Source organism: Topomyia yanbarensis, chromosome 3 (assembly GCF_030247195.1).
Source record: "Topomyia yanbarensis strain Yona2022 chromosome 3, ASM3024719v1, whole genome shotgun sequence".
Classification (NCBI taxonomy): Eukaryota; Metazoa; Arthropoda; class Insecta; order Diptera; family Culicidae; genus Topomyia; species Topomyia yanbarensis.
The window spans coordinates 396,684,671-396,816,984 of record NC_080672.1 but is presented as its reverse complement, the minus strand read 5'-3'; the positions used below and the strand labels follow the sequence as shown (position 1 = coordinate 396,816,984).

Below are 132,314 nucleotides of genomic sequence, written 5' to 3'. Positions count from 1 at the left end.
ACAACAAAAATGGTTTAGAGGGTGTGCAGTTTGACCAAAAATTAAGGAAATACGCACCATATCTGGTAGAAGGTTATCTCCTCAATATTGATTTAAATTATCATTACCTCGCTATCCATCAGATGAAGAGGGACACCAGATTAATATTACCTACTGGTAAGCAATGCGATCTGTCCTTGTACATTTTGAGTGATGCGTTGAAAGTGGGTTAATGAATTTTTGAGTGTAAACTGCAGATTTACATACATTCATTGAATGAACAGGGTGCGTTTTGTTTGTGCAATAATAACTGCTGAAAATTTGTACTTGACGAAACATTACAACAATGCATTAGATAATGCTTTAGGAAAGACAATTTCTTCTGTGAGCATAACATTTTTAGCAGTTGAATTACAATAGTTAATTGACCTAAATTTAAAATCTCGATTAAAGAGCCTTTTATTTCGATATGCGGAATGTCACCTTTAATTTCATTTTTGGATTCGAGTCTGAAGATTCGAAGAGATTGTTACGCAAATGCACGCAACTTACATAATGTAAAAAATCACGTCTACTCGGCAAACACTCTCGATCAGATGCTAAGTAGAAACTAGAATATGTCAATCCAGCTCGATACCTAACTAGATTAGTATGCTCGTTGTGACAGCATACAAATCGCAAACGTTATTGAAAAGTTCGCTGTCCCCATAAACCGGAACGTAATTTCCCCCAGTACTGCTACGTCTTGCGGTAGGTACCATAAAACAACTTAAGCTGGGGTCATCAACTGTCGTATGCCATTTGCGAGCTTTTTTTTCGCGTCCCTCAATAAACCCTTCACTTACACCGAGAAACAGGTTCTTGTAAAAACATTCGTCACTCGAGTCGATCGAAACGGAGCGACATTTCAGTGTCCTAGGTCATTATTTCTTGCGTGAGATAAAACGATACAATGACCGCGCAAATCGCGACAATCATCGGAACATAAACCATAAATATGAGTTGGTTGAAAGGAACCTACACACTTCATGTAACTTTACGTCTTGAAAGTGAGGGTAAAAAAAGCGTCACAATCCACATGAATTTACATTTAATAACAAGATACAATATTTTATTTTACATCTCAGAATTTGTAGAAAAACTACGTTGTTTGTGTCGAATATAATAGTTTTTTTCCAAGTGTGTAGGTCTTTTTTTACAATCATGAGCTCAACGTACCCTACAGGAGATAGATCATGTTTTCGTTTGCAGTATTCTGCAGCCTACTACGAATAACAAACAGACTCCTTGACCCCTTACACGGAGTACCAGTTGACTCCACTTAGCTACCGGACCAAACTGGGTTGGGCTGTAATGGATGCCTTTGTTCGTTGAAAAGTTGTTTGGGACTATTGTTCCTCACAGGAGCGTTAGCTTCCGGTTTAAAATTATACAATAAGTGAATTGCATAAATTGAACAGGCTGATGGATCTTGGAGGTCCCTGCATGCCATTTAAGTGGTGGCTGCTGCTAAGTGAAGTTCATAGTCGCGACGACCTTCGTGGTGCGGGCAATAAATGTACCATGGAAGGTTATGATGACCTTCGTCTATGTTGAGAAAATTGACGTATAATTGATGGGCTTTCTTCAAATATGGCAGTGTGAAAACATCCAACCATAGTCCCACTCATACACAGACCCATTTTATTGCAACATATCTTGTCTGCTTCTTTTTTTGCTCGGCTGCCGGCTGCCTATGAAATTTGGCTGGTTAGTTCACTAAGTACTGTAAAGAGCGGACCGTGAAGCTGTTATGTTTAATTTGTGAACATCAATTAGCCGGAGGGGCGAAGCGCGAGAAGATCGGTCACGTTTACTGCCCGTGGAAGAAGAGCATTGCACAGGTACATATGTGCTCCGCGGAGCTGCTGCACGAGTTAGGCAATTAACAGTGACTATGCAATATTCCGGCTCGATTCGGCCGAAACTAGCGGCGAAAGAGATGTTAAAAAATGTTTATTTGTCTATCTGCTTTCCAAAGGCGGCCAAGGTCTAGTTTTGCGAGATTGGCATCACAATAAATAAATAAAATGTTTGGATTGGGTTACAGGGAGGACAACGTCAAGGAGCTGTGTTGACAAATGTTGGAAAATTATTAAAAATTACTTTAGAAAAATTGAAAACTGAGAAAATGAACATTTTGTCAAGTATCCTAATTGACACTAACATTTAAAGGTTTTCAAAACATACGAAGAATAGTCAAGTAAGGTCTGGAATGTTTATATATTTTGTATTACTGCTTGGAATTAATCAATTCCTTCGCAATTTTGTCGAAAATATGTTCAGTAATATAGTATTAAAATTTGGAGTATGTATAACAGGGGGAGTGAAGGTTTCAGCGTGAAAAGCAAAACATTTTTGCAATTTTTTTAAACTTTGCGTGAAACGAATTAATCAAAACTTTTGCACATTATAGTGTTTTATTTCAATAACATGCTGTAATTTTTCTATGTAAATATATCGACAAACGACTCGGCGACGAAGCTTTTTGTGGAAAAACATGATTTGCGGTGTTACCTGCCACTCAAAAACTACTTAACCGATTTGTTTCAAATATTGCATACACATTCTATGTAAAATGCCTAACCCCTACGACGAGTTTTTTAGATAAATTTTCAATTAAGGTGTTTTTTTACTCATTTAAATAAAAATTTCTATTTTTCACGAAAAATTCTGCCTTTTTATGAGTAAACACACCCTTAATTAAAAAATTATCTCAAAAACTCAACGTAGGGGTTGGGTAATTTTTACATGTAATGTTATGCAAAGTTTGAAATAAATCGGTTAGGTAGTTTTTGAATGGCAGGTAACACCGCAAATCATGTTTTTCCAGAGAGAGCTTCGTCACCGAGTCGCCTGTCGATATTTTCGCATGGAAAATTACAGCACGTTATTGAAATGATACACTATAATGTACAAAAGTTTTGATCAATTCGCTCACGCTAAGTTCTAAAAAAATCGCAAAATATGTGTTTTTTCACGCAGAAACCCTTACCCCCTTAATAACGAAAAAACTGTGTTTTTTCGAAATCTTTCGAAAACTACTCGGAAAAGGTGGAATTTCTTAACTCATCTCGGTCAGAGCCGTCAATATGGTGCACCAACCGAACACTTAAATGATAAAAAGTTTTAAATATAGGTCCGCTACAGATTTATTTCTATTATCATTCGTATTTGGCTGCTTGGGGCGAACGGAGGGCTACACAATACCGAGAAAGAAATATTTGTAAGCTGTACACGGCTGGTTGATGAATCAGTTTGTGTCGTTACGTACTAGAGATGGTCGGGTTTTAATTTTTTCGAACCCGAACCCGAGAGTTTGAAATTAAAAACCCGAACGCGACCCGAGCCCGACATTTTAAAATTTGAAAAACCCGGCCCGAGCCCGAACATTTTAAAATTGAAATACCCGAACCTGACCTGAGCCCAAGAATGAAATTTTTATAAAACCCGAGCCCGACACTAACCCTACAGGGCGAGCACGAAATTATTGCGACACATTCAACAGGGCATAACTTTTTTACCATTGGGTAAAAATCAACCAAATTTTTCACACTTTCTCATTGATGTGTATTGTTTACATGCTGTCAAACTCGAAGTCGTGTTTTTCGATTCAACGAAAATGGAGGTGAACCAACGCGAGTCGAGAGAACAAATGATGATTAAAGCAAATCCCAACGTCTCAAGCCGTGATTTGGCTAAAAAGATCGGCATGTCGCAGAGCTACGTCCAGAATGCAAAGAAGAGAGCTGGACTACATACATACAAGGTACAGAACTTCCCAAACCGCGATGAGCGGCAACAATCGATGGCTAAAACTCGGGCACGGAAGCTCTACGAGAAGATGCTGACAAAATATGGCTGCTGTGTGATGGACGACGAAACGTACATAAAAACCGATTTTAAGCAAATTCCGGGGTTGGAGTTTTTCGCCGGCAAGAGCAAGTTCTATGTGGACGACAAATTTAAGAAGAAGAAAATGTTGAAGTTCGCCTCCAAATATCTCATTTGGCAGGCCATCTGCTCTTGCGGACTGAGGAGTGAGCCTTTCGTGACAAAGGGCACAGTAAATGGCGAGATCTACATTTCTGAGTGCCTCGAGAAGCGCCTTTTGCCACTCTTGTAGCAGCACGACGAAGCTCCGCTATTTTGGCCAGATTTGGCATCATGCCACTATTCTAAAAGTGTCTTGGAGTGGTATGAGGCCAATTCTGTCCATTTTGTTCCAAAGGACATGAATCCGCCAAACTGTCCGGAGCTGCGCCCGATGGAGCAGTACTGGGCAATGATGAAGCGGGAACTTCGGAAGAGCAAGAAGACAATCAAAGACGAGAAGGACATGTTAAGAAAATGGAAAAAAACTGAGAAACTGGTACCGGATGACACTGTAAAGACTTTGATGGAGGGCATCAAGCGAAAATTCGTTCAATTTTACACTCAAGGCTCCATCGATTAACTTTTCTTTTGATTTTTGAAGTAAATATATGTATAAAACTATCCTAAAATTTTGGTTTGATTTTAAACATTATAAGAAAATTGGCATGACATTTTCGGTGTCGCAATAATTTCGTGTTCGTCCTTTACAATTTCAAAATTTAAAAACCCGAACCACAAAATTTATAATTTGAGAAACCCGATCTGAATCGGATTTGTTGATATGGAGAATCAACCGGAGAATTTTAATTTTAAGCATCGGAGCTGGGTCATCTAAGAATTATAGAATCGCTCGAATTTATATTTACTATTATTGAACGCCGAATTTGAAACGTTCTGAGAAACTTATAAATCTTCGATGTCTTAACCGGAAATTAGGATAAATCGGCGGCTAAAGGCTAGTTTACAGTTCGGAAAACGTGTAACGGGATTTGGGTTCCTGTGTGTTTGTAATGGGACTCGGGATTTCAACTTCCGTGTCTACACAAAAATGACACTGTAAACCCAATTGCGGGAAACATCACGGGATTTTAAAACTCTCCATACAGAAATCCGGCCGGGAACAATTAAACACAAATTGTTTCCGACGGGGAAAATTGTATTTTTATTAGGTTTAAAATTCAGTGCTTTTTTGATACTGTTTGGTGTTTTGTGAAGCAGCAGAGCTTTTGCTTTGACAGTTTGGGGAGATCTCGGTGGAAAATTTTCCCTAATTTAATCCCGCTACAAATCCCGTGAAAAATTCCGTGACCCATTTCCCGAACTGTAAACTAGCCTTAACGCATGAGAAAACAAAAGGTGTAATGATGACAGATTCAAACAACATTGCGCGTCGTACTTAAGGGGTTACATACCTTTTTGTACGATAAATGTGAAGAAAGTTTAAATTTACGTAAAGGCATGATTTCATTATATCAAACTTATACAGTGAAGACCGAGTTTTATCAGCCTCCGATTTTATTACCCCCCGATTTTATCAGCTTTTCGACCCGATTTTATCAGCTTCGTGTAAATATTGATAGTTGGTAGTTTGATGGGCTCTGGAAGACGAACCAACTTGAATTCGAGTAAATCCTTTCTTGAGCATATTTTTCTTATATTAGAGATCCTTAAATTTAAACAAAATAATCAGAAAGGGTAATGAGGCTATATCTAAGGACTAAAGAAGAATACTTTATGAGCTTCAGGGTTTTTTTTAAAAAGAAAGAAAAATATATGTCCCGATTTTATCAATGGTCCTCTATTATCAGCCTGAAATTCACCAAAACGGGTTTTCGCTGTAGTATTTTGGGAGTACATTTTTAAGCGAAATAAAACAGCATAAGTTTATGAAAATAGATTGATGATTGGCGAAGTTAGGGCTTTTTCCCCGAACCTATTTTTATTTAAGAGGTTTGCAGTGATCACGATTGAAAACCAACAGATCATCTAAAATCCCAAAACTCAAAAAATCGGTTTGGTAATTGGTAGTATATGAGTATTCCCCGTATCTTAACGACTAGTTAAAAAAAAAGATTTTTTCCTGTATTCGAGAACGTTTTTCCTAAAGAATCACTGTTTTAAGCTCTAACAATTGTGTTAAAAAATTCTCATCTACAAAACAAAAATTTATACATAAAAAGCAATCGTTAAGGTTATGAGAAAAATTAATTACAACGGTTTTCGACAATCGTGATCACGCAAAAACCATTTTCGGATAAACGACATTTTGAGATAATCGAGTTTAAAATTTCAAGTTTCCACTGTTCTTCGTAGACGAAGCACGCTTGGAATCGCTGTAGCTTTCGATCTATTGGTCGGATCTCTATAAAAATTTGGCAAAATATTTTCCAGGAGTTGTACTTTCAGATAAAGTAATAAAAATAATTTCGATTTTTTTGAAAAATAAAAAGGTATGTAACCCCTTAACCAAAGTTTCTATTTTTTATCGAAAACTATTCCTGTAGGAGTAGTTTTGTACAATTTATTACATGTATGTATTAGATTAAGTTATATCAATTGGCAATTCGTATTCGACAGTTTACACGACGTCACCCGCGTTACTGGTTGATACGATCAAACGTGTGTCGAAGGGTGTCCATCAAGATTCTCTGACGCGTTCTTGGTGTCACATCAGCTAGTACGGTATGCGCACCAGTAGAGATGCTTCGACATCTCCAATGGAGTTCTCGGAAAAACTTCCACAAATCCGCTATTTGCTTGAACAGAACAGACAATATTTTTACGATCATGTATTTTCAAGATGGAATTCGGATCATGCAAAGGCTAAGCCCGGGGACAATATAGCAGAAAGTGCTTGTTTCATATATGTACCACTGATTAGATAGTAGCGCTAGTATACCATTACTACATGAGTGCCATCGTTGTTCATGATCTTAAGGAATTGATCAAAAAATATTGTGTGTTCAGTTCAAGCTATTAGCAGATTTCGTATTACCTTTTTCAAATGTTACTCAATTTGATCACTGGCGGCTCCAGGGAGGGGCACGTGCTCCCCCCCCCTATTCGACCAGTAGCTTTGGTAAAAAGATATTTGCATTAGAGATGGTCGGGTTTCAATTTTTTCGAACCCGAACCCGACCCGAACCCGAGAGCTTAAAAATTGAAAAACCCGGACCCGACCCGAGCCCGAAATTATAAAATTTTAAAAACCCGAACCTGGCCCGAACCCGAACATTTTAAAATTGAAAAACCCGACCCGAACCCGAACCTGACCCGAACCCGAGAATTTCAAAATTCGAAAAACCCGAACCAAAAAAATTATAATTTTGAGAAATCCGATCCGAACACAATTTGTTAATGTATGGAGAATCAACCAAAGATCTCGAATACAGTGAAGACCCGTTTTTATCAGCCCCTTGGTGAATTTTGGGATGATAAAACTGGGACATTGACAAAATCGGGACATATATTTTTCTTTCTTTTTAAGAAACCGTCACTCTTAAAATATTTTTCTTTTGTCTCTAGTTATAGCCTTATAACCTTTCCTAATTATTTTGCTTAAATTTCCCTTAAGAGGGTCTGACAGTGCAAAACTAAAAAAAAATGTTTTTTTGCATATTTCGGATCTCTAAGATGGAAAAAATATGCTCAAGAAAGGATTTACTCGAATTCAACGTTGTTCGTCTTAAACTCTAAAGAGAAACTGGGTAAATTTTGGTTTATTTCGGTTTGAGAAAAGTTACGCAAGTTTCAAGCCATCGCAATAATTATCTACACACCTGCTTTGTAATTTTTTCATCTTATAAATTTATAAAATGCCCAAGGTTCCGTTAAGCTACCGTATTGCACCGTATCAAATAAACGATTGGTATAAAAAAAAGGTTTCATATGAAATGTTGAAACCATACAATCGATAACCAAATAAGAAGTTATCTATAGTAGGGCTCGGCAGTATTTTAAGTCCCGGAACCCGGCATGGCTCTCGACGGCCCTGAATACCGGCATCGAAAATCCGCGACCCGTTTTGGTATCGAAAATCGGTTCTGAATATACATAAGTACCAGTATTGTCGGTATTATGCGAAACTTGTGATGAGGAACAGGGCTGTAGAGAGAAATTACGGGCCCTAGGGGTTCAACATAAGGGTCCCACCATCGTTGTAGATTTTTCGAACACAGAAACGGTTAAGCCCGAAATTTATTGAAACGATATTTCTCTGCTTTTAAGTATAGTGCATATAAACTTTTGTAGTGGAATTGTAGTAGAATACACTGAGTGCTGTAAATTCAAATTGCTTTTATTTTTTTTTTTTTTTGTTAATTTTCTACCCTACCCTACCCTTTTGAAGGAAGTCGTAACACAGAGTTTTCCCCTCAGAAAATCTCATCGACATAGGCTGGGAATGAACCCAGATCCACTAGGTTAAATGACAATCACCGACGAACCGACATGACAGAGGCATTCGAAAAGTGTGCCATACAAAATAACGATTGTTTTGAAATGAAGCGGTCACTACTGTCAAACTGCGACAGATCGCTCCGCCATGTTTGAATCTGGGCAGGTTTTTCGATAAGTATATTGATATTACAGAAGGTGTGCAATTCCCTCAGCTGCGTATGTAGTGGTAATATGCATCAAAATAATATTCAGAACTCATGAAAAATGCATGCATTCTGTTATTTTTTGTTTGTAATGGAGAGTTTTGTTAAATAGTACATACATAGTATAACAAAAAGCTGCAAAAACGATCTTCAACATGCTAAAAGAAAGTTTGTTTGTTCTAGCATACCTGGTACAACGTCGAAACACCTTGGTTTTTGCGTACTGTTGTGTTACCGACGAAGACTACCATGCGAACCATTATACAGATGCCGCTAGTGTAACAACGCATTTTAATTTAATCAATTAGGACAATATCTGACGCATTATTTGTTCCATCTGGCACGTCGGTTCATTGGTGTGACAATCACGCTTACCACTCGTCTACCAGCGCAGTCTTTGATCAAAATTTTGTTAAACAAGAATGCATGTGAATTGATTTTTGTCGTGACTAACGACTTACCTTTCAATATAGGGGCCCCTTTTCAAAATTTAGGAAGAAAAATTATGTAAGATTTTGAACGCTTATATCTTTTGTTGTACTGAATGGATTTAATCAATTTCTTCGGCATTTTGTCGAAAATATTTGTACCAATGTTGTATTAAATTTTGGAATATGTAAGACATTCATTATCAACGGAAAATAGTGTTTTAAAAAATCTTCCGAAAACGACTCGGAAAAGTGAAAATTTTCAACCCATCCCGCACAGAGCCGTCAATATCGTGCACCAACCGAACAATAAAATAATGAAAAGTTTATATATAGGTCCACTACATGTTTGTTCCTATGATTATTCGTATTGGGTTGCTTGACGAGAGTAGTTGATGGGGGAGAGCCGGCATATTCGTTTTGTTTATGCCATTAGAAGCCGGACGTAAAGGAAAGGTTCATGATCGCTCGAGAATGAGCGAGAAAGCGATAGTAGTGCATATTAGCGAAAGCGTTACGTACATTTTGAACCTTAATAACTTTTCTTCTACTACACGGATTGCCAATCTTGTTTCATAAATCGGAAGGAAAACGTTCAACGCTTGCTACCGATACGTTGTTTGCTATATAAAATTTGTTTAAATAGTTCAAAAACTACTTTAAATGGGAATCAACATTAATGATAAAACCTATAAATAGTGGTGTCGCAGCTTTACTTAAAGCCAGACGTGTGTAAGACGCAGTGCATAACAGACGCGCGTAGTCGTGAGAAGCTGCATCGGACGACCAATCAAATCGGCTACCACCGGAGAGAAGAAGAAAAACGTTGGTGGAGGTGGTGGCGGTGAGAAGGCCAAAAAGCCAAAGGCTAAGAAACGCAGTCACTGAAAAGGCGGTAGCAACTGCCACTAAAAATGCCACCAAAACATCGAAGGCTGCAGCGAACAAGCCGAAGACCCCAAAGCCAAAGAAGGCCGCCAAACCTGCCAAGAAAGCTGCCCGAAGAAGATAAGTAAATTCACGCGTCTCTAATGTTGCCAACAGTCCTTTTCAGGGCTAACAAAATACTTGTAAAGAATTAGTGGTGCTTATTTTCCGTTTGCGCTGTTAATTGTAGATGGATTTGTGTCATATTTATATGCAAACCGTCCTGAGGATGAATATATAATGAAAAAAGAATTTTATTAGGAAGTTCCTTTTATTAATTTGTATAATTAAAAATAATTATATAAGAAAATATTTCTAATCTACAAACCTGCAGATTTATGCAAGTCCTTCCAAGAAAATCAGTGAATGCAACTCTGCCACTAAGCGAAAGCTACACCAAAACGAATGATGAAAATATTTTCATTTATCGCATGGTCTTCCATCTGCAACGAAAAGTTAATAAATAGGAACGCCTTGATGCAAAGCGTACTCATTCGGTGTGAGCTGCGAAAGGGGAATGTTCATATGTATGTACGCAGTAATAACAAATCGTCGGTAAGGTTTGAATCGTTTCAAAAGATTCTTGTCTTGTATCACCATGGTTATCTACAAACCGTCCTTATTAGGACGAATGCAAAATGGAAAAAGATGGGTTGGTAATGTATGTGACATAACAGGGTTGTCGTGACCACATCAAGTTATTTCAAATCTTGCAAAGCATAAATTGACATAATTGCAATGATTGTTCCTATATGAATGAAATGACAAAGTTTCAGGTTAACACGGCAATAACTTCGCAATTTATAGAACAATTTTATATTTTTAGATATCATATAATAACTGTCATCTCTTCCCAACAACTTAACCCTCTGCTGCCAACCCCGTGGTTTTGCGGGGTTAAGGAGAATCATTGTAAAATGTCCAATACATGATTTTATGTTGTTACCTTCACTAAAACCACTTCAAAACACTCTCACCTGTCATACAAGTACATTGTTTGCTTGGTGAAATCATATGAAATTATTGACCTGTATTCAATGCGAAGAACTCGGTAATAAAATTGTTTTACTGAATAGATTAACGAACGGGATCGCCAGGAAAATTCCGCTGAGCCCGGTGAATCGAACTTAATGCGTAAAATTTAGCCATTTGAAAGAGATACAAGCAGAATTTTAAGAATATGATCATCGCGGTTATGTCCCGGACATTACCCGCCCCAAGTTTTTCGCTAAGCGCGATTCATTTCTGTACGATACGAAAAAGATTCCGATGGTTGTTTTGAGAGATTTTATCATTGATATTTCAAAGCAAGAAAATATGAAATTTATTCATTTCATTTCATGAATGTCTCAACGAGCTTAGAATCCAGCGCATCCTCTATCAACGCAGACACCAACAACAAAGGTTCTTTTCAGAACCACCATAATTATTGTAAAGAATAACTTGAAACATTCCCACATATTTCATTGAGTATCATTCGATTTGAATTACAAGTCAAACGAGTAGTCACGACACTCCGGTTATGTCCTAGACATTACCCACTCATCATTTTTTTTATTGAAACAGCATTTTATTTTATGCAATCAGTATAAAATACAGAAAAATATTAAATCAACCCTTTGGTTAAGCGTCTTTTAACTACTGCCAATAAATTCTAAACAGCCACCTCGCCCACTTTGTTCGCCACAGCCAGTTTACTTGAACAGTTATGGGTCTTCTTCAGGCTCTGCTTGACAATGGACTAATAGTCCTCGATTACTCTAGTATGTAGGGAGGGTTCTTGGATTCAAACTCCGGCATAGGACGATCGTGTTGCTTCACGAAACGTAGCAAACCTTTTTTCATGCACTATTTCACGTCAATTTCCTGGTTGAAGTTCTCGGTTGCAATGAAAATAACACTTTTCAAACCACAGGTACAGAAAGCCTGCCGAATCAGATATTTCTGTGTGAACTTCGATAGCTTCAAATGCTTGAAAATATCGGCCACTTTTTCCTTCCGGTTGGCATTATGCTGGTGGCAGTTCATTAGGCTACTTTTAAAGATTTCGCTAACTCGGTGTGCAAGTAGTTTGGATTCAGATGATACGTGAGCAAAATTTTGCTGTGTTGCTCCTCTTGTTTGAACGACACTTTTATAACTGAAGAGCAAATGTCAAAATCAAAAAAGAGGCATATTTCTGCACGCAGACAAATTGGGGTTTTTCGGATTCCTGGCCCGGGGGGGGGGGGGGGGAAACACTCCGTCCCCCTCCCCTCTCGGCGGCCCTGATGAGGAATATAACTTACCGAACCATTCCGCACTTATATGAACCTGTTTGAAAATATTGGCCAGCAATATGGCATTAGAAGATTAACGAATGAAACTCGTGTTGTACGCAACTAGATATTTTAACTTTTTATTCGAATATTTTAACAATTTATTCTAAATTATTTACGTTAAGCTATCAAATATATGTTTCTAGCACTAGAATAGATTTGTTTTTGGGATCACCCACAAGAGACATTGGTCACAATGGTAATTCTCGTAGTAAATGACCTTTTAACTTCTGCCGCTCTCTCATTTTACTGCGTAGCCGGGAAAACAATAGTATACAATTTGTGTAGCGAAAGAGCAACAAATCAGTAGGAATTGATTAGGATGGATGTACCAATAGTCGCATACTTTAGGAAAATTTTTGTTAAAAAATCGATGAATAGACCTATGGACAATGTTAATACATTAAACGAAAGCTTTCAATCTTCCTACTCCATAGGAAAAATATAAAGATGGTTTAATAACCAATTTATGTATTCAAAACCGCTTGTACCACTATAGGAACACATGTACCAATAGTGGTGCAATCGCTAATTTCGGTTCCTATTGTTGCAAATCTCATTGATTTCTTGTGGGACTTGCAACTATAGGTATATTAGATCAACTATAGGTGCAAGGGAGCTCAAAATTCGAGGAAAATCAATTTTTTCAGTAGTTATTTGAGCAAATTTCAAGGATAACAGTTTTATTGTCGCATAATTTTAGTGCGATGAACCGATAAAAAAATATTTGTTGATGGTTGGTGCTTTATTTAGGCGTATAACCCACTACTGCAACTATTGGAACACCTCAACTATAGGAGCACCCACCCTACTTACTTTATTTTTCTCTATACGGAAGTAAATTTTGACTTCTACTCCAGGCGAGATTAAAAGATAGACCGGAGCATATGAAAATTTACCAATAAAAATATACTTTTGAACATTTTATATCACTCTAGTGTTTTTTTTAACTTTTTCCCTTGTGAAAATATTCCAGTACTGGTATTTTATCGGTACTGAGGCCTCAAGTAGCGCAAAACCGGTTCTCACCAAAACGGGTCAGTACTAGAAACCCTAACGGTTGCGTAAATAATTATATCCAGCGATTAAACACCAAGTTCTAACCAGGTTAGACATTGCAACGTTGCGTTACACAAATACCAGATTTTTGAAGTTTGTCAGGTTTTATTCTACATTCTGCCCAATAATAACTCGATAATTTTATTTGATTAGCCCCCAATCGATTCGGAAACTACTAAGATTGTCTTGCTAAAAATGTTTTTGATGCTGATACAATATATAAATGAATACTAAAATTCGACACGAAAATACAAAACAACAACTAACAGGCATCACATTTCAATTACGCCACCCATTCGCTGCTACACACCCCGAACGATCACTCGATCGTCAGCAGAGCCACCCTGTGCGCCTATGTTTTCGTACCTTGTGCGATGTTTTCAGCTTACCTGTTTCTTAAGGCGTTTATCGCTCCGTCTTGACGCGTTCCACCTTTCGTAATTTCCAGCGACCTAGGCTCAGCCAGCGCGAGCCAGTCTTCTTTCTACACCGTCAGCAGCGAGTACACATTCCCCATTGCTGGTTACTGTTGGTGGACGAAGAGATGTGGATGTTTGCTTCGTTTCATCATCACCACCACAACCACCAGCAGCAGCAACGTTATTATAATCAGCGCCAGGTCATTCTTCGATCCTCAATCAGTGACAATTAAAATAAGCAAACAGATGGAAAAAGGACTCGTTGAATGTGTGTTACGAACGCAGTCAAGTGCCACGCAGTGATATTATTCGCGATCGTGGGTGATTTCTGTACAGCTGAATAGCAGTGGGTGATATTGATGGGTGGTAGACATCTTGCCCGTACTTTCTACTCTAACTGTACACGAATGTTCGATTGCGGGCCTGAATGTTGCGATTGCTTCACCGACGGTTCTTTCTTACAGAGTTGTGCTAATTGGTGCTAAAGTCTTGAGCCACATGATCTCTCGCATAAGACGAGGTCCTATTGGTACAGGCAATTCTGAAATCAAAACGACAACAGCGGAAGCAAACAGTTTGTGGTGTGTGAATGAGGAGGGTTGGGGCACTGGGCAATTACTGCAATACGAAGCCAGCGAAAATCGAAAGATTTCCAATTCGAAAACAAACGCAAGACGAGCCACATCAAAATACTTTTGCAGTGTGCAGGTATGTACGATTGAAGCGACGGTGAGGGTGGTAAGGCGATCGTCTATTTTTCTTGCAACCAAAACAACGCGCACACGATCGTTCGCGCGGCACAATGGGACAAAACAGGAGGTGACCTGGTAACATTTCTCTGTTAGGTCGAATATTTAGTCTGGCGAGGTGATGCCGCTGATAAGGCGATGCTGTCATAAGCAGATAGTTTTATATTCAAACTAGGAAGGATTTGTAGTGTCGGCAGTTTTACACTGATAATGATGCTTTATACGCAAAGAATCAAGATTTCAAATCAATAACCGCAATGTTGTGTCGGAATAGCGTGTTTTTTGTCAATTGCACTCAAGACGTCAAATATAAAGACAACGTTTCATTTGATCTTTAGACAATCCACACTAGTTCGCGCGGTTACTAGTTGTTGTCTACTTTGCTCGTTTGGTGCCGTTTTCAGCTTTCGAATAGCTTTTCACACTTTGTCGTGGGTTGATGTCATGTTTGTCCATCATCCTAAATGTTAATGTTATGCTATCTCTAGCTCTTTGCCCGTTTAAGAATAACTCTATGTGTTCTTGCACCCGGCAGCCACTCCTGTGTGACTTGTGAACAGATTCCCGGTTGTTGATTGTAACCCATGTTTTGTCAAACTTTTTAGTCGACCTACGTTTCTTTCGTCATCGGCTGCGTTCTTCTCACAACATCATTCCCTGTATTGCCGTGTAGTGTCACTTTGGGACCATCCATAAATGACGTAACATTATATGGGAGAGGGGGAGTTTTGTATTTTGTGATGATGCGTGGCGACAAGGGGGTAGGGGGTCATGCTACGTAGCTTTTTTAAAGGGGAATGGGGGTTGACCTGATGTCACGACAATCTTACCCGTTTTATCTAACTAACATCGTTCTTTATTTAAAAAAAAATACGGGCAAGGGGGAGGGTTATCGTCAAACTACGTAATTGCCAGGGGTATTTATAGGTTAAGCATAAGCATAAGAGATCGCCCGTAGTTGCTACTCCGTTATTGACCAGAATCAAATTAGGTTGCAAATTGTTCATTGGAACAACATGCTTTGGGAATAACATGATGAGCCACATTGTACAATCTATTCTGATCCCTGCATGCTGATCAATACCGACGCCGGCCACGTCCGAATGCAGATCTTCTGGGAAAGGTAGGAATGTTAGTCCGATACATGTTGCTACTAGAGACCGAGGAATCCTCTGCATCTCCACATGTATCACGGGAAGGGGAGAGTTGTTAGTAAGTGTGCCAATAGCGTTATCATGTAGTAATTGTTCTGGGCAGCCGGCTGCTGAGAATGTGAGATATTTATCATTTGTTGTATTAATACGATTAGCAAAATAATCAACTTGAACTCCGGATAGCCGGCTATAAGGAGCACTGCTTATATTTTTTAATAATATTTAATCACGCAACGAATTTTTTCATGGTTTCTATCGTGTCGGTGCTGATTTTACCCGGCGATCTTTTGAATAAAATGAGGAATCTTATACAGAAGGTTCATCAGACTCTTCCATAGGTGTCGCGGAGTTGGTGGTTTGGAAGGGAATAGGGAAGGGAATCTTATCTGCGTAATCGGCCGGATCACTATTTATTGCGACATTATTTAGACTAATTTCGCTATTCCTTCTCTACGATATATATTTTTGGGTTGCAAACTACCGAGTGATAACACGTTCTACAGACAAAGAGTTATGATAGCTCTAGATGTTATAAATCAACGAAAGTATTTCCTATTTCTAATATCGGATTGTTTGTGAAGAGTTTGAGACTCGCGTGGAGGCATGAGATAGAATTGAAAGCTAACCAATGAACATGACAGCAAAACACTTATTCTTCGTGTTGACATAACTGAAGGTAATTGCCAACCGGTCCCCGATCCCTCTCGCGAATTGTCAATTCTCAAAGCTTATACATGATTGAAGTCATCATTCCACTCAAATAAGGCCATGTGTTTTCCTTAAGCACATTGAATGCTCTGTGGATCAGTTCCTCCGTTAGTAAAACAAACCGTAAACAAACATAGAAATTAGTTTGCTCAGTCCAAGGAAAGCTTGCCGACCGGCAGATACGTGTTCCCTTACAGCGCCATCACATCAACGACCAACCAAAATTTACATGCGAGAAAATATCTGCAATCCAGAATATAAAAGAATCAAAACCTCAACTCATTTGCAATAAAATAAGAAAGTAAAAAACAGTTGAATATCCAAGGCGGCTCATTTTCAAAGATAGCACCGCCGATGAAACACCCAATAAAAATAGGTGACTAGGGACGCGGTGAAATTAGCTGAGCACCAACCGGCTGGTTTGCCACCTATTTTTCGGGTGTAGAATTTTGGGCGACACCTGGTAGTCGCTAGTCGCTGGTGAAACGCCAATTATTTGAGAATGTCAATTTTTCTTATTGCCATATTTTTTCACTTTTCGGATCGAATTTTTTTCACTAAAAACCATCTTACACCATTTTTATAATGTACACTGTGTTTCTAGATGTTTTTTGTGCACTTTTATTGTCCACGCATCGGGAATCGACGGCTCGTAATGCGAGGAAAAGATATTTTTTTCATTTGCCGGAATTCGATTTTCACAAACTGTCACCACTCGCGTCTGTCGAAAATATGTCGAAAAATGCTTTTATAAGCCACTTCACTTTGAATAAGCGTTAAATTGCACCGTTATTCACACTTTCGATAACCGGGAGGCAGTAAACTGTGCCGAAAATGATGAAAATTAACCGACTCCGGACCCTATTTGAACAAGATATTGACAAATAACTAAAATAGTGCCCAAAACACCTTTTTCAAAGAAATCTTGAAAATGCTTCTTTGAAAAAATTGGTTGGTTGGACTTGGTTTTCGTATTCAGCGATCCAAAATTAACTGAAGAAGCACCTTTCTTCTTAGCTTATCGCGATTACCTTAAAATTGTTAAAATCTGTCACATTAGATTCTCAATTGCCAGGGGTATTTATAGGTTTGTGACGAAATGCTACGATGGGGAAGGGGGGTGTTAAAAATCACTCAAAAGATACTACGTCATTTATGGAAGGTCCCTTTAGGCATTAAACACTAAATCAGGCCTTCAACTGATTTACACCACCACTGCACAAGGGGAAAAAAGTATCAAAAAACACAACTTCGTTCAATAGTTTGATAGAAGGATAAGTACGCTTATCGAAACTCCTTACGTAAAAGTGTCTGGGGATTCAATTGCAGGTACCTAAAATGACCGTAAAGTAAGCTATCATGCTTGTTTTTTTCCAAATTCCTCTTTTTGTTTATATATTTTTTAATACTGGGTATATAACTTGGAAGAAAGCTGAGTACGGGCTATCATATTTAGTGGTTCTTATGCAAAAAGTTCAAGGATTCTATAGTCCAAGGATAATAAGGTTGTCTGCATAAAATGTTTTAATCCATTTTACCCTAACGTATTTAGCGTAACTTTACTTAACGTCTCGGAAGCAGGTTTAATGCTGATCAAAAGTAGTGTTTCTTATGAAAAACAGTTCAAGGAATCGATTGTAGATAAATTGGATTACCGCACGAAAGAGGTGAACTCGTTTTACCACAATTCATCTTAAAACTCAAAAGGGTACAACATGGTAATATAGTTCGGAAAGAGTCTTAATGAGGTTGATCAATAGATGTATTGCTTATGTTGAAAAGTCCAAGGAATTGATTTCAGATAGTAAGAATGTCCTTTCGAAATGTGTGTATACCGTTTTACTCCAATTCTTCCGATAACCCGAGTTTGATAATGCAATAAAATGGGATTAAACCAATCAGCGCATGAGGAGGTAAAATATTCAACTTAATTTAGGTTAGGTCTTGTACCCACTATCGATTCCCCGATTTTTTTTACATAAGAATTACTACTTTTGATCATCCGCATTGTGCCTCTTTCCGAGAAGTACAACCAAGTTTAACTTCACACTTGTATTATGGAAAGAATTGGGGTAAAACGGGTACACACGCTTTGTACGGTCATTCTAACTATCTTTAATCGCTTCCGCGGAATTTTTTCCCAAGAATTATTACTTTTGGTCAGCCGAATTTAGCCTCTTTCAGAAACGTGGAGCCTTGTTTGACTTTATACCTGAGTTACGGAAGAAATTGGGGTAAGACGGGTACACACTAGAGATGGTCTGGTTTCAATTTTTTCGAACCCGAACCCGACCCGAAATCGAGAGCTTGAAAATTGAAAACCCCGAACCCGACCCGAGCCCGAAATTATAAAATTTGAAAAACCCGAACCCGACCCGAGCCCGAAAATTTTAAAATTGAAAAACCCGGACCCGACCCGTACCCGAGAATAAAAATTTTGTAAAACCCGAACCCGACCCGATCCGGAGAATTTTAAAATTTGAAAACCCGAACCCGACCCGAAAATTTAAAATTTGAGAAACCCAACTTGCTAGTACGGAGAATCAACCAAAGATCTCGAAGATTTCTAATTTTAGGCACCCGAGCTGGTCCCAAGGCTCATCTAAGAGTAGTAGAATCATTCGAATCATTGAGTTATATCTGTCTATGGCAAAACGAATTACTGGCGAGTAGAATTCGCATTTATATTGACTATTATTGAACATCGACTTTGTAATGTTCTGAGAAACTTATAAATCGTCGATATCTTAATCGGAAATCAGGATAAATCGGTGGCTAACTCAAGGGGAAACAAAAAGCTTAATGGTGACAGTTTCAAACAACCTTGCCCGTCGCACTTAACCAAAATTTCTAATTCTTTATCAAAAACCATTCTTGAAAAGGCAGATTTGTATAATTTATTACTGGTTGGAACGGTCAAACTTGTGTCGAAGGGTGTCAATCAAGATTCTCTGACGCGTTTTTTATGTCACATCATTAGCGTTAGGACTATCTATGACGGGGTATCTAAATTATATTATGCTTCAGATTATACGGTAAGCGCGCCAGTAAAGATGCTTCGACATCTCCAACGGAGCTTTCGGAACGACTCCAAACTTTAAAAAATCCGTCAATGGCTTCAACAGAACACACAATTTTCGATTAATTCTTCAAGAGCGTGGAAATTCATATATTTTCATGAAGAAATCCGGATCATGCAACGGCCCAGCCCGGGGACAATCTGACAATCTGTGAGTTCAATATATGGGAATTTGTCTTTGTAGTCAATGGTTGAAAAGCATCTCGTGGATCGCATCTATGCCAAGAATATACAAATCGTGCTGCCTTGAAATTTAATTATCATTTTAATTCATGTTTCTATTTATAATATACGTAGTTAAATCAATTATAATTCAATATGTAGCAAAAAGTACTACTATTCAGTATACTCGCGACACCCACTATTCGATTTCTCGCGGCTGTCAAAACGACCAATCAGGAGCGGATCAATAGATAGATATTTATTGTCTCTACTTCCCTTAGATTTTCACTCGCTTTGCTGTAGATACGATTTGCTGTAGGCTTTAGCCGAGTTTCACGCGTTTACTCTAACCGCGGCCTAAGAATCAGTTTTAAAGTACCTATCGAAATTTATAATAGAAAGTTGAACCAATATTTTCCGAGAAATTTCTGTGGACTTGGTTTGTTACTAATTATCATGAAAAATAAATTGCAAAAACATTTTAGATTTGAAACGTATTGTTGAATACTCTAAAATGAATGTTCGTTTAAAAAATAAAATAATTCGAGTAGCTTGCAAATCTGAAGAGAGGGAATTTTATACAAGAATGAAAAAATACAATATTTGAGCACCAGAAAACAACGACGAATTCTAGCGATTCAAATGTGCTAACATTTAGTACGGTTATATGTGTCATCCATTCGTACCAAGAAGTATAATACACTACTACAAAAAGAGACTGGGTTTTGTGTACAGACGCCAACTGCATCAAGAAATGGTTGGGTTGTTTCGTTCAAAACCCGAACCCGACTCGACCCCGATCATTTCTAATTTGAAAAACCCGAACCCGACCCGAGCCCGAAAGTTCAAAATTGCAAAAACCCGGACCCGACCCGAACCCGAGATTTCCAAATTTTGAAAACCCGGAACCCGACCCGAACCCGAGAAGCTTAAATTTATAGAACCCGAACCCGACCCGAAACCCGTCGGGTTCGGGTCGCGTCCGGGTTTCGGGTCCAAAAACCCGACCATCTCTAGTACACACGTTTCGGACGGTCATTCTATTGATTTTCAAACGATAACCTGAACTTGGCAAGAATTAGCACTTTCTGATCAGCCGCCTATAGTTTTTTTACAGAAGTATAGAGCCAAGATTGATTTCAAACTAAAGTTGTGCGAAGAATTGTGGTAAAATGGGTATACACGTTCCATCTTCAATCGATACTCTTACATAAGAAATACTAACTTTGGTCAGGCGTATTCAACTTTTTTTTTCTAGAATATCACTTTAAGCAAAAAGGGAATTAGAGCATAATAGCGTACCGTGCGGTCGTTGTAAATATCAACAATCAATTTTTTCAACCTTTTTACATACAAAAACCTGTTTTAGTCCACCAACTGGTGCAATTGTGCCTTTCTCATTTGTCCAAACTACGATTCCATGGCTGGTTATGTTCAATACAATGAAGGAAATGTATGTTACATATTCAGTACGATTTGCACATACATACAATGGATCGACAGCCAAGATCTTAAGATACTATGTGTCGACACTGAAACATCGCTTGAAACCAGCGGTGGATCAAGGAGGAAGATCCAGGGGGTCCGGACCCTGTCGAAAATTTCCAACTTGTTAAGAAATTTTAAACTAGTTGTAATTTTAAAGTAGCAACCCTCATTGCATACTCCTACCTAGGCCTATATAGCTCGGGATTAGGTTGACGATTTTTAGAGTGATTGCATAACCTTTCTACATGAAAAAACCAAAAATATGCCAAAGTCCAAAAAAGTCAATTTTCGTCAAAAAAATTTTTTCGAGGTTTCATCAAATCTCAACGTTTTATGCATTTCAAAGTCATTTGGCATCAAAAATGCAAATCAGTTTTTGAAATTTTCCGTTACTCCCCCCTTTGGGAATTTTTCATTTCAGTTTATATGGGAATTTGATGTGCGGTCGAACTATTTAACCCGTAACTCCGGAACCGGAAGTCCAATCAATAAAAAATTCTATAGCTGCTGATGGGAAGGTTGTACCATTCATTTGTTTGTGCAAATCGGTCCAGCTCTCTGAGAAATAGAGGAGACAATTTTTTTCTACATACACACATACATACACACAGACATTTTCCAATCTCGACGAACTGAGATGAATGGCATATGACACTCGGCCCGCCGGGTTGGGATTAGGTTGACATTTTTTAGAGTGATTGCATAACCTTTCTACATGAGAAAGGCAAAAACATCTTTTTGGTTACCTTTATTCAGCCTTTTACGAAATTAGCGTTTTCGATACATTTTTTCCCATTGAGAACTGTTGGTGTTGTACAATTCCACAGTGCACAGTGGTCCCAAAGAGCAAATAAGGGTTGATTAATCCCCGAATCCGAAATTTATTTTCTTCGATAATTCAGATAGACAAATACTTACTTCAGCAAAGTAGTGGAGAAGCTCATTGCAAATATCTTATTCGAAGACTCGAACTATCTAGCTTTTAAGATTTTTGAGATATAGGGCATTATTTGTGAAAGGCCCCTTAAAAACAGTTTTTCATCGTTAGTTTTCTTTTAGATTTTTTCCATTATATAAATGTTCTAGAACATTGTTTAGACAGTTAAACTGCATTACCGTAAAACGGGGTATCTTTGATCACTGGGGTAAGTTTGATCAAATGGGTCATTTTTCAGTTACGTACGATAAGATGATTCCCTCTAACAAAATCATCGAAACAAAATACAAACCATATTCTAAACATGTTCAGCATCTACCGGCAATGATTATATTGCCATTTAATGTACCTTTTATGAACATAAATTCAAATTGAAAATGATACAAATTTCACGCATCGTTTCAATCTGTTCAAACAATTCCTTAAATATTAATGAAATCAATCAACTTCAACTGAACTGAACTGAATCACTTTTTTAGAAACCTTAAATATTTTTGTCCAATATTTTATCTAAAAAATCCGAGATTTTTACTGGTAATTATTTAATTTAAACTATTTTCCCGAAAAAGTTCGATAAAAGTCGGCCGTATCCTTCAGGCAATTTTGTTTTCTCACGAGACGATACAAAATCGAGCCATAAAATCGCCTGCAGATATGCAATTTACACAAAAATTGGAGCGTTATTTCTTATTTCGATACACATATTTTGCTGATCAAAGTTACCCCGAAAACAACTAACGAAAATTTACAACAAATTTATTTTATTTTCATAGCAAAACGAAATGAATTATCAAACAATTTGGACGTTTTCAATCTATGGGTACCAGCAGGGCCGTCGAGAGCCGCGCCGGGCCCCGGGGTTTGAAGTACTGACGGGCCCTACCATATATGACTTCTTATTTCAATATCGATTAGAGAAACTATACGCATGCAACCGTTTCAATTAAACTATTTTTTATGAATATTGTTTATTTGACACGATTCAATGCGTTAGCTTAACAGAGTCGTCAGTATTTTAAATAAGTAATAGATGGAAAAAATTAAAATAATAAAGGAATATTTGTGGCTGGCCATTAGAATTACTTGCGTCCGATTGCCATTGCGATTGGAAACCTTTTTTGCGGCATTGCCATACAGTCCATATCGCCATCGTTCATGCTCCCTTGACGCACGTTAATGCTACCATCGTTAATGCTGCCCAGAATCCGAGCGTAGAAAAATTGACATCCCTTTGTGAGCTTGAAAGAGAAACAAAATTCAATTCATGTCCGCCGCGATGAATCGAAGGTTTGTTTGTTTCCCTCGTTCTTCGCTTTTTCGGTACAACGCATATATTCGGTTTCAGGAGCAAACTGAATTTTGTTTCTATACTAGCTCTGAGATCATCAAGCAAAAGTGCACCAGATATAGATTATGCAGTTCAGTTATGCTCGAAAATGTAAAAAAAACTGCCTTCAAACTGTCCACATAATAACAAATGAATGCTTCGGTCAGTTTGGCAGTGAATTAATGAGGGAAGCATTGAAACTGAATGTTGAATTCAGCAAATTATTCAGAAATAGGCAACTGGATGTGAAATTTCGCGTTACTGATGCTACCTTGTTTCTTGTTGTTGGTACATGTTGTTGATTTTGAGGAACTGGATGCAGCTATTGCAGTTGTCACTATGACCTGAACGAATTTTCTTTATTGGTTTCTGAACATGGTAAAATCGGTTTTGGAATCATGTTACATTTGCGCTGACATTCAGAGAGAAAACATTCTGAATGCGATGACTGTGATCCAACAGCGAAGTCTGCTGTTAGAAAGACTGAGACAGAGAGTTGTGAGAGAAAGAGTTTCAACTTTTGGTGAATACTAATAGGTAGAATAAGTATCTAGTTCAATTCCCACATTTTTCTGCATCAAATGTGTACACTGGAACCTCCATTTACGAACTAAGCCAAAGGTTCGTAAATTGAATTAGTTCGTTTTTTGGGATTTAGATCGTAAAAAAAGTTCACTTCACATTCTTATTAAAATTCGTTGGTTGAGTAACATTATCGATTACCTTAACAATATGGGTATTTCCGGAACGGGCATGACAAGTACATGATGAAAATGGAAATTTAATACCTTTTGAAATCCAGGATGGAGACTTCCGATTGAACAATAATCTCGATAACCCCAACATTTTGGGAATTTTTGAAACGGGCTTGACGAGTAGATGATAGAAATGGTACTTTGGAGCTATTTCGAACAATATCTGTATAAACTATGAGGGTATTTTTAAGCAGGTTTGACGAATAGATGAGCGATGCCCTTTTGAAGGCCAATATAGCGTCTTCTGGTTGAGAAAAGTTTTCTATAATCATATCATCCGCATCACAAATCAATATACCTATATCTCTACACAAACCTCTAAGTACCACCCCCTGGTAATTACGTAGCTTGACGGTAATTCCCCCCTCCCCTTGTCAACGTAAAATAAAAAAAAAAAAAACGATGTTAGTTATTCCCCTTTAAAAAAGCTACGTCGCATGACCTGACCCACTACCTCCCTGTCGTCACACATCATCACAAAATACAATACTCCCCCTCCCCCATATAATGCTACGTCATTTATGGATGATCCCTTATAGAGATGTCTTAACTAGAATTCGCCATCTTGGTTTTCAAAATCGCTTCATTCATAGATTTTCGTCATGTACTCGTCAACCCCATTCCGAAAATATCCAACTTTTATTAGTAACAGTTAGCTAAGAATATGATAAATTGTATACAACTTTATACTGTACACTTTGACAAACAATTGCGATAAATGAAACCAGAATGGTTCAATTGCACTGTTAAATGAATCTAATTGGTTACGTTCACGTACTTCAAAAACCATTGCACAGTGGTCCCCCCATAGGCCAATAATACAAAAAAAATATTTCGGCAAAGGTGTGTTTTTATCTTGTGATTACATCGTTCTGGATGTATATACTATAGTTTCATGATAAATTTTGTCAAAAATGAACTGGTTTTCTTCGTATATAGAAGAATTCATAGGGTGGTTCGTTATTTACCGATAATGTAAATAATATCGATAATCGATTGCTTGCCAGAAAAATGTTTTTGTTCATCTGTAATCTTTAATATTCATATTTTTTTTAGATAACGCTACTATTTGCTGTGTATTGAATGATAAATTTCGATTTTTGGAGTGTAAAGAGAGCTGAAAAATGGGTTTATTTGTATATGTAATAGAAAAATTAACCTAAAAATTTTCAATATGACTTTAACTAACTTTGTCCCTCGATATCCTTACCGAACTTCTTTTCAAAATGGTCGTTAGGCAGTCCAGTTTCACTTAAACTAGGATTCAGCTGCGCATCTCTGCGCCCAGACTGCTTAGAGAATCTAAGATGTTGCATATGTTTAACGAGATAATGCAAGACGAAAAACTGTATATCACATTGTCAAATTATATTACGTTAATAACTACTACTGATATCGAAACTATATAGCTTAATATTTATTTTCCCAAATTTTCTAATTAATCGAATCATTAGAACTTGAGTTGTATTGATTTATTTGACATTTTTCTTTCAAACACATGTCGTTCCGGAATATTCAATGTACGAAGCAAATGTCTCACTCCACTTCGTATTGCAACTACGTTCTCAAGTGCGCTAAAAAGCCCAATGCAATTAATATTTACGAATAAACTTGAAATCATAAGCTATTTCTCGTTTCTCCATTTTAAAATAGCTGGTACTCTAACGGAGGTTTTTTGATTATGGGATAATTTTTATTGTAGAAAAACACAATTTATATTCACGAAAACCATAATTTTAAAGGAAAAAATGCACGATTTATTTGAAATTCTTTCGTTATCTTGCTATAATAATTACGAACAACATTTGCAGATTGGTCTGTAAGTTGGTTCACGAGATATCGTGCTCACCAAAAACGATATCATAATATTTGCGTTCAGGTGCCAAAGTTACAATTTAGAGAACTTCCAATGAATAACTAATCTTTTTTTTAGCAGCGCTACACAACTTGTACTATTCGATGCAAAAAAAAATCTGGAACAAAAAAAATTAATGTGAACCTTAATGTAATAAGAAAGGCCGCATCACACTGTTGGGTGGATATAATCGCTTTTTTATTACGAAATTTGAATTCAGCGACCCAAATTTACTATAGAAATGTAGTTTTGTATCAAAATTTGCATTGAATAGATTTTTGACCGCCTCCCTTAAGGAATGGAACCACTGTGCATTGGAACGATTGGAACGTAGTTATATAATATATTTTAGACCTGTGCGCCGCCGCGCCACGCCGCCGCCGCCGGTAATTTTTAACGTACGCCGACGCCGAACGGTAGATCGGCGGCGCGCCGCCGATGCATTTTTCCCGCGCCGACAGTTCGCGAACTCTAAAATTGTTGACTCATAATTTTATCCACAAATCTAGGAACATTGTCCATGGGCCTAATATACGACGTTAACTGATTGATGATTTATCACATCTTGATCATTATTTGGTATTAGTGGTCGTCAATTGGATTACAAAATTAAAATAATCTTGATATTTTCTCGAAAACCATTACACGACACTCGTTATATAATTCAAAGATCCATTCTTGCTTCGTCAACTGGTTATGATTGTGAGCATATAAGTTTCAATTCACCATTCGTGTGCGTGAAATGGTCCACAAATTAAAAAAAAAAACTTCCACTTTCAAGATATATGTGCCTGAAATTTACAATTATGTGCCTGATCCTAATCTTTGCACGTAATCAATTTCACTGGAACGCAGTGTATTATTCATTGATTTTTTAACCGATTCTTAATTTCTAATATGCTACACACGATTCATCAGTCGAGTTCGTGAAACTGTTCATGATGTAATTCATGAAGTAATTAATTTTCCACATAATCTTATTAAACTTACGTAAGCAATTACAAGGAACTCAGACTATCATTCATGGATTATTCGCTCTGCTTTTGGTTTTGAAATTTCTATGTGAGCTATTGTGTACAACTGCTAGCAACCAGTCTCATAGGCACGAGCATTAGATACAAAGACATTACTAGGACCTGTAACCCTGTTATTCCTTTGTTAAAATTCAGAGAAATGTTCGGAATTAAATGAAACTCCGCTGAGCAAAATACATTACCTAGCCCAAAATTCATGTCCGTGAAATAATTTAGAAAACTATAAGACACGTGACTCTGTGTAAAAAATCCAACGGTAAGCTCAAGACTAAAATATCACGATAACACGACGAGAATTTACGAAAATCGTTGCACGTCGTTCAATTCTTGACTGTTTTAGTCAATAAAGTTAATACAAATCAATGTTTCATCGAGTTATGAATTAGAATCATAAAAATATTAAACATATTCAGACACAACCACCTACTAAACATTTCAGTATAATGTCTTTTTTTACGTGAACTAGTTTTGTGAAAACACAAAATTTATTTTCAATACGAGGTTTATTTATAATTGATTGAATCGTCACCTATTTTAAATTTTTTTCCCGAAGAATAGTTGAGCAAAGTGATCTTGACTTTTCGCGACGCTGGTGCACAGATGTGGCGATGCAGAGGGTAAGATTTCTAGTCTCATAAACTATTCATCGTGTGATCTAGCCTCACTCAAGAAAGATTTTCAGTGTCAGTTGCACCAGCCCGGTATCACAGACAAATAAGACGTAACACGAGATGAATTTTCATCACTCGTAGAAAAAACGGTCGATTTCAATTACAAATCGGTGGCGTTAGTGAGATTTTGACACAGAGCTAATTGCGTTACTTAGTTTCCGCACCCACCCGAAAACGTTACGGTCTTTTTAATCTCATGCAAACCAAAACAAACAATATGGGCCGGAAATGTGAAATTCATTCTTGTCGAAGTGCCCAAGGTGGAAGTTGTTCACAACCATTTCTTAAGTTACAACACGATGCCGATCGGCGAGTAAGCACATAACCGGACGTTAGTAATTTAATTGATTCGGTGTATCGAATGTATGCAATGGATTAGAATTCGTTGGTGCTACAAAAACTAGAGAACGCTCAGACCATTTTCAATAAGACTTGTTTAGTGATCAGTTTCAACCTAACAGGAGCTAACACGTCAAGTCGTGGAATGATTATGATTGATAGTAACTGTATATTTAGGTTTCGTCAGGGTGTAGATCTGTATTATTCCAGCAAATCGAGGATACTTTGCACTCAAGATAGAAGCAGACCGTACGTTGTAAGAAAATGTAGCGCCAGGGAATCGTATTCCTTATCATTGGCGATTTTGTACTTACAAGAAGTAAAAGTAAACACCAGCCTGGAAAATGAAGTAATGTGTCTACCTTGAAAGGTGTCCTTACACGATCATTAAAAGTGACATTTCTGCGCAGTAATGCCAATAATAACGCCTCGTGTTAGGGTTCCTGATATCTGCGGGATTCTACAAGAGCGACGGTAAATAACCCAGGGACAACTTGACAGATAGTTCTTGTTTCATATATGCACCACCGATTTGATGGTGGCGCTAGTATGCCTTCTCTCTATGAGTGCCACGAACAACGAAACGAAAAAGTTTCAAGAGAAAAGCGTGTTTCGTTACGTGTGTTATGAACGCCATCAATGCGGCTAGAACAACATTTAGAAAAAGCTTATTCCAAAATGTGAATAGAGAAAACTATTATTAGAGAATAAATTTATCCCTAACTGAAAACCGTCAGCAAAGTTACATAAATCTTATTATATATTTAGCTGGAAGTCGTTGTATTTAACAACCGGCTCTCTTCCCTCCTAAACATGTTTTGGTTTTCTTGTTGTGTGAAGTTTGAAACCGTTAAATCATTGGTGCTTTTTATCTCGACAAATGTAAATGAAAAACATTTTGGCCAATGAAAGTACATCACCACCAAGCTTAACCATTCGATTTGAATAGAATTTGTGTTTTTATTAGAATTCTAGCAGCAAAAAGAAATGGTACAAATGCTTAAATTGATTATTTTCCACAGATATGGAAAATAATAAATAGGATGCTCCTTTTTCAAATTTTGCTCCATTCGAGCCGCGATGACATCACCAAATCACCCCAAAATTTGCTTATGAATTCAATATATGGGAGCTGTCAATTGTCCCCGGGCTTACGGTAAAGATGACTAAATAGAAACAAAAAACAATGAAACGACAACAATTAATTTCCTCAAGCAAAACAAAAAATGTTTTACCGTTGCCTAATTTCCCAAATATAAAACAATAAATAATTATTATGCGTCATTGAAATACAGTCGTTACTCTGCATTCTTCAAATTTGTCCATTGCAATCATTATTTCATGCGAAGTCGTAGTATGCGACATCGCCAATTTTTCTATTTCGTTCTTCAAATTTTACAACTGTAAAAATAGTTCCACCTTTCATTTATTATCTTGCATTTGGCAAGCAGGGTGGTCACTATTGGAGCATAAGTTGAAAAAAAAAATTATATGGTTGCGGGAATTACGTTTTGTGCAATGTGTTCAACAGATGTCGCTAGTACATCGTGGGCGATGATTTTAATGTAGAATACATTTAAGGTTTCAATATAGGGGTCCCGTTTCAAAATATCGGCTGCGGCGCCGCGTCAGATTTTGAACGTTAATAACTTTTATCATACTTAACAGAATGATTTGATTTTTAGGCCAATTTGTTGCAAATATGTTCCTCTATGCTGTATTAAAATTTGAAGTATGTATAACATGTACTAATAACAAAAAAATGCGTTTTGAAAAATCTTTCGAAAACGACTCGGAAAAGTGAAAATTTTCAGCCCATCCCGCACAGAGCCGTCGTTATGGTAGACCAACCGAACAATAAAATAATGAAAAGTTTATATATAGGTCCACTACATGTTTGTTCGTATGGTTATTCGCATTGGGTTGCTTGACGAGAGCACTTGGTGGGGGAAAGACGGCATATTCCTTTGGTTAGGCCATTAGAAGCCGGACGGAAAGGAAAGGCTCATGCACGGCACGAGAACGAGGGAGAAAGCGATAGTAGTGCATATTAGCGCGATTATATAAATATCTGTCGGTCGGTTTTTCTCATCGTTCGTATTCGTTCAAGCACTAGCAAGCAGCCAGTCCACCGAAGAAAAGCAGTCGGCGATGACGACGGCGGAAAAAGTGCCCCAGCTACTGGTGACTCATCGCAACCCGATCAGGAACTGTCGCCCTGCAAGAATTTCGCCCCAACTAAAGGGCAACAGAGTAGGCTATCGTTCCAGCGTCTGGGTCGTGAGATTGTGCAGGACTGCAAAGTCGAGCTACGCTTACAAAGCTCAGTCGTAATGATGCCCCGAGAAGCCAACGATGCCTACTTGGTCGGTTTGTTCGAGAATGCAAAATAGTGCTTTCTAGCTCACCGTGTCCGCGGGGAGTGCGTCTGAATTATGCTCCCGCAATAAAACAATAAACGGTTCTTTACAGGACCAATTAATTGTGTTCTAATAAGAATTAAACTGAAATTTACATTTTATGGTGTATAACAAGTAATTTTCAGAAAGCAATATAAGAAATACGATGTGTGGAAAGAAAGAAAGAGAATTTAAATTATCCTCTCGCTCGTTTTCGTGCACTGCTTTTCCATTCCTTTCTGCTGCTACTACCATCATAACTAAAACGAATGTGCGTGTTCCCCCACCATCTCATGACCAGTGTTGCCACAATTGCATGTCGCTATTACAATTTGAATTATTTTATTGATCCTCTCTAGTATTGATAAAATATAGAACGTGCAAAGTACACTAGTCGCATGCTTTTATTCGAACTTTTTGGCAGCCTCCGTTGATTAACTGCATAAATCGATTTGTTTGTGCAGCTCCTTGCTAGTAGCAAACTAAATAGCCTTTATCAGCGCTAACAAATAAAACAAAAGAATTTAAATTTGTGAAAATCTTTTCCTTCCTTCTTTTCAAATCTGCAACATTCTTTGAAAATATTGTTTGAATGTTGTTATTGAAAAACTGAACATGCAAGTTTGCTAGCACTGGCCACTAGATTGAAGGCGATGGAAAGACAGAATATTCGTTTTGGTTATGCTAGTATTGGTAGCCGAACGGAAAGGAAAGGCGCAGGAATGGCACGAAAACGAGCGAGAGAGCGATAGTAGTGCTTTCTCGTATATGAATATTGGTCGTTCGGTTTTTCTCATCATTCGTATTCGTTCAAGCACTAGCAAGCAGCCAGTCCACCGAAGGAAAGCAGTTGGCAATAGCGACGGACGGAAAAAGTGCCCCAGCTACTGGTGACTCATCGGAACTGTCGCCCTGCAAGAATTTCGCCCCAACTAAAGGGCAACAGAGTAGGCTATCGTTCCAGCGTCTGGGTCGTGAGATTGTGCAGGACTGCAAAGTCGAGCTACGCTTACAAAGCTCAGTCGTAATGATGCCCCGAGAAGCCAACGATGCCTACTTGGTCGGTTTGTTCGAGAATGCAAAATAGTGCTTTCTAGCTCACCGTGTCCGCGGGGAGTGCGTCTGAATTATGCTCCCGCAATAAAACAATAAACGGTTCTTTACAGGACCAATTAATTGTGTTCTAATAAGAGTTAAACTGAAATTTACATTTTATGGTGTATAACAAATAATTTTCAGAAAGCAATATAATAAATACGATGTGTGGAAAGAAAGAAAGAGAATTTAAATTATCTTCTCTCGCTCATTTTCGTGCACTGCTTTTCCATTCCTTTCTGCTGCTACTACCATCATAACTAAAACGAATGTGCGTGTTCCCCCACCATCTCATGGCCAGTGTTGCCACAATTGCATGTCGCTATAACAATTTGAATTATTTTATTGATCCTCTCTAGTATTGATAAAATATAGAACATGCAAAGTACACTAGTCGCATGCTTTTATTCGAACTTTTTGGCAGCCTCCGTTGATTAACTGCATAAATCGATTTGTTTGTGCAGCTCCTTGCTAGTAGCAAACTAAATAGCCTTTATCAGCGCTAACAAATAAAACAAAAGAATTTAAATTTGTGAAAATCTTCTCCTTCCTTCTTTTCAAATCTGCAACATTCTTTGAAAATATTGTTGGAATGTTGTTATTAAAAAATTGAACATGCAAGTTTGCTAGCACTGGTCACTAGATTGAAGGCGATGGAAAGACAGAATATTCGTTTTGGTTATGCTAGTATTGGTAGCCGAACGGAAAGGAAAGGCACAGGAATGGCACGAAAACGAGCGGGAGAGCGATAGTAGTGCTTTCTCGTGTTTTCATATATGAATATTGGTCGGTCGGTTTTTCTCATCATTCGTATTCGTTCAAGCACTAGCAAGCAGCCAGTCCACCGGAGGAAAGCAGTTGGCGATGATGACGGTCCGCAAAAGTGCCCCAGCTACTGGTGGCCCATCGCAACCAACTACCGATCAGGAACTGTCGCCATGCTAGTATTTCGCCCCAACTAAAGGGCAACGGAGCAACTAATCCGCTGGCTAACATTCCAGCGTCTGGTTCGTAAGGTTGTGTATTACTTCAAAGTCGAGCTACGCTTACAAAACTCAGCCGTAATGAAGCCAGTGATGCCTACTTGGTCGGTTTGTGGGAGTGGGCGTAAATTACAATAAAAGCAACGGTTCTTTTCAGGACCAATCAATTGTGTTCTAGTGAGAGTTAAACTGAAACTTTTATTTTAAGGTGTGTAGCAAATTTTCAACAAGCAACATAATACGTTGGGTGGAAAGAAGTAGCTTGCACAAGGAACAAAAATTTAAATTATCCTCTCGCTCGTTTCGTGCACTGCTTTTCCATTCCTTTCTACTGTTATTATCAGTATTACCAAAACGAATGTGTTGTTGCATGTGTTTAAGAGAAACGTTGAAGTCGCATGCTTCTATTCAAGCTTTTTGGCAGCCCCCGTGAACTAACTGCATTAAATGATTTTTTGTGCAGCTCCGTGCTAGTAGCAAACAAAATGGCCCTACCAGTGTCTGATTCATGAGATTGTGCAGGATTTCAAAGTCGAGCTAAGCTTATAAAGTTCAGCCGTAATGGTACCCGAAGAAGCCAGTCTTGTCGTTTTGTTCGAGGCTACAAAACAGTTCGCCAGGCACGTAACTATCATGCCAAAAATATCCAACGATCCAGCGCATCACCATCAACACCAACGCCGATACCAAAGGTTCTTTTCAGAACCACCATTATTACCATAGAGAATTATTTGAAAATTTCCCATTCTAACGTGATTCTGTTGAATATTATTAGATTTAAATTAACGTCTCGAATTGAAATCACGACGCTCCGGTTATGTGACAGACATTACCCACCCATCTTTTTTTTATTGTGACCACGACACCCCTTTTCAATATTTCTGAATGAACAGAAGGTCGAGTTTGGAAAGTTTGTAACTTTCATTGTACTTAACCAAATTACACAATGTTCGCACTAATGATTCAGAAATATGATCAGGAATCTTCTGTTAGATTTGTAAGTATGTATAATTTACATGAATAAAGAAAAATTGATTTTCAGGAATCAATTATTATCTGTTCTTCCATTGGCCAGTACTACGCGACTTCCTCATGCTAACAATTAATTTCATCGTTAGCCATCTCCCTCACCAAGGCCAACAACGCCAACAAAACCGGTCCTTTTCAGGACCACCATCATTTTTGTAAAGAATAATTTGAAATATTCCTCGCCCAAATCAGATTTTGTCCGAAAATCCTAATGAGTATCAACATATTTGAAGAACGTGTTCCTTATGTATTCTACATCTCTCCGGTTATGTCGCAGACATTACCCACCCATCTTTTTTTTTTAGATTTTCTTCAAACTGAAACGTTTGTTTGTATGTGCTGTGAAGTCTGTTACAATAACAACCGAAAATTTGGGAAAGGAATTGTACTGTTAAGAATTTTTTTTAGTTACCTAGGCGTCAATATTCGTCACGCCGACACACGCCGGCGCGCCGCCGCCGATAGGGTCCAACGGCGTGACGCCGCCAACGCCGCCGCCGCCGGCCAAAAATGTCGCTTACGCCGCCGCCGATTAAAAATGCATCGGCGCACACCTCTAATATATTTGCAGTGTCGACAGAAACAATAAACTTCAACAATTAAATTAAAATAAATTTAATTCAGTTAAAAATGCGGGACCCCAAAACAGACCCGGGCCCCAGGGTAGTTGCCCCCCCTGACCCCCCCTCTCGTCGGGCCTGGGTACCAGTAGTTGTTTTGAAAATGCAAGCAGTTATGTCTACCTGATCTGAAGAAAGTTATTCGAAAAATTGTAAAAAAAATTGATCAATGTTCCCCCGTTTTACGGTACTTTGCCGAAGACGAAACCTCGATATCGCTAGTATGTGTGGAGATATTCACGTTTCTTCCTTGAAAATACCAATACCGATAACTTTTAAATGGGCAAACCACTCGGTAAACAAATTAAAGTGCAATAATTTAAATAATAATAAGCGAGACGTCAATAATTACCGGGGAATTACTTCATTGAGTGCTGTCTCGAAGTTGTTCGAGCTAGTGATTATGGAACCTCTTCAGGCTCACTGCAAGCAGTACCTAAGTGACGATCAACATGGCTTCACGTCTCGGCGTTCGACAACGACTAACCTGCTTTGCCTAACATCCTACATAACAGAGAGTATGGAACGTCGCGCTCAAACCGATGTTATCTACACAGACCTATCTGCCGCTTTTGACAAAGTGAACCATGACATAAAAATTGTTAAAATGGAGAGATTTGGAATTAACGGTAGTCTGTTGCAGTTGTTTCGATCCTACCTTTCAGGTCGAGAAATAGTGGTTGTCATTGGAGATCGTCAGGCATCCACATTTACTTCTACGTCAGGAGTACCCCAGGGAAGTCACTTGGGACCGCTGATGTTTCTGCTTTACTTCAACGACGTTCATCTAGTTCTGAAGATTCCACGCCTGTCCTTCGCAGACGATCTCAAGATGTTTCTTCTCGTCCGCTCTACTGAAGATTTATATTACTCCAACGATAGTTTGAAACCTTAAATCCAAAGAAGTGCTCGGTGATATCGTTCTCACGAAAAAAAACCCGGTTTGTTTTAACTATCTTCTACTGGATACTGAAATTGAACGCGTTAGTCAGGTGAAGGATCTAGGAGTGATACTAGACTCGCAACTTACGTTTAAACAGCACATCTCCTATACAGTTAGCAAAAAAATTTACAGACATTTATTGTCTTAAAGCACTGTACAGCTCGTTGTCGCGGTCAATTCTGGAGTACTGCTGAAGTTTAGAACCCAAACTATAACAACGGTGTTGAGAGAATTGAGTCCATGAAACGATGCTTTTTACATTTTGCGCTTCGTAGGTTGCCGTGGAGAGATCCCGTCCGTTTGCCAAGTTACGAAAGCCGGTGCCAGCTGATTAGTTTGTAACCCCCGCTTGTTCTAAGGAATATAGCAAGGGCTTTATTCGTTGCTGATACTTTGCGAGGTCATCTGGATTGCCCAGCCATCTTGGAGCAAGTTAACATAAATGTCGCACCTCGAACAACGCATAACAACCTGATGCTCCGATTGCCATTTCGACGCACTAATTATAGCATGCACGGGCCCATTACTGGCCTACAAAGGAGCTTCAACCGAGTCGCATCAGCTTTCGACTTTAATTTGTCTCGCCCAACTCTACGTCTACGATTTTACAGAACCTTCAACGGACCCGTTAATTTCGGCTGATTTTTTAATTGTTGTTTTGTTTTCACTGTATTGTTATTATTTTTATCTAAAGTTTTAACGATTTGATTGTTTGCAATAAATTTACCATTAAGACATCATTGGGGCTTTGAATTGCCTGTTGGTGTATATACGACAAATACAAATACAAATAACATAGCAATTACGTTCCATTATTGAGACACCAGTCTCCAACCAGTAGAGGAGTTCCATTTGAGCTGTTATATTTTGATCCAAATTTCATGACTTAGGACAGCGCAATACGACAGTTATGAAAATAACAAACGCACTTCTTACAGTATTGCCATTGGCGAGAAACCACTTGCTGGTGCGAGACGGCCGATGGTCCGATGTGGACCCTCCCTCTGATTACTGATTAATTTATAAAACCCTCAGTAACTTAATGAACAAAGATTCCTTATCGACAAAATATAAAAAATATAGTTTTTGGACATTTTATTTCACAAACGTATCACGACAACCTCGCCGTCCACAAGTTGAACTACATATTTTATACATTGACCAGTATGGTTTAAATGTTTCGCTAAAAGCGATTTACAATTTGGCAACTATACGTATAGCTTTGTAAACGAAAACAAGCCGTGTCATTGTGTGGCTACGAACCACAAACATGACCTCTCCAACGAAATGGCATAAACTGGCGCAAAGAAAACGTAACATACGCTAACCACACTACACAGATTGAGATGATGAGAGGAAAGAAAAGCTCGACAGTGGTACAAGACAGTAACCTCGATTTTCCTTTCTTTTCCACAAATAGCAGCTGCAATACTAGAAACAAAAACCCCGCAACAATTTAAACAACGCGAGAAAAACATTCGACAAGAAAATGATTAAACCACGACGATCGGGTGCCGCCCGGGGTTACGAGGAGATGGACGGTTCCAATGTGCCCAGCTACGGGGCGGCTCGGAATGGAACGAGTCCACCGCCAGGAGTAACCAACGGCGAAACAGATCCGTCCAGTCCGATCAACAATGGTGGTGCCCCGCCTGAATTTGAGCTGGCCTCGGTTAGCGTAGTGCCGGACGATACCTTCACCGTAACGCAGGCCGTCAATGCGCTCGGGTTCGGTTGGTTCCAGGTGAAACTGTCGCTCTGTGTGGGTCTCTGCTGGATGGCTGATTCGATGGAGATGACCATTTTGAGTGTACTGGGGCCGGCGCTGCACTGTGACTGGGGCATTACGCGATACCAGCAGGCGTTGGTGACTACTGTTGTGTTTTTGGGTATGATGTTGAGTTCGACATTTTGGGGGCACCTCAGTGATAGGTACGGGCGGAAGCCGGTAAGTGGATAGTATTTTGTTTTGGAAGAGAATATTTATTAATTTAATATTTTTGTAGGCTCTAACCCTTTGCGGCGTTCTGTTGTTTTTGTATGGATTGTTGAGCTCTGTTGCACCCAGTTTTGGGTGGCTTCTGCTTTTACGGGGTCTAGTTGGATTTGCCATTGGTTGTGTTCCTCAATCGTAAGTAATGAAACTTTTCACATCATATTACAAATCTACACCGAAATTTTTTTTTGTAATTTTATATTTATTTTCATGCACATATTTGGAGATTGAATATCAATGTAAAATTAAGTTCCACCACAAATACACATAACTTTTCGCGCTTTCTTCAACGAATTTTATTATAATTTTAGACGTTGATTGAAAATTACAGCTTCATTAAACGGGATACCAATGCACTTTAATGTATTTTTAAACCAATAGTGCTATAAAATAAATGACATGTCATATTACACGAACGAAAGTGTAAAATCATATGCTTTTTCATGCTTTCATTGAGTGAATCGAATTTAACTTAATTTTCAATCAAATTTTTGATTCAAGCTTTATTGTGTGTTTCGTATTGGTTTACATGTCGTTTAAATTTCATTATTTTTTGGTGTGTAGTCCATTGTACATTATCACCCTCATTCTTGTTTACGACGAATGCGATTCGAACAAATAGTAAGCTCATTTGATTTTGTTGTCGTAAACGAGAATACGAACCATCTTCGAATGATACACCCTTTTTCGTGTTTACGACAATTCCGAGATTTGTTTAAAAGTCTTACTGTTATTTCAAACCGCTTTCGAACGAATCTCGTATACGTCGTAAACAAGAATAAGGGTGAATAAACAATTGGCCTGCGAATGGTGAAACACTCCTGTTTCAGTGGAAAGAAAACTCAAACCGAATGTCTCACTTATCACACTACCATTTGAGCCAATGAGCTGATGGTAGACTCTGCTCATATTCAAATGAGCATGGTGATAATAGAAGCAGAGCAAAAATCGGCTCATCACCATCACTTTTTTCCCAAGTGGGTACTAAGATTCGGAATGATTTCTACCCGTGGTGACGAAAGATCAGACCTGGCGTGTGTAAGTGAACAGGAAAATTCCCGGATTCTTTCTGGTGGCTGTTTGGAAACACTTTTTGTTAACGTACTGTGTGGCCGACGGCTCAGCGAAAATGTGTTCGTTGATTGCTGATACTTGAAATGTTCCACACCTAACGAACAATTATTCCATTCTTTTAAATTTAATTGCATTAATTTTCCGTTTCCACCGTTAAAACCTTTCGCAGGTACTGAAGCCTGCACGCTAACAGCAAAATATCTCCAACAACCGCCATACCCGCAGGCTCAATTCAGGTCGATTTGGATATTTCTGCGGTGGCAAAAATAATGCCGATAAGTCCACTTTCCGATACAAATTATATCCATCTAATGCAACCGGCACCAGATATGTCTTCTTCCGGAGCAAATATAAGCAATTTAACATCATCGCTATATGCGGGATCTAACTATACACTCGGCCATGTACGAAGAAGTATTGTCTACGTACCCGCCTGGGAAGTACAGATTGATGGTGTAGTCTCCTACGGGGGCCCTAATTGCGAAGTATGGGGTTGGATTCTTTAAGAACCTTTTGCTTTAGTCAGTGAAAATTCTGGTTGGCAAGTAATTGCGTTTGGTAAAAATCGAGGAATGTAAGGAAACCACTAATTTTGCATCAGCCTCATATCGAGCCTTTCGCAGGGTCTGTCTGCTCTTCTTCATTTTGTTCTTTTGGATGGGGCTCGTCCACCTGTTCGTCTTTTTGTGCCGCGAGGCATGAACTGCCCTCGTCGCAAGCCATTTGGTCTACAGCTACCTATTGTAGAAACAAGGCACGGTGTGGAAAATGCGGAGAGAACTGGAGAGACTCCGCGTGGTCTCTCAACATATCCCACATATAATATTTGGGGAAAAATTGAAGCACTCTTTCAAAGAACGCTCCGAGAAGAATTGTTAAATAGGCCTACGCTACCGGCCATGATTAATTTATACGCTTCCTCGTTCACTAAAGAGCGAGAGCCTGACCACCCCATTGTGGGAACATTTTCTAGTGTGCCATATACATTTTCGAAGGAGGAAAATTGCTTTCTCTCCTTAGCTTCCTCGTAAAAGCCTGAGACTGACGAATCAAAGGCAAAGTCTTATTGATATGGTTTCCACATACATCGCACCTCAGCTGGTTTTAGAAGACTTCAACTCTGGGATTGTCTTCACGATGATAACCGATCTATCTAACTACGTGATGTTTGTGACAATTTCAATATGACCATCTTGAATACGTTGGAAATGACACAAATTCCTACTCCACCTGCACGGCTAAACGCTTTAGATTTATTACAAGAAATTCTTGCGGTGGAAGCATACAAGGTTTGGACTGGTTTGAATCTGTACACTGCGATTACATATCAGATGGAATGAGTACCCGGCGTGAGCAACAGTGGACGGTCTCCCACTCCGTGGTGACCAGAGAGTGTTCAGAATTGTACGCGAAAAGATCTTATAAAGACTTTTTGAAAGCCGAATCGCCCGAATTATTCCGAATATGCGTGACGTTAGAAACACAAATGAAACACTTAACGATAGCTGAAAAATGCAGTTATTGGCACCGGTTCGTCGACGTCGTGCTTCAACTGGTGACTAGGCCCTACTTTGTGTATTCGATTCAACCTTTGATCGAAATACACGCAACCAATAATCTTTCGGTGACAACAGCATTCCGTGTAGATCCACATTCAAATCGACGTTTGACGATGAAATGATAATGCTGTATTTAAACAAAATGATTATTTTTTAAACACATATTTTTATCTGACAGCATAAATGCTCGCGCTAAGCATTGCAGTGCGCATATTACCGTAAAGATTCATCAAAAGATGCCAGCTATACATAGCTTCTATGTTATTTATTATGACAGTAGTGAAGTGGCAAGGGGGTTTCTGGGGAAAATATAAGAGTTCCTGAGTGCTTTATCTGAAATATCATGCCAGATTACCAAATACAAATATTAGTTTGAGTTTCTTCGCACTGCTCTATTGCGAGTATTGAGACGGCGGACACTTAGGCACTAGAATGTCATTTTTGCAAAAAACCGCGTAATTTCAACAAGTTTTTCAGTATTTTTGTCGGAGGACGCTGGAAAATTGGCAAATTTCAAGGAACAATGGAGGTTTAGAGATCCCAAAGGTATCAACAAACCTTGGGTAAAGGGGATTGATGAGGTTCGTTACTTTCTTCGAGTGATATATCGGGTCATGCCCAATAATTATACGTTCAATGCACATCTTCGTGATATTGGGTTCGTGGAGAGATCCTATCACGACATTAAATATGTTGTCTGGTCGTGCGCCAAGTGTTCTAACGCTAGATCTCTGCTAACCGAATACATTCGGCCTCATGCCACTCTGCTAGCTATCCTCGATCTCCCCTTTATGTCTCTCATATACATATTTTTAACCACCATATATATCCAAATTTAGTTAGCTCTTCTCTCTTGGTAGTTATGTTACCATCTACCTGGCAATCAGGTCTCAAAGAAAGGAGTTCCCAGCGGACCCAAGGAGGTCAGTTTGCGATCCGGTTCATGATGCCCTGACAGTGGTCTTCCGTTTGCCAAAAAGCTGCAAGTTAAATTTCTTCTTCTTTTCCCTGTCATTGTTATCCGCCCTCTCTTCACTTCCCCTGACACGATCTCTGCTACTCTGATGGTGAAATCAATTCCTTTTGTGTATGTCTTGCCTTCCTTATAAAAGTGTTTCTCTTTGTTTCAATTTTTGATCAAACAATAATTCTCGCGTTATTATTTTTTTGTATATCGATCAGAATTCCTCGTTTTAAGAAATATAAATTGATTTCTAATTTCAATCGAATCCTGATTATTATCCCACATTTTGTAAAAATTGAAATTGTAAAGCAAAGAAGTTTGTATCCGAATTAAAATATGAAATTGTTGTACGACGGCGCCGGTGGTTGAGTGGTAAGCGTGACCGCCACTCATTCCAGTTGGCCTGGGTTCAATTCCAGCCGAGGTCGTTGAGATTTTTCTGAGGTGAAAAAATCTGTGGTCACGTCTTCCTCCGTTGGTCCCCGATCCATGAAATTGGTGGATATTCAGGTCCTAAACACTCATTTGCTAGTGGGTTACCCCTCAGGCTTGGGAACAATTTTTCGCTAGTGGTCTACCCCCCATATGCTTGTTCATATGTCAGTGGCGCCATAATTTCAAAAGCGGCCACAGTCCCAACTACAAATATATTTAAAATGACCGTTAAAGTGGGCGAAGCATTATTTTCGAGTGTTCTGTCTGTTAGTCTGTGCTAAAGCTACAAGCTCAAGCTCAAAATATGAAATTGTTGTACACCGAGAGTTTCGGACGCATTCATTTTGTGCGCTAGACACATACATGGATAATCTCAGGTTTGGGTTTGTTCCAAACTTTCGAGTGGGTAATTCCCCCCTCGGTTATTTTCGAGTGGGTAGTACTACCCATACTACCCACGTATTCCGCCGGCCCTGATCACCATAGTTTCTTTTAGGATATTTGCAAAATTAACGAAATTGATCCCTCTCAACTATGTTGAATTCTATCACAACAGACAAAAGAAAAATTACAAAACTTCTTTTATTGCCAGTTAGTTGATGTTTACAAACACAATTAATAAAATGCAGCTATGTGATTTTTCGAATGGATGAAGTAGGCCTACAGCACTTAAGGTGTCACACCACTGTAGAAAACGAAAAAATAGGAAATTTCGGAAATATTTCTTGATGCAATATAAGTGTTGTGGCGATTGGACGATTAGAAAATAGAACTGGCAGCTCTGATCAAAACCACGCCAGAAGTGAGTCGGACTGAGCAAGCTTGGACTACCACACGGAAATTGATACCCAGAAGATTAAATATAAAAACATTAATAAAGCGAGTGCAATCTTGTCCGCCGAGCGTCCTTGGCATATAATTGGCGACGAGAATACATATCAGTGTGCCAGAAAGGACATACAAGTAAGTAAAGCAAAGTGAAGATAAACAAATGACAACGCCAGTCCGATTGTCCGAACGATTAATCCTAAGCGAGCAACAAAAGGGTCAGGAAATTGGTTCATTTCCGTTGATGATTCAAAAAAAAGTTACGGGTATGCAACGTACATCATGTTATCTCACTCTTTTCAGAATATGAAAGAGCAGTTACTTAAACTCCCAACTTTTGAATGCAACAATATCCCTGTATCGCTACAGCGACAAAAATGGATTGATTACAAAAAGCAATTCCAGTATGTAGCAAATGCCATTCGAAAAAAAAAAGAAAAGGAGAAAACTGAAGAGTAAATGGCAGTAGCTGGGCGACAGTTACAACGTGTCTATGAAAGCTTTCCATGTGGCAGTGGTGAAATCACCGCAGGAGGCGAAGATGATTTCAAATCCATGATAAGCAGCCTTGGCGAGTACTTCGCCCCAAGAAGACACGACACGTTCGCACGATATTCGTTTTGGTCATTGAAACCTAGTGCAGGGGAAACACTCGACAAATTCCTACGCCGTGCGAAACAACATGCGAACAAATGTCATTTCGGATCCTCGGAGAATGAAAGCAGAGATGTTGCAGTAATTGACAAAACCTGTCAGATAGTCGGAAGCGTTTTAAATGCCAGTGGAAGATCAGCTCAGCACATTACTGAGAAGAGAGATAATCGAAAAGGTTTCAGTAGCGAGTCCGTGGGTATCCCCAATGGTCGTCGCGATCAAAGACGGCAGAGAGGTTCTCCTATGCGTCGATATGTTTTCCAGGTAAAAAAACCTGTTTTAATCCACCAAGCGGTGCAATTGTGCCTTTCTCATTTCTCTAAACTATGGCACGGAGGCTTTTTATGTTCAACATAATTGTGGAAATGTCCATTACATTCTTAGTACACTTTGCACTTATACACAATGGCATGCCAGCCACGAACTTGAGTTGACGGTGAAACACTTGAAATAAAAAATATAATACTCCATTAGCCTAATCAGCATTAGATCAATGTTATCTGCTTGCTAACTCATTTTGTCATGCGGGGGTGGGTATGTGAGGAGGGCGAAAGTCCCATGAACGAACGACTCCCGAGCTTAAATTGGTATGCTTTGTGATATAGTGGTGGTTTAAAGATGATGGGGTTGAAAGGGAGGGGTATGAGGGCTGGATGGGGTGGTGGTCTGAGGGGTGATTTAAGGAGATTTTTAAAGGAGGGAAGTGAACAGTAGAGGGGGGGGTGTAACCCCTCTCCGTAAACAATCAACTACGCCCCTGTTAAAATCCAGAAACCTTATGAGAGTCGAAAAAATTTTTTGGCCGGATTAGGTTGACGTTTTTCAGAGTGATTGCATAACCTTTCTATATGAGAAAGGCAAAAATGTGCCAAAATCCAAAAAAGTGAATCGTCGTCAAATTTTTTTTCGAGTTTGCATCAAATCTCGACGTTTCATGCACCTTGAACACATTTAACATCAAAAATAAAAATTCTATTTTTAATTTTTCCTATAGTTTATATGAGAAATTTCTGTGTGGCCGCACTCTGAAACCCGTAATTCCGGAACCAGTATTCCGATCGATCCAAAATTCAATAGCAGCCGATGGGAAGGTTGCACCTTTCATTTGAGACTAAGTTTGGGCAAATCGGTCCAGCCATCTCTGAGAAAAATGAGTGACATTATTTGACACATACGCACATACATACACACACATACACACACATACACACACACATACACACACATACATACATACACACACATACAGACTTTTTCCGATCTCGACGAACTGAGTCGAATGGGATATGACACTCGGCCCTCCGGGCCGGGATTAGGTTGACGTTTTTCAGAGTGATTGCATAACCTTTCTATATGAGAAAGGCAAAAAACGACGCAAATCCTTTGTCTATCTGATCACATATTACTATTCGCCAGATCAAACGGAGCGAGGTGGTTTTCACGTCTTGATATAAAGGACGCACATCAACAAGTCGAATTACACGAGTCGAGCCGTTATATAACGACCTTTATAACGCATCTAGGGATGTTCAGATACACTAGGTTAATGTTCGGTATTTGCAGTGCCTCCGAACACTTTCAGAACAAATACTAAGTGGCTGTCCCAACTCATTCGACTACCAAGATGACATCTTAGTGTACGGTAAGATTGAACAAAAGCACAACGCAGCATTGAACGCGGTCTTTAAAGCATTAGAAGACCATAATGTCATTCTCAAGCTGAAAAAGTGCAAATTCAAAACTCTAGAAACAGGACGGAGTTAAGCCAACTCAAATCAAGAAAGCGGCGGTATGACAGTTCAGATCGCCTAGTAGTAGTAGATCAACGTTTGGGTGATCCGAGATGCTTTAGACGAGACAGTGCGGGCACGGCCGAAATGGTGGCTCCGGTGACGAACGAAGAACTACTCGCAGTGGCTAATTCCCTAGCAACGAACAAAGCTCCAGGGCCGGATGGAGTTCCAAACTGCGCTCTCAAGGCAGCGATCATAGCGAACCCGAACATGTTCAGGCTAGCTATGCAGAGATTCCTTGACGAGTGCCGCTTCCCCGATAGATGGAAAAGGCAGAAATTGGTGTTGTTGCTGAAACTTGGGAACCCGCCAGGTGACCCATCGGCGTACAGACCAATCTGTCTGATCGACACGACTGGCAAATTGCTTGAGAGGAACATCCTCAACAGGCTAACCCCGTACTCATGACCTGTCAAGCAACCAGTTTGGCTTTCGGAAGGGTAAGTCCACGGTGGACGCTATCAACTCAGTGATAAAAACTGCCAAGATAGCGATCCAACGAAAAAGGCGAGGCATTCGATACTGTGCGTTAGTGACACTTGACGTGAAGAACGCATTCAACAGCGCAAGCTGGGATGCCATCGCGCTCTCGTTACACCGGCTTAGCCAACCAGTGGGTCTGTACCGGATCCTGGAAAGCTACTTCCAGAACCGCGTACTGCTATACGAGACCGATATCGCTCAGAAAAGGGTTCCGATTACCGCCGGAGTCCCGCAGGGCTCGATCCTAGGCCCGGTGCTATGGAACCTCATGTATGACGGGGTTCTGAGACTGAAGTTCCCTCCTGGGGTCAAGATCGTTGGCTTTGCCGATGACGTAACCTTGGAGGTCTATGGGGAGTCAATCCCTGAGGTAGAACTAACTGCAGAACACGCGATCAACACGGTGGAGGAATGGATGAGCGCGGGAGGCCTGGAGCTTGCTCAGCATAAGACAGAGGTAGTTATCGTCAACAACCACAAGTCGGCACAACATGCAGTTATCCATGTGGGAGAAGTCGTGATCACCTCACAGCGGAGTCTGAAGTCTCTCGGAGTCATTATAGACGACAAGCTGACCTTCGGCAGCCACGTCGACTATACATGCAAGAGAGCGTCGATTGCTGTTGCGGCACTATCGAGGAGAATGTCCAACAGCTCAAAGGTGTGCACCAGTAGACGTAGGCTACGTAGAGCACTGAGGGTAACCAGTTACCTACGGAAATTGGAGAGCACCTACCGCGTAAGGTGCCTCAGAGTGATATCTGCTTACCGCACGGTATCGGTATTCACTTTCATCTGACACAATTTCTGTCAGGCCATGGCTGCTTCCGATAGTACCTCCACAGGTTCGGGCACGCGGAGGTCTCCGCCTGCCCTGACTGCTCAGGTGTAGACGAAACTGCCGAACACATACTGTTCGTATGTCCTCGTTTCAACAGAAGAGCAATGCTCGACGTCATTGAGCGCATAAAAGTGAGTGAATGGTCTGTTCATGCTGAGGAAAGTTTGGCGCAGCGACTGGCAACCGCGTAAGGGGTAAACCCAGCCACCCCGAAGCAAGGCAAAAGAGCGAGTGTATAGGCGTATATGTGGACTGCCTCATGCCAAAATAGGATGGTCCTAGCGAAGTATGTTGGGACTTAGCTATCGATGCCTCGTGGCGTGGCAGAGGAGCGAAAGGGTGAGCATCCAAGTCAGTCTCACATGGCATGTTACAGGCTAGCACAAAAGTAAGCCTAGCAAGGAATGAAAAAGGTGAGCACAAAAGTAAGCCTCATGTGGAGTGTTAGAGTGAATCAAGGTGTGACAGAGGGAGCACCCAAGTAAGCCTTATACAGGACGTATGAACGCGTGAGCGAGAGTGAATGAGTACATCAAGTACAACCATCCCCCCAGAAGTAATACCGAGAGGTAGTCCCTGGGGGGAACAATGGCGGAGCCCAATGGAGTTTAGTCGGTATTAATGGCTGCGTCACCATTAGAGCCCGACACACCCCCAGTACACCCCGTGTGGTAGCTTAGTATCTACTAATAGCACGTGTACTGGGCTAGTACGTAAATGTATTCTCCATTGTAAAAAACAAAAAAAAATACTTTAGACTCGGATCTTGAACTACACTTAGTGAAAAGAGCGCTGATATCTGGTAGTTGGAGCGATGAATGCAATACAGCAACGGCCAAGGAGTATGCGCCATTTCTAAAAGAAATCAGCTTACTTGAGGGATATGTCATCAGAGGCTGCAGACTGGTTGTCCCCAGGTCGTTTCAATCCAGGATGCTGCAAATTGCCCATGAGGATCATCCTGGTGAAACCTCAATGACATCGCGACTCAAGAACCGAGTTTGGTGGCCAGGCATGGACAAGGATGCGAAGAAAGTGGTGAAGGACTGCGAGGAATGTCGTTTGGTTGGCAAGCCATCTGTTCCTGAGCCCATGAGACGCCGACGAATGCCCAGTGAACAGTGAATCGTGTCGTGTCGCGATGGAGTTTTTAGGTCCCTTGCCTTCCGGTGACTATTAGTTATCGTTGACTACTTTAGTCGATACATTCTTTGTACAGACATAATGAAGAAGATCACCTCGGAGGAACCCATCAAGCAAACAGAACCTAATTTTGTCTGTCAAGGCTACCCGAGAGCAATTACTCTAGACAATGCGCGCAGGTTCATTAGTAAGGAGTTTGAGGACTACTATCGCATAAGAAACATTACACTAAACCACACAGTCCCATACTGGCCCCAGGCCAATGGAGTAGTTGAGAGACGCTTTTGAAACGGCTAAAAATCAGTCACGCATTGAATCGAGACTGAAAGTTGGATCTTCTCCTATATTTGTTGATGTACAATACGACCCTTACTCAACAACAGGTATAACACCAACCGAGCTGCTTCGGAACAAAAGGATCCGGTTTAAGAACCCTTCACTTTGTGACATTGAAACCGCGCCCCCAGTCGATTCCGAGTTTTTAGATAGAGATACAATCCTTAAATACAAAGGAAAGGTAAGGAAGGACCTGTGACCGTATAGTTGCCTTTTACGAGATGTGAGCAGGAACCTAGTGGCTCAATTCTTGGCCGGACACCAAACGGCCTATGGGCAGATTCGAAGTCTATGTGCACTTCGACATTTGATAAGCGAAACTCAGCAAAACTTCACCGAACTACCATCAGCCGAGAGTCTCAGCAAACCCCAGCCAACAAAAATTCGGCAAAAATTACGCGGATCATCGGCGAAAAACTCCCTGTCTGGTGAGCAGTCCGTAGTGTAATTCTTAGCCAGTTGAGACAACCACTACCGACACTACACGGTTTATCTAGGATGTTCGAAGAAAGAAGTTGACATTAAAGGACAGCTTCCTTAGATGGCCGAACAGCCGATGGAATCTAAGGGATTTTCAGGAATCTCCACTCAAGCTCAATTTTGACGATTGGTTTATACGCTCTAATACTTTGTTTATCTAGAAATGGTTTCAAATCATAAAACGGCCAGAATACCCAAGTAGGCCCGTTACGGTGTTTTGCTTTGTGTTTCATCCCGTATATCGCTCGCTCTCTCCGCAGAGACGTGGTGTATGGTGTCACGCGTCAGTGCTCGTTGGTTACGATTTCCAACCAATAATCACATATTCCTGACCTCGTGCTTGTGAATAGGATTGCACTGAATAAGTTTTCTGTTAGTGAAACTTTGAGCGAGCTTGTTCCATTAGACAACTATCTTCCCGCTTTAGAAAAATATATTTCCCCAATTAGCTCATTACAAAATGACTGAACTATAAGTACTGTGCTATTTCCTGTTATTGAGAGTGTATCCAAGCAACCAAAAGTTCGTATAAGGGAACTGCATAAGCTTCTCTAAGTTCTAATAGCGCCTTAAGATTGGACAGAGAATGGACAAAAATCGAAAATGATAAAATAGTTGTTTTCACACCGTGTGTTAGATTTTCATATAAATCAATCAGCCTATGTAGAATGTTGTTACAGTACTGCTGATTGATTTTTATGAAAATCTGAGACACGGTATGGAAAAAAACTACTTTTTCGTTTTCAATTTTTGCCCATTCTTTGTTCAACCTTAAGCAGCTTTCTCGTTCCACTAAAGCTTAATCAGCTGGGAGCTGCTAGGAAGATTAAATGAAATTTAAAGTGTGCCTTTTAAGGTTTGTTCTTGAAATGGGTCGTTGGATGTATAATAGAGCTATCACCAGACTTCCCAAATGAACATCGTACGCAATGTTCGCTCCGGTTCTGTGCTCATATTAAACCCACACTTCGTGTACGACCTCAAACACATGTTCGCCTGCACAACCGAACCCCATGTACGTACACGGTGTGCGTACACATAGATTCGTGGTACCAGTTTTCTCTTTCTCACTCTCATCATCACTAGCGTTGACTCTTTTTGCCCTGTGCAAATCGGTCTCGTGTACGCACCCGGTGTACGTACACGGATGTTCGAACTAGCGTTTGTACATCGTTCGCTTGGGTTCGATGTTCGAGGCGAACCTGCACATCAAGACGAAGCATGTTTGAGGTTGAACGCGTGCACAAAATTTTGCACACAGGTACAAACTTGTCGATGTTCATGTGAAGTTGGCTATCACCTTTCATCTCCAGGACTAAAAATGTTTGCATCGTTAGATAAACACAAATGCGTATATCAATAAATAGGCGCAGAAAAGTTTCTTCCAAAAAGTCACTGTCGGTCGGAGGTGGATTGTATACACACTACCATATTTAAAAAAGCTAAGCAAGAACTTTTGATTCTCTTTAATTCCAGCGTTACCCTGTATGCGGAATTCCTACCTACAAAACAGCGCGCCAAGTGCGTTGTGCTATTGGATGTGAGTAGTCAACCCGTAAAATTTTTATCACTCTATGGTTTAACTACTGTTACTTGTTACGATTTCAGTGTTTCTGGGCGCTGGGGGCATGCTTCGAAGTGGCACTAGCTCTGGCCGTAGGTCCCAATCTCGGATGGCGTTGGTTGTTGGGTCTTTCGGCAGCCCCGCTATTTGCATTCGCCGTCATTACTCCAGTAAGTCAATAAAGATCTGGTAGCTCAATACTTGACGTACAATGACGTTTTCTCTATTTTTCACTTTCTCAGTGGCTACCGGAATCGGCACGCTATCACGTTACCAGTGGACAAAGTGATAAGGCGCTCACTACTCTCGAGCAGATTGCCAAAGACAACAAACGACCGATGCTGCTGGGTCGGCTTGTAGTGGAGGGACCAAGTGGGTCCCGTGGCAGTGTGAAAGCATTGCTAGGTAGCTCGCTTAGACGAACCACACTGCTGCTGTGGTTTATCTGGATGTCCTGTGCGTTTTGCTACTACGGGCTGGTGCTGATGTCCACTGAGTTGTTCGGTGGGAAGAATAAAACAATTGTACCGGAAACGGAGAACGATTGTCATCCGTTGGCCACCACCGACTACATGGATTTGCTGTGGACTACGCTGGCTGAGTTTCCGGGTATTTTCGCCACTATCTATGTGATTGAGCGATTCGGACGTAAGAAGACGATGGCGCTGCAATTTCTGTTGTACGCGGCATGCGTTTTGATGATCACCGTCACCGATGTGTTAGTAGATCTTATTGTTCATGGCGAATCTATCACTTACTCAAATATCCTTTTAGGCGAGTCTTTCTTACCATCATCCTGTTTATGGCCCGAGGTATTATTGCGGGTCTGTTTCAGGCAGCGTACGTTTACACACCGGAAGTATATCCCACGGCATTGCGTGCGGTTGGAGTGGGAGGTTGTTCTGCACTGGCACGGTTAGGGGCAATGGCGACGCCCTATATTGCACAAGTTCTGTTCCAAACGTCGATATGGAGTGCTGTGTCGGTGTACGGGTTCTTTGCCGTTTGCGCCAGTGTAGCCTGCATAATGCTACCCTACGAAACAAGGGGTGCCGATATGGCCCAGTAGAAACAATTGATATTCGTTGATGATTAACGATGGCAACGAACAAACCATACAAATACTCCTTGAGACTCGTGCATGCAGACACAGAGATACCTTTTCGAAGAAAAGAAACGTGACAGCGTTTGTTATACTCCATTCCTGAGCTAAGTTTTTGTTTTGCAATTGTTAACCGAACAAATTGATTGACAGATTTTAGATAGTGTGTATTTTGTGTGTGTATATATACAATTATTTATTTATTCAGCTTTGACTATTTTTTATATTGTGTACAGCATATTTCCTTGTGTAAGAGTTTTGAACTTTGGGAACAAGATCAACATTGGGCTGCCATTTCGTACTGTTTGACGAATCTTACCAGTCGTACGATGGTGGACGGAGTGATGCCTTGTATTCGACTTGCAGCAGCGATCTGAAAATATGAGAGTTTACCAATGGGTTTATTTGACTAATTAGAGTTTCAAGAGATTTCGTTGCTTTGCACCGTGGTGGTTTCGAAAAATCTTTCCTGGTCATTTTTCGCAATATAAATGGTCAATGTTAGCCAACTCTAGTTGTATTAACGTATTTCAAATAACCTTAACGTTAAAGAAAGGCTACTTGCTTGTGCATTTTTTTTGACAAACTTACCGTTTGAGGCTGAATATTAACTAACTTTTCTTGTTCTTCGAAGGAGAGATTCAGAGATTTCCTGTAAACAGATAATCGTTTTTCTTTACCAACATTTTTAAGACTAATTTATATGGTCAAACTTACGACAGATAATCGATTGATCTTGGAATCTGGAGTAACTCATGCTTTTGAACCTCTTCAACCTCTTTGGCTTGATCCAGAATCGACAGACTGTACAATGCTTCAATCTGAAAAATATCAAAATTAAAATTTGATTTGGCTACTTTCCTAGTCCCTACCTTCAATCTTTCACACAGCAAAGAATCTTCTTTTATCCAGCCAAGCATCGTCGGTTCTAAGTCACACAAATGTTCCGTTATGATATCTTCCACAGTGATTGCCAGCATTTCAAAAGCACTTTTATGAATACTAGCCTTACCCAGCGTAAGTCCCAACTTCTGTCGCCACGTGTTGCTTCCTTTTTTGATATCACTGAGTAATTCAATTGCTCTGCTTAACCTATCTCGCATGGCGATCATTTTTCGATATCGTTCCTCCGCAACCAACCCAAGCACGTAACCCTTCTCCGTTAGTCGCAAATCCGCATTGTCCGGTCGTAGACTAAGTCTAAACTCCGCCCTGCTGGTAAACATTCGATAGGGTTCATTTGTCCCCAACGTAGTCAAATCGTCTACCAGCACTCCTAGGTAACCTTCCGTCCGACTAATCATCAGTTGCTCTCGATTCAGCACTTTTGCAGCAGCATTCGCTCCTGCTAAAACTCCCTGTGCAGCCGCCTCCTCGTATCCGGTTGTCCCATTTATCTGCCCGGCAAAGAACAACCCCTCAACTCGCTTCGTCTCCAGTGTTTGGAACAGTTCCCTCGGATCAACGAAATCATATTCCACACCATATCCCGGACGAGCTACTTCTGCCCTCTCCAAACCACGCAAACAACGTACCAATTTGACCTGTTCCTCCTCCGGAAGTGTACAGGACAACCCGTTAGGATAGATCAACTCACTATCGAACCCTTCTGGTTCAAGCCATATTTGGTGAGTCTTTCCACCAAATCGTAGCACCTTAGATTCAATCGACGGACAATATCGAGGTCCGGTCAATTCTTCCGTCACGTGACGATTGCAGTGAAGATTCCTCCGAACAATATCATTCACTTCTTGGCTAGTGTGAGTCAAGAAACAATCAAGCTGATCGTCCCCATTAAGCCATACTCGATTGTTCATAAAAGAAAAAGGAACGGGTGGGTTATCGCCCGGATGTCGTTCCAGGGAACTAAAATCGATTGAAGAAGCCTTAATTCGAGGCGGCGTACCGGTTTTCAGTCGAGATAATCTAAAACCTAACTCTTCCAAACTTCTAGCCAATCCAATAGCCGGTTCATCTCCTATCCGGCCAGCCGGCATCGTTTTCAGTCCAATGTTTATCTGTCCTCGCAAAAACGTCCCCGTCGTGATAACCAGCGATTTGGTTCTAATCACGTCTCCACTCTTCAAACTTATTCCAGTAATTCTAGCTTTGCATTCGCCTTCGGCTCTATCAAGAATAATATCTTCTACTGAGGATTCGACAATTTCTAGATTCGCTGTAGCAGCCAGTTCTTTCTGCACTTCCGCTTTGTACATTTTCCGATCGATCTGCGCACGAGGACCCCAAACTGCCGGTCCCCGGCGTTTGTTCAGCACCTTGTACTGAACACCACTCTTATCACAGCAACGCCCACATACTCCATCGAGGGCATCTACTTCCCGGATCAGATGACCCTTACCGATCCCACCGAATGACGGATTGCAAGACATCTCGCCTATGGTTGACTTCTTGTGCGTTACCAGTAGAGTCTTGGCACCCATCCGTGCTGCTGCACTGCAAGCTTCGGTTCCGGCATGGCCACCACCAACCACCACGACATCGTAGAACCGGTCTTCTGCTGGCGAGCTGTAGCTTAGGTAACTGAAACCGGTACACGCGATAATCGTAAACTATTAGTTCAATTATTGTGATTTATTAGATAACACAAACAGTTTTAATTAACAAGATCAGGTGAGCAACTATCAGGATCGATATTTATGGGATTTCAATAAATTAGAGTTCAACGACTATGCTAATAGTGAATTGATTACACACTACCACACTACGCTTACCGTAAATTACTGGACGAAATTATTCCACACCGTGAGAATAGCGAATGTCGTAGCATCATTGCCGTAACCTTCCGCTGGATTCCGTATTAAACTAATAAAATGAAGTTTAACACCAATAATAAATCGTATAATACTAGATTCAAAAATTAGAAACAGTACACCGTGATTTTAACGAAAGATAATCAGCAAGAGCACGAGAAATCAAAACAATCGATGATGAAACGTCTAAATGCACGAAAAATGCAAAATGCAATCGACGAACGACGAGGGCAGGGCCGATGTTACAATCGATTAATAATTAATCGATTGTAACATGAATTATTCATTTCTTGATAATTCGCATTTGCTGTCCATACGGATAGAAATTGGCAATTCTACGTTGAAAACGTTCACAGATAGCGCTACAAGTAAAGTATTGCTGATTTCATTTTGTTCTGTCATAGTGCATATAGGGTAACCAACCTAATTTGGACCCCTACATATTTTGGACCCTGTTAATGCATTTGCCTCCTACACTGCCAAGTTTCTCTGCATTTGTTTGGTTTGCTACAGCAATTGCATTCCTTGGGTTGTCTATTAAGTTTCAATATCATTAGTTCATCTGTAAAACAGAATCCACAGTTTTCAAAAATATCACCGAAAACGTTTCATGTTTGAACGATAACCAAGAGGAACCGGTGGAAATGATACATTTTCAAATTGGTTTTAAATGTACAATTATAATATTTTTTATCGATTTAAATAGTTTGTCTGATTTGGTATTATGCATGTTACGTGTTTGAAAAGGTTTCTTCGTAATGTTTTATATAAAAAATCATAAATACATGGTGCCCACAATATGTCTTAAAAAATCGATATCAACTTATTTTGGACACCCCTCGAATTTCTTTATTGACAGCTATTTGTTTATCGAGTTAGAATAATCAAAAAGTAAAAAATTTCGTAATGGTAGGTCGCATGCTCTTTTTGGTCAAATTATTTAAAAATGTTCAAACCAATGGATGTCGAAAATCAAACGATTGAGGAACATTTCATTGAAGACCATAATATGACCAAAGAGGAGAATTCTGAAATCCATGTTGAAGAACATTTGTAGTTCAAATTTGTTGAATTCGACGAGCTGTATGTTGACAAATCTAAGAGGCATATCACAGCTAAATAATGATAATTAGAGTGTGCTTGCTGAATTCCTAGAATCGTCTGAAACACTCACACGAACATCACGATTCAAGCGACGTAGTTCTGCTGTTTTTACATTGCGCCGAACAGTTGAATACCACAAGGCGAAAACTGAAGAAAAAAGGAAAGTAAAGGAAGAGAAACAAAGAAAGCTTAGAAAGAATAACAAGAAACCACCTCGTAAAAAAAAGAATTAAACATTTATATTTAGTACAAGAAGATTCCTGACGAACTTTGAACCTTGATTTATCATCCACTTGAGGATGTTACTCCATAATACTGCTACAGATGAATTGTTACACGAAATATATTATTGTTAACTCTATTGCATAACATTTAATGCTACTTTGTTAAGTCTGCAGTAACCTAATTGTACCGAAAGTTTTTCTATTTCTCAAAATGATAAAACTAAAAAAATACTACATGCAGTCAGCCTTCCATATAAAGATTAATGTACCATTTTTGATTGGCAGTCACTGATTTGCAGTTCTTCTTTCATGCGTTAAATATACTGCAAAGAGAACGAGTCAGTAGGTCAGTTTAGTGGAAAAAACTTCACTGTTTCTAAAATATATTCAGTCACATTCAGTGTGTCCAAAATATGCTTGGAACACTGTCCAAATTAGTGTGGAAGGGTCCGAAATGTGAAAAATTCATGCTGTGAAGAAATGTCATTTTCGAGTTTATGTCAATGTATAAAACATTCATTGACAGTTTTCTTTCAAGAACAGTAATTTTGGTGCATGTATTGCATTAAAAAACATAGGCAAGCAAATATTTTTTGACGTTCACGTAATTTCACTTCCTCTAGGGGTTCAAAATTGGTTGGTTTCCCTATTTTCTGTATACTTTGGTAAAAAAATAACTAAATGGTGCAAAACGTAGTGGTTTCTAATATCATTAGCAGAACTAAATGTGTGCGGCTCCGAAATGTAATTTTTTGGACACCGTAATCGCCTTAACATCATTTCCCGTTTCTCCTAAGTCCTAAACCTTCATGAGATGGTGTTAATTCATAAAACTCTCCGGATCACGCGAGGAAAGAATGTTTCCGGCTAATTGGAAAGTGTCAGCTTTGCATCATACACAACCGATCCTTCTCTCTGATAGGCTTAACAGTCTTAGTCTAAAATATGAACAGTTAACATCTTAGTCTAAAATATGAAGGAGTTTAACATTGGTACTAATTGGGTCTCAATTTCCAGTTGAAATTTTATTTATGGAAAGTACTTTTATAACCACCATAATACCCCGATTACATTTTGAAGAAATGTATGAGCCAAATAGTTTCAAATGGTTGTAATTTCAGAATAATTACAAATAAAACAAAATTTCTTACCCGTTTCATTCATATTTTGGCACTGGTAAGCTTTTTCCGAGAATAAAATGAAGTTCTTGTTGGAAGCTACGACTCACTCACGAGTGAAAAAATACAAACTGTATCACTTTGCCAGTTCATGAGCTGAATCATAGGTGTCGCATGACTAATTTTAGTTTTTCTGCAAATCGCCAATAGAGTACTTGACAATCTGTAACTGTATTATTGTGTTCAAATTGGATGACAGTTTTATAAATGACAGCTGGAGGAAAACAAACCTCCAATTAGTGTGAGTGAAGTGATTTGCATAGAACTCTATCCCAGTTAAGCTCAGCTGGAAATGAACCGGAATTCTGGCTGGTTCCAGTTCGTATTCCGGCTCCAGTGACACAACCGATTCTAGTTAGAATCGGTTGTTGCACTGGAGCCGGAATACGAACTGGAACCAGCCAGAATTCCAGTTCATTTCCGGCTGAACTTTACTGGGATAGCATTTACTCTACAAACTACCATAAAACAATAGATATTATGATTATTACTGTTTCAACATTTGGGCACAGAGAACAGACGTCCATCTTTAGCATTCAACTTGTGTAAAATCTCTAACGGTTTCGAAGGTATTTGGGATATCCAACCCAAGCTACTGTCGTCATGTTTTTTTGTGGCTGAGTTCGACTGAATTGATAGCGGTTATTCCTCTATCCAGTCAAACTAGTCCGGAACCGGTTCGGACTTCCAGCATGAATTCCAGCTCAAATGCATCAACCGATAGAGTCGGAATCGGTTGTTTTCTTTGAACAAGATTCCATACTGAATCCATTCAGGATTTCGAACCTGTTCCGGAATGGATTTGACGGAGAGTTGGAATAAGTTGGTGTGGCGGTGCAAGTGTTTATCGTATATTAAGTCTAATGCTTACACACGTTTTTTAAATATTTCGTTCGATCATGGATGTCTGTTCTCTGTGATATGGGGTTTTTCTTTGAAAAACCCCGGGGTGGTGGATTTCATTGGTGTTGCATTTTCTAGCAGAAGAGCACTGCTCTTAGAGCAGGCCACTAGCCGTGTTTCATTCCCACTTCTGCTAGAACGTGCAAAACCAGTGCAATCCACTGCCCCGGTGTTTTTCAATCAAAAACGACAATTGTTCGATGCAGTGATCTCGCATCTCGCAGTTGATTTACAATAAAACCTCAAACGTTTGTACGTTTTTAGATCACATAAATTCAAAACTGTCACCTTTAGAAATTTAGTATCTGCAGTGGCTGATTCAGGGGGAGAGTCCTAGGGGTCCGGACCCCCTCCGAAATTTTTAAACCTTTTGAGAAATTTTAAATTAGTTTCAATTTTATACTAGTTTAGAACATAAAATCATTTGAAACCAAATTTTACCACCAAAACTGATTTCCATTAAATGAGCTTTTTACGTATAATTTATTGTACAATGCTCATTCCAAAATCAAAATTTCGGACCCCTCCCGAAATTTTTTTCTGGATCCGCTCCTGAGTATCTTCGATGAATTTCATAACGGAAAACAAGGATAAAATAATTTTGTTGCTTAATCCTCTCAGATGGATGTATTAATGCTTCAAACAAATTTAGTTCTAGACTTCAAAGTTTTCGAGGATGTTATAAACAGAGGTGTAGCTAGTAGTGCACGGAGAGGGATTACGCCCCCTCTCCCTCTCACTGCTCACTCACTCCCCCTTTGAATCCCCCTAAGATCACCCCTCATTGTACCCCCTTCAGACCACCACCCCATCCATCGCTCATACCCCCTCCTCCTCTCAACCCCATTATCTTTATACCACCGCTATATCACAAGGCATTCCAAGTTAAGCCGGGGAGTGGTTCGGTCGAGGGTTTTTCACCCTACTCACACACCCACCGTCGTATGACAAAATTAGTTAGCAGGAAGACAACATTGAATTAATGCTGATTAGGCTAATAAAGAATGTTATTTTTTTGTTTCGAGTGTTTCATCGTCTACACGTAGGACATCAGGTTCGTGACTGGCGAGCCATTGTGTGTAGATGCAAAGTATACTCAGAATGTACTAGATATTTTCACAATTGAAACGAACATAACCACCCAAGTAACCACTAAGTACTAAAGCAAGCATTATATTCACCTTATAACAGCTTTTCGATGCTCATAGGTTCTATACAAGCTTTGCAAATGTCTATAAGCTTTATACAAGCTCTGCTAATAAGCACTACGAACTTTAAGCAAAAAACAGGTCGTATATGGGTATTTGAGGCTCTATTGTAAAGCTTATAAACCTTATAGCTATAAGCCAGATACGGTAGTCACCGATGCCATTTTAATGCCTGTTATAGTTGACATTTCCATTACTCTAAATAATAAATTCCAAATCAAAACAAATATGATATGAGACACATTGTAAGCATAGGAAACCTTATCAGCTTCCGAGGTTTGGGCATGTCGTTGTAAACACATTAAAGGGCACAAAACCTTCGAGCCATAAAATGACATGGTACATTGCGATGGTTTGTTTCAATTTTGTATACATCTAATGATAGTTTAAAAAATATGACCAAAACCTTGCACCCAATTGTAAGTATAATCACAACGGAAATCTCTCAATTTGAGAATGCCAAATATCAGTTAGATTAGCCAACTCCTGAATGTATCAAACGTCAAGCGCGCTGGAGCAAAGTAACTTCCAAATCTTCTAAAGGCAGAAGTTCGAGCCTGGAACGTACGCTATCCTGCAAAAAAAAATCAAACGGCGCATGCGACAGAAAGACCTTGAAAGAAAGAACGAGAAAAAAAACTATTCCCTGTTTTTGTTTCGTTTTTTCCAACCAGTGGGTTCTACCCACCACAAATTGTTTTGACATATCTCCATAGGCGCGGTGGAAAAGTAGGAGTAGGCAGTATATCAGCCTAATATTTCGCCAAAAGTGGCCTTTAAGCAGCACTAAAGTACGATATTGAACCTATAAGCTCTGCTACCATTGATCTATAAACGACTATAGAATCGAATTGATGCCATTTTCACGGCATAGTAATTACTTGGGCAGCCATGGAGCCATGTTACTAGTACAAGTTCATCTGCTCATATCTCTAACTATTGTCAGTTTTATTGTCGAATTGAACTTATCATGAGAATTTGACATTCAGATGTTTGTACAGCAATATGCAATCAACTAGTATATAAAAATGGATAGGCCGCTATTTTTAATACAAAAATAATTACTAAATAATGATAATACATATAGTTGAGATCAATTATATTGTCTATTTATTGATGTAGATGACTCTATTTTATATTCTTAATTAAAATTGACGATGAAACGTCTACCTGTTCAATAATGAAAAAATAATAAGAATCGGTCAATAAACCATTGAGATATTACCTTTTGAAGTAAACATTCCAACTTTAATCCATTTTTTTTATTTTACACATTATATTTAGCGTTTGGTAGACAACCCTATTTTCATATTTTTCAGTGCACCATATAAATAACACCTTTTGTACATTATATTTATGTAATTAAAAGGTAAGGTTTTCCTTTAAAAACCGCGACACGTATAAACGATCTAAATAGTCAATGGACAAACATGGATTCACGCTTTAAGTCTGGTAGAAAACCCATCTATGACCGCATACCACATCCAAACCGTTATAAATTTCGATTCCGTCAATGAAATATTTTCAAACTTTCAGGGGATATACTTGATTACTATATCTTTCGAATGCCATGTACTAAATAAGCAGACAATTTTTTTTTGATTATGGAGATAGGACCAAACCCGTGGGTGTTTGCTGGTAGCCTTATGAAACGTGTCATAAAACTTCAAATCGCAATTTCTCTCGAATCCCTCGATGGATCATTTTGAAATTCACTTTATCAAATTTTGAAAATTTATCACAAATTTTCACAGATTTTTTTCCTTTTTTTGTCATCACAGATGGTAAAAAGATTTTTTTGGCCGACACACAGATTTAAATGTGGCATCCCTGATTGCTACTGCTGTTCATTACGACCCGACGGGAGTCGCTCAAGGAATGATATTCTTTAAATAAACGAGGATGACGTCATTCATAGAAGCGTAGTGTGCTGGGTGCTCAAATCTGTCGTACGAGACGCTATAGGCACGATGTTATTTGTCTGGCAAAAGAGCAACAACTGATTCAAACAGGCACACGGCATATTTATTTATAACTTTTCGTGTTCGTTTGAATTACTAAGCTGCTCCCTATTGAAGGCTCTGCCGGGGATAGATTGACTGATGTATGGGAGTTTTCACGTTTTCGAGATCTGTTCATTTTTGCTTGTTTTTCAATAGTGTATTATTGAAAAACAAAAACACTATAGCAATAAAACATAATTTCAGTTAATTCCGAATTGTTTGGTGATAATCAGACGGAAATCCGTTCATAAATAACAAAGTTATTAGCGTTCAAAATAGTGATGCAAAAACGTGACATCGTTTGATTTTAGATTTTAGAATGACACCCTGCCCCAGATAGTACAATAAGACATTTTCAATGTTAAAATGTGGGTTAGCCCCTTTTGGACGATAGCCATTCAAATGTTCCACCGATTGCGTGTTCGTGAAATGGAATCTTGATAGAGAGAAAAATGTGGATTATTTCTACATGCTTGCAGTTTCATCTTGTAAACTATGTGGTTCTGCTATTATTCAAAAAGTTATAGATACAGAAAATCACGTGCAGATTCTTCTAAGAAAAAAGAAATTTGTTGCGAATGAGATAAATAGACAGATAATACATAAAATGAGGTTATGTGTTTGGCTATGAAGTCTTCGGTTTACAAAAACAGTTTTTTGTCTTCAACCGACGTTTCGGTTCGTTTGGAACATTTTTCAAGGACTCTAAAAACAGGTTTATTGTGTTTTGAAAGTGATTGTTACATTGATTTTTAATGTTTTTTTTATCGATAATCTGTGTTCTGTTGTCCGGTTTCTTGTTTTGCATCAAGCGATTGTCATTTGTCTGTCCAGTTGTTGGAATCAAGTTTACCCGTTTGGAAAATGAATTTTCACAGAACACTTCTTTCCGTGTACTTACATGTAGCCGCTTTGATCGTGTGCGCATCAATTTTCATAACGAAACGCTCGTCTTTTTTACCTCGGAATTCGGGATAGTCAGATTTCAACCAGCTGACAAAGTACATATACAATATGAAAGTTGCTTGAGTTTATATAGAGTATGGCCACAGACTAACAGACATAACACTATGAGGGAATTCCCTCAAAAACATCGATCCGACAATTTTCCCAGAACACTAGCTCCACCTTTTATTCACAGTCCCAAACACTCATTTACTGGTGGGTTACCCCTCAGGTTTGGGAACAATTTTTCACTGGTAGTCTATCCCCCATATGCTTGTGCATATGTCAGGGTGCGCCATAATTTCAAATATGACCACAGTCCCAACTACAAATATATTTAAAATGACCGTTAAAGCGGGCGAAGCTTTGTTTTTGTGTGTTATGTCTGTTAGTCTGTGGTATGGCTGTATGGCGATGTGCGTTTCAATTGAACTTAAGTTAACTTACAAGAAACCAGACAACGGAACACACTAGAAAAACTCATAGTAAGAGAACTGCGGAGAAAAAACAGCATTTTTGGCAACGTATGCCCCAGCATTGTATGGCAACTCGTCCAATGATATATGGATAGGCAACACTACGTTTTTGGGACAACAACCCGCCCTACCGATAAACTTTTAGTGACCCTGCCGATATTAAGGAATTCTATCTGGCCACCCTGAATCCAATCGACCCAAAATGGAGTCTCCGCAGTTCTCTTTCTAGAGTTTTTCTAGAACACACATTATCGGTAAAAAAAACACTAAAAATGAATGTAACAATCACTATAAAAGCACAATAAACCTCTTTTTAGAGTCCTTGAAAAAGGTTCCACACATACCGAAACGTTGGATGAAGACAAAATAGTGTTTTTGTAAACCGCCCAACAAACAACGAAAGCTGAACAAGCCTCTGATCCGAGAAAATACGCTAAACAATAACAGTTTCAGCTATTGTCCAACTGAATTGTTTGTTGGGCGAAGATTGCATAGCCAAAAACATAACGTTTACGTTACTCCAGTCGACCTTCATCCAAAACATATAAAATGGTCACCAGGTTTATTCCAGGTATCGCTTCGTTCTGAGCCACCCGTTTCGTTAAAGAAACACCCAGTGGGCTAGCAGCCGAACCAATTGTGCAGTAAGTAACCTGCTCATGTAGGGTTCATTACTAACGAAACTACGCAACGTTAAAGGCTCCTGCTGTGGCATGCTTATTAGTAGCACCTGTAGAAGCACGCGGAATTACTAATTCAAACACGATCTGCTTCGGCACGCGCGCCCGGATTACGAACTGCTCATTTGCCCGACAGCAGTCGACGTGCGAAGAGCGTTTGATTCAAATCACCGCCGGAACAATAATCGCGACGAACGTGAGCCCAATCGTTATTACCCTTGGGCGTCCATAAGAGTCGCTTGCAGAACGGAAGTAAGCTTTCTTCTCGCTGGACTATTCGGTATTCGGTCGCTGAAAGAGCGTGGATAACTTTCGCAGTGTTATTTTCGGCAAGTGGCAGTGTAACCTTCCGGTCGATGAATGTGTTTACCACCTCTGGTAGTTAGTTTGCTGGAGCGGTGACTGCGTGTTTCGCGAACTTTATGTTCCAGCACGGGCATGTAATTGCTATCACTGCGCGCTATAAGTAGGTACTCGCGCAGTACACATTCGGTCGGAGCAAACCAGGACGTGATGTGATTTGCAATAGCAAATTAGTGACATTGAAGTGAATTCGAAGCCGATGGTGATGTGAGGCATTCGATTGTGTAGGGCTTTAAGCTCGGCGAAGTACTCAGTTGCTCTAAAATATATGATTGGTGGTTTTTAGTTATCGTAGCAGTTTAATGGTCAAGAAATTACCGTAATGCAGTTTCATAAAATTGTCGAGTTGGAATAGTGAGAAATTTAGCCGTTTGAAATTGTGTTTAGAGTTCTAACACTTGGAAACTCATTGAGGTGAAAGTTAATTAATGGTGTTTTGAATCCATTTTAATTTGGATGTTTAAATTTCCTAACCGTCGAAGCGATCCAGGCTAGTAACCAGACGCGCGCAACTATTTTGTGTAAGGAGAGAAAATTCACGGATGACCGTACGATCGAAACAGCAGCGTCAGCCACGATGGCCCACAAAACCGATGATTCGTTTATGATTGTCAGCATTTGTCTGGCCGCCGGAATAGTCAGTTTCGCGCTCGTTTACTTTGTAAGGTAAGCCAAGCAAGGTTAAAGTGAACGACAGCAGCATAAACAAAAGCAATTCATTACTATAAGCACACGCAGGATTTGCAAATGAGTGATTTTGCTGGATCCGTGCCGTAAATAGGAAATCAAGTTACCTTAAATTAAATGTGCCTCAATTAGTGAAGCACCGAATATAATTAGATTAGATGTGATTGGTGTCAAGACGAATATCATTACAAGCAGATCAAAGCCCAGCAAAGTGTCGATTGTGAACGCAAGGTCTAGGTCAAAAGTAAAGCTTTCAAATCTAGCATATTTTTGTGGCGCAGCCACGTGATGAGTGTACCATATTTGGGCTGGGATGCCGTCAAATCTTTATACAATAGCCACTCGACTACGCCACCAAGGTGAGGCCACCAGGGACGCGAAATGAAACTTTGAATTTGTACCGATTCAGTTGAGATGGAACAGGTGTTTCGCAGAAGGAGTGCTGATTGCTTGTATTTTTACAGATTAGCAGTTGTATTAATAAAACGTAAAAAGGTAGACATTTATTCAGCTGGTTACAATCTGAGTACTTGCTCAAAATAATTGGAAATAAATGACGCGGTTTAACTGTTTTGTTCGTACTCTAATCACAGATAACAGACGTTTAGGTTCGATTCCAAATGTGTGTAAATACCCGCTACTGAAATTCCGCATAAATCAGACGTCTGAAACACGTTTGACAAACGTTTGTAGGTGGCGCAGTGAACGATGCAATGCTGTAGGACTGCAAACAGTTGCGTAGATGGCAATAGTGAAACCCGGATTTCCAACGTTTATCAATTTCAAAGTCTACACAGGTTTTTAAGGAAATTTTGTTCTAGCTTACATGCCTATTATCTGTGCTCTAATAGACTTAAATGTCTTACAGAATATTCCTCCCTTTTATGAAAGCATCGAAACTCGGTTGGAATAATCTAGCTAACCATAAATGAGTTGACGACGTGGTACGACCGACCGGGTTCAGTTTTACAATCATACCTCAAAATTCTTACAAAGATTATACACATTATGTATTTAGGTCATGTTACCATTGTGGTTTGAAGCATGCTGTTACATCTGCCATTCAAGGCAGATACATCACGAAAGTCATCAAACCAAACTTGTTGTTCCCCTGTATTTGTCTATGTTCGGTTTAAAAATTACTTTATTAGACTGTACGCGACGGATCCCTAAGTGTCACTTTATTTCTGTTGGTCGTTGCGGTGTTTCCTCTTTCTGTTGGAAGAGTAGAAATTCTCGAAATAATCACCGTCGGAGAGGAATCGTAATCATATCGTAAACACTACTGTCGGATAACACTTCACTTTTCGGGCACCGTAAAACGGAGTGACTTTGATCACTCGAAACTGTTTTTGTAGATTGCTTATTTAGCCAAAATAGGTCGCCTATTCATTTAAATTTGGAATAAGTTTTACTCTAAACTTATAAATCACTGATTTGCTATACTTTCTGAGTTTATTGTTCGGTTTTTGGGTACAAAGACTACAAAAGACCGCAATTTTACTTTACCTTACTCTTACGGAGCTTCGTAAAGTGTCTATTTTTTATACCACGAATAAATCTATATTAAATTTGCAAAAGGGCGAATAAGATTTGTAAACAAACCTTATTTTGATGGTTTCTCTTAATTTACTATAATTTCAAAGCAGAAAACAATTGAAATTACTTCTACGAAGGGTAAAAATTTACATTAACGCATATTTTCATGAAATTCCACTCTGCAGCGGACTAATGAGCGAAACAAGTTTGTTTACAAAAACTCTTTCGCCCTTTTGACGAATTAATATTGAAATCTTAGTTTTTAGCACGAATAATAAATTCCAAGCGAATTTTTATTTTTCTTTAGAATTTGTTGTGCCAAATTGATTTTGAGGGGTTTGATAATTTCAAAAACACATTTTTGTGAAACTAGTTGGCAATTATTTCAAGTTTAAATTTGCAATATTTTTGCCTTTCTCATATAGAAAGGTTATGCAATCACTCTAAAAATCGTCAAGCTAATCCCGGCCCGGAGGGCCGGGTGTCATATACCATTCCACTCAGCTCGACGAGATCGGAAAATGTCTGTGTGTATGTATGTGTGTGTATGTGGAAAAAAATGTCACCTCTGTTTCTCAGAAATGGCTGGACCGATTTACACAAATGCACAATTGGTCTTAAATGAAAGGTACAACCTTCCCATCGGCTGCTATTGATTTTTGTTTTTGATTGGACTTCTGGTTCCGGAATTACGGGTTGAAGAGTGCGCCCACACATCAAATTCCCATATAAACTGAAATGAAAAATTTTCTAATCGAATTTGTATTTTTGATGCCAAATGTCTTTAAAATGCATGAAACATCGAGATTTGATGCAAGCTCGAAAAAAATTTTTTTGGCGAAAAATGTCTTTTTTTGGACTTTGGCACCGTTTTGCCTTTCTCATATAGAAAGGTTATGCAATCACTCTAAAAATCGTCAATCTAATCCCGGGAGTTATGTACCATTCGACTCAACTCGTCGAGATCGGAAAATGTCTGTGTGTGTATGTTTTTTTAGAGAGCTGTAAAAAAAATTTCAGGAAAACCCTGAGACCTGAGGGAAAATGTACAAAAACCCGAATGTCTCAGGGAACGGGTTTGGGCTGCCATCACCCGACCCGCTAAAAAACCACTGCTCTTGCCCAGAACCTGATTCCTCCCCGGCACTACCTTACGGCATTACTTCGGGGAGGGGTTTTCATGTGCATAGCACACACTCTAATTCAACTACTTACTAGTTCGTTTCCTTCCGTAGGGTTACAGCACCACTCCTCGACACACCACCAATTCTCCACCATCCACACAGACTGGCAATTTCTGCATGGCAGTCGGAAAGCTGGCTGTGAGTCGAGACTTAGTGCTCTTCCCTACGAAGACAATCTGGGCGGCAAACTTCGGCTCCCTTGTGCCAGTTAGCACCGCAACTCCCTTCTCGCACCATTCAGCGCCGTTTACTCGTTGAGCACCAGACTTGTTCGCGAACTACTCGGTCTAGTCCCCGACGATGGACCTAGTCTACTCCGACGGAGAATTCCCCGGCAAGAGAGGTTCTCCCAAAACCGAGCGGTAGATTTCCGCCGATACCGTTGTTCGTTTCCGTGAGCCATTTAGCTCACCGCTTCGTCTCGATCTACTCGATCTAGTTCCCGGCGGTGAATCTAGCCTACTCAACGGGCCAGCCAGTAGGTGCTGAGGTCCATCCAGCAATTCCGGGTGGAGCGTAGCTGCCGGTTCACTGGCGCCCCAACGACCCACTGCTAGCTGTACGAAGCGGTCTACTCGATCTAATCCCCGGCGGTGGATCTAGCCTACTCTCGAGCTACCCGGTAGTGTGTCGAGGTCAGTCCGGCGATTCCGGTGAAGCCTGACGTCCGGTTCACTGGCGCCCCGACGACCCAAACCCGGTGCTACGTCGCGTACTACTCAACTGGTTCCCGTCGGTGAACCTAGTCTACACCATGGTCGATCCGGCGATTCCAGCTGGAGTGTAACTTCCAATTCATCGTAGCTTCGATGGCTCGAAGCCGTGTACTGCTACGTTGATGGTCGTTGCTCCTCTCGCCAGCTTCGTTGCAACGCTGGCATGATTTGAACGACTGTTCTGTTCACCGCGTCCCATTTTTCTTTATCCGCGCACATTCTTTGGACAATATTGTTCATGTTAACGTCCTCACCGACAATGATGCTCATTCCGTTTTGCTCGTGCTCGAATCGCGGGCATTCGAGGACCACATGCTCAGGCGTCTCCTCTGCATCACCGCCAGAGCTGAACAATTTCACTTATGTCATCGAACAGTTGATATACTCTTGCATTCAACTATCACTTTTGCAAACCAACAGTCAGTTTGATACTGACATCGACAATTGTGCTGTCACCTTATCTGACTGAATGACAGTGGTGCAAGCTGAATTGATATCCGCTTTGTCTGTCAACCGCTACCGGTATGCTGTCAGCTTACCGTAAACAACCAAATCGAACTCTCCGTAAACACAATACTAGGCGAACCCGTGATTTGTTTTTAAATAGTGCTCATTATGTTCGCAAATACTGGTAAAAAGTGCAAAAGGGGTCTAATTCCAAATAGTTACGTTGAACTGGCTGAGAAGTGGGTCAGAAAAGAAGACAATAAGTTCTCCTGTTGCATTGATCCGGACAGTCGCTGCCGTTATACCCAGGTCAAGTACGATGCTGGAAACATGATACGTCACTTCCGGGCAAAACATACTGTTCTAGCTGAGAGTCGAGGCATTGCTCGAAAAGATCCACCGCAGAAGAAGCAGCGAATTATCCCCCAACGACATGTTGCAGTGGACAAAAGAATGGTGTTGGAAGCGTGTTTAAAATTAGTAACCCAGCATAATTTACCACTTGGATGTTTCGACTGGGATGGCTTGAAGATGCTGTTGGACCCATTGGCATCGGCGGTGGGAATAGTAATAACTCGGGTGAACGTCAAACTACACCTGGAGAATACTGCAGCAATGACAAGGGTTGTTATAAAGAATGAAGTATCATTTATTTATTTATTAACAGTTTAAGGCCGAAGTGGCCTGTGCCGTATACAAAAGATTCCTCCATTCCACTCGGTCCATGGCCGCGCGTCGCCAGCCACGCAATCTGCGAAGGGTCCGCAAATCGTCTTCCACCTGGTCGATCCATCGTGCTCGCTGCGCGCCACGTCTTCTTGTACCGGTCGGATTGCAATTGAGAACCGTTTTCACCGGGCTATTGTCCGACATTCTGGCTACGTGCCCGGCCCACCGTAGTCGTCCGATTTTCGCGGTATGACAGATGGGCGGCTCCCCCAACAGCTGATGCAACTCATGGTTCATTCGCCGTCTCCATGTGCCGTCTTCCATCTGCACTCCACCGTAGATGGTACGCAGCACTTTCCGTTCGAAGACACCAAGTGCGCGTTGGTCCTCCACGAGCATGGTCCAGGTCTCGTGCCCGTAGAGAACTACCGGTCTAATCAGCGTCTTGTAGATGGTCAACTTCGTACGACGGTGAACTCTGTTCGACCGAAGTGTCTTGCGGAGGCCAAAGTAAGCACGATTTCCTGCCACGATACGTCTACGAATCTCTCTGCTGGTATCATTGTCGGCGGTCACCAGTGAGCCCAAGTACACGAACTCTTCAACCACCTCGATTTCGTCGCCACCGATGCAAACTCGAAGCGGGCGGTTCTCATTCTCTTCTCGTGAACCTCTTCCTATCATATACATTGTCTTCGACGTGTTGATGGCAAGTCCGACGCGCTTGGCTTCTCTTTTCAGTCTGATGTAGGCTTCCTCCATCTTCTCAAAGTTTCGTGCAATAATATCAACGTCATCGGCGAAGCCAAGTAGCTGAACGGACTTTGTGAAAATCGTACCACTCGTGTCGATCCCTGCTCTTCTTATTACACCTTCCAGCGCGATGTTGAATAACAGACACGAGAGACCATCACCTTGCCGTAACCCTCTGCGTGATTCGAAGGGACTCGAGAGCGTCCCTGAGACACGTACTACGCACATCACCCGATCCATCGTCGCCTTCACTAATCGCGTCAGTTTGTCCGGGAATCCGTACTCGTGCATAATCTGCCATAGCTGATCTCGATCGATAGTGTCGTATGCGGCTTTGAAGTCGATGAACAAATGATGTGTGGGCACATTGTACTCGCGGCATTTCTGCAGTACTTGACGAAGAGCGAACACCTGGTCCGTGGTAGATCGTTCGCTCATGAAACCCGCCTGGTACTGCCCCACGAACTCTCTTGCAATTGGTGATAGTCGACGGCATAGTATTTGGGAGAGTACCTTGTAGGCGGCGTTCAGCAGGGTGATTGCTCGGTAATTACAGCAATCCAGCTTGTCGCCCTTTTTGTAGATAGGACACACGACACCTTCCATCCACTCCTCCGGTAAAATCTCCTCCTCCCAAATCTTGGTAATCACCCAGTGGAGCGCTTTAGCCAGTGGCTCGCCACCGTGTTTTAGTAGCTCGCTTGGTATTTGGTCAACCCCAGCGGCTTTATTATTTTTGAGCCGGCTAATCTCCTCCTGGATTTCTTGGAGATCCGGAGCCGGTAGTGTAATGTCTTCCGCGCGTGCTCCCAGGTGCGTTACCGTGCCATCCTCGTCGTCTGCTGCATCGCCGTTCAGGTGTTCTTCGTAATGCTGCCGCCACCTCTGGATCACCTCACACTGGTCCGTGAGAAGATTCCCGTTTGTATCTCTGCACATGTCGGCCTGTGGTACGTGGCCCCTGCGCGAGCGGTTCAACTTCTCGTAGAATTTCCGTGTGTCTTTAGCGCGGTACAGCTGCTCCATCGCTTCGCGATCTCGGTCTTTCTGCTGGCGCTTTTTGGTCCGGAAAACCGAGTTCTGCCTGTTCCGTGCCTGTTTATATCGCGCCTCGTTCGCCCTCGTGCGATGTTGCAGCATTCTCGCCCATGCTGCATTCTTCTCTTCGACTAACTGCTCGCATTCGCCGTCGTACCAGTCGCTTCTTCGGTCCGGGCCCACCGTACCTAGTGCAGTGGCTGCGGTGCTACCTATGGCGGATCGGATATCTCTCCAGCTATCTTCAAGGGCAACTGCGCCTAGCTGCTCTTCCGTTGGTAGTGCCACTTCCAGCTGCTGCGCGTATTCTTGAGCCACTCTGCCATCTTGTAGCCGCTCGATGTTTAGCCGCGGCGTTCGGCTTCGACGAGAGCTATGCACTGTCGAAAGTTTTGAGCGTAAGCATACTGCAACCAGGTGGTGGTCCGAATCTATATTCGCACTGCGATAAGTGCGGACGTTTGTGATGTCCGAGAAGAATCTACCGTCGATTAGAACGTGGTCGATTTGATTTTTTGTTACTTGGTCCGGTGATCTCCAGGTGACTTTGTGGATATCTTTGCGAGGGAAGAAGGTGCTTCGGACTACCATTCCACGGGAGGCTGCGAAGTTCACACATCGTTGGCCGTTGTCATTTGATACGGGATGCAGGCTGTTAGGCCCGATCACCGGTCTGTACATTGCCTCCCTTCCTACCTGTGCGTTCATGTCGCCGATGACAATTTTCACGTCTCGCAGAGGGCAACCGTCGTATGTCTGCTCCAGCTGCATGTAGAACGCTTCTTTCTCGTCGTCGGGTCTCCCTTCGTGTGGGCAGTGCACGTTGATGATGCTGTAGTTGAAGAAACGGCCTTTGATCCTCAACTTGCACATCCTTGCGTTGATCGGCTGCCACCCGATCACACGCATCTTGCCCAGCACTATGAAGCCGGTTCCCAGCTCGTTGGTTGTACCACAGCTCTGGTAGAAGGTAGCCGCTCGATGCCCGCTTTTCCACACCTTCTGTCCCGTCCAGCAAAGTTCCTGCAGCGCCACGATATCGAAGTTGCGGGGGTGTAGCTCGTCGTAGATTATCCTGTCACATCCTGCGAAGCCGAGCGATCTGCAGTTCCATGTTCCGAGTTTCCAATCGTGATCCTTTATTCGTCGCCTGGGTCGTTGCCGATTGTTCTGGGTCGTATTCTCTTCTGTATTGTTCGTTATGTGGGTTTTTTAAGGGGTGGCTTATAGGGCCTACGCCAACCACCTGTCTCGCCGGTGGGCCATCGTGCCAGGACTGCTTAAGGTCCCACCTGGGCACCAGGACAGGTTTACACCTTCCGAAGAAGGGTAACCCCCCCTTCCCTGCCAGCATACGACCAAAGTTCCCACCGGGGTTGGTTACCCGATCTTCACTAAGGTTACTCGTATCCCAGTCGACGCCACGAGGAGGCCAGGGCTAGGAGTTACTGGGCAGGAAGCTAAGGACCGCAAGTGGGGTCTATTTTATGCCTTCAGGTACGAGAGGCTTACGCACTGCCCAGTCATTGTCGAATGAAGTATCAGGTAAACTGGTTTCAGTCATGCTCGATAGTGCATCTCGCCATGGAAGGCACATTTTAGGGATAAGCATTCAATATGTACTAAATGACAAAGTTGTCATCAGAACTATCGGTAAGCTATTCTTTGTAACTTAGCAAACATATTCTAAAAAAAAAAATTAATAATTTTAGCGATGATTGAAATCCATGAACGGCAAACAGCTTTATTTTTAAAGGATAAAGTCCTCGAAGTGCTTCAAATGTATGGTTTGAGTGTCGAACAAGTTTTTTCTGTCACCGCAGACAATGGAAGCAACATGTTGGCTACAGTTAAACAGTTACAAAAAACTCTGGAGCAGTCAATATGTGACACCCATTTCGTAGATACTGCCGATGACCCTGCGACCGAAACGCTTGTTGAGAAGCTTTCCGAGGAGCTGGAGAAGCAAATATCTCTTGTCAGGTGTAGCGCCCATACATTGCAACTTGCAATCAACGATGTTTTTCTCAAAGTGGATCCGAATATGAAAGGTGTCACCGATGTTGTAAAAGCCATGCGACAAATCAAGTACAAACATTTTATAGAAAAGCATAAGGTTAAGCTTCCGCCGCTTTGGTCACAAACACGTTGGGGAGCCAAGCATAAAATGTTGTCATGCATATTGCAGCAGAAATCTTTGTTCATTTCTCTTGGAGTACAGTATCGTGAATTGAGTGAGTATGCTTTTTATAATGTCGTCGATATTTTCATATAAGTTTTTTGTTAGGTTTTACAGATGAACAAATGACATTTATAGAAGATTATGTCGAAGCCACCAAACCGTTTTATGAATGCACGATCAAAATGCAATCGGCACACTACACACTTTCACAATTCTATTTGGACTGGTTGGTTACAATTAAGAAGGTCAAATTGTTGAAGGCAAATCCATTTTCCGATGTATTGGTCACAGCTTTAAACAAGCGTCTCGATAAACTTCAAGAAAATCAAGTATTTAAAGCATGTTTATACCTCGATCCACGATTCAATTTTTTGAATTCAACGGTATTCAAAAGGCCGAAGAAAAGGAAGAAGCTCAGGTATGATTTCCAAAGATTATTTAAGTATGCTGACTTCAAAACTGCCCACATACGAGGCAACAGAAACACAATGCATTAAATAATCATTAGAATTTTTTTCTAGCTATTTACCTGCGGCAACATGTTGTGCCGCATGTGAACAGCTACAACCAAATCCATAGTGATTATTTAATGTGGCGTGTGTCCTATTGCCGAGTCTGTGGGCAGCTCAACCGTTGTCATACTCCAATCTTGGATTACCTCAATGCACATCTCATGAAAGGTCCAATTCCAAGTACAAACATTGTTGTTCACAGCATAGCAGTCATCACTTCTTCAAGTGTTGGGATACTGGGTTTCCGAAATAATCGGGATTGCATTATGGGTCCTTGTTTATTGAGATGTATCAAACGATAACTTTTAATAACATTATAACAATATAATTATTTTCGCAGAAATTCATTGTTGATACATGGAAACGGATAAGTAATTTGAATACACCAGCTGTTGAATTATCCAAATCAATAAACCAATCGCAATCTAGTGATGATACAGATGATTACTTAACCGAGATGTTTGGAGGTTATATATCAGAATGTGACACGATTTCGTCTAACTTCCAAAAACAGCTGAAGGCTTTAGAAACTGAAGTACGCCAAACACACACCTTTGATGTATGGAGTCATTGGGTCGGAAGAAAAACTATGTTTCCGGAATTGTACGCCGTTGCAATGGTGATTTTTGCCACACCGTCCACTCAAGTTACCGTGGAAAGAGCATATAGTGCATTAGCAATTGTGTTGTCAGATCTTCGAACTGGTTTAGGCGAGGACACACTTGCGAATATTTTGTTGATAAAACTGAATAAGGACATAGCGGAAAAAGTCATACCGGATCTATGCAAATGAATAAAAACATTTCTGGTTTTGTAGAAAAAGTATCTAAAATTGATACCGGATTGGATTTTATTTTTCTTATATTCGATTTCAGGAAAGTGAATACTGCATGAAATTCTCGAATGAATAAATGGATTGAATGAATAAAGCTTTCTAATTTTATTCTTACGAAAGAAATAAAAGCTGCTTAGGAGTTCTTTCGCCTTTCTCGTAGAAGGATGGTTATGCAAATATTCTTAAATAAAACCAGAGGGAATGTTTGAGGAATTTCATCTCGTTTAAACTTCTGTGATATTGGGTGTGTCTGTTTCTGTGTTCGTGTATGTGTAGTTTTTTTTGTTATGGAATATTCTTATTCGATGTATGTGTATGCATTAGTGTAAGTTAAAATGACCAGGGGCCCTATTTTCAGTCACGTCACGTGACTAAAAGGAAATTTCTTTCTAGTCACTTGGTGATGTGACTGTGAGAATAGGGCCCCAGATGTTTTAGGACAAATGCGAGACGCGCTCAAGAAACCTATTAACGATGTACGTTTTCCAAATATTTGCACACTTTGTGTAAGACTTTTCGTAAGGATTCATGATCTGGCTCATATTGAAGTCGAAAAGGGCACCGTGATAATCAGAATAAATTGGTTCAATTTGTCATTCACCACCTAGTTCTGAGATAAGGCAGCATGACTCAAAACATTTATGAGTATTTTGAACAATATGGATGTAAAATATGGGCATTTGGAAATAACAATCAGCAATTTGGTAAATGCACGTTTTGCCATGCGGAACAATATCTTGAAATCCGGGACTATCCCGCCCAATTCGTGACGGCTGCACACTTGTGTGTAAGTGTTATAATGAATATGAAAAATAATGTCACTAAATTCTGTTGAAAATAAATTTTTACAAAGTTCAGCTTGGATGGAAGGATCTTCATTGACTGCTTTTGCTATTGTAATCCTGGTCGCGATGATACAGGTTGATTAAAGTGATTACATCTAAAAATACAATACGAAACGGTATAAGTCAATGCAATCGGGGTTAGCGAGACTGGATCATTGGTGTGTTTTTAACAAAATTCGCTCTTCCTCACGACTCGGAGAGCCATGAAGGAAGCGACTACAGTCAGTATTTAGTAACAATATCAATGCTGGCATCAACATTTTTAAATTGAATATTGAATGTTGCTGAGCACTTAAATGTTGTGTAGCAATTTTAAACAGTTATAACCTCAACTGTTCAGACACCAAGTTGGGAGAACTGTGAGTTAAGTAACGTTTAAATGTTGAGTTAATCAGTTCCAATGCTCTACAAAAGAGGCGATTTTTATTTCATTTTGAACATAGATGCCTAATTATTTTGATCTGCTCTTTGAAATTCATGCTTGCAATATGAACAGTACTTTCTATAGTTGATCCAAGCTATGATTTGAATTAAGAATAGCCGCTGTCATGTAAACAGCAGAAAAAGTGATAGACATATATGTGATATATCATCTCTCCGTCATTCAATATCAGTTCCTGTTGAACTGACAGCATTTTGGGATAAAATTGATATTTCATTTGGCTAGCTGATAGTGGTGTTTTCTCCACTGTCAGTTTCACATGTTTTGACATAATAAAATTGAAATTGATCAGCTCTGATCACCGCACGCGATGCAGATCGGCGAACTCACGTGGCCGAACCTGTTCAGATACTTTTTGAAACAGCCGGATTTACCGTTAACAGCGTTATCCCACTGATGCTGCCACTTGATTAAGGTGTCAGCTCAGACTCCCTATAACACTCGCTATCTTCTTCAAGTAGGAGTTTTATGGGAATCGTTCACCTATCACGTAGGCTGCCTCTGACCAGATAGTTCGATACGCGCGAGACACCCGCATGGCCATCAGTCTAAACGTGCTGTTCAGCCGAGATGTGTTCCCAGGCCCGTAGCCAGGATTTTGTTTCGGGAGGGGCTTAAAAAAATTTGCATAAAGCTTTTAATTCTGACAATTTGATATAGTCACTAGAAACTAAATTAAATTTTGAAAAGTTCATAATGAAATCAATTCCAAATCAAAGACAATCCTAAAAATATGTTCATTGTCACAAGAAAGGTTATAGTACTTACTCTCGTTACAACAAAGTATATTCTAGAGTTCACAGTATTTATGCGCTAACCGAATATGACAATGCTTGACGGTGCTGGAAAACACTAGGTGTTCCAAGCTACACCTTTAAAAGGCGTAGAAGATGCTAAACCGAAATGAGTAGAAAAATATCCATAAAATGTTCGAACGAAGAGAATGTCGAAATTCGTACAAAATCTTCTGATTTAGCAAGCGATTTGTAGATGCGCAGAGACGGTTCAACTTCTATTTTCTTTGTCTGGTGTTCTGCGAGTATTACCAGTTCCAAGGCATCATGCTAACACAATTTTTGATATATTCTATTTAAATGAAACTATTTTCAAGACTAGCCTTGGTCGGGTAGATTAGAACCCCAGTTAGGAAGGATTTTTGGTAATCAATAGGATCAAAATATAAATTTAAATGATTAAATCAACTGAAGGAAACTGCCCACAATTTAATTGATTAAAGAAAATTGTCTACAAATCGAATGAAAACACTGATTACTAATATCTTCTAATTTTCCTTCAAATCGCCAGTCGCCGTGCATGTGTCGTTCACCGTGCAGTTTCAAAATCACGAAATTTAAAGAACTAGCTCCCTAAATCCATCGGAGAGATCCAGATCCCAAATCCTTTCGTTTCATCGTTTTATTGAAACATTCCAACTAAAGTTGAATCAAAATTTTAAATACACCGTAAGTTGATCATATAACGTGCACTGGTGCCAAACAAATGTCCTCAACTACTTATTCTCGTTTTGTTGGTAATAGCAAATACAAATTTGTATTTGGTAATAGTTTTATATTATTTCTAAATTGTGACGTATTTAGATAGGTATTTTTACGGTGACTATGAGGGCGGTTTTCATTTTGATAAAAAAAAGGATTTGAAGTCACGTCAAATCCACCTAAACGCACGGTAACTGGGGACTTGACGGTACGTGAAATTTGTTAAATGTATTACCAAAAGAACTAGAAGGTCTACCTTCTTATGTCACAAAAAGCAGAAGCAAAAAAAATTGCTACGCTATAGCAGGCTACAGGCACCAGTGAATCAAGCTAGAGCTATTGTTCTATATCAGTACACATACAAATTGTATCGTTGCCCCCGGCTGCGGAGTAAAATGAGTTTGCCAAATGAAGCAAAAGTGCCTGTGCTACGGGATAACACGAACAGTTAAGGAAGTGGAACAATTAGTTAAAGTGAAAATGGAGCTTAATCTCGCTGAAGTTACCTACATTCAGCTACATCACGTAAAAACTGTGTTTTGATCACGTTTAGAAGCTTAGCACAGGCCGAAAACTTTATTGCAAAGAACAACATGCAACACGAGGTCGAATTTAATAACACCAGAATCAAGATCCCCGTGCATATGGAAAACGACATGGTGGACGTGCGTATCCATGATTTGGCCCCGCGCACGAAGGAGGATTTCATCAAACAAATAATGTCGCAATATGGAGAAGTAGAATCTATTACGAATGACACCTGGAGAAATTTTTTCTCCGGCATTCCCAATGGCGTTCGTATTGTGAGAATGCGAGTGACTAAACCAATACCTTCTTACATGACTATCGAATGCAAATCACCGAAGGATGGCGTGACCTATAAGCAAACAACGCTAATTACATATCCCGGGCAGACCCCAACATGCCAATTCTGTAACTATACAGCCTACTACGGAAAAACATGCGCCGAAGCAACTAGTCAAAACTCATCTACTACAGCCAACTCTAACATGCAGCCACCGATACCTTCAGATAAACCTAAAACAACGATCCAATTACCCAATAATGCAGGTACAACGACCACGACAACCGCTCCCAAACCAACAACTAGCATCGCCAATAAAGAAGCAAATACCGATGAAGACGGATATACAACAGCGACCCATAAGAACAAGAAACAAATAAGAACCTCTGATCGTGAACAGGAAGAAAGCAGTACAGATGACGACATGGACGGGAACGATAACGCGAGAGAAGGCAGACTGAATGACCACCAAGCGGCCTCACCGCCAAGGAAAAAGATCTCAACACGCAGCAGCAAACTGCGTCAACAAGATCTGGCAGACCGACATTCTTAGAATTTTTTTTTTTACTTATTGTAAAAAAAATTAAAAGACCCACGGATCAGTTGTGCTAACGCATTGAGCCGTTTCAAATAAAATTTTAGATTGAAAAAAAAAGAAATATTATAAATATGAACAAGCTCAATAATTTCAGCATCTCTTTATTCCGACATATGGACGGGTATACATCGCACTTACTTCACCTCTGTCGAAGAATAACGTAGGTGTAAGGCCAACTTTCTTTGATGATTTCTGTTGTTCTGTAGTTGAGTGCCCAGAAAATATAGAACAGCTGCTCTTGGGTCGATTTCAATTTATTTATTATTTTTTCTCTCTTTTTCTTCGTTATCTCTGCTCATCTCTCTCATTTTATCCCATAACGAACACAAATAAAACTAAAACATGAAATCGAAACATTAATCCCAATTTATTGACTGTAGACTCAACTAGTTACAACATTTTAGTCGCTCTCCATGATAGGCTACTGATGTTTGTTCACTGTATCGTCAGGTCGTTTTTAGACTTACATGGACATTAATTGGAAACCATCGAAAGAGACAGAAATGCTGCTGCTTACAACATTAAGTTTATTATGATTGATTGACTAATATGTGGTTTAGCATCTATTGACATCCGTTGAAAAGTAAGGATAAAATCACAACAGATAGTCCTACCGCTACTATGTACGTTTCTGTATGTGAACAACATTAGTAATATACGACGGTATACAATTCTTGGGTTGATGAACACCTCAGAAAAACCGCTGTTTTACCACTTTTTGGCTTGTTTATTTTTTGGCATTTTTCTTGCTTATTGTTCGATTGTTTAAAATATCACTACTTTGCGGACTAATAATGTTTAAATACGGACCGCATTCTCCGCATAAAATGAAATTGAGTGTCAACAGAAATACTATTGCATTAAAATGACGCGAAAACAAAAACTGTCTTCTCGACTATATTGTCATCAACTAACGGAAATGTTTTTGTCTAGCACGCTTGAGTGAGATGCCTGATGTTTCTACTAAGCGTACAGTGCACTAACCTATTACAGAAATTCAATCTGCTTATGCTTTAACTAACTTTATTCTGGCTAATATATAACATAATATCTGAGTTTTGTTAGACACAACCACTAGCGATAAAGTTCTCATTCTGGGACAGTTTTTGAGCTCACTTTTCTATAAAACTTCTGCAATTTTATTATATATTTCGTTTATTTTATTCGGTTCAATGCATTAGCTAAATGAAGCCTTGTGTCTTCAATATATTTCCATGATGTGAACAATGAAAGTGATAAAACGTAAATGGTTGTCCTACAGATCTCGTGCGAACAACTAGCGATTGCATGTGGAGAACTATTTACTAGGCTGAGAAATATTTTTCCTAACCAACAGTGTCGCGGTGGTGTTCATTTCTATCTCGTACACTTCCTTATCATCATAGTGGTTACTGCCATGTCCATGTTCGCGAATTTCTGACGGGTCACGAGTGTCGACTTCCTCAATGATGGTGCCGACCGTTGATTTTGAGATACTAGACGCAGTTTTTGCCGTCAATATTATCCGAACAGCAGCCAAAATTTGGCAAATGTTTGTTTTTCAGGAAATGGTTTTGGAGACTATGTATATGCAAAGATATAATGTGTAAAATAATACTATCGCATTCAGTTTTTACGTGCAGGGTCAGGTTGGAGGAAATATGTCTGTTCACCTAGATTTTCACCACAAAAACACCATTTAATATACTTCCTAGATGTGTCCTTTATAATGAATACCATTTTTTCCAAATGTGACAGGAATCTTTTAATAGCCACGGTGCAAGTAAGTGGTATCAGATCTTGTAGCCGAGCATTGATTTTCTCATCGTCCATATATATGAGGATCAACCACATGTTACAAGTTGTTATGCAAAATGACTGGTTTCGCCTGGGCTAATTTGTTAAATGGCATCAGCACTGAACGCCTGACATGGTTAAACTCGTTAAAGGCGATGTTCGTAAGCATAACCTCCATAATCACCTTCAGCAAATATTTCACATCATTAATGTTGCTCCAGCCAAATACGGAGGCTATTGAATTCAGGTCTTTTCGCATAAGATCGATCTTATGCGAAAAGACCTGAAGTCAATAGCCTCCGTATTTGGCTGGAGCACTACTTCTTGCTTCTGCGACTCAATCATTCGACAGATCCCCACAGCAAGAATTAAAGTAACAGTTTCGTTTGTCTTCCGACGAGTCACACAATATGAAGGGAACTGTTTTATCACACTCAGCATACTGAGTAGATATCCTGACCGCTGTCTTCGGTGGTTCGAAATAGCAATCTTCCTCACAATTCTCGCATTAATTTGTTGAAACCAAACAAGATACAATTTTTTTAAGAGTCACCGAAAAACATGTTGTTTCTTAAATTTATTTTTGAAAATTTTCGGGGGGGGCTTTAGCCCCCTAGCCCCCCCTCTGGCTACGTGCCTGTGTGTTCCTCTTCGTCTGCAGTGCCGTCACCCCAACAGGTCCTGCATATCTGAGCACCGATGTGGAAACACTCGCCAGTAGTCGCTTTGTACTGCTGCTGATCGCCGAATTGTTGGCCATGATCCGAGATAGTGCCGAAATCACTTTTACGGCCCTCCCGCATGCATGGTCGATGTGGCTATTAAAGCTTAGCCGGTCGTCTATCATCACTCCCAGTTGTTTAGCTTCCCGCTTTGAGTCGATGATACAATCTCCGACCGAAATTCTTGCCTGCTGCACTGCCTTTCGGTTGCTTATCAGAACCATTTCAGTATTGTGGTGAGCTAACGTCAGCTTCTTCTCGCGCATCCAGTCTTCCACAACGTCTATCGCCTCCGCTGCGAGTACTTCCACTTCCTCAAGTGATTAGCCGGTCACTAGAAGCACCACGTCGTCCGCAAAACCGACAATCTTCACGCCCCTGGGGAGGCTCAGCTTCAGCACTCCGTCGTACATAGCATTCCAGAGAGTTGGGCCGAGAATGGAACCCTGTGGAACGCCCGCTGTTACGGTTACACTTCTTTTTCCGGCATCAATCTCGTAGATCAGTTGCCGGTTCCGGAAGTAGCTCCTCAGTATCTTACAGAGGTACTCGGGAACTTTCAGTCTGTGCAGCGAATCGGCGATTGCAGCCCAGCTAGCACTGTTGAAGGCATTTTTTACGTCCAGTGCAACCATTCCGCAGTAGCGATTTCCTCTTTTCTTTTGCTTCTGTGCAGCCTCCATAGTTTCCACGACAGTTCGTATGGCGTCCACAGTGGATCTACCTTTCCGGAAATCGAACTGCATATTGGATAGTCCATTCTCTCTCTCTCTCTCTCTCTCTCTCTCTCTCTCTCTCTCTCTCTCTGTATGTTGTAAGCCTGTTAAGGATTACTCTTTCAAGCACTTTGCCGACTGTATCCAACAGGCATATCGGCATAGTGCTTCTATTATGGCTCTCATCCTCTCCGGGCACCTATCCGGTGGCACTGCCGGTCCTCTTATCTTCGCCATGGCAACTCGATAGGCGTCGCCCCACGGGTTCGAATTGGCGTTGCGATAAAGTTCTTCTAGGCAGGCTTTCTTACTGAGCTTGATTTCCTTGTTAAGTGCGGCTCTGGCCGCCTTATACGCTGGTCTTAGAGCATCTCTTTCCGCGACGTTTCGGGCTCTCTGCATCTTCCTCCGGGCTCGGTGGCAGCATGCACGTAGGTCGGCAATCGCCGAATTCCACCAGAAGGCTGGGCGGCGAGTGTACCTTGGTTTACCTTCTCTTGGCATGGTTGCATCGCACGCTCTTGCTAATGCCGTTGTCACTTCATCTGCACTGAAGTCAATGTGATTGCACTCACGCCTCAACGCTTCGACGAAGACTCCCTTGTCGAACTTCGTTGTTTTCCACCTCCGCTCGTTTGATTGGATCATACGCGCTTCCGACTGTCTACTGCTTCCGATAGTGTACCGGATCGTTTGGTGGTCGCTGTGGGTGTACCCCTCGCACACTCTCCAATTTAAACTTCCAACCAGCCCTGGGCTGCAGTCAATAACTGAATGTCGACCGTCGCGGCGGAATGTGCTGGTTGTACCATCGTTTGCAACATCCATGTTCAGCTTTGCAAAGGCCTCGAGTAGACTACTCCCCCTTGAGTTAGTGAATCGGCTGCCCCATTCTACTGCCCAAGCGTTGAAGTCGCCGGCTATTACGACAGGTCTCCGATCGATGAGCTCCTCTGTCAGCTTGTCGAGCATTTCTGTGTGTCTGTGTGTATGTGGACAAAGGAGTAGGGGAAAATTTCCAAATCGAATTTGTATTTTTGATGCCAAATGTCTTTAAAATGCATGAAACGTCGAGATTTGATGTAAGCTCGAATTTTTTTTTTGACTTTTTGAAAATTGACTTTTTTGGACTTTGGCACCTTTTTGGCTCTCTCATACGAAAGCGTACGAAAGCAAGCGGCGATGTATTCGAAACCTTGCACGTATTAGTCTCATTCGCTTCAGTCACATTCTGAGTTCTCAGAGAGTGAGAGAGATAGATTTATTTAATCAAAGAATATGGTTACAGCACAAACACAAATATAGAGGAGAACTTCACCAAGCTTGAAGTTAAATATAATTGCACCAAAACTTAATGCTTTTCGGTTTCACTCGTATATCTAGGCTTTATTCCCCACAGAAAGGTTATGCAATCGCTCTAAAAATCATCAACGTAGTCATATCCCCTTCGACTCAGCTCGTCGAGATCGGTGTGTGTATGTATGTGTGTATGTGGAAAAAATGTCACCTCTGTTTCTCAGAGATGGCTGGACCGATTTGCACAAACTTAGTCTCAAATGAAAGGTACAACATTCCTATCGGCTGCTATTGTATTTTTATTGATTGAACTTCTGGTTACGGAGTTACGGGTTGAAGAGTGCGGCCACGCAGCTAATTCCCATATAAACTGAACTGAAAAATGCTCAAAGGGGGGAGTAAGGGAAAATTTCCAAATCGAATTTGAATGCATGAACAGTCGAGATTTGATGTAATCTCGAAAAAATTTTTTTGGCAAAAATTGACTTTTTTGGACTTTGGCACCTTTTTGCCTTTCTCATATAGAAAGGTTATGCAATCACTCTAAAAATCGTCAACCTAATTCCGGACGGCCGCGATTTTTTTTTACTTATTTAGGCGTAGGTAGGAGTATGCAATAAGGGGTTGCTACTTTAAAATTGAAACTAGTTTAAAATTTCTTAACAAGTTGAAATTTTCGGCAGGGTCCGGACCCCCCGGATTCTCTTCCTTGATCCGCCGCTGGTTTCAAGCGATGTTTTAGTGTCGACCCATAGCATCTCAAGATCGTGGCTGTCGATCCATTGTATGTATGTGCAAATCGTACTGAATATGTAACATTCATTTCCACCGTTGTATTGAACATAATAAGCCATGGTATCGTAGTTTGGAAAAATTAGAAAGGCACAATTGCACCACTAGGGGAATTAAAACAGGTTTGTTTGTAATGTTTTGCTATACGGTCCAGTATTATAGTCTATAGTATTGGGTGAATCTAGAACGGATTTATAAGAAAAATGAAAGCAGGCAAAAACTTCTGAAGAACTTCTGAGCTTCTCCGAGAATCAAGTAGAAAATAGAAAATCGTCTCGATAGGAAAAAATTGATTTTCGAAGTTCGAAGTTCGCTCCAATATACAATATGTAACATAGTTAGGAAAGATTTTTTTCGGAAACCATTCGTATTTATAGCGACCGAACAATCCGGGAATTTTAAGCGAACCATGGTTGAATGTATTAGAGATTTCCAGGGAGCCCCTTCCAGCCAGAGTAACGCTTTACCCAAAAGTCGACGACACCTTGAAGGATGTCTACTGATCACTCTAGCGTGTCTCTCTCCTGTGCACTACATTCCCAAAAGCCTTCCGACGTAAGCATGCGTATATAATCCGTACAGCTCGTTTTTCATGCTTCGTGGCCAGTTCCCATTTTCATTTCTTCAACTTAGTATTTAGTAGTAAATATTTAGTAGTAGTTTGGCAGAATTTTTATTTAATCATATTCGACTGATCTGTGATCGACGCTCTTCTACGAAGCGAAGAACCATGTGATTATGGTTTCGTTTCTTCGTACACTATCGTATCGTATTTTCGAGTGCATCTCCATGTTTCAGTCAATCTTTTAATCTGATTACCAGCCTACAAGTAGTATTGTCCTAAGGCAATTGTTCGTCTTCTCGTAACTCTCTATGGTAATCACTGACAAAACATTCTGTCAATGGGTGTTGTTTGGTAAACAGAAAAAATGGGTCCTACTCTGTGCGCGATCAGTCAAAGTAATCCTGCGCATAAATTTATACCATTTGGCACGTAACTTCACAAGATTTTTTATTTGTATAAAAACCAATATCGCTATAGAATAATCATATTATGCTAAATCGTGTAATCTAGGGTTTTTCTGATCATTACTTCATAGTTCCCGATCGTGATCAGTTTTTGTATAATTCCAATTAACATCAGATTCCCTATAATAGAACAGCAATAATAAACACGCAACTGAACACGCGTAACCAGAAAGCGCTGTTCCGCTGATGAATCACGTGCTCAGATCCGATTTTAAGCCCCTTGACTACCATTGCATCCTTCCATCGGGCTTCGCCAAGTAGAACAGGTAGACCACCAAATCTAGAAAAAAAAAACATTCCTAACCGGATGTTCTAAATTGAAACACAGTTCATTTTGTTTACCTGTTAACTGGTTGGGCGATGCAGATCATTTCCATACGATGTCATGTCACGCAAAAGTTCATGCCCGTAGGCGATGCTGGGGTGCGTGCTAACTCTAGAATTTTTATTGGTTGACTGCGTATCATTACGCCCCAGCTGCCGGTAATAATATTTCTATTCAAGCGAAAATTAATCACCAGGCCTGATAAAGCCGCATTAAGATCGCAAATGCGTATCCCGGGTTGTGCAAGCGGCGAGAAGGAAGGGAAAACGCAGATCTAGATGAACTACGAGTGATAACCGAACCGGCAGGTCCATTCCCGCTACTGGCTTGTTTTCGCTTAGTTTCACGTAGTAGGCTTTAATAATGATAGGAAGCAAAACAATACCATTCCACCCGCTGCGCTACCCACCGGTAGTAAGGTAATTACAATGATCTAATAAAGTAGACCCTTGCTCTAGCGTAGGCACACTGTAGGCTACGGTTGCACCGAAATACCTGAAAGCTCCACGCAACACACTTTGTTGTCGTTGTGTTTGGGTCGCGCCACGCCGGCGAGAAAGTGACGGATTGTTATGAGCTAGTGCTACTGAACACCGCTCGGTCGGAGATTTGGCACGATCGCGCTCGTGCCGATGCGCCGTCATCGTCGAGTTATCAGAAGCTTAAGGGATGCGCCTATACACAAACTAATAGAGATAATTTTACGCTTTCCGCAAACAAACTGCATTGCATTACTCGGGTGCTTTGTTTTCGTTTCAACGATACTTCAACTAGACGCAGTTCGACAAAGCGTGAAGTAATGCGATTTTGATTACAGATGACGTTGTGGTGAGGGGTTACTCTCTGTGCTGATGATCAATCAGTGGTACCGACGCTAGGCAAAAATACTGAATGAAAGGTTACATCAAAATAGTATTGTGGTGAACATGTTTCGTTTTGAACTCTTTTGACAATCCTATGTGGTGCGTGAAGTTTGTCGAAAACCATATCTGTACATATTTGATAAATGTCCGAAAAAGCTTTGAGTAGTCGATATCTCAGAAAATCAAAATTTACCCAATATCGACTATCTACCGCATATAAGGTATTTGCGAATGCCGATTGGCCGAGTGCCGTTACTATTTGGCGGAGAGTTTCCTTGAATGAATACCATTCCATGGAAAATAATATTTGACCGACAATTATTAGTAAATAAAAGAAAATGATAAATTTGATTGCATTTGTATCGAATGTGATTTATTTATTCTAAATTGATTCCTGTTAATTTATTTTTGAAATTTAAATTTTGTGGTGATTAATGGGTAGGTTTCATCCACAAAATCAAAATTTTCGAGTGTAATGTGTCAAAAATAACGGCTCCAGCAAAAGGTGTTTTGAAAACTGACCTCATCTGCAGGCACGATACAGGTCGCAATTCGTCGTCTACAAGCAGAAATCCAAAAAAAAATCTTGAAGATCACATCCCATAGAGACCACCCAGTTTAAAAAACGTGAAAAATTCATTATACAAACAAAATGGCGACCACTTGAAAATAAAGTATCGTTTTTTCGAATGATTTTTCCACTTTGGTCGGCTGTAAAAAATCGTTAATGATTAAAATATTGCGATTTTGTAGGTTACAGCGCTGGAGAATGTTGTCTTGTTTTGGGCGGGCAAAACGTGAAGTTGAGTGGTTGAATGCGTTGCGTTGCGTTGTGACGATGATTTTGGCGGATTGCACACTGACTTCATCATGTTTGACTGCTGATTAGCTAATAAGAGTTACTTTGGAAGTGGTAAGTAGGAATTCATACCAATCCGACCTATATTAAAACCTCAACAGCATGATAGCCATCATTGCCGGCCGCCCTCATCTCCATCGTTCACGGGAAGGGTAAAGGATCAGGTAGATGGGAAGTGTTGATGCTCCACCTACTTAACGGAAGGTAGACGATTCATCAAGCTCTTCCATAGGTGTCGCGGAGTTGGTAGTTTGGAAGTGTATAAAGTCTAGGATTCACTCCAAGCAAGCGATGCGACCTATAAAGCATAGTTTACTAGGTAGTTGTTTAGTTAGTCTTCGAGTACATGATCACTCGGAAAAAAGATCTTGTTTATTTTTTGGTTCTTTTTAAACTCTGGGTAGCCGGCTACCGAGAGTATCCCATGTTTTCTAATCAAAAGTAATTTGAACTCCACACGACTGACCGTGGAATTATTGCCTAGAAAAGTTAATCTTATCTGCGTAATGCGCCGGATCACTATTTATTGGAACAGTATTTAGACTAATTTCTTCTCTACGATATATTTATTGGGTTGAAAACTATCGAGTGATAACACGTTATACAGACAAAGAGTTATGATAGCGAGATGTTGTAAATCAAGGAAAGTATTTCCTATTTTGAGTATCAGATGATTCGTAAAATACACGTATACGAGCGATAATGAAGACCATTGAAGAGAAATTCAAAGGTTTATTAACCTGATACATTGGCTGGTTTGCAATAACGGAACTTGAAATAAAATTCATAAAACAGACGCGGCGAATTTTCAGTACGTATTGACCCGCGATCATCGATACTAGTCAGATTTAAGCCTTGTTGCGGCTGATTTCCGATCAGCTATTCGTTTTTACGGTAGTGTTTTCTTGATTAGATCTGTTCGTATCCTCTCATTCTGCTACTATCGGCAGGAGGCTGATAGCACCCAGTCATCGCCGGTCTAAGGACGAAATGTCATCAATAGACTTAGACTCGCGGAGGAGGCATGAGATAGGAGACTTGTGAGAACTAAAGAGATTAGAAAAACATAGAAACAACATCCTCCGTCCGGAATCCGAACTCAGCTATAAGCTTCTACAGCTGAAGTAAAACTCCAAACGGAACATGGCGTCCCCTTGCCATTCTAATCCCTTCAGTGAAAACTATGTTATCTCACTATTTGATGACCGAAACGCGAAGTTGATTGGTTGAATGATTAAAAAATGAGAATGCCTTGTTTCGAAAAATCTTGTTTCGAGATTAACATTTTGTGGGTTTTTAATCTTCTCTCGACATGCCTCCATAATGATCGACATCGTTGCCGTAATATCCCGACGAAGAAAGAGCTTTGATTGAGGTGGGAGAGTCGCAGTAAGCAGTTTTTTGAACCACAATGAGTTGGGTGTCATTAACTCAACCATAGGCGACGCGTGATTCCGCCATCAACCTATTCAACATACTCAAAATTGTGGATTTGACCCAACATCTACCGAATAGGATCAACGAAATATAGTCCTAGGACCGGTTTTTCTGATCGCAGGAGTTGAGCAAAACAAATTTGTTGTCAAAACCCATCGTTTAATTGTCAAACAAGCGTCTTGTGGATTACCTAATTCATAATTGGTCGGTGTTAAGTCAGACCGGACCAAGTCGCAAAATCATGAGATAATGATTGCACTGCATAGAGAATTTCTTCTGCTACATTCGACTTTTACCATATTTCATATTATAATAAACAAGAACTATGGTGAAAATTGATTTCTAAATAAAGGATGCTGCGATGCAAACTTTAAACTCGTTTTTCTCGAAATCAATGCCATGTCACTTAGTCCGGTCTGACTTAACACCGACTAATTCATTTTCATAGAAAAAAATATAACTTTTGTACTGGGTACTGAACAAGTTTTCTCATCTTAACACAACTTTGTCCAACGGCATTAATGAATATTCATAAATAATGCTGTAGAATCTTATTTTTTACGCCGAGAATTATTCTTCCATCTGTAAAAGATAGGCTGAAAGATTTATCAACCTATTTAAAATCATCCATGAATTCTGCCAAATAGGAAAGAAATTTAAATATTTCATATGCAAATCATTGATCACACAAAACTTATTTTCCTCGCAAAATATCGTAAGAAAGAGAGGTAACATCAACCCGTCCCAGCCAACATTTTGATTCACTTTAATAAGTTGCAATTTGATTAACTGTACTCTTCAACGATATGAATTGATTGTATAAAATGCACAGATCTCTTCTATGTGAACAAAAGTGGAGGCCATATACGTACAACAAATCGGTATAGTAGAACTATGTGATTTACGACGAATTTTGATCTCATCAGAAGCATTATACAATCATCTAGCTTATCATTTTGAGTTTATATATGATCAACTTTACAATCACACATGAAGGTTTATGCAGCATAAGGTCCCCAATGTGGTAACAAGAAGTATTTTTTTAAATAATATTATGAAAATAAAAAATCAGGATGAAATTTCCATAATTCTTTTATAAGACACAGTTACGCCCACACTGATAGATATGTTTTTCATGGGTGAGGTTGGAGTTACTGGAACATCAATTATTAAAATTACCTGCTGCGATTTACTTCCCAGTTTCGAACCTGAGATCTTCGTATTCCCAGCATAGCCGCTATGTACTCATCTATTTATACACTGGTAAGCAACGATTATATTTGATCATTTGTATCGCTTTGTCATTACGATCTAAAAATACCATAATCCAACTTAAATATGGCACTCTTATGATACCTTCTTTACCTGTCAAATCACAACCTACATTCTGTACTCAAGCCATTTTTTATTGCTCAAATATTGAACTAGTCTGGCAGAAAATTTGCGAAGTGCTATAAGGAAGTGACTATTTTTTTGAATGATTTTGCAGCTTAATCCAATTGCAAATTAATTTCTATACAATGTTTCAAAATTGTCTTTATTATTCAGCATGTACAATTTTGTTTTAAGTTGTAGTGGACTAATAAATAACTTTAAGTCAACATTGTATTTCGATCACAGATTTACATTTTATGTGAACTTTTTACAACAAAACATAATTTTTGCTTGCACTATTTGTAATTTTGATTTAGTCTGTCATTATTTGTAATTTATTGTAAACTTTTATATACGATTGCTGGTTTGCTGGGGTTCATGATTTTAACCCATTCATGCACATGTTGTTTGTGGACAACAACGTTTTTAAACAACTATAACTTTTGATTAAGGCAAAATTTGCTCACAAAAATTAGTAAGGCTAATAAATGTGAATATTGCCTTTTATTTGAGTATGAATAGTTTCAAGAACCAGCTCTAGAACTGAAGTTATTGCAATTAGTCTGATTGGATTCCGATGGAACAGTGCTGCGAGGAACAGTTTACGTTGACGACGGAAAATGAATTTTTCATATACAATCGTGATTCGCTGGTTGGACATTTTTTAACTGGACCGCTTTTTAGTTGGACCTCCGCTAGTTGGACCATTGTCCAACTAAAAAGCATCTGAATGTCAAAATCTTATGTCAAATTTACTTTGACAATCAATCTGCCAATTATTGGAGATGTGAATAGATGCAATTACATTACTAACGTCTCCTTTGGAGAGTTTTTGACATCTGTCAGTTGGTCCAACTAACGAATCAAATTCGTTAGTTGGACAGAGGTGTGGCCCAACCAGCGAATCACGACTGTATCTTCGTTATGTTGCAATATTATCGAAAATTCATAAAACTTATCCATTTAGACTTTCTTTGGCTACATTTTTCACGCAATTGGACTATTGTAAATATTCTAGGAGAATCGTATTGAGCATTGGAAGATAAAAATTGAGCAGCTTCTACCACTGCGAGGAAAGCACCTATCTTTATGAAAAAAGGGTTGTGTTTCTTGACCCCACCGTTTTCAAAGAAAAATAGTTTTGAAGCCCAGCATACACTAGAAAAAAGTTGGACATGAAAGGGTTAATAGAACGCAGCACGATTTAAATGGAACCTTGCAAAAAACAAACAATTTCTTCGAAGCAATAATTGTTGGTTCATTAAATTCGCGAACCAACAAAATACATATGCGCTTATAACTAGTATGTCCCAAGGGCAGAAACATCTGGTTAGACTATCCGAAAAAAAGAAGCGTTCGACCGACAGCTGTGAATGTACAGCACAGCTGCAAAACGTGTACAAAAATTATGAAGCGCCCTAGATACGCACACAGAGAACTGACATCGCTGCAATGCACGCTGGTTCAATATTTTATTTGAACCTGTGCCAAAGAGAATACAAAAAGCCTTCCCATGACGCTCGCGTTGCCGTTCCAGCGGTCACTCATGCTGCTGCTCCATCGAAAGCGTGTTGTGAGAGTACGAGATAAGTGCATGTTTGAGGTTGCACCGGTGTAACCATGAAGACGGAAAAAATTCTACAGAATGTGGGACTTAAATGTTTGGAGATTTTTTCCTTCATTTAAATTATTGTGTGTACTAATGCAGTTAATTTAAACTCAAAATGGGTTCGGTTCGTTGGATTTGGCTTACCTGTTCAATGAACAGGTTGAACAGGCGTCGCCTCTGACTCAACCATGACCCATTTGCATACAAAGGATGCTGGACATAAGTCACATAGAAAGCAGCATAGTATGAATTTCGTTTGCACTAAATGCACACTTCCATTCCCTTCTGTTCACGAATCTAACAAACCAGCCGGAATCCAACCGGAGGAATTATTTCTGCCGAATCGAGTCGGGACGATCATTAAATTCATTTTGTGTTTACCTTTTTATCTAGAAAAATCTCATTTTCTAATCCGCGGATTAAAATATTGATAAGGCAAAATCGATTTCTTTTTTCAAAATCCGCATCACTACTAAAGGTTCCCTTACACAAGACATAAGTAATGGAATTACTGAGTAAGTAAGTAAGTAAGGGCCCCTAAAGATGGTTATTATTAAATATTAGGTTCGTGTATTTTATCAAAAAATTCAACATGCATATCAGTGTGGGAGTCCATGAGCACTATGCTTCACGATGTTGTTTACAATATTGCCCAAGTAACGATTGAAGTTTTATGATGTGCCATAATCTAAGTTTTATGAGGAGCTATAAAACTACCATAAAACGTTAATTGCTACTAGGGTTGAGAAGACCTTCTCGCTCAAGCAATCTAGCTTGGGTGTGTTCCTAGATATTGAAGGTGCTTTTAAGAAAGGTGTTCTTCTAGTCTATTCTGGAAGTGACGCGCGTTTATGGGGTATCTACATGTATCTCGGGTTAGATGAACGCAATGCTTAGTAACCGCATTCTTTGCTCATCATTAAGACACGCAGAGATACGGAAGTTAAGTAATTGCGGTTGTCCTCAGAGTGGCGTTCTATCATCTTCGATATGGAACCTCGTTGCCGATGGTTTGTTGAAGAAACCCAATGAGCCTGGATTTCCAACCTACGGGTTTGCTGACGATTACCAAATACTAATTACTGGACTTTGATATGACTTTTGATAACAACCGGAGTTCGTCCCTTACAATTCTTTGACTCTGCGCTACTCTGTGCAATACGTTGGACTTGGCATATTGGATTTCAAACTGAATTGGCTTGCTCACATTGAGGTCAGCATCAAGAGAGTGTGCATGGCTTTCGGGCAGCGTTGACGAACTTTTGGAAAGATTTGGGGTCTCGAACCCAAATATATCGATTAGATTTGCACGACAATTGTTCGTCAAATATTGTCATATGGATGCCTTTTGTGGTGGCAGAGGAAAGGGGTGGTTACGGCCTAGTCAAAGCTAAACCATCTGAAAAAAATAGTGCTCACGGCGTTGATTGGTGCCTTCACCACCCCTTCGATTGCTACCCTTAATGCCTTTCTAAATATCAAACCATTACACATACACCTTAAAGGGGGGGGGGAGGGTTGGGTGGTAAGACGGGTGGCTTTAAATGTCCTGCCTACAAAAAGGTGAACGGTAATGAAGATAACCCATATTAATCTGATTAATTTTGACACCGCGCAGCAACTGTTGTGACAGTCTACGACAGAAACTATGTGGGTTGTCGCTTTGATTGCAGAGTATCAAGCCCTCTGCTAACGCTAACTGGGTGGCGGATAGACCGGGAACCGCAGCAATACAAGTTATCGCCAACATCGACAGCGTCTTCTTGTGCAGCTGTTACGTACCTCCAAGATGGACTGTGGAGCAGTTCACCGTAATGCTGCTGCTCCAGTTAACCAGGCAGTTGATCTGTCGGAAGCCGGTAGTCATTGGTGGTGACATCAACGCTTAGGCTGTGGAGTGGGGCAGGGTCTCTTCCTGAAGTATAGTCCGACTACCACCGACACCGTAGGACGAAGAAGGAGCAAACATTCCCATGAATATGGAAGATACTGAAGCTGGTGTTGCTGCCAATGTCAGGGAAGCCACTGGGCGATCCGTCCTCGTACAAGCCTGTACGCCTGCTGGATACACTCCAAAAACTCCTGGATAGAATCATCCTTAACAAGCTGAAGAAATGCACGGAGGGTAGGCGCGGATCATCAAGGATGCAATTTGAATTTCGTAAAGGGGTGTCGACAGTTGAGAGAATTCGAACAGTGCTCGAGAGCGCTGAAAAAGCATCTATACAAAAGCGAAGGGGTGATCGATACTGCGATGTGGGCACGACATATGTAAAGAATGCGTTCAACAGCGCCAGCTGGGAATTCAGAATGAGGGTTCCCGACTATCTTGGTAAGATCCACGTATATGGCATCCCTATCCCATTTGTATTGAACTGACATAAGTCAACATCACAGCGGGCACACAAACTATGGGCCCCACTAACAGTTCAAATTGTTCTGCTTGTTTTACTCGAAGCTCGATTTTCACTAGTCAGATACCGTACGACATGACTCAATTTTTAGACATTTGTTAAAAAGCGAAAATATTGGACAGCCAATTGAAGAAATGTGTAGTTTTGGACATGTCGGTGAATAACAAAAACTTTACACCATGGTGCACCAACAAATTAAACGAACTCGACTATCACAAAATTGTGTCGAATGACATTGATTCTGGTTATTGTGGATCGACGCTAACGCGACGTTTGAGATGTTGGCATAGAAATCATGGCAGCGTAGCAGATACCTGGTAAGATCCTGAAAAGCTACTTCCAGAGCAGAGTGCTGCTGTACGGGAAAAGCGAAGGACAGAAACCAATACTAGTCCCAGCGGGCGTTCCTTAGAGTTTTATTCCCGTGTCACGGTGATGAATGGGACACTTGAAGTAATGAAGGTGTCGGTGAGGGAGACAATGGACGCAATCCAGAGCTGGATGAATGGGGTCAAGGTGCAGATAGCTCACCACAAGACGGAGGTGTTGTTTGACTGAAACTGCGCAAATCGGTTCAGCGGATGTAGATCGACGACGAAGGGCACGCGATTGCATCGAAGCGTGCGTTGAAGTAATTGGGAGTGAAAGTCGACGACCGGTTGAACTTTAACAACCATGTCGACTACGCGTGCGATTTCCAAAGTCAATGTCTCGTCAACGATACTGCAATACGGGATTCCTGTCCTGAGTGCGGCGCTAAAGACAAAGCGGGACCGCGACGTTCCGGCTGATAATCGTACGAGTCACGGGCGAGTACAGGACAATATCGCGGAGGCAGTATGCGTTATCGCCGAGATGATCTCCATCTGCAACACCCTGGTGGAGGATATCGAGTACTAAAATCGGAGAAACACCGGAAACGTGAGGAAGATGGTGAGAGTCGATTCGATGGCGTGGTGCCATCTCAGAATGGGATAATACAGAGAAAGGGAGGCGCGACCTCCTGGCTCATCCCAAATCTGTCGACGTGGGCTAATAGAAAGCGCGAAGAGGTCAGGTTCCACCGGACACAGCTCCTGTCGGGCCACGGCTGCTTCAGGAAGTATCTTCGCCAGTTCTGACATGCAACGTCACCGTTGTACCCGGAGTGTGCGTACACCGAGGATATACCGGAGCATGTGGTCTTCGAATGTCCGAGGTTCGAAGCGACACGCAAGGAAATGCTTCAAACGGGAGGGCTGGCAACCCGGAGAATATCGTCTACAGAATGACAAGCCGCGTAAACACGTGGAACGCGGTCAACAGAGTGGCAACGCAGATCTTGACCACCTTACAAAATGGCGTGGTTTCGGGAGAGCAATCACCGCCGGGAAACTCTGCGCCGAAGCAGGGCTAGATCCACGACTGGGAACTATTCGAGTAGACCGCGACAAGGCACCGGGTATGGGTCGTCGGGGCACCAGCGACTCGGCTGCCACGCTCTACTCGGAATCGTCTGATCGACCACGATGCCCTACTAGTTGCCCCGAGAGTAATATTGGGAAAACAGAAGAAGAATCATTATTGGGAGAACTTCTTTCGATGGGAAACTCCTCGTCGGCGTAAGCTAGATTCGCCGCCAGGGACTAGACTGAGAAGATTGCGACGAGACATTAGCGACTCGTCCTGGCCTCAGCGAAGCGGACGCCTTGCTCCAGCAGAATCGCCGGACCGACCTCTGCACCTGGCTGGTTATCTCGGTTTCGAGAAAACTTCTCTTGCAGGGAAATTCTTGGTTTAAGTAGGCTAGGTCCGTCATCGGGAAGTGGATTGGCTCAACGAGGAAGTGGTGCTAAATGGTACGAGAAACTAAGCAAAGGGTTTAGGAGTTGTGGTGGTCAATTGCACAAGTGAATCGAAGGTCTCAGTAAATTGGATAATCTTGAGTTTTCCGCCCAGATTGTCCTCGGAGGGGAAGAGCACTAATTCTCGCTTTCGTACTGCCACAGAAACGGTCACTTGTGTGGATGGTCGAAAACTGATGGTGTGTCGAGGAGTGGTGCTCTAATCCTACTCAAGGAACTAACTTTTAAATAGTTGGACTAGCGTTGGTACTGTGTACATAAAAATTCCTCTGTGATACCGTAAGGTTATATTTTATATTTGGTGAATCGCATTTGTCAGGATGTTGTAGCACAGACTAACAGACATACCACTATGAAGAATTTCCTCTAAAAAATAACGATACGCTTATTCCACCACAACACCAGCTCCACCTTTTATGAATGGCCCCAAACACTCATATGCTAGAGTGTTATTCCTCAGGCTTGGGCAATTTTTTTCACTAGTGGTTTATCCCCCGCAAGCTTACTCATATGTCTGTGGCGTTATCATCGCAAATGCGGCCACAGTACAAATATATTAAAAATAACCGTTAAAACGGACGAAGCATCCTTTTCGAGAGTCTCTTAGTCTGTGGTTGTAGTACTCAGTTTCAGGTATTGCATTTATCGCTCATATGAGTATATGCGTCCGGATAATTTGCTACTGCGACAATAAAAACTCACATTTTCACACGAAAAGTTATTGGCACTCACACAACTTCTCCGGATAAATAAAACCGCCGTAGAATGAGAGAATGAGTTTATCACGGTATCCTTTTTGCGCTCGCTGCCTTGCTGTCGCTGCTCCAAAACACTAAAAAACAAGTCTATTGTATTTCTTAGCCGCTTTTCCTTAAAATTAAGTGTATATTTTGGCACTTTTATTGATTTCCACGAAATTAAAATATTATCACCTTATCCAGTGAGAAGGAAAGAATCAAATAAATTTTATCCGGAAAATTATTCTCACGCTATGTGACTACTGAAGACTGAGAATTTTGCGACTCATCTTATCTCGGAAAAGTTAGACATCTGATAAGCTTCTTCTCGCGTGAGTGAGAGAGAATTACAATGCCTTCAGTTTATATTTTTATTCGCTTCAGAGTTTATTTCATTTTAATTAAAAGAAATATTTGTATTATTTAGTATTTTACAAAGTAAAACCGAAATTTACAATTTTTGTATTAACTTTAATTGATGAAAAAATATTAATTTTCTCGTTTCTTAATTTTTTTTTCTAGAAAATACTTCCAAGGTGGCCAATTCAAAAACAAAGACATCCGACTAGATGCCAAAGTAGTCATCATCACCGGTGCAAACTCGGGAATCGGCAAAGCGACTGCTATCGTAAGATAAATCGAAATTTTTAACCATAGTATCTAGAAAAAAAAATTATCCCATCGGTTGCAGGAATGTGCCAAGCGGGGAGCTCGAGTCTACATGGGCTGTCGGGACCCGATACGAATGGAAAAAGCCCGACAGGAGATTCTGGACAAATCCGGCAGTCAGAACGTGTTTGGCTTGGAACTGGACCTGGCCTCGCTGGAGTCGATTAGAAAATTTGTTCGAACGTAAGAATATTATTATTTACTAACTGCAAATATTTGGCATTCGAATCCAAACTATCCTTGCCTGATTTCAGCTTCCTGAGTATGGAACGACGCCTTCACGTACTGATCAACAACGGCGGTGTGATGGCATGTCCAAAAGGATACACCAAGGAAGGATTTGAGCTGCATTTCGGCACCAACCACCTGGGTCACTTCTACCTGACACATCTTTTACTAGATCTGCTAAAGAAGACTGCCCCCAGCAGAGTGGTTACGGTGTCTAGTGACGTCCACCGGTGGGGACGTATCGACAAGGATGATATCAATTGCGAAAAAGAGTACAGAGAATGGGATGCATATATGCAGAGCAAGTTGTGCAATGTTCTCTTTTCGAGACATTTGGCTCGAAAGTTACGGGGAACGGGAGTGACGACCTATTGTTTGCATCCTGGGACGATCAATAGTGAGTTAACGAGGTATCTCAATCGAGCCATGATGTAAGTGATTTTTGTTACACAACAAACTACACACGGTACTTACTTAACTGTATTTTAGGATCCTAGCGAAGCCCATTCTGTGGGTGTTCTTCAAATCGGCCAAATCGGGTGCCCAAACGACGTTATACTGCGCGATGGAGCCAACGATCGCTGGTATAAGTGGGAAGTATTACAGCGACTGTAGAATGAAAGACCTTGATCCGCATGCCAAGGACGATGCAATGGCCGAATGGCTGTGGAAAATTAGCGAAAAACTGATCGGACTGAATCGATGAGACGCGCAGTTTGCTTCGAATGGGAATCAACTGATTAGTATTATTTTTGGGAGAAAAATCCCGCATCGACAAACATAACCTCCGCTGTGCTGAGGTTGATTCTAGATTTAATAATGTGTATTCTAAGCAATACAGTTTGACAGTCAATAAACGAGAATATATTATGTAGAACAAGATCGCATTTCATTCGGAAAAGGGCTGCAAACATTTGCATGCAGTGATTCCGGTTGGTTCAAGTCTGTTTGGATTGTTAGCATTTAACAATTTGTGTATATTGTATATGTCTAATTAGTGTCAAGAAAATAAATAAATGAATGAAACATCGAGACACAATGGACGGAATATGTGGGGTCGTAGCAAAGCGATACGAGCTGTTAGGATAATAGTCAAAACTAATAATATAAAATTAAACGATATTACAAATGGGTCATGAAGGAAGCAGAAATCCTTCGTTTTATCTTACTATATCAAACGCATGCACGATCCAGTCACTATTAGAATCTGTGGCATAAATCATATGAATGCAACTGGTTCCCGGTAATCCTTAGGGATGTTCCAGCACTAGGATATAATTGGTAAATTTCAATAAAACACAATAAAGGGTCAAAAATCTTGAAATAGTCGCAAAATTCTATTATTTATCGGTACGGAGCAGTATGGCAATTTGACCCCGGAGCAGCCACTCACAGGGGAACCTACTCTGGAATATCTGTTCCGAGGTCATATCACCAAATGATTTTGGAATGAGATACAGTCAATTACAAGAATTTTTAAACCCATATTCCATTGATTCCAGCATACCATTCAAAAATTCACAATTGCTTAGTACTGGAATTCCTCGGAACCATCCGAATTGTTATAACAGCGTCTAAAAGTAGATGAGATCTTAAATCCGAATAGTTTAAAATACCATAGTTATAAGCATTTAGCGGGTACCCGGATACCCTCGTTGGTTTACTATGGAGTAAAATCATGAAGCCTCAATATTAGTCCCCCAAAATCTATACTAGGTGATAGTCTAAGATGTAACTAAACCCCAATTTCCTGCTTGGGAATTTCATGGATTGAAATCTGGAAAGGTACCGTGTACCCTGTCGGACACATAACGGTTTAATTGGCCCCTAACCGAGAAAATAAGCAAAATACCGGGGTTAAAGTAAGAGCACATAGCATACGTCAAGTTGGATTTCAAGCAACTTCCAGGTCACAGCTATCAGAGTTATAAGTTATTGAAGTTTACTGAAAAAACTTTGTTTAGCAGGTTATTTGCAGATGTAGATTGGAAAGTTAAATTTTGAAGACATTTGATACTGTCAAATATTTGATATTTTTGACAAGGGATGTTTACAAAAACGTTTATCGCCTCCATCTTATTTGTCAAGGTTCAACGCGTTGGCTTTACTGCCGCCTATTTAGAATGCTACCAGTTCTTCTTACAAATACAAATTTATTATTTTATTTCTCTAGTGCGCTCTAAAAGAAAATGTGAGAGCTTTCACATACGACCCATTGTTCGTGTTTAATTTTGTTTAAATGTGCCCCAAGGAATTACCGGAACAGTTTCTACCGTAACTCGTAGAAGAAGAAAAAGGGTTTTGTTTTTTATGTTTACCAGAGTAATCGTTATTCAAGCAGTAGAACAGTAGAACTACAGTGCTTCTTTTCTTTGTGAGCAGCCTGAATACCGTTAAACAAAGCGAAGTACCTCTAGTGTATTACCTTTCCATTCTTTTCTGTTCTACCATACTAAAATGGGCTCTAAGTCCGTGCAAAAATGACTTCTCCTGACATAAATTCGTCTCTAGGAGAGATGGATGTCGAAATAAAATCGACTCCCTATTTGAAACTACATTCATGCACCTCAACCGGGTCCTTTGTGAGCTTTTTCCGTGTCAAAAACTAAAAAGTTTTAAGCTTAGTGGAGACTTTTATAGCTATGACGGAACGATATTCGGTCATAGCAGAAATATCGAATATTCGCCCTGATATGCTTCGGGTGGTGGTAAACAGTTTGAAACAGGCAAATTATATTGCTAGGCCTGTAGCCTTTTACGAACGAGTACAGAATCAACGTACCAGCGAACCAGATCGAAAAAGATGGCGTGGTTTCCGATTCGATTCATCATTGCCCGCCGTCTCTTGTCTGTCTCTGATGCGGTTGCTGCTACTGGGATGTATGAATTCACCCCCTGAATATCTTCTCGAAGTACATTAGCCCTCCCTGTGTTTCCTAGTTTTAATTGCAAAATTAAATAATCTCCTGCAAAAATGCCCTACTTTACCATTACACATACAAATCGCCCTAATTGACTACCCTAATCTTAGTAATATTCAATTATCCTCTCTTGTACTTCGAAATGTATCCCTAGTTTTGAGATAGCTGTAAATTTTCCTTAGTTTCCATTTAAAAAATATCAGTCTGTTATCCTCTAGTTCTTACTTAGCTTACCGTTCAGGCTAGAGCCTTGTTGTCTCTTGCTGTATTCAGAAGCCAGCCTCGCAGTCTTCGATGGGTCCGCGGGCGTCCTCTATCTGGTCGATTCGCCGTGCCTCTAGCTCTAAGAAATTTAAAATGTGAACTTTTACGTATTACACTATCAATACTACATTTGTTATCGAGCGCTCAGTCGAGTTAGAAGTCTCGCGTGTTTTTTGAAATGGGCCAATGTGCATACTGTCACAATTCACTTTGGGATGAAATTCTGAACAAACCATTAATCGCCGATTATAAATCACAGCAGCAGACGAAAGAGAAAACTTTTCTCTTTCATAAAATGTTAGCATGCATTCTCTGCGAGTTTTGGTTTGCCCGGAATTTTCTCTCAAAGTGAAGTTTGACGGTATGCTGGCCGTTTACAAAAAAAAACACGCGAGAAGTCTTTTATTGTCAGTCCGTACACTCTATAGCGACAAATCCACGTTCAAGGTTATTTCGCGCACTCTACGCCTAGTCGAGGTTTCAGAATTTTTTCCCTTCTTTTGTGTTTCTGTTTCTGAGTACCGTTAGCCGGTCACCGGTCACTAGTGAAGCAGCGTTCTTCTAGTAAGCCGTCTGGATATCCATACATACACAAGTTAAGTATTAATTTACGTTTCTCCTTATTGGTTCTTTTACTAACGTGCTCAGGGCAATAGGCCCGTGCAAAAATGACTTCCCCTGACGGTGGTTCATCTCAAGGTGAGATGGACGTCAAAACAAAATCGGCTCCCCGGCTCAAAGAATATCCAAGCTCGGACACCAGGCCCTACGTGATCTTCTTCCGGACCAAAGATTAAAAGTGTTTGAATCTGTTGCAGATTTCTCGAGTTCTGACGGATCGGTATTCGGCCGGGACAGATATATCGAAAATTCGTCCTGATAAGCTTCGGATGATTGTTAACAGTTTAAATCAGGCAAATGATATTGCCTGATTGAAACTGTGTACAGGGTGTATATTCCAGCTAACAGGGTTGAAGTCAGTGGGGTCGTTTCCGATTCGAGTGTGAGTTGCTAGGACCTGTTGAAATATGGGACTGGCTGTTTCAAAGACCCCATGCTTAAGCCAGTGAAGATACTGGAGTGCAAACGTTTGCATTCAGCATCAGTCGCAGCTGACGGCAAGAAAATATACGTCAACTCAGACTCTTATCGGGTGACCTTCGCCGGCTCTTCTCTACCCCACTACCTCCTCTTTGACAAGGTTCGTCTACCTGTTAGCCTCTTTGTGCCGCGGGTCATGAACTGTACTAATTGCAAACAATTGGCACACACAACCTCCCGTTGTAGCAATAAGTTGTCGGAAATGCGGCGGGAATCATGCGGATGATTCCTGTGGTAGGGATGTCGAAAAGTGTTTCTACTGTGAGGGAAAGATTCTTACGGAGGGATACTTTTGAGCATCAAAAAGTGCTATTCTTTCAATCGAATCGACCTCTCCTCGACACCACGAATTGAAGATGTTGCTTACCAAACTAGAATTAACGGCAAAGACCTTTGCATTGCTTCCACCTACATCCCCCTAGAGCCTCAGTTGGCCACCGACGGCTTTGCGATATTGCGGAATTTCTCCCCACACCGAGGCTAGATTTTAGGTGATTGTAACTCCCATGGTACGGCATGGGGTTGCCTTCATAATGGTATTTTGTGACAACTACAATATTACCATTTTGAATACGGTTGAAATTACGCAGATTAAACGCGTATCGGACGCGAACCCCCGCGGACGGGCTCCCAACCCATAGTGGGTCAAAGAGTACTCAAACGTGTACGTGGAGAAGGTTCTTTTCTTACAAAAAAATTCTGAAGGTATGAACACCAGACTAATTCAGGAAGTACGCGACGTTAGAAAAGATAATGAAGAGCTTGTTATAAGCAAAAAACGCGATTATTGACGCCGGTTCGTCGGCGAGCTATCGAGAGAAACATAGATTAGCACTTTTTGGGGCGTTGCCCGACGTATACGAAACCGACAAAGTACTAACGAAATCGTGGAATACTCAAACCGTTGTATATTCAACTGCTCCAAAAAAGTGGGCCCAGACTTCCACGATATCGCGAACGAACCACCGTCTTCAATGGTGGAGTTCTCACTTGTTCTTTTATCATGAAACAATAACACCTAGGGATTAGACAGCCCGCATAAATAAAAACTTTATCTGGAATCCTCCATATTATACAAAAATCATAAGTGCTATGGTAACCACATACGTTAAGGTCTATTTATGATATTACGATAAATGCGTTTTCCTGTAAAATTATATGAAAGTATAGAATGAAGATACGAGTTATAGTTACAATATAGGGAATGGTTATAATATAATATTGTATGTTAGAAAAGAATTGAGGTGCTTCCGCAGGATTATTAAAAAATATATCGAAACGATTTGAATTGAAGTCACAATGATGGTAGTCGTTTTCATATGGTTCTGTAAGGTTTGCTTTAAAGAAAAACGTGTATCGTTACAATTTCCTTACAAGATTACCATAATGTTCACCTCAAGTCGGATCGTTTGGTTACAGTTTTCAGTAATCATTTATATTGAATTGAATGTGTTGTTAAAATGAAATAACGAATCTTTCTTTATTGCACATATTTATTGGGAAAAAAATAATAATTTATCCACGGATAAAGTGCTTTAATACTTTATTATTATTTCTTACCAAGTGGAAATCAGATTATTTAGGTTGGATAAAAGAAATTCAAAATTTAATTTTTGGCGTACAGGTTTCGTTTTTGGACAAAATCTAAAGCTTCATACCTTTCTGTAAAAGGTGAAATGAATCCACAAGGCTGTCAATAATGTTTTACTCAGCGAAGGTCGATTAGATTAATTCACATTTCATCTATAGCAACAATTTGTTTATAAGCACATTCAGCAAAATGGTAAAACTAATCATAATCAAATTTCGTATATGGCACAATATATCACATCGTAACACTGCCGTTTAAGAAGTTCTGTTAGTAGGAAGGAGCTTCACGAATTTAGGATGGACTTCTAAAGAAGGGCTAACACCATGTATTGCAGTCCTAGCAACTCAAGAATTTCAAACCTCCTTCTAATACCCGAGCTAATACCTTTTTCTTAAGTGGATCAATGTAAATGTATTACATTTTTGGTACACATCACAAGTCTTTTTAACAACGTAAGTACACAGCTGCCGGAAGTTGCTACACCTGTCAAGACGATGAGAGATGGTCAATTCTAATAACGGATGCATCATCCAGATTCTCGATTTTGCCTAACCAACCAGATTCAACGGTTTATATATTATATATGAATGTATTGTATCAAACACACGGCTCACCATCACAGAAAGGCTCGCAAACTTACTCTTAAAGCAATTCAAGGAAAATTAAGGAAATGTTTGAATTGAAGTTCCAGCCATATACGGTATGCTCTGTAATTATTCAGCTCTTACAATCATGGTCATTCGTAATCATCAACAGTTTATTAGTATATGACATGTCGATTTACCCTCTTCCTAAAGTCGATTGTGGCTAGATTATTATGAAGACCAAAATACGTTCCACAAGATTTCAGAAATAGCTCAATTGGTAAAAGCGGCAGTACCACCACCAAAGATGTCAACAACCGAACATGGAGGACGGCATGCAATCAAATCACAGACTACCATAAATCGATAGAATAAAAAACGTTATTCGAACTGATGAGGGGGAGGGGGAAGAAGCTCTTGGGTGAATCAGAAACAAAAAAAAACATTTATAAAAGTTCTTTTTACATCTGCCGCATTTGATAGTGTCGATAAAGTAGTTTATTATACACACTCATTACATTTTGCCCATGACATAGTGTCACTCGAAAACTATAACTGTACTATTCGAGAAATGATTATCTGTGCCCGCATATTTGGTAACCATTCCTGTAAGATAACCGTAATGATATTTGGACCTTAAAAAACCATTCCCTGAAGTTTCCTCTTATCATTAACGAAACGATAAACCAACGCCACCGGCAATCATATTGACTATTCCACTTATGGTCAGCGCCACTTGTACCATTTGCCGAATAGGTCGTTAAGTAACGTTACCATTCAAAAATGCCGATTTCCTCGAACAAATTTTAGGGCATATTATAAGGGGAATGGTGATCTTATAATCCATTTTTGCGGTACTACATTGTTATTGGATATAACAAGGTACATTAAACATTCTACCATAAACATTTCTTCACCATGTTGTGCGATTAGTATAATCTTACAAAACACAATTCCTTTAATGTTTTTATTACAATATGACAAATCGTGACGCAAAACAAACATGGTACCATACCACAAATCGTTTCGATCATTTGGTGTATTGTGACCACAGATAATCATTTCTCGAATAGTACAGTTATAGTTTTCGAGTGACACTATGTCATGGGAAAAATGTAATGAGTGTGTATAATAAACTACTTTATCGACACTATCAAATGCGGCAGATGTAAAAAGAACTTTATAAATGTTTTTTTTTGTTTCTGATTCACCCAAGAGCTTCTTCCCCCTCCCCCTCATCAGTTCGAATAACGTTTTGCCTTTCTCAATAGAAAGGTATTGCAATTGCTCTGAAAACCGACTTTTTAACGGAGGCCCGGAGGGCCGAGTGACATATACCATTCGATTCAGTTCGTCGAGTTCGGCAAATGTCTGTGTGTGTGTATGTATGTGTGTGTGTATGTATGTGTGTGTGTATGTGCGTCTGTGTGTGTGTACGCGAACACAATCTCACTCACTTTTCTCAGAGATGGATGAACCGATTTTTACAAACTTAGTCCCAAATGAAAGGTGCAACGTTCCCATAGGCTGCTATTGAATTTCTAATGGATCCGACTTCCGGTTCCGGAATTACAGGGTGATGAGTACGATCACGCAGAAAACGTCGATTTTAAGAAATTCTGCAATGAATGTATAATGGTGAAAATTTTTCCAAAATGTGACCACAACTGCTTCGATTTGTAGTACTAGGTCATTAACAGCCATTCAAAGTCTCTTTAGTCACATTGGCCACCATCATCGGTTCCGGAAGCCCCGGCGGAAGTATCCAAATTCAGACTAACAGTCACATCGGTTTCTCGGAGGTGGCTAGACCGAATCAACCAAACTTAGTCTCAAATGAAAGATGTTGCGTCCCCGTAAATGGCTATTAAATTTTATCCCCAACCGACTTCCGGTTCCGGAGTTACGGGTTGTGGCATGCGATCACATAGCAAATTGTGATTCAAACCGATACCCCGATGGAAGCAAAAAAGGTAAAAATTTCGCTAAAATGTCTCTCAAATAACTTAACTTTGCAGTTCTAGGTCACCGACGGCCAAACAAACTTTCGTTGACTACATTGACCACCATAGACGGTTCCGGAAGTGCCCGGGAAAAGCGGCCATCTTTCATAACTAGCAAACTCATATCAGTTTCTCGGAAATGGTTGGGCCGATTTTCACAAACTTAGTCCCAAATGATAGCTCTATTATCCCCACAGATGTCTGTAAAATTTCGCACGGATCGCTTGTATGGTTCCGGAAATATAGACTGAACGGTCCGGTCACACATGAAATTCCCATATAAGCCGGAACTCAAAATTTTTTTCAAAGGGGGGACCCCATGAAATTTCAAAAATCGAATTCGTATTTTTGATGCCAAACATCTTTAAAATGCATGAAACGTCGAGATTTTATGTTATCTCGAAAAATTTTTTTTTATAAAAATCGACTTTTTGGGACTTTGCCGATTTCGCACCTTTTTTCAGTTCAATATTACCATGGCTGTTTTTTCTTTTTCAAAATTTTAGAACTCGAATAATGATTTATTGTCCTGTATATAGTTGTCATGTGATGTATATTAATAAAATGTAATATATGCATTTAAAAGTTTTTAATGAATATAAACAACGCACACATTCTCGTGATTCATGATTGAGAAAGGCACAATTGCACCGCTAGGTGGATTAAAATAGGTTTTTTATTCTATCGATTTATGGTAGTCTGTGATTTGATTGCATGCCGTCCTCCATGTTCGGTTGTTGACATCTTTGGTGGTGGTACTGCCGCTTTTACCAATTGAGCTATTTCTGAAATCTTGTGGAACGTATTTTGGTCTTCATAATAATCTAGCCACAATCGACTTTAGGAAGAGGGTAAATCGACATGTCATATACTAATAAACTGTTGATGATTACGAATGACCATGATTGTAAGAGCTGAATAATTACAGAGCATACCGTATATGGCTGGAACTTCAATTCAAACATTTCCTTAATTTTCCTTGAATTGCTTTAAGAGTAAGTTTGCGAGCCTTTCTGTGATGGTGAGCCGTGTGTTTGATACAATACATTCATATATAATATATAAACCGTTGAATCTGGTTGGTTAGGCAAAATCGAGAATCTGGATGATGCATCCGTTATTAGAATTGACCATCTCTCATCGTCTTGACAGGTGTAGCAACTTCCGGCAGCTGTGTACTTACGTTGTTAAAAAGACTTGTGATGTGTACCAAAAATGTAATACATTTACATTGATCCACTTAAGAAAAAGGTATAAGCTCGGGTATTAGAAGGAGGATTGAAATTCTTGAGTTGCTAGGACTGCAATACATGGTGTTAGCCCTTCTTTAGAAGTCCATCCTAAATTCGTGAAGCTCCTTCCTACTAACAGAACTTCTTAAACGGCAGTGTTACGATGTGATATATTGTGCCATATACGAAATTTGATTATGATTAGTTTTACCATTTTGCTGAATGTGCTTATAAACAAATTGTTGCTATAGATGAAATGTGAATTAATCTAATCGACCTTCGCTGAGTAAAACATTATTGACAGCCTTGTGGATTCATTTCACCTTTTACAGAAAGGTATGAAGCTTTAGATTTTGTCCAAAAACGAAACCTGTACGCCAAAAATTAAATTTTGAATTTCTTTTATCCAACCTAAATAATCTGATTTCCACTTGGTAAGAAATAATAATAAAGTATTAAAGCACTTTATCCGTGGATAAATTATTATTTTTTTCCCAATAAATATGTGCAATAAAGAAAGATTCGTTATTTCATTTTAACAACACATTCAATTCAATATAAATGATTACTGAAAACTGTAACCAAACGATCCGACTTGAGGTGAACATTATGGTAATCTTGTAAGGAAATTGTAACGATACACGTTTTTCTTTAAAGCAAACCTTACAGAACCATATGAAAACGACTACCATCATTGTGACTTCAATTCAAATCGTTTCGATATATTTTTTAATAATCCCGCGGAACCACCTCAATTCTTTTCTAACATACAATATTATATTATAACCATTCCCTATATTGTAACTATAACTCGTATCTTCATTCTATAATTTCATATAATTTTACAGGAAAACGCATTTATCGTAATATCATAAATAGACCTTAACGTATGTGGTTACCATAGCACTTATGATTTTTGTATAATATGGAGGATTCCAGATAAAGTTTTTATTTATGCGGGTGGTCACAATACACCAAATGATCGAAACGATTTGTGGTATGGTACCATGTTTGTTTTGCGTCACGATTTGTCATATTGTAATAAAAACATTAAAGGAATAAAGCCATGTCAAGTGATCCTCGATTTTTTCGCAAAATCACCGATCTTCTTAAGGTATATTTTATTGTATAGGGATTATGGTGAATACCTTTTGGTATTAATATTTCGTTACAATTCCTTTTTTTCTTTAAGATATTAACCCTTAAACTTTATTGCATGATAAAATTGAAAATTTTATATCTCAAAAACTACTGAAGATAATTCAATGAATTTTTGCACACTTATGGCATGATATTTGCACTATCTTATAAAAATATTTTTACTTTATAATTGCGTGAATAACGGTACTTTGCATCTATTTAAAATTTTCAATTGTATTTTTTCTTGTGTTCTTCACGCTAAAAATTTTCAAAACGTATGTTAAGTTATGCGGCAATCTTTCACCTTCAATAATCTGTATTTATAATTTTTCATTTTTGTTCCTATCGAGAGTTATGGAGGATTTTGTAACAGTGCGCTGTTTCAACGCACGGCCCACTTTGATGCAGCCCGCGAGAACGTTCATATTGGCAACGTCGCACGTCACTACGTCAGAAAGCGCATCGTGTAGGAAGTGCGCATCGCATGACTAAAAGAAACCATATCTCCCGATTAGCGCAAAAGGGCAAACTTTTCAATACGAATTATCGCAGGTAATTTTTTTCCGGATATTTTGAGATGCGTTAAATTTTTTTGACTGAAGTGCACAACGAAAATTATAGTTGTTAAATATATTTTTTATTATTATAATTTAACGCTACTAACGATTAACATCTATAAAAACACTTTTGTTAGTCAAAATACATCTACGTTATATCCAAATTCTTTTTTAGTCTACAACATTACTATATGAAAGTGGAAAATCTTATGCCAACAGCATTTTATTTCACGTTTTTATTTTCACCGAGTGAACAACGATGTGTCTTTTGAAAAAAGTTTACGTAAAATCTGTTGTTCAATCGCATCGATGTTGGGGTTTTTTATCACTATTGCTTCTGTTAATTCTGTTGATTGGTGGTTCTCCAAATTCTGGTACGATATTATTTATTTTTGTCGAATTTCAATTATTCATCAACGATCTTTATTTCAAAATCCTCGTTACAGTTTTCCGCATGTACCTGTTGAGTCATCGAATATTCCAGTTCCATTACTTTGGCAAACACTATAAGAAGAAAAATTAAACGCGTAAATTTTCCTATATTTTAAACGCGTTATAGAGGAACCCATTACTATAAACATTGGATGTAAAATCGAAAATTTAAGGAAAATTATGTTTTGTTCATGTCCATATTTATTTTCGTTGTATTTTTTGCGCCCATTACGACATATGCTACACATGTGTTGACCAATATAATTTTTAAATTTATCACTCCACATGGATGCCATAAAAACAAGATACGACGAACATATTTATGAATTTTTTTTAACGGAATACATCATTCATGTGATCGACCCATATTTATAACATAAATCAATCGAATGTTTTTTTTTAGCAAATATTGTATATCTTGAGATAATATAGCATTTCGTCCAGTTCTCTCTATATGGGAAACACCCAAGTGCGATCGAAACAAAAACAAACGTCAAAACGTTTTCTCACTCGCACTGATGCAAATTAAATGAGCGCGTAATTTAACGCACGACCCGATGACGCATGGCTGAAAAGGCGCTATGTGGATTTAAGAAAAGATTCACAATCTACCTCTTAGACAGAACCAAGTGAAAATAAAACGTGGTGAAGTATGTCAATTTGTGAAAAATATGCTAACGCAGATTAAAACATGCCCACTGTTCAACTTTGCTCATCGGCTGGCAATAACCGAGCGCACTTGTCCGAGGTATTGAGTGACAGAAAATTAAATAACTCTTGAACAATATAATAACGCTAAAGAGCATGAAAATTACTCAGAAAAAATTCACTTTCAATTATCCATAAAGAAAAGCTTGTCTTTTTGCTTTAATCTCAGAGATGCCATTTTTGAACATGAGATACGCTCCTTCAAAGCGATGCGCATTAGGACGTTGCGACGTGCGGCATTGCCAATAGGTACGTTCTCGCGGGTTGCATCAAAATGAGCCATGCGTTGAAACAGCGCACAGTTACAAAATCCTCTATAACTCTCGATAGGAACAAAAATGAAAAATTATAAATACAGATTATTGAAGGTAAAAGATTTTCGCATAATTTGACATAAGTTTTGAAATTTTTTAGCGTGAAGAACACAAGAAGAAATACAACTGAAAACTTTAAATAGATGCAAAGTACCGTTATTTACACAATTATAAACCAAAAACATTTTTATAAGATAGTGCAAATATCATTCCATAAGTGTGCAAAAATTCATTGAATTATCTTCAGTAGTTTTTGAGATACAAAATTTTCAATTTTATCATGCAATAAAGTTTAAGGGTTAATATCTTAAAGAAAAAAAGGAATTGTAACGAAATATTTATACCAAAAGCTAATCACCATAATCCCTATACAATAAATTATACCTCATGAAGATCGGTGATTTTGCGAAAAATTCGAGGATCACTTGACATGGCTTTACTCAATTGTGTTTATGTAAGATTATACTAATCGCACAACATGGTGAAGAAATGTTTATGGTAGAATGTTTAATGTACCTTGTTATATCCAATAACAATGTAGTACCGCAAAAATGGATTATAAGATCACCATTCCCCTTATAATATGCCCTAAAATTTGTTCGAGGAAATCGGCATTTTTGAATGGTAACGTTACTTAACGACCTATTCGGCAAATGGTACAAGTGGCGCTGACCATAAGTGGAATAGTCAATATGATTGCCGGTGGCGTTGGTTTATCGTTTCGTTAATGATAAGAGGAAACTTCAGGGAATGGTTTTTTAAGGTCCAAATACCATTACGGTTATCTTACAGGAATGGTTACCAAATATGCGGGAGTCAAATTAAACTTGTTTAAAAATCTTCCTTACTCTGCTAAAAGGTGTTTGTAGAATTTATTTACCAAGATCATTGAGCCGAAGAAAATAGATTACTGTCAGATACATCAATTGGCTTTCGCAAAGATCAAGAGATGAACGATTGCCTTATGTTGCTCTCTCAATAAATGGCGCTCGCATTGTTTTTCACTGATTTTAAACAACTTTTGACATTGAAAATGTCTTACTGCACTATCTGGGGCAGGGTGTCATTCATAAATCTAAAATCAAACGATGTCACTTTTTTGCGTCCCTATTTTGAACGCTAATAAATTTTTTTTTAATCTAAAGATTTATTTGGAACGGCTCAATGCGTTAGCACAACTGAGCCGTGGGTCTTTTAATTTTTTTTTACAATAAGTAAAAATAAAAAAAATAAAATGCTAAGAATGTTGGTCTTCCAGATCTTGTTGACGCAGTTTGCTGCTGCGTGTTGAGATCCTTTTCCTTGGCGGTGAAGCCGCTTGGGGGTCATTCAGTCTGCCTTCTCTCGCGTTATCGTTTCCGTCCATGTCATCATCGGTACTGCTTTCTTGCTGTTCACGATCAGAGGTTCTTATTTGTTTCTTGTTCTTGCGGGTCGCTGTTGTAAATCCGTCTTCATCGGTATTTTCTTCTTTATTGGCGATACTAGTTGTTGGTTTGGGAGTGGTTGTCGTGGTCGTTGTACCTGCATAATTGGTTAATTGGATCGTTGTTTTTGGTTTAACTGAAGGTGTCGGTGTCTGCTTGTTACAGTTGGCTGTAGTAGATGAGTTTCGACTAGTTGCTTCGGCGCATGTTTTTCCGTAGTGGGCTGTATAGTTACAGAATCGGCATGTTGGGGTCTGCCCGGGATATGTGATTGGCGTTGTTTGCTTATAGGTTACGCCATCCTTCGGTGATTTGCATTCGATAGTCATGTAAGAAGGTATTGGTTTAGTCACTCGCATCCTCACAATACGAACGCCGTTGGGAATGCCGGTGAAAAAAATTCTCCAGGTGTCATTCGTAATAGATTCTACTTCCCCATATTGCGACATGATTTGTTTGATGTAATCTTTCTTAGTGAGCGGGGCCAAATCATGGATACGTACGTCCACCATGTCGTTTTCCATATGCACCGGGATCTTCATTCTGGTGTTATTAAAGTTGACCTCGTGTCTCATGTTGTTCTTTTAAATGAAGTTTTCCGCCTGTGATAATCTTCTAAACGTGATCAAAACACAGTTTTCAACGTGATGTAGCTGCATGTACGTAACTTCAGCGAGATTAAGCTCCATTTTAACTTTAACTAATTGCTCCACTACCTGAACTGTGGGTCTAACACGAGTGTAACGGTTAGATTGACGCATACATGAGAAAAGAGATAATCCTCTGAGTTTCAGTGACGGGTCTACTTGACGTGTTGGATGAAGAGAGAAAACACATTCGACAGTGATAGAGTGTGTACGACGAGAGTTGGATTCAGACGGTTACGGTGATCGGTCGTGGTCGAGTAAGCGAGGCGTGCTGTATAGTGATCGGGCGCAACGGACTGGAGTTACAATGGCGACGAGGATGAAAATCGGTGGGTGAAAACTGTGCTTAGTGCAAAATTAACCACATTATAAAAAAAAACTATCTAGTGCCGCGCCATGCTAGAATAAAAAAGTTTTAACTAATTAGATTACTGAAATTAATGGCAATGCGGAACAAACGAAGCGTCCTATAGTAAAACAAAATGGCGTGCAAATGGAAAAGAAAAATAGAATGAATAGTGAAAAAGATGGCCGTCGAAAATACTTGCGAATTTATTTTTTTATTCATCGCTGGTCAACTGACTGGTGGGATGTTCAATATAAAAAATAATTAATGCGGAGAAGAAAGAAGCTAAGAATTATACGATGGCATAGAAAAAAGCACTGGAAAAGTAATGTGTATTCAACACGAGTGTTGCTTCGTAACAAACGATCCTTTGATTGAAATTATTAGTTCAATAGCATGAGTTGCGGAAAATATTATTTCTGTGAAGAGGTCTTTGTGCCGCGGTGTGCTACGTGCTAGGTTATGCTACGTGCTAGGTTGTGCTATATGCAGGGATACAGTTTAATTTACAAAAGTTTGCTTCGTGCAAAGTGTGCTTTGTGCAGAGATTGCTTTACACTGAATGCCCTTCGTACAAGGTATGCTTCGTGCAGCTTTCTTCGTGCAACGTTTAGATCGTGCAGAGTTGCTTCGTGCAGGACATGTCTAGTGCCATGCAAGGTGCGGGGTACGCTACGTACTGGGTTATGCTGAAGAGAAAAGATAAGAGATTTAGGAAATTATGCTTCGTGCAGTGATGTTGAGATGTATATATATATATATATATATATATATATATATATATATATATATATATATATATATATATATATATATATATATATATATATATATATATATATATATATATATATATATATATATATATATATATATATATATATATATATATATATATATATATATATATATATATATATATATATGTATATATATATATATATATATGTATATATATATATATATATATATATATATATATATATATATATATATATATATATATATATATATATATATATATATATATATATATATATATATATATATATATATATATGCATCCCATGGTTATGACATGGGATGCTTGATTATCCAGACTAAGGATGATCAGTCTGACAGTGCTTGGAAAAAATGGATATAAGTGCATACATAAGAGATAATTAAGAACCGCATATCACACGGCATTGAAAAAAAAATTTCTTTGTGTAATTTAGTGATTTTCTTTGAAAATGTGATTGTTTCAGATGCATCGGCAATGCCACCGTTCAAAATCAGTAGTGATCCCAGAGGCGATTGGCTTAAATGGAAAAGAGCGTTTGAGAGGTTTCTCAAAGCTAATTCGATTCAAGAAGATACGGAAAAATATGATCTCTTACTGGTACTGGGTGGCCTTGAGCTACAATCTTACTATGATAAAGTGTTCAGATGGGAAGTGCAAACACCCGCAGTTGATGGTAGTGGAGAACTTGTGCTAGTCAAATATGATTCAGCAATTATGTCGCTTGAGAAATATTTTGCGCCACAATCAAAAAAACATTTCGAAAGACACCTCCTGCGACAGAGGTGGGTAAGAAAACCAACCGGTACGTACAGCCACTGGTATGGTGCTCAAAGTCTCAACACGTGTAAACGAGCGATCCACATCGTGTGCGGTTTTGATTTCGTTCACACGGTAAACGAAATGACAACCCCGACCGAGTGTCGGTTTTGAAAACCAAACCGAGTCACTCAGCACCGTTTACATGTGTGCACGATTTTCAACTCGTGTTAATGTATTCTAAACAGCGGTATCGGTTCGGCTTTAGAAAACCGAACCTGGTTTTTTTCTGTACGCGGTGCTTCGGTTGAAAGAAGAGGCAGTAAATTCATGTGCAGTGCTGCCGAATAAACAACAGAACAACTGAATTGAATAAGGTTGGCTGTTGAGAGTCGATGGGGCAATATCGAAATGTTAGGTTCTGGGCGATTGTTAACGTTTCACAATTGATGTTCTTTACCATATTAAAAACCAAGATAACGGACACGAAATTCAAAATGGCTGTCTTTCTTGGCGAATAATCGTATGAAACCGATAAATGTAGATATGTTTGATTCGGGAAAGTCGTTGATGTTAATGTAACAATGTTGAAATTCAAATTAATGACTTCAAAGAAATCAATAAAAACAATGAAATCAATACAATCAATGAAATCAATGCGATCAATGCAATCAATGCGATCAATCAAATCAATCAAATCATTGAAATTAATGCAATCAATACAATCAATTAAATCAATGGAAACAATGAAATCTATGAAATCAATCAAATTGAAAACAATCAATCAAATCAATCAAATCAATCAAATCAATCAAATCAATCAAATCAATCAAATCAATCAAATCAATCAAATCAATCAAATCAATCAAATCAATCAAATCAATCAAATCAATCAAATCAATCAAATCAATCAAATCAATCAAATCAATCAAATCAATCAAATCAATCAAATCAATCAAATCAATCAAATCAATCAAATCAATCAAATCAATCAAATCAATCAAATCAATCAAATCAATCAAATCAATCAAATCAATCAAATCAATCAAATCAATCAAATCAATCAAATCAATCAAATCAATCAAATCAATCAAATCAATCAAATCAATCAAATCAATCAAATCAATCAAATCAATCAAATCAATCAAATCAATCAAATCAATCAAATCAATCAAATCAATCAAATCAATCAAATCAATCAAATCAATCAAATCAATCAAATCAATCAAATCAATCAAATCAATCAAATCAATCAAATCAATCAAATCAATCAAATCAATCAAATCAATCAAATCAATCAAATCAATCAAATCAATCAAATCAATCAAATCAATCAAATCAATCAAATCAATCAAATCAATCAAATCAATCAAATCAATCAAATCAATCAAATCAATCAAATCAATCAAATCAATCAAATCAATCAAATCAATCAAATCAATCAAATCAATCAAATCAATCAAATCAATCAAATCAATCAAATCAATCAAATCAATCAAATCAATCAAATCAATCAAATCAATCAAATCAATCAAATCAATCAAATCAATCAAATCAATCAAATCAATCAAATCAATCAAATCAATTAAATCAATCAAATCAATCAAATCAATCAAATCAATCAAATCAATCAAATCAATCAAATCAATCAAATCAATCAAATCAATCAAATCAATCAAATCAATCAAATCAATCAAATCAATCAAATCAATCAAATCAATCAAATCAATCAAATCAATCAAATCAATCAAATCAATCAAATCAATCAAATCAATCAAATCAATCAAATCAATCAAATCAATCAAATCAATCAAATCAATCAAATCAATCAAATCAATCAAATCAATCAAATCAATCAAATCAATCAATCAATCAAATCAATCAAATCAATCAAATCAATCAAATCAATCAAATCAATCAAATCAATCAAATCAATCAAATCAATCAAATCAATCAAATCAATCAAATCAATCAAATCAATCAAATCAATCAAATCAATCAAATCAATCAAATCAATCAAATCAATCAAATCAATCAAATCAATCAAATCAATCAAATCAATCAAATCAATCAAATCAATCAAATCAATCAAATCAATCAAATCAATCAAATCAATCAAATCAATCAAATCAATCAAATCAATCAAATCAATCAAATCAATCAAATCAATCAAATCAATCAAATCAATCAAATCAATCAAATCAATCAAATCAATCAAATCAATCAAATCAATCAAATCAATCAAATCAATCAAATCAATCAAATCAATCAAATCAATCAAATCAATCAAATCAATCAAATCAATCAAATCAATCAAATCAATCAAATCAATCAAATCAATCAAATCAATCAAATCAATCAAATCAATCAAATCAATCAAATCAATCAAATCAATCAAATCAATCAAATCAATCAAATCAATCAAATCAATCAAATCAATCAAATCAATCAAATCAATCAAATCAATCAAATCAATCAAATCAATCAAATCAATCAAATCAATCAAATCAATCAATCAATCAAATCAATCAAATCAATCAAATCAATCAAATCAATCAAATCAATCAAATCAATCAAATCAATCAAATCAATCAAATCAATCAAATCAATCAAATCAATCAAATCAATCAAATCAATCAAATCAATCAAATCAATCAAATCAATCAAATCAATCAAATCAATCAAATCAATCAAATCAATCAAATCAATCAAATCAATCAAATCAATCAAATCAATCAAATCAATCAAATCAATCAAATCAATCAAATCAATCAAATCAATCAAATCAATCAAATCAATCAAATCAATCAAATCAATCAAATCAATCAAATCAATCAAATCAATCAAATCAATCAAATCAATCAAATCAATCAAATCAATCAAATCAATCAAATCAATCAAATCAATCAAATCAATCAAATCAATCAAATCAATCAAATCAATCAAATCAATCAAATCAATCAAATCAATCAAATCAATCAAATCAATCAAATCAATCAAATCAATCAAATCAATCAAATCAATCAAATCAATCAAATCAATCAAATCAATCAAATCAATCAAATCAATCAAATCAATCAAATCAATCAAATCAATCAAATCAATCAAATCAATCAAATCAATCAAATCAATCAAATCAATCAAATCAATCAAATCAATCAAATCAATCAAATCAATCAAATCAATCAAATCAATCAAATCAATCAAATCAATCAAATCCATATTCTTTCAAATGACACCCATATTGATGGTGGTTCTCACTATTTTGTGGTAACCGGAAATCGCCATCTTGGATTCCAAATGGCGCCAATGGTCAATTTTCGGTGTCTGCTGACCATATCCTTTCAAATGACGCCCATATTGATGGTGGTTCTCATTATTTTGTGGTATCCGGAAGTCGCCATCTTGGATTTCAAAATGGCGCTAGTGGTCAATTTTCGGTGTCTGCTGAACATATTCTTTCAAATGACACTCATATTGATGGTGGTTCTCACTATTTTGTGGTAACCGGAAGTCGCCATATTGGATTTCAAAATGGCGGTAATGGTCGATTTTCGGTGTCTGCTGACCATATCTTTTAAAATGACATCCATATTGATGGTGGTTCTCACTATCTTGTGGTAACCGGAAGTCGCCATCTTGGATTTCAAAATGGCTCTAATGGTCAATTTTCGGTGTCTGCTGACCATATCCTTTCAAATGACACCCATATTGATGGTGGTTCTCACTATTTTGTGGTAACCGGAAGTCGCCATCTTGGATTCCAAATGGCGCCAATGGTCAATTTTCGGTGTCTGCTGACCATATCCTTTCAAATGACACCCATATTGATGGTGGTTCTCACTATTTTGTGGTAACCGGAAGTAGAGGTGTGCGCCGATGAAAAATGTCGTAATCGGCGGCGTAGGTGTGATTTGGGCCGGCGGCGGCGGCGTATCGGCGTGACGCCGTTTGCTAAAATCATCGGCGGCGGCGGCGGCGCAAAGCGGCGTGGGATATTTTTTTATATGGATGGAAAGTAGTAATTTGCTCAATCATCTTGCTATATTGACTATTGTGTCTGCGTGTGTCAAAATTAAACCAAATATTGATGACGTAGCGGTGTCATCAGCTTTAAGCATAACACTGTTTTTTAACCGGGAATTAATTTTATTTGAGAAAATGGAAAAAAATAAAAGTAAATATCCAAAATTGCGATTACTAAAGATAAATTTAAACAACCGCTCCTAATACTTGCAATGCCAACTGTTACGAATATCGATGCTAACACAGTTTCAGAAAGCATGCAAAGTTTTATGCCATTCATTTTAATAAATGTTCCTCTGAGATAAAATAACAATACCTGGTCTTCAGTCTAATTTCTACTTCTGCCTGAGCCAGACCTATACAACCGAGTGAAGTGAAATAGAATTTATTAACCTGATACTTGGAGAAATTTCTTTATGCTGAGAATGCGGATCGATTATTCAACTAAAAATCACGGAACTATTAAATAAACCACGCTTTGTCCCCATAACATGCAAATTCTTACGCGCATGTATTAACATCAGACGCCACATCGTGAACAATCCTTGCGCAATACAAAGATACATATACAAACGAGAATGCATCTCAGCGAATTGCCGACTCATCGACGATATACCTATTTGAACAGTGATCTCTATACAAATACCTACAAACGGTTCCCAAATATGTAACAGTTGTTCAGGACATAATGACAACTGCTAAACAGCATCCAGCACCCCAAAATCAACTGTTAGCACTATCGGTGAGGATAAAAAGGCGACGTTGCTCACGCGCAAGTGCAAGAATCAAGATACAACATCCGACCGTCGGCACCAATACAGCTTTAACTATGAAGACCTGGACGTCAGACATGAGAGAAGCAAATAATCCCAAAGATACAGCAGACAAGCAGTCAACTGTATCCCCACCGCTAAAGAAGGTCTCCACTCTCAATAGAAAATCACGAGCACGAGATTCTGCGGATAACTAATAATGTTTTTTGCTGAAATATTGAAATAGAAATCAACGGGACGTTTTCTGGGCCACTCTGATCGTTTGATACACCGCACTCAATATTTTGCCCACGTATATCGTTGGAAAAAATCCTTAGCATGATAAAATTACAAAATGGTGCGGCTTCCAATACAGGTTAAACATCGAATCACTTTCGAACAATAGGTCAATATGGTATGGTAGTTTCGATTGCGGCAAAGTTCTACTGTATTGATTTTGTAGACTTTTTCGGTAAATTAAAGGAAAAGAGAAACAAAGGATAAGACAATTGAAATGCGGATTTTTCTAGAGAGAACCAGTTGTAAACGTACAGAAAACCTTCCATTATGTTGACAGAAGTATGTCTAGCACTAGTTTTTCGTTCCAAGTTTCATTTCGGCAGACTTTGCAGCCAGGTTTTAGGAATGTGCAGTGCTACTGCATGGCTAGTGTTACGAGGCTACTGACTACTAAGAATCCTTCCTGGCGGGGGCTGGCTTATACGACGGGTGGCTTATACGACACCAACGCCTTACCCTCTGAACTACCAGACCAAGGTTAATAGTTAAAAGTCGTACGGCTTGAATTACTATATCGAAGGCATGACGCTATACGAGCTTTGCTTGCGTGCAAATTTGAGTAGAATGGTGATTCACGCGTGCGATGGTAATTTGCAACGTATTTTTATTTAAATATTTACACAGATTTTGTAGAAACAATTGTACTGGCTTATATATCGGTTCATTAAGTTTTAACTGTTTCTAACCATGAAAAAGTGACAATTCCGCATGAGCCGAATATTTTCTTGCACTGAGTAACTTGTGTCTTTAACTACTGAGAACTCGACAGTAGGGAGTATTATGGTTTCCACAGACTGACGGTTGATTGCTGCGATCCGGATGACTATGCGGGTAGGAAGTCAGCAAAAGTATTGTCCAGGCCATTTTATTATCATATCGATTGATTGATTAGTAAAACAAGAAATGCTTAGAACAAGTATATTGCTTAACTTCCCAAGTAACATTTTCAAGTCCTCTAAATCTTATTTAAGTTTTATAGAAGTTTTATAACAGCAGCACATGTACCTTATGGCTTTATTAGGGTGCTGAATATACCCGATAAGATTAAGTTTACCAGGTGTTTTGAAGCAGTTTTCAGTACTTTCTTCAGCCTAAAAATAAAGTTGATATTTTATCTGTGCTGCAAGGTTCTAAACAAATTTTAAGAGAGCCTTTGAGATCATAGTAAAACCTCAATACAAGACAGCAATAAGAAGGTATTTATTAAGCAGTGCCAGTAGTGTACGATATAATTATTTTGCGTTAGAAAAAACTGCATGGTTTTATGCAAAACCTTTAGTGCTTTTAAATTGCTACATTGAGACATTAATAAATTTGGTGGTTTTAAAAAGATGGTTAAAACGAATCTGCTCAAAATTCCTAACATTGAACATTTTCCGCCGTCCGCTGCCCAATGAAAGTAAACAAGAGTATGTACCGACCCCTTACATTTCTAAAGTCAATCCGAAATCTACACATCATCTCATGGAAATAATGCAATCAAATTTCTACCAAAACTGAAAATGAAAGTGTCCGATAAATCGATTTTTCAGTGGGAGATTACTCTCTGGAAATATTATAAAACACGCTTAAAATATATAGTTTATTGCTGATCTTTGACCGTAGGCAATTTCACTTAATTTATAGCAAATTCTTAGGGATATTAAACAGTCGTTTATCAAACTACAACCGTAAGATTCTAGGTGTAATCAGGCACGTAGCCAGAGGGGGGGCTAGGGGGCTAAAGCCCCCCCCGAAAATTTTCAAAAATAAATTTAAGAAACAACATGTTTTTCGGTGACTCTTAAAAAAATTGTATCTTGTTTGGTTTCAACAAATTAATGCGAGAATTGTGAGGAAGATTGCTATTTCGAACCACCGAAGACAGCGGTCAGGATATCTACTCAGTATGCTGAGTGTGATAAAACAGTTCCCTTCATATTGTGTGACTCGTCGGAAGACAAACGAAACTGTTACTTTAATTCTTGCTGCGGGGATCTGTCGAATGATTGAGTCGCAGAAGCAAGAAGTAGTGCTCCAGCCAAATACGGAGGCTATTGACTTCAGGTCTTTTCGCATAAGATCGATCTTATGCGAAAAGACCTGAAGTCAATAGCCTCCGTATTTGGCTGGAGCAACATTAATGATGTGAAATATTTGCTGAAGGTGATTATGGAGGTTATGCTTACGAACATCGCCTTTAACGAGTTTAACCATGTCAGGCGTTCAGTGCTGATGCCATTTAACAAATTAGCCCAGGCGAAACCAGTCATTTTGCATAACAACTTGTAACATGTGGTTGATCCTCATATATATGGACGATGAGAAAATCAATGCTCGGCTACAAGATCTGATACCACTTACTTGCACCGTGGCTATTAAAAGATTCCTGTCACATTTGGAAAAAATGGTATTCATTATAAAGGACACATCTAGGAAGTATATTAAATGGTGTTTTTGTGGTGAAAATCTAGGTGAACAGACATATTTCCTCCAACCTGACCCTGCACGTAAAAACTGAATGCGATAGTATTATTTTACACATTATATCTTTGCATATACATAGTCTCCAAAACCATTTCCTGAAAAACAAACATTTGCCAAATTTTGGCTGCTGTTCGGATAATATTGACGGCAAAAACTGCGTCTAGTATCTCAAAATCAACGGTCGGCACCATCATTGAGGAAGTCGACACTCGTGACCCGTCAGAAATTCGCGAACATGGACATGGCAGTAACCACTATGATGATAAGGAAGTGTACGAGATAGAAATGAACACCACCGCGACATTGTTGGTTAGGAAAAATATTTCTCAGCCTAGTAAATAGTTCTCCACATGCAATCGCTAGTTGTTCGCACGAGATCTGTAGGACAACCATTTACGTTTTATCACTTTCATTGTTCACATCATGGAAATATATTGAAGACACAAGGCTTCATTTAGCTAATGCATTGAACCGAATAAAATAAACGAAATATATAATAAAATTGCAGAAGTTTTATAGAAAAGTGAGCTCAAAAACTGTCCCAAAATGAGAACTTTATCGCTAGTGGTTGTGTCTAACAAAACTCAGATATTATGTTATATATTAGCCAGAATAAAGTTAGTTAAAGCATAAGCAGATTGAATTTCTGTAATAGGTTAGTGCACTGTACGCTTAGTAGAAACATCAGGCATCTCACTCAAGCGTGCTAGACAAAAACATTTCCGTTAGTTGATGACAATATAGTCGAGAAGACAGTTTTTGTTTTCGCGTCATTTTAATGCAATAGTATTTCTGTTGACACTCAATTTCATTTTATGCGGAGAATGCGGTCCGTATTTAAACATTATTAGTCCGCAAAGTAGTGATATTTTAAACAATCGAACAATAAGCAAGAAAAATGCCAAAAAATAAACAAGCCAAAAAGTGGTAAAACAGCGGTTTTTCTGAGGTGTTCATCAACCCAAGAATTGTATACCGTCGTATATTACTAATGTTGTTCACATACAGAAACGTACATAGTAGCGGTAGGACTATCTGTTGTGATTTTATCCTTACTTTTCAACGGATGTCAATAGATGCTAAACCACATATTAGTCAATCAATCATAATAAACTTAATGTTGTAAGCAGCAGCATTTCTGTCTCTTTCGATGGTTTCCAATTAATGTCCATGTAAGTCTAAAAACGACCTGACGATACAGTGAACAAACATCAGTAGCCTATCACGGAGAGCGACTAAAATGTTGTAACTAGTTGAGTCTACAGTCAATAAATTGGGATTAATGTTTCGATTTCATGTTTTAGTTTTATTTGTGTTCGTTATGGGATAAAATGAGAGAGATGAGCAGAGATAACGAAGAAAAAGAGAGAAAAAATAATAAATAAATTGAAATCGACCCAAGAGCAGCTGTTCTATATTTTCTGGGCACTCAACTACAGAACAACAGAAATCATCAAAGAAAGTTGGCCTTACACCTACGTTATTCTTCGACAGAGGTGAAGTAAGTGCGATGTATACCCGTCCATATGTCGGAATAAAGAGATGCTGAAATTATTGAGCTTGTTCATATTTATAATATTTCTTTTTTTTTCAATCTAAAATTTTATTTGAAACGGCTCAATGCGTTAGCACAACTGATCCGTGGGTCTTTTAATTTTTTTTACAATAAGTAAAAAAAAAAATTCTAAGAATGTCGGTCTGCCAGATCTTGTTGACGCAGTTTGCTGCTGCGTGTTGAGATCTTTTTCCTTGGCGGTGAGGCCGCTTGGTGGTCATTCAGTCTGCCTTCTCTCGCGTTATCGTTCCCGTCCATGTCGTCATCTGTACTGCTTTCTTCCTGTTCACGATCAGAGGTTCTTATTTGTTTCTTGTTCTTATGGGTCGCTGTTGTATATCCGTCTTCATCGGTATTTGCTTCTTTATTGGCGATGCTAGTTGTTGGTTTGGGAGCGGTTGTCGTGGTCGTTGTACCTGCATTATTGGGTAATTGGATCGTTGTTTTAGGTTTATCTGAAGGTATCGGTGGCTGCATGTTAGAGTTGGCTGTAGTAGATGAGTTTTGACTAGTTGCTTCGGCGCATGTTTTTCCGTAGTAGGCTGTATAGTTACAGAATTGGCATGTTGGGGTCTGCCCGGGATATGTAATTAGCGTTGTTTGCTTATAGGTCACGCCATCCTACGGTGATTTGCATTCGATAGTCATGTAAGAAGGTATTGGTTTAGTCACTCGCATTCTCACAATACGAACGCCATTGGGAATGCCGGAGAAAAAATTTCTCCAGGTGTCATTCGTAATAGATTCTACTTCTCCATATTGCGACATGATTTGTTTGATGAAATCCTCCTTCGTGCGCGGGGCCAAATCATGGATACGCACGTCCACCATGTCGTTTTCCATATGCACGGGGATCTTGATTCTGGTGTTATTAAATTCGACCTCGTGTTGCATGTTGTTCTTTGCAATAAAGTTTTCGGCCTGTGCTAAGCTTCTAAACGTGATCAAAACACAGTTTTTACGTGATGTAGCTGAATGTAGGTAACTTCAGCGAGATTAAGCTCCATTTTCACTTTAACTAATTGTTCCACTTCCTTAACTGTTCGTGTTATCCCGTAGCACAGGCACTTTTGCTTCATTTGGCAAACTCATTTTACTCCGCAGCCGGGGGCAACGATACAATTTGTATGTGTACTGATATAGAACAATAGCTAGCTTGATTCACTGGTGCCTGTAGCCTGCTATAGCGTAGCAATTTTTTTTGCTTCTGCTTTTTGCGACATAAGAAGGTAGACCTTCTAGTTCTTTTGGTAATACATTTAACAAATTTCACGTACCGTCAAGTCCCCAGTTACCGTGCGTTTAGGTGGATTTGACGTGACTTCAAATCCTTTTTTTTATCAAAATGAAAACCGCCCTCATAGTCACCGTAAAAATACCTATCTAAATACGTCACAATTTAGAAATAATATAAAACTATTACCAAATACAAATTTGTATTTGCTATTACCAACAAAACGAGAATAAGTAGTTGAGGACATTTGTTTGGCACCAGTGCACGTTATATGATCAACTTACGGTGTATTTAAAATTTTGATTCAACTTTAGTTGGAATGTTTCAATAAAACGATGAAACGAAAGGATTTGGGATCTGGATCTCTCCGATGGATTTAGGGAGCTAGTTCTTTAAATTTCGTGATTTTGAAACTGCACGGTGAACGACACATGCACGGCGACTGGCGATTTGAAGGAAAATTAGAAGATATTAGTAATCAGTGTTTTCATTCGATTTGTAGACAATTTTCTTTAATCAATTAAATTGTGGGCAGTTTCCTTCAGTTGATTTAATCATTTAAATTTATATTTTGATCCTATTGATTACCAAAAATCCTTCCTAACTGGGGTTCTAATCTACCCGACCAAGGCTAGTCTTGAAAATAGTTTCATTTAAATAGAATATATCAAAAATTGTGTTAGCATGATGCCTTGGAACTGGTAATACTCGCAGAACACCAGACAAAGAAAATAGAAGTTGAACCGTCTCTGCGCATCTACAAATCGCTTGCTAAATCAGAAGATTTTGTACGAATTTCGACATTCTCTTCGTTCGAACATTTTATGGATATTTTTCTACTCATTTCGGTTTAGCATCTTCTACGCCTTTTAAAGGTGTAGCTTCGAACACCTAGTGTTTTCCAGCACCGTCAAGCATTGTCATATTCGGTTAGCGCATAAATACTGTGAACTCTAGAATATACTTTGTTGTAACGAGAGTAAGTACTATAACCTTTCTTGTGACAATGAACATATTTTTAGGATTGTCTTTGATTTGGAATTGATTTCATTATGAACTTTTCAAAATTTAATTTAGTTTCTAGTGACTATATCAAATTGTCAGAATTAAAAGCTTTATGCAAATTTTTTTAAGCCCCTCCCGAAACAAAATCCTGGCTACGGGCCTGGGTGTAATATACCTTGCTAGAAAGTACTGTTATTTTTAAGTTTGTTACGATCTGTCAAACTATCGTTCACACAAAATGGCTGTTACTCTGAGACAGTGCTGTCATAAAACTAGTTAGCTATCAGTCAGAGTTATAGGCTTTCTATTGAGCCTAATGGACTGTGGGTATGTTTTTAACGGGTAGTATTAAAGTGATATCATCTTTAGAAAGCACTTTTGCGGAGTTAAAGGTTTTAAATGCTTTATGTGTTCCATAATGCAATAAAATCGTAGAGACCATGTTTGAATTGCATTTTTTTTCACAATTAAAATGCAGAAATTCCTAAAATTATTTTACTAAACATTGCTAGAAAAAATGTTTTAAGATGCTCAGAGCATTTTTTAACTGATCCATGTGTTTTGGGGTTCGGGGTGATATATAGTACTAACATACATTTTTTATATATTTTATTTATATTAATATTTTCAATTAATTCTACGGCGCGTTATATTTTTTCGACCTATCCAATTGATATTCGCCATAAATATTGATCCGCATGGTAACAGGAGCATTGAATCCATAATTTTTCATTTTCGATTTTAGTTTTCCACTCGATAAATATTTATAACATTGGTACGTATTGAGTTTTGTCAAGTTATTTTATAAATCAAACCGGCAATTTTGCAGAGGAAAAAGATTAAAGATATAACTTATTTAACCTACTAGATATTCACATAAAACTGTTTTATGGCGGGTACAACACATTTCAGGTTGCTCCAGAGTTTTAAAAATGGTTTTATCCAGATCTCTAGGACATCGTACGGTATGGTGCATTAAAACCAATAGGCATTCATAAAAATAGACTGAAACGCGTTTATAGAATGGGCCCACCTGCACTAGTAATGGTTTTAACAGACTCCTGAAGAGGTACTCTGAACATTCTAGTCTTGTTAATGGCTTTATTGTTAAAGCTTTAATAACTGCGTTAAGTTTATGATAAAACTAAAATTGTTACTTGGGTTCTGAATATCTTAATACCTTTTACCGACCTATTCGGCTGATATTCGCTTGTCCAGTCTTTAAACAGCGGAACACTATATAAATTCACAGTTCATAAGCAAACCGCTCGCAGACACGGTGACAGTTTAATTTCTTGCTGAATTGCCGTGCGGTTCGAAAGCAGCTTTGTTTCCATATGGACTACAATATCCTGCCTCAAGATTGGTAACGGTAAGAATCACACAAAACTATTACAACCAAAAAGATTATCGCAAAATAAACCAAAATTCTTTCACTCAATACACATTCAAGTCAAATACGGACTCGGCGCGAGTTTAAATATGATCGGCGGCGCAGCACAAAAAAGGCAATCGGCGCGCTGACCATTTTTTCCTGAAATCGGCGGCGTGTCAAAATCATCGGCGGCGGCGCACACCTCTAACCGGAAGTCGCCATCTTGGATTCCAAATGGCGCCAATGGTCAATTTTCGGTGTCTGCTGACCATATCCTTTCAAATGACACCCATATTGATGGTGGTTCTCATTATTTTGTGGTATCCGGAAGTCGCCATCTTGGATTTCAAAATGGCGCTAGTGGTCAATTTTCGGTGTCTGCTGAACATATTCTTTCAAATGACACTCATATTGATGGTGGTTCTCACTATTTTGCGGTAACCGGAAGTCGCCATCTTGGATTTCAAAATGGCGGTAATGGTCGATTTTCGGTGTCTGCTGATCATATCTTTTAAAATGACATCCATATTGATGGTGGTTCTCACTATCTTGTGGTAACCGGAAGTCGCCATCTTGGATTTCAAAATGGCTCTAATGGTCAATTTTCGGTGTCTGCTGATCATATCCTTTCAAATGACACCCATATTGATGGTGGTTCTCACTATTTTGTGGTAACCGGAAGTCGCCATCTTGGATTCCAAATGGCGCCAATGGTCAATTTTCGGTGTCTGCTGACCATATCCTTTCAAATGACACCCATATTGATGGTGGTTCTCATTATTTTGTGGTATCCGGAAGTCGCCATCTTGGATTTCAAAATGGCGCTAGTGGTCAATTTTCGGTGTCTGCTGACCATATCCTTTCAAATGACACGCATATTGATGGTGGTTCTCATTATTTTGTGGTATCCGGAAGTCGCCATCTTGGATTTCAAAACGGCGCTAGTGGTCAATTTTCGGTGTCTGCTGACCATATCTTTTAAAATGACATCCATATTGATGGTGGTTCTCACTATCTTGTGGTAACCGGAAGTCGCCATCTTGGATTTCAAAATGGCTCTAATGGTCAATTTTCGGTGTCTGCTGACCATATCCTTTCAAATGACACCCATATTGATGGTGGTTCTCACTATTTTGTGGTAACCGGAAGTCGCCATCTTGGATTCCAAATGGCGCCAATGGTCAATTTTCGGTGTCTGCTGACCATATCCTTTCAAATGACACCCATATTGATGGTGGTTCTCATTATTTTGTGGTATCCGGAAGTCGCCATCTTGGATTTCAAAATGGCGCTAGTGGTCAATTTTCGGTGTCTGCTGAACATATTCTTTCAAATGACACTCATATTGATGGTGGTTCTCACTATTTTGCGGTAACCGGAAGTCGCCATCTTGGATTTCAAAATGGCGGTAATGGTCGATTTTCGGTGTCTGCTGACCATATCTTTTAAAATGACATCCATATTGATGGTGGTTCTCACTATCTTGTGGTAACCGGAAGTCGCCATCTTGGATTTCAAAATGGCTCTAATGGTCAATTTTCGGTGTCTGCTGACCATATCCTTTCAAATGACACCCATATTGATGGTGGTTCTCACTATTTTGTGGTAACCGGAAGTCGCCATCTTGGATTCCAAATGGCGCCAATGGTCAATTTTCGGTGTCTGCTGACCATATCCTTTCAAATGACACCCATATTGATGGTGGTTCTCATTATTTTGTGGTATCCGGAAGTCGCCATCTTGGATTTCAAAATGGCGCTGGTGGTCAATTTTCGGTGTCTGCTGACCATATCCTTTCAAATGACACTCATATTGATGGTGGTTCTCACTATTTTGTGGTAACCGGAAGTCGCCATCTTGGATTTCAAAATGGCGGTAATGGTCGATTTTCGGTGTCTGCTGACCATATCTTTTAAAATGACATCCATATTGATGGTGGTTCTCACTATTTTGTGGTAACCGGTAGTCGCCATCTTGGATTTCAAAATGGTGCTAATGGTCAATTTTCGGTGTCTACTGACCATATCCTTTCAAATGACACCCATATTGATGGTGGTTCTCACTATTTTGTGGTATCCGGAAGTCACCATCTTGGATTCCAAATGGCGCCAATGGTCAATTTTCGGTGTCTGCTGACCTATACGGATCCAAAATCTTACGATTTGTGTTCACAAGTCCGAATAAGAAATATTCAGAACACCTGTTATGAACCTATGTATTATTTTCGTACCGCAAATATGGGTTAATACTAGCTTTGTTCCAGTACATGGAAGTTACTCCCTGTTGCTCCGGAGCAAAAAAATCTTGCTCCTTTTCACTCCGGTTTGCCACCAGAAGAAGAAAAAAGAGAAGAAGATAATACGGGAACGATTTTCTCCCTGTTTGTTCCGGAGTACTTCCAGTTTCTCCTGGTACTGGAACAAACCTATTCTATACCATTCTTGCTCTGAAAATTTTGTCGAACAATTTTTGCGCTAAATGATATTTGACCCGCTTTTGCCTGAAGTTTTGATAAATATACCATTTCGGATCTAAGGGAATATTTTAACCCATTTTTGATCTGAACAAAATTTTAATCCACTCTTGCTCTCAGTCTCTTATATAAAAATAGCGAAGGCTAATAAACTTCCTTTTACTTTCGATTTTTGGGCAGTTCTCCATACCAAACATACCCATATTGCAAAGTTCCTGATGATAAATCATCATGAAAATGCCGTAATATTGAGTTAAGGTAAGTCATTTATTTTCTTCCAAAATGACGAGGAACATTTTTGTTGTACATGGAAGATGTCTCAGAACAACTTTTCAATTACCGAAAAAATACCTGACATTATATCTAAAATAAATATGCACTGAATTTCTAATAAAAATGCTGGCAGCACTAGCATAGCCGATGAACATCAACCCGAATACACAACCGCAACACAGCCGAAGTTTGGTTTCGGTATTCTCGCGTTTCGTTCCATACTCGTGCACCGGTAAACGAAAATCAAAACCAAACCACGGTGCTGTGTAAACGAAACTCGGTTTGGTTTTCGTGTCTCGTTGAAACACAACCAGCGGTAAGACCGCACACGATGTAAAGGAAACACAAAATCGTGTGAAAATTTGGTTTACCGCACCGGTACTAAACCGGTTTTTTCCCACCTCTGTCCTGCGAGCAATGAAGCAAGAAGAGCTGGAGCCTTTTGAAGAATATGTGTTCAGGGTGCAGGATCAAGCAAATCGGTGTGCTTTCACTGATATCGACGACATGATTGTGGATCAGATAATCGAAGGATGCAAATCATCTGACCTGAGGAAACGTCTGCTGACAGAGGATACAACATTAAGCGATTTGATTACTCTCGGCAAAACCCTCGAAGAAGTGCAGAGGCAAACCAAGCAATACGAGAGACATCCAACAACGGTAAATAATTAGAACACATGACGAATCAGTAAGTACTATTTTTATTTATCTTCTTATTGTATTATAAAATTAATAACAGATACGTGAAATGCCGATTGTCCAACGAATAACAGACCAGAAATCGAGAGCTCCAAACAGTGATCAGAAAAGTTCTAAGAAGTGCTATAACTGTAATAGATATGGCCATTTTGCCAGAGAAACGGAGAAATGTGCGGCCAGGGACTTTGCTTGTTTCAATTGCGGTACTAAGGGCCATTTTAAAGTGTGCTGTCGTAAAAGGAAGAAAAACGAAACTGATTTCCACAAACCATCGGCTCAACCCAAACGAGTGCTCGCTATTACAGAGAATCACGAGAATAACAAAGCGGTGTTTTTCGTTGAGGATAAAGAACTTAACGAAGTGCTTCATATGAAAATTGGAGGAGTTGAGGTGGCTTTGTTAATTGATTCGGGGTCGCCGGCAAATATAATCAACGCTCAAACCTTTGAGTTTATCAAGAATAACAAAGCACATATCTTGAATGAAAGGATTCCCGATCGTGATGATATGAGACTAAAACCTTTCGCTTCTGACGAAAATATTGCGTTCAGCCATGCTTTCGAGGCGGAAATCATGATACCAGGAGCTGACTCAGGGATTTGGTCACACATTCTTGTTGCTCCTCTAGGTCAAACGAATCTACTTAGTAAAAGCACAGCATTTGCATTGGGAGTGCTCAAAATCGGTTATAACATAAACCAAATAAGCCAAGAAAATCCCGTCGATAATCTTTCGGAATTTCCAAAGGTACCGAACGTGACACTGAAAATACAGGTTGATGGAAACGTTCAGCCAATTGCACAAGCTGCCCGGAGATTCCCCATCGCAATGGAGGCAGATGTCGAAACCGAAATTCAAGTTTATAGAGTTAAAAAAGTGCCTGTCCGTGCATTTTGGTTTGCACCTTTCTTTCTTATACGTAGTTGAAGTTGGTGTAAAAAAATGTAAAAATCTTCAATAACTTTGAAACAAATGAGTATTTTTACATAGTCTTCGACAATATTATGGAGTTTTGATACCTACACATTTGTGTTATGCATAGTTTGCACGAAAAGTTACAATGAAAAAAGTTGTATTAAGAAAACTAGATTTAAGGGGGTTGTCATAGAAAACGCCTTATAAATCGATAACCTTTACTCCTACAAGCTCAAGTTCTTCAACAAAATTCTTCACTATAAGCATTCCTAAAACTTTGTCGAAGATACCAACTTTCTATCTAGTCAGTATAAAAAGTTAATTTTTTTAGTTCGATCATAGTAAGCCATGCCTAATTTCAATTGTTTTCAGATTGTGGGGGATATTCATGTGAACAATTCCTCCAAAGACACCCTGTGAATATATTCGATGGTTTGGCCTCTAGTGAATTAAGTTCACGTTTTTGTCGTTTCCGACCACTGTGCATCGGTGACTATCAGCATGTCGTCTACGTATAATAATATAAATGATGGTTTGCCATCATTGTTCCTTATAAAAAGACAACTATCAGCTTCGACAGGCTTGTAGCCGAGCTTGAAAAAGACATCGGTGATTGTCTTGTTCCAGATCATACCAGCTTGCTTGAGACCATACAGACTCATCTTCAAACTGCATATTTCATTAGAGTTTCTGCTTTCGTAGCCGGGGGGTTGTCGCATAAAAATAGTTTCATTGATTTCGCCATACAGGTAAGCTGTTTTAATATCAACATGCTTTACCTGTAAGTTCCGTCGACTCGCTACTGCCAGAAGTGCTCGAAACGTGGTATGTTTAGCCACTGGTGCGTATACTTCGTCATAGTTAGTACCATACTTCTGACTGAAGCCTTGAGCCACCAGACGCGCTTTATACCTTGAGATGTTTCCTTGCTCATGGAGTTTCTTCTTGAAAATCCACCGACAGCCCACAGGTTTACAATTTAGTGGTAGATTTACGATATCCCAGGTGTGGTGTTCTTGAAGTGAGGCGAATTTCTCGTCCATTACGCGTTTCCAATGAACACGTTCAGAACCAGCCACCGCCTCTTCAGCAGTCCGTGGTTCGTAGGTTTGCTGATTAACCATCTTGATAGTTTCTGAATATTTAAGCGGTGGTACACCTTTAGTTGTTCTAGTCTAGTCTAGTCTACACATACACAGCCAATACATGTAGGGATCCTGGAAAATTGCGGACGTTCGTCCACAATTTTTCTTGTCATTATTAATGTTTGTGGCACATATTGAATGTGACACAAGCATTAAAGCGGCCAGGCCAACTGTGCAGCGTACAAAATAAAGATGATTCAAAATTATACGGCAATCAAATTATTCGTTCAATGAATAATTTAATCAACGTATTATTTTGAACCTTGAATAAGGAAGAAACGTGGACAACCGTACACAACCGTTTCAATTTGATGGGGGTTTGATAAATCGTTGGGAGTGACTATGCTAAGAGGGTTAATGTCACTCCTTTGGTCCTAGGCTCCTGGGATGGGACAGAAGCATTAAGCCCTGCCCTGGCTAATGAGCCAGGGTTATAGTGCCCTTACTCTCTCTCTCTGAAACAATAGAGAAAATTGGCGAATCTGGTTAATTAGTAGTAATATAAACAAAAAACGCATAAAAATACAAACCAACAGACAACTCACCTTCGACAAAAATCCATATAGGACTTCTACGTCCTAATAGACAATACAGGATCATGAAAACAGAAACCTTCCGGAACGTTCCGGAACGCATTTCCTCCACATTTTGTGAAAAAAAAAATAAGAAAATTTTCGTAACGCCGGAATGTACTAAAAGTCGCATCCACACGTTTATAACACTCGTTCGCCAAAATTTAGAATTTATCGTTTGTTATCTCAGTTTGCAGAAAGCAAGTAGGAAACATAAAATACATCTTATTTCAAAGGAGATGAAAATATCGACCAGTACCCACTACAAATAATACATAAGAAATATTATTTATGGAATGGATCATTCACAAATAAACTAGAAAAAATAGATGTAGCATTTCTGGAAATAAATATAATCCATAGACTATATGTATATTTTCACTAATTAAAGGAACAAGTATTTATTTAAAAAAATGAATGTACAAGTTTACTATATAGTTAAAATTTCAGGTAATTCATAAAATGGTGAACCAAATCAATCATACATGAATATAAACATGTTATGTGTTGAATATAATATATACTGTATCCAGCAACTATAACTAGCAACTATAGTCCAGGTCAAAAGTTTGAATACATTTCAGAAATAATTTCTCCCTACGGAACCATCTGTAATATGAATTCTAATCAATTGTGTTGATTCTGCATGGAGCGATTTGTCCTTTTTCTACTTTTTCGTGTTGTAATGTTCAGAATACAGAACATTCAACAAAATGGAAGATAAGATACTATGACCTCATGATGGTGTGCACATCACGGAACATCATGCCAACGATATCCCATTTATTTTTGAGATTTCTATGAGGCAGCTGACATTAGCATATGATTGCAGTAAACTTATTACTGTTACTTGGCACTCGCTCCGTACATGGCTGGGAGAAAATAAGTAAAGAAAAAATAAAACGGTCTCACCAGCAATACTGAGTGTCCAGAGTAGTCGCAAGTATTGCAACTTGCCAACAGCTGTACACTAGTGTAGCTCTTGCAGTTTTGTTAGCGGATCCATGGTATCGTCGATCACTCTAAAGTCCATAGTACTTCAAACATACTTCCTCATCGATCAGACTTTTTAGTTCCTAAAACCTTGCTCAAAATAGCTTCAACTGCTGTTCCGTGTTCGCTTCCAGATGACTTTTGAATTTTCAAGAGCATCTTCCGGTACGATTCTGGTACAAGGGAGAGATCTTCACCCAGG

General features: G+C 39.4%; 3 protein-coding genes and 1 long non-coding RNA gene across 7 annotated transcripts; 2 read left to right on the top strand and 2 right to left on the bottom strand.

The window, feature by feature from the left end:
- Positions 1-13,714: 13,714 nt before the first annotated feature.
- On the top strand, positions 13,715-50,432 carry LOC131689074 (synaptic vesicle 2-related protein). 4 transcript variants are annotated; one of them, XM_058973866.1, is made up of 7 exons: positions 13,715-13,846; positions 36,394-36,921; positions 36,980-37,104; positions 49,036-49,099; positions 49,168-49,293; positions 49,366-49,841; positions 49,898-50,432. In XM_058973866.1, exons 2-7 carry the CDS (start codon positions 36,463-36,465, stop codon positions 50,190-50,192), a joined length of 1,545 nt encoding a protein of 514 aa, XP_058829849.1. In that variant the 5' UTR covers positions 13,715-13,846; positions 36,394-36,462; the 3' UTR covers positions 50,193-50,432. The 4 variants fall into 4 exon arrangements, with proteins under 4 accessions (XP_058829849.1, XP_058829851.1, XP_058829850.1 ...); XM_058973868.1 differs by having other exon boundaries at positions 13,717-13,846; positions 36,397-36,921; XM_058973867.1 differs by lacking the exon at positions 13,715-13,846 and adding an exon at positions 13,854-14,354 and having other exon boundaries at positions 36,397-36,921.
- Positions 50,390-53,139, bottom strand: LOC131689073 (protein MTO1 homolog, mitochondrial). Its single transcript, XM_058973864.1, has 5 exons — positions 52,958-53,139; positions 51,098-52,766; positions 50,943-51,046; positions 50,817-50,877; positions 50,390-50,598 (listed from the first exon to the last, which is right to left on the bottom strand). Exons 1-5 carry the CDS (start codon positions 53,014-53,016, stop codon positions 50,503-50,505), a joined length of 1,989 nt encoding a protein of 662 aa, XP_058829847.1. The 5' UTR covers positions 53,017-53,139; the 3' UTR covers positions 50,390-50,502.
- An 8,717-nt stretch (positions 53,140-61,856) lies between these two features.
- On the top strand, positions 61,857-96,395 carry LOC131690639 (retinol dehydrogenase 12-like). Its single transcript, XM_058976559.1, has 5 exons — positions 61,857-62,746; positions 95,144-95,249; positions 95,313-95,473; positions 95,545-95,949; positions 96,008-96,395. The coding sequence occupies exons 1-5, from the start codon at positions 62,658-62,660 to the stop codon at positions 96,222-96,224; spliced, it is 978 nt and encodes a 325-aa protein (XP_058832542.1). The 5' UTR covers positions 61,857-62,657; the 3' UTR covers positions 96,225-96,395.
- LOC131690640 (uncharacterized) lies at positions 83,126-84,046 on the bottom strand. The gene is made up of 2 exons (XR_009305603.1): positions 83,502-84,046; positions 83,126-83,439 (listed from the first exon to the last, which is right to left on the bottom strand). It is a non-coding gene; the product is annotated as an uncharacterized LOC131690640 (long non-coding RNA).
- Positions 96,396-132,314: the final 35,919 nt, after the last annotated feature.

Bases quoted from the DNA above. Each gene is read 5' to 3' on its own strand.
- LOC131689074 (XM_058973866.1), top strand. From the start codon at position 36,463: ATGATTAAACCACGACGATCGGGTGCCGCCCGGGGTTACGAGGAGATG. The intron at 36,922-36,979 runs GTAAGTGGATAG...ATATTTTTGTAG, and splicing joins ATAGGTACGGGCGGAAGCCG to GCTCTAACCCTTTGCGGCGT. The intron at 37,105-49,035 runs GTAAGTAATGAA...CTTTAATTCCAG, and splicing joins ATTGGTTGTGTTCCTCAATC to CGTTACCCTGTATGCGGAAT.
- LOC131689073 (XM_058973864.1), bottom strand. From the start codon at position 53,016: ATGATGCTACGACATTCGCTATTCTCACGGTGTGGAATAATTTCGTCC. The intron at 52,767-52,957 runs GTAAGCGTAGTG...TACCGGTTTCAG, and splicing joins ATTTCGTCCAGTAATTTACG to TTACCTAAGCTACAGCTCGC. The intron at 50,878-50,942 runs GTAAGTTTGACC...ATCTGTTTACAG, and splicing joins AGATCAATCGATTATCTGTC to GAAATCTCTGAATCTCTCCT.
- LOC131690639 (XM_058976559.1), top strand. From the start codon at position 62,658: ATGGCCCACAAAACCGATGATTCGTTTATGATTGTCAGCATTTGTCTG. The intron at 95,250-95,312 runs GTAAGATAAATC...CATCGGTTGCAG, and splicing joins TCGGCAAAGCGACTGCTATC to GAATGTGCCAAGCGGGGAGC. The intron at 95,474-95,544 runs GTAAGAATATTA...GCCTGATTTCAG, and splicing joins ATTAGAAAATTTGTTCGAAC to CTTCCTGAGTATGGAACGAC.